Source organism: Necator americanus, chromosome V (assembly GCF_031761385.1).
Source record: "Necator americanus strain Aroian chromosome V, whole genome shotgun sequence".
Taxonomy (NCBI): Eukaryota; Metazoa; Nematoda; class Chromadorea; order Rhabditida; family Ancylostomatidae; genus Necator; species Necator americanus.
The window spans coordinates 31,951,808-32,094,035 of record NC_087375.1 but is presented as its reverse complement, the minus strand read 5'-3'; the positions used below and the strand labels follow the sequence as shown (position 1 = coordinate 32,094,035).

General features: G+C 40.5%; 12 protein-coding genes across 23 annotated transcripts in view; 7 read left to right on the top strand and 5 right to left on the bottom strand.

Moving 5' to 3' along the window:
- The window catches only part of RB195_015850 (uncharacterized protein), a gene marked incomplete at both ends in the record, with an annotated part of 5,983 nt that extends 2,747 nt beyond the window's left edge, over positions 1-3,236 (top strand). For both annotated transcript variants that reach the window (XM_064206759.1, XM_064206758.1), the window contains 5 exons: positions 1,143-1,232; positions 1,288-1,443; positions 2,330-2,452; positions 2,931-3,070; positions 3,140-3,236. In XM_064206759.1, coding sequence (XP_064062639.1) covers positions 1,143-1,232; positions 1,288-1,443; positions 2,330-2,452; positions 2,931-3,070; positions 3,140-3,236 — 606 coding nt within the window. The remainder of the gene's footprint in view (positions 1-1,142; positions 1,233-1,287; positions 1,444-2,329; positions 2,453-2,930; positions 3,071-3,139) is intronic.
- An 896-nt stretch (positions 3,237-4,132) lies between these two features.
- On the top strand, positions 4,133-8,624 carry RB195_015849 (uncharacterized protein; the record flags this gene model as incomplete). Its single annotated transcript, XM_013439163.2, has 7 exons — positions 4,133-4,191; positions 6,633-6,809; positions 7,613-7,790; positions 7,884-8,042; positions 8,154-8,254; positions 8,315-8,447; positions 8,532-8,624. 7 exons carry the CDS (start codon positions 4,133-4,135, stop codon positions 8,622-8,624), a joined length of 900 nt encoding a protein of 299 aa, XP_013294617.2.
- A 542-nt stretch (positions 8,625-9,166) lies between these two features.
- On the top strand, positions 9,167-10,497 carry RB195_015848 (uncharacterized protein; the record flags this gene model as incomplete). 2 transcript variants are annotated; one of them, XM_064206757.1, is made up of 6 exons in its annotated part: positions 9,167-9,248; positions 9,548-9,654; positions 9,750-9,888; positions 9,958-10,016; positions 10,085-10,308; positions 10,362-10,497. In XM_064206757.1, the coding sequence occupies 6 exons, from the start codon at positions 9,167-9,169 to the stop codon at positions 10,495-10,497; spliced, it is 747 nt and encodes a 248-aa protein (XP_064062638.1). The 2 variants fall into 2 exon arrangements, with proteins under 2 accessions (XP_064062638.1, XP_013294618.2); XM_013439164.2 differs by having other exon boundaries at positions 9,750-9,903.
- Positions 10,498-11,380: 883 nt separating this feature from the next.
- On the bottom strand, positions 11,381-12,376 carry RB195_015847 (uncharacterized protein; the record flags this gene model as incomplete). Its single annotated transcript, XM_064206756.1, has 2 exons — positions 11,381-11,514; positions 12,256-12,376. The coding sequence occupies 2 exons, from the start codon at positions 12,374-12,376 to the stop codon at positions 11,381-11,383; spliced, it is 255 nt and encodes an 84-aa protein (XP_064062637.1).
- Positions 12,377-24,557: 12,181 nt separating this feature from the next.
- On the top strand, positions 24,558-28,628 carry RB195_015846 (uncharacterized protein; the record flags this gene model as incomplete). 2 transcript variants are annotated; one of them, XM_064206754.1, is made up of 5 exons in its annotated part: positions 24,558-24,863; positions 24,929-25,060; positions 26,485-26,637; positions 26,885-26,971; positions 28,407-28,628. In XM_064206754.1, the coding sequence occupies 5 exons, from the start codon at positions 24,558-24,560 to the stop codon at positions 28,626-28,628; spliced, it is 900 nt and encodes a 299-aa protein (XP_064062635.1). The 2 variants fall into 2 exon arrangements, with proteins under 2 accessions (XP_064062635.1, XP_064062636.1); XM_064206755.1 differs by lacking the exon at positions 28,407-28,628 and having other exon boundaries at positions 26,885-27,040.
- A 3,244-nt stretch (positions 28,629-31,872) lies between these two features.
- RB195_015845 (uncharacterized protein) lies at positions 31,873-51,747 on the bottom strand (the record flags this gene model as incomplete). 6 transcript variants are annotated; one of them, XM_064206753.1, is made up of 44 exons in its annotated part: positions 31,873-31,962; positions 32,321-32,386; positions 32,456-32,568; positions 32,980-33,061; positions 33,119-33,175; positions 33,801-33,890; positions 34,562-34,611; positions 35,499-35,617; positions 35,881-35,960; positions 36,282-36,383; positions 36,576-36,707; positions 36,977-37,088; positions 38,573-38,683; positions 38,854-38,982; positions 39,141-39,218; positions 39,998-40,128; positions 40,181-40,325; positions 40,627-40,730; positions 41,374-41,488; positions 41,565-41,667; positions 42,436-42,538; positions 42,952-43,086; positions 43,149-43,240; positions 43,437-43,515; positions 43,674-43,766; positions 43,947-44,019; positions 44,615-44,754; positions 44,820-45,645; positions 45,729-45,890; positions 45,977-46,086; positions 46,265-46,343; positions 46,897-47,009; positions 47,727-47,864; positions 47,939-48,040; positions 48,124-48,201; positions 48,785-48,915; positions 48,974-49,041; positions 49,113-49,285; positions 49,419-49,514; positions 50,276-50,408; positions 50,538-50,666; positions 50,893-51,011; positions 51,070-51,207; positions 51,685-51,747. In XM_064206753.1, the coding sequence occupies 44 exons, from the start codon at positions 51,745-51,747 to the stop codon at positions 31,873-31,875; spliced, it is 5,382 nt and encodes a 1,793-aa protein (XP_064062629.1). The 6 variants fall into 6 exon arrangements, with proteins under 6 accessions (XP_064062629.1, XP_064062630.1, XP_064062631.1 ...); XM_064206752.1 differs by having other exon boundaries at positions 49,131-49,285; XM_064206751.1 differs by having other exon boundaries at positions 49,131-49,285; positions 49,419-49,508.
- A 406-nt stretch (positions 51,748-52,153) lies between these two features.
- Positions 52,154-60,691, bottom strand: RB195_015844 (uncharacterized protein; the record flags this gene model as incomplete). Its single annotated transcript, XM_064206747.1, has 18 exons — positions 52,154-52,267; positions 52,353-52,461; positions 52,524-52,600; positions 52,866-53,050; positions 53,111-53,255; positions 53,539-53,634; positions 53,737-53,808; positions 53,866-53,997; positions 54,061-54,212; positions 54,269-54,362; positions 54,425-54,538; positions 58,047-58,116; positions 59,222-59,381; positions 59,475-59,635; positions 59,860-59,945; positions 60,011-60,134; positions 60,191-60,332; positions 60,577-60,691. The coding sequence occupies 18 exons, from the start codon at positions 60,689-60,691 to the stop codon at positions 52,154-52,156; spliced, it is 2,148 nt and encodes a 715-aa protein (XP_064062628.1).
- A 1,587-nt stretch (positions 60,692-62,278) lies between these two features.
- Positions 62,279-68,688, bottom strand: RB195_015843 (uncharacterized protein; the record flags this gene model as incomplete). Its single annotated transcript, XM_013439169.2, has 17 exons — positions 62,279-62,344; positions 62,406-62,603; positions 62,652-62,747; positions 62,820-62,912; positions 63,299-63,413; positions 63,519-63,658; positions 63,743-63,826; positions 63,891-64,059; positions 64,271-64,385; positions 64,462-64,553; positions 64,621-64,683; positions 64,748-64,864; positions 65,596-65,689; positions 65,775-65,858; positions 66,277-66,414; positions 66,470-66,572; positions 68,590-68,688. The coding sequence occupies 17 exons, from the start codon at positions 68,686-68,688 to the stop codon at positions 62,279-62,281; spliced, it is 1,866 nt and encodes a 621-aa protein (XP_013294623.2).
- A 7,408-nt stretch (positions 68,689-76,096) lies between these two features.
- Positions 76,097-79,273, bottom strand: RB195_015842 (uncharacterized protein; the record flags this gene model as incomplete). 2 transcript variants are annotated; one of them, XM_064206745.1, is made up of 6 exons in its annotated part: positions 76,097-76,256; positions 76,893-77,051; positions 77,573-77,673; positions 77,748-77,860; positions 78,931-79,065; positions 79,207-79,273. In XM_064206745.1, 6 exons carry the CDS (start codon positions 79,271-79,273, stop codon positions 76,097-76,099), a joined length of 735 nt encoding a protein of 244 aa, XP_064062626.1. The 2 variants fall into 2 exon arrangements, with proteins under 2 accessions (XP_064062626.1, XP_064062627.1); XM_064206746.1 differs by having other exon boundaries at positions 79,207-79,219.
- Positions 79,274-84,067: 4,794 nt separating this feature from the next.
- Positions 84,068-90,946, top strand: RB195_015841 (uncharacterized protein; the record flags this gene model as incomplete). The annotated part of the gene is made up of 15 exons (XM_064206744.1): positions 84,068-84,090; positions 85,062-85,181; positions 85,255-85,327; positions 87,163-87,241; positions 87,314-87,376; positions 87,605-87,717; positions 87,888-88,042; positions 88,269-88,343; positions 88,491-88,564; positions 89,045-89,201; positions 89,264-89,381; positions 89,434-89,501; positions 90,520-90,605; positions 90,683-90,747; positions 90,800-90,946. The coding sequence occupies 15 exons, from the start codon at positions 84,068-84,070 to the stop codon at positions 90,944-90,946; spliced, it is 1,416 nt and encodes a 471-aa protein (XP_064062625.1).
- A 23,089-nt stretch (positions 90,947-114,035) lies between these two features.
- RB195_015840 (uncharacterized protein) lies at positions 114,036-123,321 on the top strand (the record flags this gene model as incomplete). The annotated part of the gene is made up of 34 exons (XM_013440609.2): positions 114,036-114,065; positions 114,809-114,881; positions 114,992-115,053; positions 115,156-115,281; positions 115,344-115,438; positions 115,498-115,609; positions 115,691-115,801; positions 116,261-116,328; positions 116,428-116,540; positions 116,666-116,754; positions 116,814-116,978; positions 117,073-117,171; positions 117,229-117,327; positions 117,884-118,058; positions 118,122-118,225; positions 118,279-118,434; positions 118,765-118,831; positions 118,918-118,982; positions 119,428-119,520; positions 119,856-119,960; positions 120,039-120,158; positions 120,231-120,303; positions 120,361-120,444; positions 120,513-120,646; positions 120,699-120,749; positions 121,137-121,255; positions 121,359-121,397; positions 121,485-121,541; positions 121,630-121,732; positions 121,814-122,321; positions 122,806-122,882; positions 123,033-123,087; positions 123,150-123,205; positions 123,271-123,321. The coding sequence occupies 34 exons, from the start codon at positions 114,036-114,038 to the stop codon at positions 123,319-123,321; spliced, it is 3,534 nt and encodes a 1,177-aa protein (XP_013296063.2).
- A 2,269-nt stretch (positions 123,322-125,590) lies between these two features.
- RB195_015839 (uncharacterized protein) lies at positions 125,591-135,649 on the top strand (the record flags this gene model as incomplete). Of its 3 annotated transcripts, XM_064206743.1 has the most annotated exons (33): positions 125,591-125,774; positions 125,877-126,007; positions 126,079-126,192; positions 126,727-126,861; positions 126,973-127,037; positions 127,251-127,325; positions 127,373-127,455; positions 127,513-127,589; positions 127,863-127,977; positions 128,041-128,120; positions 128,210-128,344; positions 129,119-129,174; positions 129,238-129,340; positions 129,396-129,467; positions 129,601-129,776; positions 130,232-130,429; positions 130,759-130,831; positions 131,214-131,324; positions 131,381-131,437; positions 131,517-131,599; positions 131,672-131,777; positions 131,837-131,971; positions 132,123-132,277; positions 132,339-132,437; positions 132,512-132,603; positions 132,792-132,981; positions 133,092-133,222; positions 133,288-133,361; positions 133,414-133,565; positions 134,299-134,446; positions 134,547-134,658; positions 135,392-135,548; positions 135,601-135,649. In XM_064206743.1, 33 exons carry the CDS (start codon positions 125,591-125,593, stop codon positions 135,647-135,649), a joined length of 3,723 nt encoding a protein of 1,240 aa, XP_064062622.1. The 3 variants fall into 3 exon arrangements, with proteins under 3 accessions (XP_064062622.1, XP_064062624.1, XP_064062623.1); XM_064206741.1 differs by lacking the exons at positions 125,591-125,774; positions 125,877-126,007; positions 126,079-126,192; ... (10 more) ...; positions 129,396-129,467; positions 129,601-129,776 and adding an exon at positions 130,127-130,146; XM_064206742.1 differs by lacking the exons at positions 130,232-130,429; positions 130,759-130,831; positions 131,214-131,324; ... (13 more) ...; positions 135,392-135,548; positions 135,601-135,649 and having other exon boundaries at positions 129,601-129,780.
- Between the last annotated feature and the right edge of the window lie 6,579 nt (positions 135,650-142,228).

The window sequence follows — 142,228 nt, the reverse complement described above, 5'->3', positions numbered from 1 at the left end:
TGGGCAAGCTCGACCGCCGCAACATGGACGAGATCGAGTGGGCGGGTTCGGAGACGATCAGTCAACGGTAGCACCACTTCTGAGAATAATCCATATTAAATCATTGTATTACCAGATGAGATATACCATTTAACATCACTTATATGTAATAATTTTTGAGCCTTCTCTCTCCCACCTCTATAGAACTACACAATTACGCATACTTGCTCCGAGTTCACAAGCAGAACATGTTTTGGTAGAGACTAGCCAAGAATCGCCGCAAAGTTGGATTTTGCAGCTATTTTTGGTAGGAAGTGCGCGTAAGTTCTATGAACTGAATTCTACTTGAAGAAAAATTGAAATCCCAACTCTAGTGTTCTATTTCTCCCGTATCGTCATAGTCGAAACACGAATTTTTATTTCCTTTTCTTGTTTGGATGGCAATATCTCATGTTAAAGAGTCTCTATAATACTTATTCTATCCAAGTCATAGTTTCGACTTGGGGGATATAGCGAAATCCCTATATAACTGCTCATGGACCAAATTGTTTCTTCGTCTTCGAAACTCTTCGGCTGTGCTCTTCATCTGCTTTGATTTACTTAAGGTGACCACAAAATAATTGTGTGAGGACTGATTATCGGATGAATAGGATTTCTTCTTCCCACATGTAACTTTTGAATCCCGACAAATAACCTGTTTACTTCATTAATTTCCAGCAATTTTCACATATTATCAAATTTTTGCCCAGAAAGTCTTAAAAGGGTGATTAGTCACGATTGTGTCACACTTATCTTTTCTATCAAAAAAAGTAGAAATAAGAAAAAGTGTCAGTATTACAGATAAATTTAAATGCGTTGAAAAGGAGGTATGAACTTTGTGGGTTTGTATCATCATTATGTAGTCTAACTTTGCGCATTTTATCACATAATATTAGTGCGGAATGAATGGAAAAGGGAAGATATATGGGCACTTTAAAAGTCTGAGTGATATTTATATACCTATTGCTACTCCAACCACTTTTTGGAACACTTATGCATGCTTAACTCTCCTTTTTACACGATATTACCTAGGGCTCAACCATACAACCGGCATCTATGGTGTAATTATCTTTACTGTTCTTCTTTGAAGTTTTCTGAAACTTATGATATCCTGCTTTTTTTAGTTGCTCTCCTTCCTCGATAACCTTCAGTCCACTCTTCGATCATCTGGCTTCAATGAGGCTAGTGTTGCTGAGGTCATGCAAGCTATGCAGGTACATAACAGGAAGTTTTATTCAAGTTATAGTTTTCGACGTAATAAATTTGGAGGTTCTCGCCAAGTACAACATCATGGGTCTTGGTCTCGGGCTTGGCGTAGCTGCTATGGCCCAAATGCGATCAGCTCAGGAGACCACGCCACAAATGCCAAGTAACCATGGTGTGGCTGGATTTGGTGATCAGGGTGGATATGCTGGTGGTGACCAGGTAGGTCGCTTCCAAAGCCAGGGAGTTCAGATTCGCTGGCAGTAGCGACAAACTGTAGACATCTATTAATTCCACGACTAAACACCAGCTGGTTTCGTAGACATTTCACCTGTCACCATTGGCTGCATCTATTGTTAACTATTCATATTGTTATTTTCATAATCTTAATATATTCCGGCGTGATCGTCAGGCCATTTTCATCGCTTTTTGCGTCATTTTTAAGGTGTTGGTCAAGTCATTGACTACGTAGTACTTTAGTACATTCATTTACGTATTTGTGTATCGTTAAAATCATTGTGGTCTCATCATTTCCTCTTTTCCTAATAAAGCTTTGTATTGACTTATTTGCTTATCACTTATAGCATCATAATTCCCTGACATCGGCGTTCATCACGGTGCTCTAGCTGATTCAGCTTCAAGTTTTCAACTCCTTTTTTTCAACAGCATTCCGGACTCATTGGGCGTGATCCTTGTGCGAAAACTATTGCATTTATTCGCATTTATTGCTTCCAAACTTGACCGCTCTACATACAGGTTACCATTGCAATGTTGATTCATGAGTGAACATTGTTTCCTTCAGTTCCAAACTTCCTGAAATTCATGAGAGTGCAGTAACAGTATTGTTTCTACTGAATTGCTATCAATTGTTACACATTCCAATCATCCGGTTTCCATCTAGCATCAAATCCGAAAGTGAAAGTCCTGGTCAGTTGTTCATCCATGCCGTCATTTCGTAAGATAATCGTTGCATTCAAATCCTTGCAAACCAGTTGGTGGCGGTCACTTTAGGGGTGTTATAGGGTTTCATGTTATAGTAGTTGGGATTTTCTGAATTCTAAGTAATATTGTGTTTCTCGGGGGTGGCAAATAATGGTTGCGTGCCTAGCCTGTCAATTTGCTCCTGGTGGAGGTGCTGAGGACTGGGTCTGGTGCAACCGCAAACGGTGAGAATTTCGCATCGTCAATAATGGTCGAGCGCCGTGTTTCCAATGAGTCCATAGAACTAGAGGTGAGTGCAAGGGGTTGCATGCTTGCGAAGTGTTAAAATGAGGTATGTTAATTCGTTCTATTGGTTGTAATGCACTGATTTTTTTTCTGAGGGCATTTATTTGTAGAACATCGCAGTGCAACTGTGATTGTGCTGTAGTTTTCACTTGTTTTTACTCTGCTATTTCGAACTACTTGAATTAGGCTACATTAACGGAATGTTTACTCACACTTTTGCACTATTAATTTTCAGTTAGTCGTTTGTTCTTTTGCTTAAATATTTAATGTTTTCGATAAAGTTCATGTTAAGGTAAAGGTAAGGGATTAAAACAAAAAGAGTTTATCTTATTTTTTATCTTGACCGACCCCAGTAAGTCAGACTAAAAAGCATGTAGAAATCGAACTTGATGACTTTTGGATTTCATAACAGCATTGATATGATTCGATGCACTTCAAAGAACTATAGCAGCAAAAACAAGAATATAAAACAAACCTTTTAGGTCCCTGACACCGTGGTTGGCGCCGTATTAGGCCCAAAAGCTCGCACTCTGCAAGAAATTCAGCTGTATAGTGGGTGCAAAGTGCAGGTATTTAAGCGCGATGCAAAGCCAGACCTGCCTGTTGGAACGAGACTTATCAGGTTTGCTTGTTGTGTTTCAGTACTTTGAAATTCGTGGTCAAGGTTAGTGTCGATCACAATTTATTTCAGTCTGGCTGGAGATGAGAAAAGCATGCGAATGTGCAGGGCAATGATTGAGCGGGTGGTGAACGAAGCTCAAGACCGCAGGACGGTCATTCGTCCTTAGAGAGATGTGGGAATTCTCAGCTTCTCTCTAGCTATCTCTCCCGTCTTCCCCTCTCAATCATCCACGTCGTCTGCTGCTCGTCTTCATCAAGTCTTATCTTCCGACTTCCTCCCTCTTCTACAACCTATGTATTGATAAAATACGGGAATCAAATCATCTCATTGCGACTCAGATATCTGAAGACTGGCACTCCCATCTAAGACACTTAAGACAGGACTAATCATGCTATTTAGGTTTCTTTCTGTCAAGTCTGATTTCTATTGAACTGTCTGATCTAATCGCACTGTATTAATGCGCTGTTGTCAACAGTCGATAAAATCTTGTTATTTTTCTTTTCTTTCTTCTTCTGATTATTCACTCAAAAGCTATTGCAAATTGAACACTCAGTACATCTACCAAAATCAGAGGTCTCTTCTGGATGATCGAAAGCTATTATTTCTCTGTCCAATTTTACAGGAGTTTTCTTTCCCTTCTGAACAATCATGAATGTAAAAAATCATTTGATGGGATTGTATGTAATTCATAGGTGGTGTTTGTACATTCGGGGACATGAAAGGGAACATCAATCTTGCTGGAGATTACAACTGTATATAGGAATCTTGAAGATTTCAGTGCTTTAAACTACTTCTCCTATTGCTGGTGAGAGACATCTTAGTAATAAGCCAGATAGAATCTTCCAAAGCTTCCGCAACTCCTCACTCATTGATCAGTTTACATCTCCAGAAAAACTCGATATTATTACTTCCTTCTCACAAAAACAAGTTGAAACGTTCTTGTATCTCATCTTCGACGCTATTCTAGAGCGGCACATAAACAACGCGGTTCAGTTATGTGTCGATTGGTGCAGAATGGTATGTGAACATGGTGTTGATTGCAGATATTGTTCGTAACATCGAATGTCGAACTCAGCACGGCTAACCGAGGCCGCGGAGTGCGAGCGAAAAGCTGCGGAATGGTGAGTGCTTGCAGTCGTATACGGAGCGACTAGAACACCAACGGTCGAATCATCGTTGTGCATTATCAGCGGTCCACTTTTGTTTCGCTTTCGGAATGCTTTTCTGTACTCAACATCATTCAAAATCGTTTGTGAACAATCACAGAAAATATACTTTTGTGCTTCATAACAAACTTTCCTGAGAGGGATTTATTCAGAGAAGAGGAATTAGTGCATAGAGGACCTAGGAATTTCAATACGTTTTGCTTTAATTGCAACAGAAAGCAGAGAATCATCACGATTATCTATCGGTTTCCTGAACAAATATCATTTAAAAGATGAGATTCAAGATGAACTATTTCTGACATAGAGGAGATAGTCCACAGCTAATTGTGTTCTTCTGTTATAAGCCAATATGTGATATTTCTTTGAGAACTCTTTCAAGTGTGTCATAAAACAGATACGGTAACGAACAGAATCCACTCGAATTTCGTCTATATTTTATACAGCAAAGTATTCCCTTGAATTGTTGCAAAAATTCTCCAGTTATTTACTGCCTGCTCCCAAAATCCGGCCTTCTACTTCTTAGCTTATACTTATCAATTTTAGCGTAGTGCAGTAATCCGTTCTTTGATTTTACACAGTTCCTTTTCAAACGTGATAGTGTGATGAACATGAAATGCCGCGCATGGATGGAAAAAAATGGACGCGCAAAAAATGAAGTACAATGAAAAATATAATTAGAGTTAATTAGGCTGCTTTGTGAGTTAGATCACAGGATGTCGTAAGTCATAAGAAAGGGCTTAAGTCATAAGTCGATGTTTGTGAATGAATATTTGAATGTGAGTCTAAAAATCTTGCGCATTGTACGTAAACATTATTCCTGGTGCATACTTCCCACGTTCGTTGACCATTCATCATTACTCTTGATGTGGGTGATATTTACCAAATTGTCTGTCTACGTGTAGTGCTTTCTTTTAGATGTTGAGATTTTACGACTTATTCTGTTTCCCTAATATTCGATTATTGTAGAGTAACATTTAACATTTTGCATTCAATAGATATGCATTGTTCTTGCTGTGGGTTCTACCAGAACGAGATGTAACCTGTTTTGCGAAGAACAAAAGTTTTATGGAGATACTATTAAGAAAAACGCTCTCTACTGAAATTCCACTGATTACAAACAGTATGGTACTGCTTTGAAAGACGAAGTTCTATTAAAACGAGTTTCAGAAGACGAAAGATTAGATTAAATAAATTTTAGGAGAACTAATTGTCTGATATTTGCAGAGTAGAAGAGAAACACGAAATCAATTATCTTTTGCTCATGAACAACTATGGACCTTTTCTTACAATAATTGGTGACATCCCAGTTATGTTATGTTTTTTCAACCTCCTAAAAATACGATGATTTTTTGACTAGCATCATTTTGCCGTAGTTGATTTCTGTGTTTCGAGTACTTTATCTCCAGAATTCAAAATTTAAGAATGTAAGAACTAGAGTAAACGGAGCTCTGATATGACGAAGACTGAGGAAAGAAATAAAAATTCACGATATAGGCGGAATGCCCACTAAGCGTCTGCCGCTACGCAGACAATTTCTCTATTTGCCATGTACTCCCACTAGCTTTTGTCCTGCTACATTGGGGGCGAATACATATGTAGGGAATCGATACGTTTGTGAAACATTAGTGCTAACATCTTTCGAATCAATTAAATTATGCTCTAAGTAAAAATGAAATTGTATCGCGTAAAGTCTAAACTTCTTGAAGCCTTGTATGATTGGGTAAGCAGTTGCGCTCAAAAGTAACGCGGTGGAGGTAGCAGTTTCGATCAACATGGACCCTCACTAGCTGCATTCTCATTTTTGCAGTTCCATAGCAGAAAGGGAGGGTCCCACATTGATCGAACCGCTAACTCCTTTTGAGCACAGTCGCTTACGCAGTTGTACCAGGCTTCCAGTCGTTACGACTCGACTGTAGAAGTCGTTATAATGTGAATTATAGCTTACACAACACCGATTTCACGCGTATACTGGTATACTGGTAACAAGTATACTGGTTTTTGTTGGTTTTTCAGTTTTTCTCAGGAGAATTACAAAAGTATTGAAAGAATCATAAAGGAGTGCGAGAATGTAACAGAAAGAAGATATTGCAGTGAACTTAATACACAAATCTATGACGTCGTCATACCAAAATTCCCCAACTTTAAATACTTGTTTGAAGTGGAACACAAATTTATTATCAAGGCAGTAGACAAGGCAAGGACTTTAAGCTGTGACTACGATTTAATTACCATCATTTTTTGTGAAACTATTTGATTTTATTTACTTTTTTTCATTTAACTTTATGTTTACTCATACATTCATTCGTGACGCTATGGATTAGGATAATAATATAATAAATACAAATAACATATACTTGTGTGCAAGCGCTTGTACATGTAATTATCACTTTTTTCAGTTTAAAGACGTCTGTATTGAAATTGAAGCTGAAACCTGATTTCGATGGAGCAGCGACAGCCTTGGAGCGTGCCTCAGTATGCTACCGCAATGCTGGAGAACCTAAGAAGGCAGCAAAATCATTACTAGATGCTGCTAAGCACTACGAGCAACTTGGGAATATTTTTCATGCTGGAAAGTGAGTCGTCTGTTTCATTGTTCATCGTTTTTTGCTATATTTTTCCCTTTTGTTTTCATCTTTACGAAAGAAAAAGAAAGTCAAAAAACTTCCTTTATCTTATCTCATTAATCAATTGAGAATTTGTGATTTGTTCTCTTTTTCTGTTATTATTAATATTTGTAAGAATTGTTTCCAGTCTTTTCAAGCTTCTTCAGAAGCAGCACATCATGAAACTGATGACGTTAGGATTTCTCCAGGAGAAGATAGGGTTAGGAGCGTAGATTACGAGTATGGGCATGACCACGCTCAATTCCCCCTAATCGTTTTGAAAGACCTAGGAAATAGCCTTCCGTTATTATCTTTCCTAAGAGGGTCCTTATAATGCAAGCGGACCAGAAACGGTCTCCTTAGCAGCCTATTCAAGTGAATCCAACGAATGGGCTGCGGAGGGAACCGGTACATTTACGAGGGTTGCGCTCTATAAGGTGCTTCACAGAAAAAGTAACGGAATGCTGTTTCCCATGTCAGCTTTCAGGACGAATAGGTGGAATTGGAAGTGATTACGTTCACACCTTTAACTCCATCTTTTCTTGTAGGGATTCCAACATCGTGATCCTCGCGATATGCTCCCTTTAACCCACAACAGCTCATGTGTTGACCCCACTAGTTGTACAATGCCTTTTTTTCATAATCAAGTAGTTACGAGCTTCTAGACCTTGAAAGAGGCTGTAATGAATTGCTTCTGTTGAGATAAGATGATGATATTGATATTAGTTTAGCATACTTTACTTTACATTACTTTCTAATTTTTGTGCTTATAGGGCTCATGAAGGTGCTGCAATGCTTCTAAGAGATGCTGGTGATACAGCGGCGGCATTTCCTCTTTTTGAGAAAGCCATAGACCAATACGCTGAGTCAGGCAGTCTGGACACAGCAGCAATGACTGTTGAGAAAGCAGCAAAAGTGATTATCCTTCAAGAGCCTGAGCAAGCAATCAAGGTATGTGGATGATGAAATATCTATTTCATATTAGTTAGATCTTGTTGGTTTCTCTTCTCTTGTGGATCAGGTATGAATTCCTGCTATTTTCAGTTGTACCAGAAGGGATTAGCGCTTGTGCAGCAGTCGGACCGCTCAAAGATGGCTGGAGAGTTCCTGAGTCAAATAACTCGCCTGAACCTAAGATTAGAGCGATACAACGAGGCGGCAGCGGCGATACGTGATGAGATCGAGAAATACGTCGAAGTTAAAGTGAGATGTAACTCCTTTAGTTGCGATATTACAGCTGTATTCTTTTTTTTTTTTTTGGTCGATTCAGCTTTGTTATTGCTTAATTAATTAATTACTATTATGCGGTCTCAGGAATCTGGACGTATCGGACAACTTGCCATTGCTCTTGTTCTGGTAAAACTAGCACTCTCAGATTCGGTGGCAGCTGCAAAATGTTACCAATGGGTTATAGAGTGAGTTTATAGAATAAATAAGAAATGTGAATATTGATGAAGTTTTTTCTTGTCCTGCAGACATTGCGCGGAGTTTGAGTTCACTGATGATGCCAGAGCCTGTCGTCAACTTATTGGTACATACGAAAGCGGAGATGACGAACAATTCCAGAATGTTTTGAAAGATGGCGTGCTGAGAAGTATGGACAATGATGTTAGTGACGCCTCTTTCATTATTTGATTAATTCAACCAAATCTTTTCTCTGTTGGATCCTTGTTGTCATTCATCACGTCTTAGTACCTCCGGCTGATGAAGAAGTTGCATGCTCCACAAAGCGCTAGCGAGACTGCAGGCTTGGAGGGAGAAGGAGACGAGGATGACTTGAAGTAACAATTTAATGGATCTTTACGACATAAATTTACATAGTGTTTATTCATTGTTTCCGATTGTAACTGATGTGATTCTGTTCGTATAGAATATATTTGCGTTTGGAATTGTTAAAAAAATATATGCAATTGTTTAATTCTTTTTCTGCTTCCAGTTATGACCAAAGGCGCTGGTCTTTGATTTCATTTCCAAAACATTCCACTCATAATTCACACTTTCCATAATCTTTAAGTGATGCTGCAATATCGAAGCCATGTTTTAAACTCATGTAGTAATTTATTCTTTTTTTTTTTTGTGAAGAGAAGAGTATTGATTTCCTGTCGCATGTTCGTAGGATACGCGTAGAGAAGCAGTATTATCTGTAAATATGTGCTTTTTTTATAACAATGAGAAACTAGCGTTGTGGGTCGTATTTATCTAGATTTTAAATAATAAATTGTCTACTTTCTTGATTAATATACATTGTGATGTCAGAAGTATATACGGCTTCCATACTTAAGGATAGTCCAGGTGAGGCGGCGTTGATAACATCGAATCAATTTAGTATGGAAAGATTCCTGGAGCAGTTGCGTCGATTGCAGAATCAGTTCGATGCACTTAATGGTTGTGATCATGAGGATGCTTTAGGTAGTATTTGAATTTAGCTTTGTTCGTTTCGTTAGGCTACAGAACAAGTTAATATGTGGTGGGAAACTTTGGACGCAGTTCATCACGTTAACAGTCCACAGTCCCTGTATATCTTTGCCCTGCTGATGTTTTCATAGCTCAGCTTCACTTCAAATAAGCACGGCGCAAAGGAAGGAACCCCACCTCTCTCCCGTGAACAATTCTTCTCAGTCACAGAAAAGACAAAGGCTTCAGAACTCTTGTGACGGTAATTCCGTCACAGGACGCAGACTGAAATGTAAATTATTGGGAAATTTCAGCTGCCGTAACAGAAGCGGTCGCTTATATGAGGGATGCAACTATCCGGACACGTGTTGAAAAAGAAGTTGAACTCACTTTGGCTTGGAAAGCTGAGAAGATGATCGTGGTTAGCAGCAACATTTTATTTAGATTTTATATTATCTATTTTATTTGATGCAAATCTAACTGGCAGACATGATGAGCGAAGTTTCACAAATATAGGAACGCTTCGCCGGTGACTATTCGTTGATGAGTTTATGTGGCGGTCCTTCAACTTCGTTCGATCAAGGACCACATTCGTTTTGCTGTGAGAGCTTTGATGGTAAAGACACCGAATGTGTTTGGTCGCAATCGTACGACAGTGAGCAAAGTGTAGGTAAAGACAGTTTTATTAGATTTTTCTGCCTTGATATATTAGAGGTCTTTTTAGGAGGGATTCTGGGAACAAAACGAGAAGAACTGCATCTTTTGGAATCACCTGAATCAGAGGTAACATCGTTAACATTCGCTCGGCTGTATCGCTGTTACCTGGAAAATTGACTAATTTTCAATTTAAGGTCCAATTCTTGGAAGCTGAATGTTCCTTTCGGAGTCAGTTAGATCTGACAACAACCAAAAATGCTCTTAAAGATATTGATGTAACAGTGCCTTTATCTGTACGTGAACCAACAAAAATAAACGAACCGGTTTTCACGGGTAACGGTCTCAGGACTGGCAAGGAAAATCGATTTATATGTGCAACATGCGGTTACTCAGGGAATAATCGGAAAGCATTGTACAGGTAGTAGCGTTATTCGTACTTACTATCCCCATAGTATTTAACCGTATTTCCAGACACGGGTTGAAAACGAAACATCTACTGAGGTCATCAAACTCTGCCGGATCGTTGTCATGTAAATTCTGTTCATTCCGAACGAACAAAACATTTAACTTCAATCGACATATTAAACGTTTTCATATGCAGAAATGAGTGATTTCTATTCCGTTAACTTATTATCAGAAAAAAAGAACATTCTCGTTCGAAATATTTGAATAAAAATAATGATTTTGTTCATGTTGGGTTAGTATCATTGATATTCATTAAATTTATTAAAGAAATACAAACATTTGAGGGAATTGAAAGAGTTTGAAGGTTCAGTTAAAGTTAAAGTTTTTGGCGTTAATCATTCCACTTGGGATGCGCCACCACGTTCACTTCAATTCAGAATCGTTCGGGGTTTACGAACGTGTAACTTACGAGGGCTAGCCGATGTGTCAAGCGGAACCTTTAACCACTACACTACACCCGTCTCAAGGTCCAGTTAGACCACAAAAATGAGAGTGATTTCAACTTCTTTAACTTATCACAGAAAAAAAAAGAAAAAAATACAACGGTATTTCTTGAACCCTGTAAGTCAAGAGCCCATCAGTCGAGAGCCCTCTCCTAAGAATCGGCCACCCGGTTACAGTAATCCGCAAATTGTGAGACATGTTGGCTCAGATAATCGCGGGTGAGAAGTGTTGTCCATAACATTGCGTCACAGGCAGGTGCCCAGGGTCAACGATGGTAAGAATGCAATCGAGCTACACCGCTAATCTGTGTTGAGCCTGGATAACGTTAAAAATCGCAGTATCACTTGCGGAGGAAATGGATAAAAATGATGGATTGAAGGAATATCAGCACAGAAAATGCGTCAAATTTTAGCTCGTGGTGGACATGGAAATCATTTAATAACTAGAACTCGTTTGGAATTCCACAGCTCTCAAACACATTCTTGGCACGGAAAATTAAACAAAACTAACCAATAGAGGATTTTTTTTTGTAAACAAAAGCATTAGGAGTTGAAGGGTTAGCGAATTTCTCAACAATCTCCCTAGATGCCAAGCTCGAGCTTCTTTGAATCTTCGCGTCGTGGAATTGCATTGTGTGGTATTTTTTGAGCAGAACCAAGATTGTTATCGATCTTTATTCTGGCTAACGTTTCGGCATCATCGCCTTCTTCAGAGCCTGAAAAATCGAATACACGTGTCATCCACTCCCTCAAAAATTCATTTTTTTTTAATTTTTTATTGTTTTAGCTTTTATCCCATAATTTTGCTAGGATCTACTGAAATATTGGTAAAACAGAACTGCTCAGCACTCATTCCAACTCCGAACAACCAACCTAACAATTTTGAAGGACTATGAGCGGTATGTTTACTTTTCAAAGGGTTCTGCACGTTACTGAATAATAACAAGCTTCTATACTTGAAAATTTTCTTTCTTTCATCACCGTTTGAACGCGTTTTTCTTTCCAATGCTCCTAGAGCAGTTCGTAGTGCTTCTTTTTCTTTTCGTTGTTACACGTTATGTCAAAGGAGTTGAAGTGAGCCACAAGGAGTCATATTCTTTCTGCAGGCATTCCGAAAGAATCCATCAACGAATCAACCATTACTGCATTTGTTGATTAGATTTTCTTCAGTTTGTTTTTTCTTTTTTTTCCGATCAACCTATCTCCATCTTCCCTCTAGGGCTTCTTCCTGTTCTTGGAGAGGGATTTTGTATAGCTTTTCTGCTTTTCTCTTCTGCTGCTCCACACTATAGAAGGGAATAGAACAGAAAGTGAGAAGAGGATGTGGTAGAAAACCCCTCGCGCATCTTTGGCAAAATTATGATTCGTTAATTGGATTTAAAAATGTCTTCCTTGATGTTTTTTTTAGACATTTGCCCATATGTGAACACTAAGAAGAATCAGCAAGGGAAGCTCACAAACAAATCCACAAACAGGTTGGAGATCCATTCCCGTCGTTCCTGTGGATTTCCGCGACGATCGTTGTTCACGCTCATCAATCCAGCTGCATTTCGCCACGCCGATTACATGCCAAAACATCTGCGTCCAGGCAATTCGTTCACGAATTCGCTATTCTCAATCGGCGCGTTGAAAAACGATCGTATCCCGAAAAAAACCGAGGCGATACATGAGCTAAGGATGCATCCGTGGTGACCTCAATCAAAAATGCTGGTAGCGCTGAGGTTATGTATGAGATGCCGTAAGAAGAAAACAAATACTTTTTAAAGCAACAATGAAGTAAATACAACGTCCGAAACACGAAGAAGTCGTTAAGAATGGGTGACAACAATCCTGGAAACAATAACTGGCGAACTGACTGCTTAGGAAAAGACAGATTGAAAGTTGAAACAAAAAATAAGTAGAAAAAAATAAAATGAACAATAAAACAAGAAAAAATAATAAGAAAAAATATGCGAAATAGTGAGTTTGTGAGAACTTCAACTATTTATTTCAGTATTTATTAAAGGTCTCCACACGCGTAGGCACTCGTCCATTTTTTTGCAACCGTTCTGTGATGGATACCGTATCAAAATGATAAACCTAGTGACTTTGCAACTGAAACAATAAACAATTGAAAAAATGGGACTTACATGCAGTGTACTTGTGTTACTAGTGGCAACAATGTCGAGCTACTGTAGTCTGTCAGGAAGAACACGTCTTATTTTTCAAGTTCGAGGAGAGTTTTTCGTGGATTTCGCTAAATTGTAAAGATACCCTTTGCAAAGGAAAACTGCAGAAAATCTCCATGAGATTAAATAGATCCTCATCTGAGTATTCTACTGTCCTTCTGTTGTCTCTTGTCCTTATTATTATTATATTTTATTTAAAAAAGCGAATCTTCAACATTTAAATCCCACTTTTTTAGATTTTTTTATCAATTTATTTTTTAATTTAATTAAAGTAACTAATTTAATTTCTTAAATTTTCTAAACAATATCCGCTGTCTTTCCTTTTCTAGCATTAGCCGTAGTGAATTCCGAGCACGTCGGAAGTCGGATCAGTAGACGAAGGCTACAGTGAGAGAGTGAGGGTGACATACAGATGTTTAGGATCACCCTCAATTATCTAACTATATCCTTGGCCTGCAGCCAAGCTAATTAATTGATACGGTCACCTCACTAAATCGTACACTGATTTAATTATCCCATTAATAATACCCGACTTAGAAAAGTAGGCCTTCTGCCGGTTAACGCAACCGAAATCAGCCATGAAGAGAGTTTTGGGAATTTCTGTGGACATACAACTCGCTGTAATTGTAATTTGTTGATGTTTCTTGTTGATATAAAATCTGGTACCCTATTCTATGCCGGATTACGGTCATCACTCTAATTTTTGGCTGTGCAGCTATTCGTAACAGCTTCCACTTTTCTACTTTTTTTTAAATTTTATCTTCTATTTTATCTCTCAGAAAAAAAAATTGCTTGTGTTTTTTTTTGTGTTTTAGGCAACGACATATTGTTGAATAGTAATCTCTAACATACGAAAATAACTGATACAATAAATAGATCACCCGACTATCTTTTGCGTATGTGATCTACCGAGATAATCGATTCGATAGATCAAAGTATAAGAATAGAATCAAACGAGAAGACAAATCTCCCTTATACCATGTCTATTTCGAATTTTTTTAAAAATATTTTTTCTTGACACAAAACTTGACATTTAACTGATTGTTTACATTCCGTGAACTTCTAGCCGTTTCCACTGGCATCCTCCAGAGAAAATCTTCGTCAGCGGTCTCGTCTCTGTTCCCAGCCAACAGACGGCTGTCAGTGCACCGGTCACATCCCTCCTTCCCGGTTTCCGCCGAACTTCTTCGAACTCATGAAAGAATTGATTTATGAAATCAAGTGAATGGATGATCAGCTGCTTCACTTCCACTTAAATCCACTTAGATCTTAGAGTATTTAAAGGCATCACTTCACGAATCTGAGGTGGTACGGATTTCAGGTGGAGTATTCGTATACGGGATTGTAGATCATGGAGAGAGGGGTGATTCCATCCATTTCTTCCTAATTGCTGTAAAAAACGGCCAGGACGATACGGCTTCGAGCGTTCCGGTGCGCTATTTTCTACAACGAGTTCGATTGGAGCGTGCCAGCCTTGTGCACGCGCCGCATCTTCTAGGCCGTTTTTTACGGCAATTAGGAAGAAATGGACGGAATCCCTCCCCCCTCTCCATAATCTACGATCCCGTATAAGAATACTCCACCTGAAATCCGTACCACCTCCGATTTGTCGGGTGATGCTTAACTTTAACTTGGTAGATGTAAAACAGTAAAACATAGACAGGGAGCAAAAATAAGGATTGTTATCCGTGTTTATCGATCATGATTACATCATAATTTCCCTCGTTTTCTTCCTCACTTTTGTTTACTAATATTTGTTTGTTGTGTTGTGCGGAGTTCATATATAATTTCCACGTCTGTGTCCATTTCATTTTGGCAAAGTCTTTTAAAATAGGTCATTCTGGTTCGATTCTGGAAACGGGAAAGGTGGAAAAATAGAAGAATGGGATTCAAAACGAAGAAATTTCGATGTAGAGACAGCTTTTTTCTTCGTAATAAAGTATCTTTTCCCGTTTTTTTTTCGGTTTTTTTTCTATTTTTTCTTTGTAGGTGCACGTTTTGCACCGAAATATTCAAAATGTAGCGTTTTTTTCGTCGCTTGATATTTCTTTGATTCAAATCGCTACTGTTTCTTTTCTGCGGAGCTTCATCGTCTTCGCCACGTTGGTGCACACTTCAACTGTTTCACTGATCACTTGGACAGCTGCCTTATTAAGACAGAAGAAAGGATCGGCAAAGAGGATTGAGGATTAGTGGCAAATTGTTGGAATCAACAAGTATGATTGATGATGACATTGAGGCGTTCGTATACAACGTAAACAAGGTCCCAAGGTCATTTATTAACTATTTCTGTAGACGTGCTAATTTTGAGGAGAAAACATATTTAATTGTTTGAAATTTCTTGCTAAGTTTGAACAAAAATACTACAGGAACCTTGGAGATACTGTAAATTTAGTGTGAATTATTAATAATATCTAATTAAATTATAGTTATAATTAATTAATTTAATGTGATTAAGTCTAGTTTCGTCGATCACCATTGTAATAACATTTCATTTTATTCTATATTCTCTTTCTTTGCACGATGTCGCTCTTGTGATAATCTTTTTGTGTTTTTGTTCATTGCTCCTCCCGGAACGGTGGTGTCTTTATATTTCAGGAACTCCCTTTAGTGAATCCTTTAGTCCCTTCAATGAATGCGTGTAATATAAGGATAAAAAAATATATCACCCGGAACAATGAGAAATTTTTTCTCTACTAATAAATGAAGTAATAAATGAGTAATATAAGGAACGGGACTTCCTCTTGTAACAAATCCAGGTAATATAAGGATGAAGAAAGCACTGTATCACCAGGAGCAATCAAAAATTCAAAAAATGTCTCCAGAAGGCCAAACTGAAACTGAATCCAGTCCACATGAACGATCCCTGCTTAAAGCTTGATCCTCAGCTTAGCGCTGCAGCCGTTTTGTGGAATATTCGTGCACATAGCAGATGGTGTCGGAAATGTGCGACAGTATGTCGCTATATCGTATTTCATGCAGGCGTGGATGGTTTTTATTGTCGGCTGTTCAACAGCAGATCTGGATAGAGGATCCGTTGAAATAACATATGATTGTGGTCACGCGCGCTTCTGTCCTTAGAATCCCGAGAAACAGGCGACGAGGAGGAAAAAGGAAACAGAGAAATGTAAAAGCGTATGATAAAAGAAACTCTCCAATAGCGAATAGCGGAGACAGCGGATGGCTTCGATTTTTTGATCTACTGTAGCTGTCAGGATTCAGTGCAGAGCAGTATTAGTTTGCTTTCGACCTCTTTAAAATTCAAGATCTAAGCGCTAAATCTTGAGAAAACCAGGAAGAAACCTCTCAAAAATGGTTTCCATCGACTTGCTACTTATGTTTACGTGGACAGCCGCAACGCGCTCGCGCATGGACCGCAGCAGCGAGCTGTGAGAGTGTATGACAAGTATACAAAGTGCTCGCGTTGCGTGAAACGCGTCATGGTGACCCAAACACGAATTTTTCGGATATATTTATATTTTATGACTTTTATTTGTACTTTATATTCTCCATTTCATCCCATAATTTTATTTTTATTTTATATTTTCAAGAAAATATTCTATTAAATTTCTATATAATTCTGGATTATCCGAGTATTTAAATTCTTGTATTTTTTGATAATAAAAGGAAAATTCTGATATTACTGGAGTCAACAGAAGCCAAATGATCGTCGCCAACTGAGTGTGGTTTTGGAATTATGGTGGGCTAAGAATTTTATTGAGGAGTTGCGCAATTGGTAAGAGGTCCAGCTATAACTGCACTATCGATGGTTCAACATTGTCCTACAGCGAGCAAATCTTTTCATCCCTCCGAGGTATCAATAGATTGGTTCCAAACTTATCCGAGAGTACAAAACCAATGATTTGGTATGTCGGCTCTTTAAGCTATTCAGAGCTGATTTTTCCTGCGATTTTTTCTTTTCTTTTCTCCTTAAATTTACAATTTAATATTTTTAGGTTCTGAACTGCAGTCAAGTGCGTTTGGACATCCTGAACGAATTAACACGCCGGAAACTTTATCTCTTCAAAGGGTTTTATCAGTGCTTCTGAGAAAAAAAAATTGATTTGAAACGAGGTTGTTCAATGAAAGTATCAATTAAACTTTCCCTCAACTCCGTTGTTTACAGGTTCCCTCAGGCAATCAACTCCTCCGATGGATCAGGTGGGGATTTCGGATTCAAATCCAAATTATGCGCCCCAAAGGACATCTACCTGTTGATGTGTTGCCACTCAACCGTCAGCCTCAACGACACACAGTAGCGACGCCACAGCCATAACAATGAATAAATAACGAACGAACCGGCAGCGAGCGAGACATACGGTGGATTGTTTAGTGGATTTGCGCTGCTCGACGCGACATTGGTTGGGACATTGATAATGAGCTCATGGATTCGAAGTGAGCTCATGGATTCGAAGCAGAACCGAAATCTATTGTCGTATCTATGGAAAAAAAATTGCATCGTTTTCTACAACGGATGAAGTTAAACACTTAGAAACCATTAAAATGGTCTAATGCAGTAAAAATATTTTTTTACCCTAAAATCTGTAGAAAAGGCTCAACTAGATATGTATAAACAAGTTGTTTAACAATTATTTTAATTTAATTTTATATTTTATGTTTATTTTTTTTTATTTAATTATGTATTATTTTCATACTTGTAACAATAAATCAATCGAACTGATTCAAACTAAAAATAAAAACAAAAGAACATCACAAATAGGCTGTGACAGGAAGATCAAAAGTCAATTAACATTATGGTTGTTAAAATAAGCTTTAAATTAAGGTGAACTTCTTTCTCTAAGTACATTGTCCACAAATTTCCAAGTTGTACAAACTAATTTACGTGGTTTAGTAGGAAATTCCTGCTTGCCATCAGGGTTCACGTTTCAAGGATTTTCAGGCTTTTCTCCAGTATTCTCACGTAGAAAGTGAGCGAGAAAAACAAAAAGTCTTATTTTCACGCTCAGAGAAGCTGATTTTAAATCTATGCTCTTCCAATACAGTAAGATCACTTGTAAATCCTTATACTGTAAGTGTTACTGATCACACCTTACAGTATGCTTCGAGGCGACAAGCTATTGTTGGAATCGGAAAGCCGTGAGGAACCTTCCACATAACAAGTGTATCATTCGATAGCAACATCAAGTATCCATGAAGTGTCCACGAATTAGTACAAGCACCTTAAGAGTCGTACCTTAATCCATTTAGAGATCCGTATAGGCCTCTTCACGATGAATTCGGAGTACGGTAAGTAGGAAAATACAACAGTAAGCTGAAGCCCAGAGACACAAAATACTCAAGCAATCGATGGGTTATTCCACGATATCACACGATTCAAGCCCCTGTTGGTTTCATGTACTGAAATAGTCGCGTTTTGATCCAATTTTAAATCGCTTTCAAGGCCTACGAAGACTACCGATCGGAGCTAACTCGTGGGGAATATTTTATTCGAATTTCTTAGGGTGTGCAAATCTTTAGAATGGTGGTTTATTAAGGACTTTGGGCAGAATTTACAATCGTATTATCATTTATTATCGCTTCTATGCCCGTTCCCCGTGTCTCACGCTTAATTCCTTTTTCTTTCTTTTCCTTTTCTTTCCTTCCTTCCTTTTCCATTCCTTTTCTCGAAAGAAAACGGACACTGTTTGTCCAAAAAAAAAAATTGCTGCACACTTTGTTGTGCAAGATTTCAAAAACAATTCCTTTCAAAAATTTCCAAACTAGAACACTTATAGAATTTTACGTATTTTAAAGAATTTTATTTAGCTTCTGAAAATACAGCGGTTTTTAAATTATACATAAACATTTCGGTTTTGCTCAACATTCTGGCCACCTTTCGAATATTTTCTTGTTTGAAGCTGCTTGCCATGGTTTTTTTTTCTGGATTTGTTGTTCGTTGAGAAAATATTCGAGATAATAAAGTAGTGTTTTCTTGATAATGATCGCATATTAATGAACATTTCTTGGAAACAATGGAAGAGAAACCGCTGATGCTCTTCATACGTACTTGCTAATCACTTCTTTACCATTATATTATTGCGCAGTTACATAAAACAGTTTTCGTTTCTTTGGTCTGAGGACTGAGGAGACCTGGAGATCGCTTTGTTCCGCGAGTTTTGAGGAGTCTGTCGGATTCAAACTGGAAGAGGCCACCTGGCCGAAAGCGGAAGTTCTGGACTGAGGTGGTAAAAAGGACTTGAGGTGACTTGGCGTGGATTGGCAGTTCAGGCGAGACGTAAGGTTTTGGCGAATATGGAATAGCGGCGAATGGATTGATTCTGTCTGGACTCTCGCAGAAGATCGAAAATTTTGGGCAGAGCTACATATGTTCAAGGACGACACACCTGGGCAGGTGTAGACCCTCCGATGCTAAGGAGGGGTGACCTAACGCTGGATAATCCTGTTATCAATGCGCTGATGTGAAATAACAATGAAGGAAAAATAATAAAATAAAAATAATAAAATAAAAATAATAAAATAAAAAATAAATTAAATTAAATTAATTTTAATTTAATTTTAATTTCAAAAAAATTGAACCACAAATTCAACATAAAAACATAGAATCAGTCTTAATTCCAGAACAAGTCTCCGGAACAATTCCGGAACACTATATAGCTTGTACAATGAATTTCGGGAGCTCGGCGATGTATCACGTGAGTGCTTTTATCCTCCCGGACAAGTCTCATAGCAGTCTTAACTATAGGAAATAAAAGTGTAGATTTAAAATTTACGTTATATAAGCTACTCAGGGTATTTTAGCAAAATCACGCATTAAACACCCCTCGAATAAATACCTTAAACAAGAATTAGGAAGAAGAAAAATACTGAGCGGTCGTTTTTATCTTTTTTTTCTGGGAGGGTCCACACTCTTCAACTCTCCTGGAAATGTGAGAGGACGGCAACATCCCTGCCTTTTTTTTACACAAGTCAAAAACTGTACCTTAGTCTATTTTTTATTTTCTTTTTATAGCACAACTTACGATGTATTAGAGTGCTTGAATAAATAAATAAATAGATAAACAAACGATAAGTTTAGTTCGACTCGACTAAACCAAACCTAAAAGCTGACCCGAGCGGGAATGCTCAGCGAAATCAAGCGGGGATTAGGTACATAGCTAGCGAGCTGTTCGCACATCCAGCAATTAGCGTCGATATTCTCGTTTTCATTTTCTACGAGGACGAGAGGAACAGCTGGCGAAAACGATTAGCCGTCGCGCGGTGGCGGATTCACGCACATTCTGTTGGTCCGTTCGTCCGTCGACGCAGCACCAACGCCATAAGAGCAACGCGGGCCGGGCGGGCAGATGGCGAGACAGGTGGTGGTACATAGGGTCAGCTAAGGTCATGCCTATACAGATGACCATGAACATGACTCGAGACGGACGGACAGACAGACAGACATGTCCGTCCCGAATGACAAACGCTTGTTCCTCCTCACTTCCGCTACTCACTCTACACAATTATCCAAGTACCGTAAGAAGTTGAGCGAAAAAAAAATGGCGGAAAAAACTGAATTCTTGCTAACTATACATAACATTTCGGTGGGGACACAATTGCGAAGAGGAGGGACCTTTGATGGGTTCTGGAAGAAAAACAAAATCCCGTACAGATATATCTACATTTATTTCTATACTTATACTAGAATTTCGGTGGTTCCCGGGTTTGATGGGTTAGCAAAAGAATAATAAAGTTCCCTGATTATGAAGAAAGTGCAAGGGAAGAAGGATTCAGAAAAAAAATGCAGCTGAAACCGCATCTTTTTCCTCTAAAATTACAAAATTCCAAGAATTTCCAGAGAAATTCGCAGAATTTGCGTTTGGAAATCTTTACAGGATTTTAACCAACTTCCCAATTTACAGAATAATGGAATAACGCAAAATAATGAATAATGAATGTAAAAAAAAGTAGAGACGACTTTCACAAATCCAATGAATTTCAAATATGTAATTCACGAATTCGTTGATGAAGATCTAACAAATTCTATGAATTTTCTACGAATTTTTGACGAAAAATTTTTAATGATTAGTGTTTGATGGCAAGTAGCAAAGAGTGGCAAAAATATTTTATATGTCGATTTCTCAATTTCTAAAAACTTGTTTGTTTTTTAAATGGCCATTTATCAGTATTTTTTTAAAATGTTGTCATTTAATAATGCAAGGAAAAACTTATGCTTTTCATTATAATATTTTACTTTATTTTTATAACATTTAAGAAAGAAGAATTTTCTCAAAAATTTCAAAAAGGATTAATTCCATTATGTAGTGGATTTTTTCTTTAGGATTTTCTTTTGTCGCTAAAAGCACTCCTTAGTCCAGATGTCAGGGAATTCCAAGCACAGAACGTCGCAGCTCTGCAAAAATTGGGATTTCCTTCAAAAATATCACAATAATATTTTCAAATAAAACCACAGTTCATAAAATCACAGCTATTTGATCGTGAAAATTGGTTCCTTATTGATTTAGGTCAAAAAAGCGCTACGCTCGATGTGACAGCTTTTGATTATGATCGTTATTGATTATTATTATTGTTATTGTTTGTCAATGTATGAAAAATAATAAATATACTTAATTGCTCGTATTTCACAATATCAGAATAATCTATTATATTTTTCTAAGTATTTGGCATAAATTAATTATGTAAACAGCCTCCTGAATAATGGAAAAAAATATACGTTAAAGTTTGACCCACAGGTAGGACCCCACATCGAACTCTCTTTGGTCGAAATTTCGAGAACCACCGGTGAGTGACATCGATCGATAACGTGGAGCTTCTTTTCGCACTTAATTCCATTGATTTTCTAATTATTTTAGGATTACATTATTAATATAAGTATTTATGACTTTTTTTTAGAATGAAGAGCTATACTAATCGACTACGCCCACTCAACGTTTGCGATCACTGTACAGTTGCTTAAATAATGAAGAAAATTATTAGCGAAAGGAGAATTTCTGGATAAATCTCAAGAGAAAGCCCTGTAAGTGACTTTTTTAACGTTAATCTTCTCCTCAGATAGTTTGCTGATGGTCCTTAGTGTTCTTCGTCTCCTTCGGTTTCCCTGCAGCCGTCTCCCTCGAACCTTTCAAAGAACTCTAAATGCTGATCGATATGTATGTACCGTGTACTCGTTGACGTTAGCACAGCATACGGTACTGATTACTGGTTCATTGACACCCGTGAACTGTGTAGTATCGATGGACTAATTGTCGCCACTCAGTTATTGTTTTCTGGATGACAATCGACGTTCTTGTGCCCGTCCATTCGACACTGTCACACACAGCCCGCACACGTTGCCATCGAGTGTTACCACTTAATTAGCGAAGGGTGGGAATTGCCCGTATGTTAGTTGTTGTTTGAGCGCTTTGCTACTGGAATATTGGTAGAACGTGGACAATTCGTCAGAAATGCAACCGACCGAATCTCCCCAGCTCCCCAGAAACATCCGGAATTTGTCCGATCCCATCAAACACGAGAGAACGAGAGTTTTTTTTGGTCGAACATAGAATTTGTCAGCAGAAGTTCGAAATTTCCGTCACTTTCCACTTACTAAAAAGTCTGGAAGTCGTCAGTGCAGCAGTATTTGTATTTTATTATTATTGTTATTGTTATTATTATTATTATTATTATTATTTTTCTTTGATTTGTTGACAAACAACCGAGTAGCTTGTACGTGTTGAGTAATCAAGATAATACAAATTTTTAATTCCACTGAATCTGCTCTCCGGAAAACAAAACTTAAAAACAAAAATCCTAAGTCAAACGTTATAAATAAAAATAGAACAATAAACGAAATAACAAAAACAAATAATTCAATTAATAGAAAAATATCCTAGGAATCTTATTGTTAAAAAGTATAAGCCAAAAATCATAACGAAAAAGGTATTGCTTCCATTTCTGGGAAATAAAAAGAAAAGAGGAAAATGAAAGAATGAAATGAAATACATGAATGTCCTGAAGTTGTCTATTACAAATCCATAAATATATTTTATAATGCACCTCCAAACTTGAAAAAAAAGAAAAAAGAGATATTTGTGCGGATTTCGTCGATTTCATGTTCGTGACATCTCCATGTCCAGCCGCTGGACATTAAGAATACGAAGAAATCACAAAAATAATTCTCAAATGTTTCTTCCAGAAAACTTTAGAAGAAAATTCCCAAAAATTTATGCATCGCTAAAATATCGTATAATGCACCGAAAACATTCTACAGACATTCTTCTCGGTGAATTTCTAATTCATCCGGAATATATGTATCTGTTTGGCGAGTTCGCGCAGGAAGGAATCATTCGATACAAGCGAAATTCTCATCAGAAATACGGAAAAGAATTGTAAAGCCGTTTTTAACGTCACTTTTACTTACCCTCAAATGTTTGTGTTCTTCAATTCCACCGCTTTCTTTTGAGAAACGCAATACATTATTGGAGGCGAGTCACCATGGATATGTATATGCTAAATTCGATATATTTTCGCCGTTTCTTTCAGCGAAAGCGGCAGTTAATGACATTTCGTTGGATATTAGAGTTTTTCGGATGATGATGCTGTTGAAATTGAAAATTGCGTTACGAATACCATATACTAAGGGAAAGAGAATAAATTTTGAAAGTAACACTTGTAATAAATCTCTCCTACAAAATCTTCCACTATATATAACAACATGAAGGCAGGGAATGCTTTTTTCTTTGTATGACGCAAAAAAATATCCGGATTTAAGGGACGAAAAACGTGGAGGCTGCTTTAAACAACAGTTATTCTACATTTTTTTTCTTATACCTCCAGAAATGATCATAGCAGCCCACCGACAAAATTTGCGACAAGAATTTTATCCGAGACTAAGCGAATTTTCTCCGAAGAGGTGAGATCAAGCGAACTGAGGTGTTTTCCCCAAACATCAGTTGGAAGTCTCGGAAAAAGCAACGTAAACTTCGTTGTTTGGAATCTTCTGAAGTTCCAGAAAGATTTCAGCAGATATTCTTTACTTATTTATCAATTTTATTTACATTTGTCTTCACTATAAGACTTTCTGAAAGAATTTATACTTCAATTTACTTCTAAAATCAGTTAGTTACGAAATATATTATGCATATCACATATGGCATTTATTTATTACCGACTTGTGTTTATTATACGGTATTTTTCGTTTTTTTTTTTAGTTTTTATAATATTTAGCTCATTTATTAGAAGTTATACGGTACTTTACGACTTATAAGCGAAAAAAAGTGTCCCAAAACCTGTTGAATTTTGAGGGATTCCTCCTCATTACCTCATTTGAACCTCATGAGAACATCTATGTATAATCGGTCCTCGGAGAGACGACAGAGAAGAAGACACAGTCGGCTGTCTCGGATTCGTGATTGGTCAGCTGGTCGGCGGTGGGCGTGGCCGTGTGGAGCAGCTGCTTCGCTCGTGGAGCTCAGTCGGTCATGACCGGTCAAGAGCCGTCATTCGCCGTCGTCGTCGTCGTCGCCGCCGTCGTGCTTCATCCGTTGGTGTTTTTGTGATCTACAACTGAGGTAAAACTTTATTTCCAGTAAAAATCCCTCAAAACAATCACATTTGCGTATGCGTTTTGAGTGCTGAAAATACTTTCACTACAGATGTCGTTCACGGATTTTTGGGTGCATCAACTAATCGCAACAAATCCGGCTGCCACCAACACCACCACCACCACCGCCACCACCACACCATCACCAGCACCGTCATGCTCGAGTGCATCATCCGAGGATACGTTACGTAAAACTCCGGATACATCCACATTACTAAAACCTGAAGCAATGAAACCACCAATGTTCAACGCTTTTCAAACGTTTCAAATGCAAATGATGTGGCAACCGCATTTGATTCAAAATCTTCTTGCTATGATTCAGTTTGAACAGGAACAACAACGGAAACTACAACGAATGGTAAGCGTTCGTCTCGATTCATTCCTCTGCGCAAGGAAAAACGGAGGATTATCAAGGATTTTCAGGATGTTTCTATGGAAACTCTGATAAGGCCACGAAAAAGACCACCTTCTGCTTTGGAAGTGAAGAAGGCGAAACATAAGAAGCTGGGGGAGGATACCGTAAATGCGTCACCTGTCAGTGGAATGTTTATTAAGGTATGATTTATTTTTTTTAAAAACAAAATCAGACAAAAAAAGAGAGTGAATGAGGTAGCGAGAAGTAGAAAAAAAGAAAACGAACGAATGAATGATTGAATGGATGAATTAAAGGAACGAATCAATGAAGTGGCTTGATTATAAGACGGAAGGAGATTTCCAACTATTTTTTTCTCGGTAGTTTTATTTTATTTGACCAAATCAATTTTGAAGAGAGAGGAGATAAGTTAGACCATGCTTAATGATTAGAAAAATACTTTTTTCTTGTTAGAGTTAAGAAACGAATGATCTTAACGATAAATCAAACTTGGTGGTAATTTCCTTCAAAATTGCTCTACTTACTAGAAGGAAAAATTATCGACGACACCTCAATAAATATGAAGCATTCAAAAAGATTTATTTTAGCAATTTTTCTTTTTTTAAGACCCCGACTAATTCGTGGTTCTTTTATTCTTATTCTATTGGGTTAAGTCAGTTCTCAAAATCGGTGAACTGCTGCTCCTGAAATGTTCTAAATTTACTTTTTTCTTTTTTTTCTGGAATATTCTATGGAAAGTAAGTTAGCGCGATAGGTATCTCTTAACTGGACAACATAAAGAAAATCTTTGAAAGATCAGATTTCAATTTTTTCAATATTATGAGTGTTGAAAAGACGACAAGTCGAGAAACTTCCAGCAAAAATGTTTCATGCTGGCAGAACACTGCCGGAAAAAGAATGGCTGGGAAAAAATCGATAGAAAACTCTCGAAAAGCTACACAAGCTTAATATTAGGGAGCTACTAATGAGAAGAAAAAACTAAGAATTGGTCATATGCAAATTTTTATGTGGTTTGTACAATTTTCGGAAATTCTTCCACAATAAATTCTTGAAAAAAAAATTGCTATGCATTTATGTTATGAGTTTTTCAATATGCGGTTGTCCGCTTCTATAGTTACCACGTGAAAATTGGGAATCCCAGCGCTGCGACGTTAATGAAGCCAGAAAAGATGGTATTTGAAAAACTTTTTGCGTTTTGTTTTTTTTTTTCAATAAGAAAATCACTTGAAATTTCACCGATGAAGGGATTGTAAGCTGCCGTTCCGTCGTAAGGAACTCGTAACGCAGCTCATTATCGCTGCCGTTGGCGGTATGTCTTGAAAGCTCTTGATGCTTGCGTTAATTGTCACCCGCTGAGCTTTTGACCTCAACCAGAAGCCAAGCCGCCGCCACCAACAATCGCCGCGATCTCGATTAGCATTCAATCGCTTGATAGATCCACGACTATCAGCTGTCCGGCTTAAGTACGCTAGTAAGTGCTAAGAAAAAAAAAACAAGAAAGAAAAGGAAAAAAAACTGCAGAAAAAAACTGACGGGCTAAATCAATGCAGTAATTACGCGAGATACGGTTCTAATGTCACACAAAAATGACCGAAGTGATTTTCAGGACGAATCCTCCGTACCCTCCCCGGAAGAACTGCAGAAGGATGCAAATTCATTGGATGAAACCGCCGCCTACGTGGAAATATCCGAAGAAAGTCGGAAAAAAATCGAAGCAATCGAGAACGTAATTGGCGACTCTGTTTGCTGTTTGTGCAAGGTTAATCTCACTTACTGCTTCATTTTTTTCAGGACAACTGTTCCTTTTTTAAACTTTTCCACAGTGAAAGTAAAAATGGATAGACATACCCGTGTGCAGTTCTGATTCTACTTTATTACCAAAGAAATTCAGCACTAACACCGAAAAACGAAGCCAAAAAAACAAAATCAGATTGAAATTTACCGATTTATTGATTTATTTTATCGATGATTGATCGCAAATTCTCTTTAAAATGCTATTTTTTTAGGTCCGCTACGATGATGTGTTCAAACTTGCTCAACATCGTTGTCCTCGAATTGCGCATGAAGAATATCGTTGTCCAGAATGCGATAAGGTTTGTCTTTACGCCGTCGTCGGCACCGCCCCACATCCAGGAATTATACAAGCGAATCTAAGCGCATAACTCGTGTTTGTATAACGTAGTGCCAACTGTTGGACAACGGTCGGCTCCTTTTGTTTCACCCTCCTTCTTACTTGTTTACACACCAGAAGGTTGCCAGCGCTCACTTGACAACCGCTGCTGTTATTCCATAACCTCTTAAGGGATGAAGCACCTGCGCTTTTGATGTGCACGCCAATTTCTACTCCTGCCTTCCGAGAAAAAGTGCAGATTTTGAGAAAAAAGTGTCTTACCTGAGTACAAGGCAGTTCCATCTTTACATAAAAATTCATTTTTAACCAAAAATTATTAAACTTTTAAGAATGAAAAATTAAAGTAAGTAACTAAGCAAAATTTCGTTTGATATGTCCTTTCTATTTCAATATGAGAATCATTTTCGTTAATCACTGAAAAAAATGACCAGAAAAAATAATAGTAGTAGTAATAATGACAATAATTTAGCAACAATAAAATATTTTAATAATATAGTATCGATTGGAGAATGCGAAGCGAAAAATGGGAACCGTGACGGCAAAAGTGGCACGTCCTGTAAGGATTGGTAATTGGAAATAATAGTAAAAAGCCTGATGCAGCTATCCCAGTACCTTTTTTGAAGGCAGAGCGGCAAATTTAGCATTTTTTAAATCTCTTCCTTCAAATAAGTCCGGGTTTTTTTTCATTGACGCAGGATAAATCTTCAAATCCTCTTCTCTAGCCGCGTAATGTCCAAACATTTGCAATCCTTGCGGTTAAAGCGGCATAGGACCAAAATCGACAATATTGAGATTTCTCAACGAAAAAGTAAAGTTAGGGATGCAGATCACGAGTGCAGTGTTTACAATCATCCTTGATTTCCCTTAATTGTCCTAGAGAACGATGTGGAAAACGGCTTGGTCGACCGAATTTTTCTACGACACACCTGACAACGTGTCACGTGTTATCTGCGACAATTAACGAGGTCCTCATGCCATCTCTCCCGCTCGCTCACAGATGCGTTCTGCGCGCGTGACTCGTTGACTTGTGCATCATAGGGAAATTCGATGGACACGGCCGTTCATCGCTCCTTTTTTTATGAACTATAAAGAGGAAAATCTCTGTGGAGAGATCCGAACATCGTTAATTCCCTCGTTTCCCGCCTAAATTACTCCTCCTCCTTATCTTTAATTAATTAATTATTCTTAATTTAATTAAACAAGAATGTTGTTAATTCTACAAAGCAGAAATTGAAAGCCTCTCGCTAATAGTAGTAATAAGGCTCTACTTAGTCGTTCAAGCCATCTATACGCCCTAAGAACAAACATAACGTTTACGTGACCCAACGCAAATGTTGTGCTCTAAGGATAATCACATTTTTGTTGTTCTACACTTGTTAAGTGCGCGCCATTTCCAGGTATTCTCGTGTCCAGCTAACCTTGCGTCACATCGCCGTTGGCATCGTCCAAGAGATCAAATGGAAACAATTCGATGCTCGTCATGCACAATGATGTTCAACACCAGGAAAGAGTTCAGAACTCATAGTTGTCATGACACTGCACTTCCTCCCACCACGATGCCATTAGGGAATTTCTTCACAAAACTCTTACCAAGTCCGCTGAAATTAAAAATGCAATAAGGATCTCCTGTCAAATTCCAACTGATTAGCTTTGATACCTAATTTCTTCAGTTGAAATATACTTGAACGGGTAGTATGTATAATAATTGTTCACCTAAACAAAATCTCATTCTAATTGAGGAAAAAGTCCTGGAGAGGATAGTTTCCTCTAACATTCAGTCGCTGAGTTTTTCTGGTCAATGATTCTCTCAGTCCTTTGTGTCGATTGTTGCTTTGATTGAGCTTTAAAAGAGAACGGCTTATGTACAGAAGGGGACCCGTCCCACTGTTCACATTTTCTCATATGTTCCGTCATGTTTTCTCCATGGATTCTCTGGGGAACGGATTTTCGAGGAATTCATTATAGGCTACGGTGCATATTTTTACAAAAGCGTACGCGACGCGCATTCAATCAAAGAGAAGACAACGAGAGCACGTAATTCGCTGCGGACGCGTCGCGGTCGCTCAGCTGAACATATGCATCGGTGACCGTACGAACATTAACCCCATGATTGCATCATAGTCAGTATTTGTGTACAGAACCGTACCGACCGCAGTCGAATGCATTTCTTGTATCTTCGTGAACATTCCATTCCTTGTAGAAAAGAAGCATATTCTCCTATATTTCCTATACGTATCTACTGAGTTCTTTCTAGTCACGTGTACATAATGCATCTCATTTTAATACTCTCCCTCTCTCAGAGTGACGGTTACAGTATGTGTTATCTACAATAATTTGACGATGACACACGATAATTTATGGATTATTGTGTGTTTTTCCCCTTCTATCTAAGCTGAGCCATCAACTCTAGTCAAGATGTACAGTCTTTCTGTTTCTCGTTAATCACTAGTGCTTACCTGATCTCTGTGTCCCTTTTGTAGTCGTTTTAGATGCACTCATTTGCTTGTTTGTTTGTTTTTCCTTCGTAAATATTTCTTCTGATTACTTTCGTTTCCGCACGTTACCGTAGCAACAAAAAAAAAAGATAAGAAATTGCTTCAATACACTACAGCTACCAAGGAAAGTAGAAGTCTAGAATAAAAAGATATTTTAAAGACTTAAAGAACAAAGTTTTAAGAGGCTTTCCAACCAAAACTCCTGCATGTTTGCTATTGAGGATTTAAAACGCAAGGAAAAAATCCCACGAATGTTTGTGATGTTTGTGTATGGAAAAAAAAAACAGACAAAACAATTCCTTCTTTTACAGAGTCCTCTCTCCCACACTTTCTAAACTTTTTTTCTCAACTACGACACTAGGACTACATGTACTACTAGATTGTTTCCTACTGATTAAAAATTCCAAAAATTTCCAAATTCCCTTCTCGAAAAAAAGGAACAGATGAAGAGGAAATCGAAATCCATCCAAAACATTATCATCACATCATGTTTTGTGTGCTAAGCCGGACTAAACACACTAACTACGGACTACTGTAGTACTAACACTCGAGTCACTTCTATTCGCAAAATAGGAATCATGTACACAGTATTTTTTCCTCCTCCAGAGAAACAATGATGAGAACCGTAGGAATCAGTCAACCGGTTCCAGAAATTCCATAGTTATATTTGTTTGACTATAATATAACACATAAATAAACAATATAAGACAACGAAAATAAAACTAAACCAAAAAAAAAAGAGAAAAACTCCAAGAATATTACAGAAATTGAAATTAGCCAGAGATCTCCAAGGTTCACCTATGAATTATGTAATTAAAACTTAAATTCTGTTGAATTTTTGTTTTTTTTTCTATGACCTTACGTTCAAAAAGTAGTTTCCTCGTGCGACCAAATTCTACAGAAAAGTAAAAAAGTTTGTAAACAGTTTTCCATGGTTACTGTAACACTGATCCGTGTTTCTAGGGAAAAAACGAGCCCGTCCACTGAAAAGCAAACTAACGTCCTCTGACAGACCATTAATTGTAGATATGAGCATAGACACGTAACGAATACCGTACGAACAGCCTATTTACGGTGCGTTACGCTCAATTTGCATTTTCGGACCACCTGCTCCGCTAACAATTGCCACGCATCTTACCAAACCACACCACACACACACCCGTACAGCCGGTTTCATTGTCGGTCTGGTGGTAATTAGGGGAGTGGTGGCTGGAGAGGAAAAAAAAAGTATCCAGAAAAAGAAAGAGCTAGAAACAAACCATGTTATTAAACTGCTAGGTTTTCTGTAGAGGATCCAATCGTCAGAAAGACTCTGATCGAATCGAACTGAATTATACAACGGTCCGAAAAAGAAAGGAAAACTTCAAGTGATATTTCATTAACTACACACTAAGATAAGCGAGTATAGCGCAACGGACTAAAAGTCTACCGAAGTTTCTTCGTCGACGGTAATTCGTGAAATCCAGGAAGATAGTGAGAACGAAATCAAATCGACTAAAATGTTTTTTTATCACGCAAGTTTCAACGTATAAGTAACATACATAAATTAATATAAATAAAATGTAAATATAAATAACATCTGAAGAGTTACTGGTAGATTTTTCGTAGAGTGGTAAACTGACACAATGAATATCATGAATTCAGCGGCACTTTTATGTATTTCCCTACTTCAGGAGCGTAATTTTAGTCAACTTAATTCATATACTGGACTACTTACAAATAATTTTAAAGGAATTGATACTGAAATCGCAATTCGGATTTTTTTTTCTGAAGGGTCAAGCCAATAAAAACCGTGCTTATAAGTAAAATCATTTCACCAGAATATAGCCTATTCAAATAGGTTGAAGTTGCTTTTGAACAGAAAACGGAGCAATATACATACATTTATGTTTCAGCATTGTTAATTTCGGTGGTTTGAAAAGCTTTTACGTTTCAGCTCATCATCTGGCACCTTAAGAAGCGCATCGACGAAGGCGGCAGGTGTTTTTGGATGATGTTTTATCGTTGTATGGTCAGCTGGTCTCTATTGCCGTTGCACTTCTGTGCGCCACGCATCTGTATAATTACATCATCAATTAGTATATGGCTTCGTGGAGAAAATCTGGCTTGGATGAAAAAAGGCTGTTCCAAAAACGACTCGAAATAATTCCTGGTAATGAAGATCACAAATTTTTATTTCTCACCAATTTCAATTTCAAACTACAAACTGCACCAAAATCATCAGAATTATCTTTGAATAATACTAATATAAAAAAATGTTTGTAGAGAAAAGCAAGTGGTGAAAAGCACATATAAGAAGAGCGGAAGGGTCAAGTGCAGCAAAGGAGTACGGGTTTAAAAAAGGAATCGAAGGAGAAAGGGAATGACTTCACTTCTTGGTTTTGGAATGCACAAATCGAACCTCAATATCACTGATCTCTGTAGCAGCGCCAACTTTTTCATCATAATCGGCCCACGCCTGGAAGTGCTCTTTTTACTACAAAACACGCATTCTAGCAGTATTTTCCGAGAATCTTGAGAAAAAAGAGAGAAAAGAAAAAAAGATTTCAGAAAAATCGGGCAAGGACCTAGACCTAGAGTGGTGACTGCATAATTCAACGTTTCTTTTGAAGGTTATTAGTTATTCTTGTCTAATGAATTTATACGGCTCACTCACAGTCTAAGGAAGCGCTAGCGGTTATTTTTTACTGAGCTCTAGCTCAGATGGAATAACAAGATCATTGTTCTCGTCTCTTCATTTAGCTCAAGACAAAAAAAATCACTAGAGAACCACTCAATAGGAATTAAATCCTGCTTGATAAAAAGAAACGGCTAACCTTCTCAGAAAGGTCAATGTCGTCGAATACCGTACCCGACTCACAACCCACTGCTTTCCATCCATTCTGCAGAGTAATTTCTTTAGTTCAAAACTCAAACTAGGTAGATAGTTTAAAAACTTTTATTAACAGTACCCTTGGGTCGAACTCAAACGGTTCTAAACCACGGCAATCGATTTGTAACATAGATTGCCATTCCTCGTTGTGTTCAACGGAGTCGTAAGAGCCGACAGAATCGCTAACGATGGCTAGAATGGAAAAAGAAGAAATTTAAGATCAATCAAAAAAAAAACAAAAAACAAAAAAAAAACAATTTTCGGTCATATATAAGAGAGGGATGAGGAAGATGGATGAAAATTGGTATTTATTTATACGAAAAAGCATTGTTACAGTCTAGGTGATCACTTTTTTTCGGGGGAGGTTTCTTTATGGGCGGAAAGCATGCTTCATTGCTATTTGTATCCAAGCAGATTTTCGCACATTAAAAAAGCTCAAGTAACAGAATACCACGAACTGGAATTCCAAGAAGGAGGCAATGTGATTGTATACGGATAATCAATCAAGAATTTCATTCCACTACCGTGATATGTTCTTTGCGAACGGAACACCTCTATTAAGAAATCAGAAGGTAAATCAGTAAAAAAAAGAAACCCCGAAACCTGCAGTGTTGACGCGGTTGCACAACTTGCATTTCTCAACCAAATTTGCCTCACCACGACTACCAGGGACTTCCAGCACTTCCTTAACAGGTTTGAAATTGTCATTTAAAGTAACATATATTTGAACGCATTAACTTACATTAATGACAACATACTGCCAATGATCAGGTGCCTCGCCACAGTTCATGCAGCGAAACTGAAATAATATAGTCACACGTTTATACCTAAAATTTGGAAGAAATTCGAAGAAAAAAGTGAAGTAAGTGTATATATAACCGATAGATGAAGCTTAAATGATGCCAGACACAATACGTCAGCGTCAGAGACTGTTACTTAAAAGCTTTGCGCCCGAAAATCGGAAAAGATCTAGAGAATTTTTGACGGTAGTGAACAGGATGGCTGGTGAGGGACCTAGGTAAGCGCTACTTATTTCTAACCCTGCTTAAGTCCAAGTGGAAACCAATGTGTAATGTGTTCCGATCACGTCTAGAAATTCAAAAGTTAGATCGCGGCGAACAATTCGTCATCCAAAAACAGAGAAAAAAACTACAAAACCTCCTTAAGACAGAAGCGCTGCACCTAAAATCACCTTAATCAAGATTCCCTGATTCTTTTCTTCATGGATATATATTCTCACAGCCACAGGGTAATGTTTTGTAAAGCAGATGTTATACCACTACGCTACCGCTCTGCAGGTTCAACATTATAGGTGGGTGAACTCGGAAAAGTGGCAACGCATTCTCTAATTCTCTGGAAAAGAAACAAAGGAGAAAAATCTTTGTAAAAAATGTGCAACATATTCTCAACAATTTAACACTTACCTTAAGAAACCATCGATGAGTTTCTGGATCACTTGGAGCGAAATTTGTCACTCCTACCATGTTACATTTCAGATCAAGTGACAAAACTGGCTGAACATGAACTTTTCGTACTCGGAAAATGTAGCACACAATAATCTTCACCAAAGTTTTTCGTCTTTGTAGAAACGGCGTCATCACTATGACGCGATCTCTTTAAAGGTTTATTATTCCTGCTAATTGATAAGGTGAAAAGTCTTGGTACACGACTTTGTAATTCGATAACGGGTAAAAAAAACTGTGGTGGAGACTGAAGAGAGGTAAAATCAAGATCGACGTGTGAATACACAACCACTCATTTTCCCAAACACATCAAATTGGTAGATATGTTTTACAAATATTAGTGATTTTTGACGTACTTTTAAATTACGAAATCGGGTTGGAGCGAAAATGTCCTTCAATTCTTGTATTGTCTATAGTCAATAGCCTCATATTGCAAAGAACCTCCACCAAAAACACTGCGGAATGCTAGGGTATCTGGAGATCTCTGTTGGAAATAATCTCCTTTAATTACTTAAACAATGAATTTACTCTTGTTTTTAATCCCTCGGTCATATCAATTTCTGCAGATTTTATATGCCATTACTTCATTAAAAGATCTTCTACACAACATCCGACTGAGAAAATCTATTCAATCCACATAACTTCCCTTACAATTCTCATATTCAATAGATTATGAGGAGGATTCCTACCTATATTTGACCATAATTCAAAAATAAACGCACCATAATATAAAGATTTGGAACAGCTGGGATTGACTGGCTGCTCAGACGATCTAAAGAAGAATACTCAAACAAAAAAAAAAAAGAAAAGAAAAAAAAACAACTGCTAGGTTATGAAGACAGGCGAAACCATTCAGTCAATCTTCGCTGTCAACAGAAATAACAAAGTCATTTATTGCCAAGATGTACAAATAGTGACACATAACAACATCCACGAATATAAAAATCTGAATGTGAAACACTGGAGCACAAATAGTCAGAAATGCATCAAAATTGAGCAGAGACAGAATTGTTTAAAGAAAATAGTGTGCCGAAACGCTCGAAGCCGTATCTTCTGAACGGTTTTCTAAGGCAACTAGGAAGAAATGAACGGAACACCCTCCTTCCCATAATCTACAACCCCGGAAATCTCCACCGGAAATCCGTACCACTCTAGATTCGTGGGGTGATGCCTTTAACCGCAGAATTACATCCCAAAAACTCAGAGGCCTAACTCATGTTCAGAATACTTGACTCTGATGCCAGCAATTAGACGTTTTTAGCCTTTGTTTCTTACAATTACGCAAACGGTCCCGCCTTTAAAAGCTGGGAAACAAATCTGAACATCTTCGCTCTTAAGAAGAAGAATGAAGGAATCTCTTAGCGTTCAAACGCATATACACACTCGTATGAACAAACAAAACCCGTTACTGCATCAGTATGGTATGACGCTCTTTTCATGGAAAAAATAAAAAAACACGAAGAAGAATGAAGGGGACTAGAGAAAGCTATGAAAATCCAAATGAAACTGAATAGCGTCTCATTACCTAGCTATTAACTGCTTTGACTCGACATCTGATGTCTAAAACTGTGATTTGGATGTTATCATTCACATCAGTACTTAGAATACCATGAAGTCCGAAAAGAAAAGGAGGCGCAGTTGAAAACATAAATCAAGAACTCTTCTTCTTCAATAAACCCGTCGATTTTTGGAATCGCGAGAACTCAGCGTCGTTCATAAATACATCGAATACCAAATGAGAATCTGTACAATGCGGTTCCTTAGTCACAAATCCTTCCCTAAATATAACAATTATACGACAGAGCCTATCTGCATTGCAACGTTTGGGCAGGACACTTTACACATTTTCAAAAATTAATGAATGCCTATCAAAAAGTTGACGATATTGTCATGAAAATAAAGTAAACAAAGAAAATAAAGATAAAATAAATCAAAAACAGCATTAATAGCCAGAAAGTAGTATTAACGCTGATGTTGCTCTTCTTTCAGTATTCTTCGTTAATGCGAGAAAGAAAGAATTAAAATGTGTATATAAACAAACCTATATAAATATGGTATGGCTGGAGAAGAGAATTTGAGTCGAAGTCGTCGCAGTTTGCATCCAGTTGCACGTAAAACCATCTATGATGAAGAAATATCAACGCAATCACTGCGAATCAAATAAGAGCTTTCCAAAAATAGACTATTTTGTAATTTATCAGGTCAGCATATGGTACTTATGCCACATATTTATATCCAAAGAGAATTTAGTAACGACGAAGGGCTCGATAAAGTTCAAACACTGCCTATTCTAGATCATTATCAAAGGGCAGAGTTGTTTTATTTTTCAGATGTATTTTGGGTACTACTGTAATAGCTATGTGGTTAAAGAGAATAAACCGATCACACGCAGACCTATCTCCGTCTAAAAAAAAACGAAAGCAAACGAAGAATAGAAATTACCTCATCCAATTTCGCTATCAAATCATTCACACCATTCGATGTTTTGCAGGAGATTCTAATGGCTCCTGGTGTGGAGGACGTGGCTGCTTTATCGATATCCACCTAAAAAAAACTGTATTTGCATCATGAACACACATCATTCTATAGGCTATTATGCGGACAAAGAAAAAAACTTGGAATGTGCCACATATAACTCGAAATTTCTATCCCGAATAAATTGACTTTCAGATTCACGGGTAACTACTGAATACAAAAACGCAGAAAAAAAAGCAGATTTTTACGTAAAATGATGACCTTGTTATCAGCTATAACGATATCTTTGATCCGATCCCGAGTTAAACCAATATTTTCTAACACCGTATCTACGACTTCGCTTTGCGCTTGCCAATCCGGATTCGATAGATCACGAATGTGAACTATAACGTCCTTAAAAGAAGCAAAACAATGCAATGGAAGTATGCATGCACCTATAGTAGGGTCAAAACGACATGAAGCACGGTGCAATTGCGTACGAGGTTTCTCTCGAGGCAGTGCGGTGAAGCGTAGCGGTTAGGAGCATATTGGAACCCTTGCACCACCCATGCAGTTTGCGATGGTCCCAGCTCGGTCTCAATTCCTCCACCGCGCCGTTTCAAGCGCGTACGCAAATGCACCGTGCCTCACGTCGTTTTGACCTAAGTATATATTCTACCTACCGCCAATTTTACATGCGAAAGTGTTGCTTGAAATGCTGCTAATAAATGCATAGGAAGATCACTGAGGAAACCGATAGTGTCGGTGAATACCACTTTTCTTCCTGACGGTAGTCTGAAATGAATGAAGGAGTTATTGAGAGACCAATAAATGTGACGTTAACCTTCCTTGGTTTCCTTCATAACACCAAATGAGAAAATGGAAACGAACTGAAAAAGCTGCGAGAACCCACTTTTTGGCAGCGTAAAAACCAGTAGAAGATTGAAGCGGAACGACCACGAATGGATTAATTTTGAGCAAAATTGTTGCGAAAATCGAGAAACTACGCTCAGAATCGAGAGATCTAGCCAAAGATGAAGGCAGTCAAATCGAATCAAGCGATTTTACTAACCAGCCGATCAAATCAAGTAAGACGGAAAAGCAGATCAGGCGTCAATTGATCAACGATAGCAGGTAGATCGAAGTACGAAACCGTAACCGCAAGGTCCTTTTGAATTTTGAATTATAGCGCCAACGAGGGAGCGCGCAAATAATTCCCGGCGAACCATCACTGGAGGTTAATTTCTCATTCATCGTTTGTGCAGTCGCCTGTCATTCAGTTTCCTATTTTTACCACATAACACATTCTATTCTTTATTTATTACTCATTGTTGTTTTTTATTCTTACATCACCATTCCGCCCTAATCCTTCTATATTCCGTTCTTCAATGGTATTTTTTTCATAAACGTAAGTGTTTTCGTTTGAAATGAAAATTGAACTTTTTCTAGTATTACCGTTTTATTTTTACTAGCATAAAACGTTTGATATTCGTTTTTTTTCAACTACACATATTTGTACCGCCATGGAATTGGGTTCCTAGATGATTAAAAGGGGAATATTATCACAAAGATAAGCAAATGAATATTCACGGAAGATCACAGGTGGAGTAAAGTAAAACAAAAGAGAAGAAGGTCCAATCAGAGCCGAAACGTTAAAACTGAATAAAGATAAGCGTAGTTCCAGTTTTGTGTTGTTACAAACTAAAGTTTTTTTAACGATGTTGTTGTATACTCGCATTTGTACTTTTTATCTGGAAAAGTTGCGAAGACAAAAGCTAGACTTTAAGAATCAAACAGAGTTTACTATTTGATGAAAAGAAACTAACTGAAAAGGAACTAAGAACTGTGGCCCATGCCTACTATCTAGATTGTTGACATATTGCATAATATTACAAATTAGCTGATTTTTGTAACAAGAAATGCTGAGCTTTACCGATCTTCAGCATTTTTCTTCGGGGTTTCTTGATTTCGCTTTTATCTCAGTAGCTCACAATGTGTCGCCTTGTAGGTTTAACGAGCTAAATTAGGTTGCGTCCCCTCTTCTCTTTTTTCGTCCTCTTCTATATACGGTAAAGAAGTAGGTCCATATACAGCAGAAGAGATTACAATTTGCGCTACAATTTGCGGTTTGCGCGGAAAACAACAACATTGCTTAACAGAAAATCAGGAACGGATGCAGAAATCATGTTGGCTTAACTCAACTTTTTACTTTTTCTTGGAATGGAAAGCTTATTTTCCGACAGAGGCTTAAAAATAGTGGCATAGTCGACAAATCTTACCTTGCCTCATGTCGAGTCGTATCGAGGGTAGCGAAAAGTCTATCCTTAGGCATTAAGCTCGAAGCGCCAGTAAGGCACTTCACCAAACTCGTTTTTCCAGCATTGGTGTATCTTGAAAGAGAAGGATTAGATGAACGGTACTCATTTGTGTGAGGTCTAGAACAACAGCGGAAATGTGCTGCGAATTTGTAAATCTTTATCCTACTTTTAATTGTCTCTTCCTTTTTTTTTAAGAAGAAAGGATTCATGCAAATTAGTCAGTCAGCAATATGAAAACCTACCCCACAATGGCCACCATAGCAGCATCCTTATTCTCTTCGGCAACCTTTCCAACACTTTTTTCGACAACTTCTGTCAATTTCTTGCGTAGGCTTTGCTCTCGTAATCGTAGCACCTCAAATTCGTCCACACTGGAATATAACAGATATAGTGAACATAAGAACTTTACGCCCGTCCCACATCTGAGACATCCGGAATTCAACGTTTCTCAAGTTCCAAATTGTGCTAAAAATTGTATTTAGTACATTGAAAGATATCTCTGTAGGTTGCTACAAAAGCAAAAACTCGCTTAGCTCGCACTGGCTGTCGCTCCACGTTTAAAGTCGACGATTCGCAGCGGTACTTGTTCAGATACTGCAACCGATGTCTGAAATAGGTCCAGTGAGCATGTACGAATTGTCATTTTCGTCCCAAAAATTTCTCCATTAAATCTTAGCTTTTTTTTTGCGCTGCGGAATCAGCAGGCCTGTTTGTCGGCTAACATCCAACAATACAAAGCATTGGCTGTCACTACTTGCGGACACACCTCGGTCTTCCACCTCTCATTAGGATGGAAAGCAGAGAGTGTCGAACCAGCCCTCTACTGCGGAAGATATAAGTATTCGTAGCGAAAAGTTGTTTTTTTTTTTAAATTTTTCTTTCTCTTATCCTCTTTCTAATCTTAACAGCGCAGTTCGCCTAATTCGTCTAGCAACATTTTCAGAAAATTTCAGGAAACCCAATCTGCCAGGAAAACTTGACGATTAGAGGAGAGCATGTGTTGTTTTGCATTGTTTTCATGCAATACCCCTAGTTCCTCCTTTTTATGATCTCCCAAAAGAAAGCAACGCGGTGGTATTCGGCAGCGTTCATGCAGTAGTCTTTATAGCTATGAGTCTTGCTTTCGTTTTGTTTCATAGTGACTTTTCAGAATTCTGAATTTTCGAAAAAATTAAATTTATGTGAGAGAGGATTACACTACACAATTGTAATCAGAGCAAATGCCGTCGAGAGTACAGCAAGGATCTCCTTCCAAAATGACTGAACCATTGTGAAACAAAGAATAACTGAACCAATACTGTCAAAGGATTCCATAATCTTTCAAAAATTGCTGAACGCAATGATACGTCATTTTATAAAAGATAAGCACTTTAAAATGAAGTGCACCTGATATAAGGAATTTCAGCCAATTGAATCTGCAACCGTGCTTCTTGGGTCCGAGCGTAGTACTTGAAAATCGACAATACAATATTGTAGCGATCATAGACAGGGATGTGGAATATATTGAATAGTTCGTGCTGTAAAACGAATAATTCACATAAACAAATGCAAACGGCTACATTTCAGTACCTGCTGATTAGGAGCTAGCATATCCACATTTACCATCAGTGCCGTAACTCGTGATTGCGTCTTCTTCATGACCAGTGTTTCAATCTGTCCTTTTCCCCAGACTGCCTTTCGTTTCGTGTTGTAGTCAACACCCATTACAATCGACCTTCATAGTATACATTTAGATTAGTTCGTTACCGTATAAAAATAAATTCCATTTCTAAAATCTGGAGGTTGGGATCCGCAAATAGGAAGAGTCTGAGTTTTTAAATTACGTTTTGTCATATCTTATCCAAACTAAAAGTACAACGAAGTACAGAAAACCAAGCGTTTCCGTTTTGAGCAAAGAACTTTCAATAATCTCGTACTTTCAAGCACATATTTTTGAATATCAACGCTAATAACCTCTAGAAGTTCAGTACCCCTACTTTCCAAAAGAAAATATTTCAACTACAAAATTCACTCACTCTACAACGCGGAATCCAGGCAAAGTGTTCACTAGAGTTACAGCTTCATCCAGCTGTCGCTGCGGATCTTTGAGACGGGATGGAGAGGAATGGCCCCACCTGACCTGAAGTAGACATTTTCCTATGAGATTTCTTCGAACAAGTTCATAACGTTGTCGTAAAAAGAACCCCCGAATAAAATAAAAGTCCAATAAGCGCTGGGGAAAATATGAAATGCAACAAAGTCACTAAAAATTCCTTTCTGTTGTCATCATCTATAGTAGACTCAAAACGACTTGAAGCACGTTGCAGTTGCGTAAGCGGCTGCGCTCGAAGCGGTGCGGTGGAGGTAGCGGTTTGAATCGAGGTGGGACTGTGGCGAATTGCAAAGATGGCTGGCCGTAGCGAGGTTCCTTACACGATCCCAACCGTTACGCTCCACCGCTCCGCTTTGAGCGCAACTGTCCATGCTTCATGTCGTTTTGACCCTGCTGTAGTTCACTCATCAATAAAACAGAAGGCTAACAACGAGGTCTTAGATGAACAAGGCGTTCTTTTTTTAAAGATTCTGTACTTAATCCATATCATATTAGTCTTGTTTAAAAATGAACCTAGTAGCAAACAATTCACATCCAAACATCTATTTTTCTACACTAAGGCCAGTTTTATCACATAGCGTTTATTCCTACAAACATAAATATTGTTCGCAGGAATAAACTTTTAGTTGATCCAGTTACATGGTTGCCAAAATTTCGAAGTTCAAATCACCTTTGGATGAACCACCATAAAATCATGTTCTATCATTTGTTTTGGATTTCGAATGCCCCAATGTTCTGGCAGTGTTTGATCGTGTGGAAATGTTTCACTGATAAGAGCGTCATATCTGCAAGTTGTTAAGGTTGAAGACTACAAAATAACAATATTTCCAGAAAAAAAAAAACCACAGTAGAAGCAATCACCTCTCATCCACACTCACGGACACTGAAGGTGTGCAAAATGTCCGAGATAACTGTTTTTGTGATAGCAGCAATCTACGGATTAACACAGCCCTCATTTGAGCTCCTGAAGGTACTTACTAGCTTTCACCTAACTTAAAATAGCTCAAAATGGTTTGTAAGAAACATTCAGCCTTTAGGCGATGGCATAAGCGAAAATACAAGTAACAAATTCGGAAAAAAAAGAACTTCATTTTGTACAAGATGACAAACGAACGACAATACATAAGAAAAGGTGCGAATGCGCCAGATCTAAAATACTAATTTATTTGAACCCTGAGAAAAAAACATACATCTTCAAAATAACTGTGTTGTGGCCCATACTGCTCAGATATCACACATTTAAGGCTAACATTTGATATGAAATCTGAGGTGGACCCCATTTATTCGTGTTACATAGCTATTAAAAGTAACTGAAACAGTTCATCGTATGCACCTACGGTCTCACCGAGTAACGACAAATTACGCCGCAAAACGAGCGCTGCATCTCTATAATTCGCAATCCATTTAGAAAAAAATTCTATGAAAGACAGGATATTTTGAACAGCTGATGATTAGGAGAACTCTAAAAGATGCTAATTTTCGTGTGCCAAAACTTGTGCGAAAACGGATGCAGAAGCTAAAGTGAGCAAAAAGTGAACATTTGCTATGAAGTCTCCGTTTCCTACGGCAATTTTCTAGATAAGAAAGAAATGAAGTAATGAAGTAAGGATGAACAACTAGATGAAATCAAGATTCACACATAATTTGGTCAAAACAGGTTAATTGTGAACACATGACGAGAACATATGAACACCAAGGCGTAAGCAGAATTATAGTACCAGCTATTTATTACTGTATAATTTTTCGATGATATCAGGCATCCGAGATAAGTCGATCTTCGGTTTCTTGCTTGTTGAGCGCTGCGAAGAGGACTCCCCGTCAATGTCTGGAGAACTCTTAAATAAAAGAATTTCACTGAAATACGCCCATTAAACAACAGTTTATTGTAATTCATATTAATAACACATATTGATAAGGATCTGTAGCTTTCAAGAGAGGTGTAATAAGTTGGAAATCATTCAGAAGGGTCTCTCTGCCCGTGAAAATTCAAAAGAACACCACAAAATTTATCTGTAAGCCGTCGGTTCAACGTACAGAACAGGCCAGATCACAAAACACATCAACTGACTGACTTCCTGTCAACCGTATATCGAGAGCATTTGGCAGGTGACTGCTTTTCTCGATCCACCTGTTTTGTAAAAGCGCCATTTCTTGCACTTCCCTTATGGTCTCGTTTTGCAAGTATGCCCTTTTAGAGTCCAGCACGCGTAGCACTATTACAGGATAACAGTATTCCTTCATATTTTACCTGTACTGGAGACCCGAGATACGAATCTAAGCTAGCAGCAGGAAGCGGTCGTTTCTGAGGGACAAATTTCTGCGACTGTTGTCTGGGACAGTGCGGGACTTCGAATGGGGATCGAGCATCGTTTCGATCGGGATCCTGCAACGGTTTTTTGGAATGTGAGAAGGAAATTCGCTATACATATTTTTTTAAACCAGGACCTCATAGAAGGGAGACATCGCATCGGAATCATAGTCGCGTTCAATCATTAACCTTCTATGTTTTTCGCTAGCCTTCTCCAAGAACATTCCCACTGAAAAGTTTTGTAGTATAAACACTTGCAATTCAGAGTTGTAGATTTTGCATTCTTTTCAAATTATTTCGAACGAAAAAAAGATCAGATGAACCTAGAGAAGCAAAGATTACTTTATTTCCACTTTTCAGAAGAGAAAGTATAATAGCTAAACACACTTCTACACTGTAAATTAACGAAAAAGGACAAAACCTACATCTGGAAGAGTGTGCCTTGGAAAAAACTAGCTGGTTTGAGTATTCTGTTGTCAGACCACTGGATATTACAAGATTTCTCTGAAAATAGTTCCTTCACAAGGATATATGACCATTCATTCGCCCATTCAGTGTAAAAACTTTGATGATGACTTGTATTCATTTCTTGCTAAGAAAAATCAGCTCAATTCAAAATAAACCGACAAAACCCATAGTAAAAGAAAGCTGATGATGAAGACCTTTTTCTCCACGGCGGGAGGTGTTCGTTTAATTACAGGCGCATTTGAGAAAAGTACCTGTGCATAGTCGACAGGAACATCTCGTTTAGGAATCTAAAACGTAAAAAATTTGTCAAAGAAAAACATGAAGAGTAAGAATTAGGGTAAAAAGCACGGTTTTGGAAGTTGAAGAAAGAGAGAACATGAAAAATGGTAAATCAGGAAAAGGTTTTTACTTCTCCATCGATGGTAAAACAAGAAATTTGCTCATCTTCTTATACTTCCACAACTCACCCTCGTGGAAGAAGTTGTACTCTTAGAAGATGTTGCCGACTCTTCAGCAGATCGGGTATGACTTGTTCGATTCCTAAAAAGGCAGAGCGTCATGGAAATTAATTACTTCTTTTTTTTCAGAAAAAATCTTTGGCCCAACGAGAAGAGGACGTTAAAAACAATGAACATTTTTATTTTCTAGTCTCTAGATCACCAAAAAAAGAGCAGAGCCAGGAACATTGAGGATCACGTCACCCACGAATTATCATATCACGTTCCATTCAGAAGGTGGGGAAAGAGTATGTAAGATAGATTCTGCAAGCAGAACCCACCCGAATCTATCGTAATCATATGATCACTTGACTATTTTTTTCTGTTTTTCAGAAACTTTCATACTCTTTCAACGCAAACCAATTCTTCCGCACATGATTCAATGAAAAAAAAAACTCCTACTTTAATTTTTAACAGGGATTTGTTGGAGATTAGGCCAAACAGGAAAGATGGCAACTTATTGATTTCTATCCCTAGAGGAGTATAATGGACAAACTTTAACATATTTCCAATAATTTAAAAAATGACATTCAAATTCTAAATGCTCACTTTCACTTCCACGAAAGTTTGGCTAGAAACGGTTTGTTATAGCCATCTTAAGGTCGGTACTACGAACGTCATTCGCAAAAAAAAAATACCGTGGTGTTAAGCTTTCCATCTCCTTGTTGATCCTATCCAGTACTCCAGGATCAGTCATCATCATCCCTGGCTCTAGTGGTTTTGCAGGTGCCTTTTTTACAGTATCACGGCGTGGTGGTACACAAGGTAAGGGAAGAGACTGAAATAAATTGTTTTTCTCTTCATTTTTTAGAAAGCGAGAAGGAAATACGAGAAGATGCCCACCTTTCTGATATCGATGGGATTCTTGAGCGACTGATGTTCTTCCCTAGTGCTTTTCTTCCTTTTCTCCTCATTCTCTGAGGTTGTAACAGAGTCCTGGTCGTTCTCCTGCTGCACTTCACCGTCCACTTTTCGGCCAGCGGAATTGTCATTGTTCCTTTTCTGCTCTATTTTTCGCGGATGTACCCACTGGTCTTGAGTGGAAGAAGTCTTCCTATTAACGCCCTCTTCTTCATCGGGATAATTTCTCGCCGTATGCTGATCATCAGATGCTGCATCATCTTCCGATTCCCGGTACTCCGCGCTCTGTTCACCGTCATCTTTCGCAACTTCCTCCTCCTCTTCTTCATCTTTTGATTGTGATCTATCATCCTCTCTTTCTTCTGCTTTCCTCGTTTCCTCTTCTTCTTGACGTTTCAGAGCCTTCTCTTCCTCACGTCGAATTCGCTCCTCCCTCAGTTTCTGTTGCCTTTCTTCCTCCCGTCGTTTTTCTTCCTGACGTTCCCTTTCCTCTCTTCGTCTCTTATTCTCCTCTTCTTTTCGCCGCATTGCTTCGGCCCGTCGTTGCTGTTCGGCTTGTCTCTTCGTCTCTAGCTCTTCTTCTTTCTTCTTCTTCAACATATCCCTTCTGAATTTTTCATCAGACTTCTTTCTTTCCACTTCATCTACTGCCTTGCGTTCTTCACCCGGATCCCTTTTTCTTTCTCTATCTTTTGATTCTCGGTTTTTTCCGTCATCATCACCACGAATGGATCGTTTTTCCGATGTTTTACGTTCAGGACTGGGTCGATGTGAGCGTTCTCGATCCCTCTGCGTTTCTCGATCGCGCCTAGAAAAAGATTTTTTGCATAGCGAGGTGTTGCGACTGCTTCAAAAACCTTCGGTAGCAGTGGCTAAAGTCACACATCTTACCGTTGCTTTCTCAGGCGCTCCTTATCACGTTGTCGCTCTTTTTCCATCTCTTTTTCTCGCCTTCTCCGCTCCTCTTCTTTTTTGCTCAAACGCTCATGATGAGGCGAAGAATCACGCGAAGGTGTAGCACTGTGACCTTCATCGAATAGAGCGGAGAAACGTCTGGAATTATCTCTTAACCATGGAAAATTTGCAAAATGAAAAAAATGAAACCGTTAATATAAGTCATATGTGTAATGCTCGCACACCTTACACGATCCCTCGATGTTCTTCCGCTTGATGGTGTCGGAGACGACCTAGGAACACCTTTTGACTCCTGGACGGCAGTGTCACGGTCAACCCGCTCAGCGTTTGACTTCTGGATATGGTAGAATTAAAAATGAATGAGAAATGAAATCTTTGATGTTCTAGGTAAAATTCAGAATAGAGAAATAAAACATGAACTAAATATAGATTAATCATATCATAACTAGTATTGATTTCAAGTAATATAAATGCAAAGCACACCTCGTCTAGCAAAAGGATATCGAACTCACTCTGGTTTCAGGCTTCGGAGGATTTCGATTAAATTCCTTCAGGCGGTCAGCTATCCTTTTTTCCTCTCGTCTGTTTCGTCTGAACTCACAGCTTCAGATAAAATTACGGATTCAACTTCAAGAGATTGACATTATCTCTCGAGAAAGCTCTTTCATGAAGTTAGAACGTGTAAATATGCTTTCTCAACTCATTTTCGCTAGTTACTCGATAGGAATAATATTTGATTCACTAACTATATTCGGAAACAGATGTTACTGATAGGGTAAGAGCAAAAAATTATCTGCTCACTAATTATTACCTTTAAAGTCGCTGACCTACTTCCTTTAGATTTGCTTAGATTTAAACCTTGGGAAGACGATGAGCGCAGGAATGTTCCTAGAAGGACAAGAACATCTTGGTAAAGCTCACTTTGGAACGCTATAATGTGCAAACAAGCAGGATTTTTTTCCATATTCAGATGAAAAGACTACCGAGTGCGGCTTCTTCTAACATTTCTCGAACTGATTGCGCGGATTACTTTACTATTACTACTAATAATTAATATATAAAATAATAATGTAATAATTGATCAGAACATCAAATGGAAAGAAAATAAAATAAGGCTATGCCCCTAAAACGACTGTAACTGTACCCGGAATCCAAAGAAGATCGTCTTGAGTCGTTGGAAGTCAGTGTTGGTGAGGGAGCGCGTTCTTCCACTCTCGTTTGGATATTTTCTCCGCAGGACGTTTTGGGAGTTTTTGCCTGAAAAGTAAAGGTGTAAGTGTAAACGCTGATTTTAACACTAACGTCAACGAAATTGGTTCACAGCGATCATGAAATGACAGCAAACGATTCTTAGACGTTTTCCGTTGCAGGTTGTAAGGGTTTCGTCACTGATATTATAGCTAATACAGTGTTTAACGCTTCTAATGACCGAAATACATAGAAAATGATCAGCTAAAGAGCAGCTTCATGAACAGAAAGAACCAATCGTACTTTTTTCACCCCTTTATCACTGTAAAATGCATGAATCTTCTATTTTCTCCTTTCTTTTGTAACTTATCCATTAGTCAAGCTTACCATCACTTTTCTAGTTGACCTTTCACTGCATCATGATGTTTTTGCTCCCCTTTCAATTACCCTCCAAAGCTTTGCCTGCGAACTAAGCGGAAGAGCTGCGCCTGGTGGATGGAACTCAAGATCACTGAGTGGATTATGAGGACTTGGCGATAGTTCACCAGTGGAATTAGAGGAAAAACAATTGTACAAGTAAACAAATCTCGAATATTATATTATTATAATATTATTATTGTACAATATTAATACTACTAGCACTACTATTGTATTTTGAACAATCCCAACGCTCTCAAGAAGTATATTCGTGCACCAATGATAGAAGACTGACAACGTTCAAGAAATTCCACTTGGACACCTTGCTATCGTGTTTTGAATCTTAGCAAGACGAGATTTGGAACTTACGTGATTGCTTTCATCGCTTATAATCTCTCCTTCGTCAAAAGAGCGGTTTTTGCTGGCGGGTTCCCGCGGTAGCGGACTGTTAGCAGCGGGAACATCAAGTGGTGTTAGAACCGCTTCTCCGCACATCACATTAGATTCCTAATAACATTGTTTTCAAAACAGAATTTGTCCCAATAAAAACAGGAAAAAAGAAGAAACGAGGAGATAGAAACCTGTTCAATGTCATTGTCATTAGATTGACTAGGTGCATATGGGTTATCCAAGCTTGCAGCAAATTCTGATAATCCATCGTGATCATCGCAGAAAGGGAACACCTAAATAGTTACACAGAGCTCAGTAACTCTACAAATGATGTTTTCAAAGAAAAAAGATCTAAAAATTCCCTGAAACGACACACCTCGTCTAGGTTCCCATTAATTAGACGGTCCAAGCACTGCATTGCAGAGTCGTCGATGTTAGACAGCAATGAGACTTGCTAAACGACAGTTTTCAAAGAAAATAATGATTATTTCCTGCACAATCCATCCATAATGCCATTTTAATCATGGCACCGTAAACTTTCCTGACAAATACTTCAAAGTGCTCTTGCTCTTGTGTGTGGTGCGTACGGGATGAGACTTCGCGAAAATTGATTAGCAACGGAAGCATAGGTGCGATAGGGAGGAGCCGGACACAGGTGAAAGGGGTCTAGTTCATGCAATGCAACTCAAGCGATGAGGAACCCTTCGTCAACTGTCCAGTCAGGGGGTCCCTTCGCCAAGCGTACAAAAGTGAAAGGCTTCGGAGCTCCGGATCCGACTATCGCATCTATGAACGGAAGTAACACATGCGTAGCTGTGTTCTAACGTCACAGTACGTGTAGCTGCTTATATAACTCCATGTAATTTTGAAATCATAGGATTTTTTTCCACACAAAGGATACTACATAGCAAAACTTTAGAGATCATATAATGACTGGAAGAAGGCAATAAAAAACTAGCATAGATATATTTGCTTCGGTATTGCTGCTAAGTAATTATTAATTAATTAATTAATTATTTAAGATCATTGTAATTTACCGATGTAGTGCTTGCAGCTGCTTCCGATTCGAGATCCAACAATACTCCATTAGGAACAATAAGTGACTGCGCAGTATGAGCAACCAGATCTCCTCGACGATGTGGCACGCCTGCTTTGCGCTTGTGAGCACCTAGAAGAACTGGATACAACGATGAACTCAGAAATAAGTTGCTTACTGAATTGTTAACCTGTTTCGGAGCAAAAGGAAGAACTCATTTGTGCTCTCGAACCATCAAACCTCTCCTCACCACTTGGCCTGAAATTTGCAAATTTTTCGGTTCAGAATTACTAAAAAGAAGAGAAGATGAAGTTTTACAAGCTACAAACAAGGAATTCCCTAGTGACCTTGCCGGAGCGTCACAGCAAACTTCGAGATTTTCCGTGTTCTTCACATTCACACCAACATCAACGAGCATGTGTTCTTCGGCAACATTGGATTGTTGGGCAGAAGGCAGAAGATGGGTGCTTTGGAAGCATGGAATGTTTTGCGTGGACTGGGCCTACAAAATTCTTTATACACAGCAGAATTGTTGCAGATTCAAACAAATCCCGAAGAAAACTGTTTAAAGAGTCGCTACAGATAGGATAAGAAGCTTTTAAAGAAGTTAACTCAAAATTCCTGAACTGAACAACCTGAACAATGTTTGTATTGCTGCACTGCACACCTGTCTGAGTAATATACGGCGATGAGGTTGACAGTGGATAAGATGCGGTGACGTGCTGCTGTAACTGAACAACGGAAATGTAACTACATATTCTTGTTGTTTATTTGATGCTTTATATACAAATGTAAAAACAGCGTATAAACGTGATAAAAAGAGAGAGAAGTTTTGGATTTGTTCGGTCTGCTTTAGATTTTAAAGGTTTTCTTTCGAATGCTATGTTTCTCCATTTAATGATGAATATGTTGTGGAGGACTTCACAAACGATGAACGACCAAATTATTTAGAAATCAAATCTTTAGAAGATAGTCAACATTTTTTCATTCTCATTCATCTTTTTTCCTTCTTTTTATGCCCCTCTCCCTTAGCATATTTCACCGGAACTGTGACCATAAGACTACATGGCATTTCCTTCTTTGCAGAACCCCTTCGATGACAAAAGTCCGACTACCGAAGAGAGCATACAATAATTCTTCGAAGGAAAATATTTTGACGAAAGAGATGGGACCCTCTCTAATTGTGAAGTTACGGAGTTACGCGGACGATTACAACAGCTCGAACGGAATGAACTATGTTGTTCTTAATAAAACCTTTGCTTCTCATGAAATACTTATTTTTCTATCAACGCAGAATCGAACGTAATAACATCTGCCTAATTCAACATTACTTGTTGCTGTGATATTTTTACCATTTATTGCTTACTGAGAGATAGTTCAATAGTAGTTTAATAAACAATAAAAGAAAAGAAGCAAATTCTTCGAACGCAAAGGAAAAAATCTATACGCTGCTTGAAAAGAACCTTCTCTAAATAAGCTAAATGTGTATTACCTGCACCTGATAATCATAACCAAGGTCTTGTTGACTGGCGGATTGTGGCTGTGCAGCATGTTCGACGGAGGCATTGACAGCGTTATCATGCAGTTGTCGAACGTATTCCGCTTCACTTGAATTTGGAGGAACACTGTAAACGAATAGAATTAACATATTAACATATCTCTAATCGATTTCGATTCGTACTTGATTTTCACATGCAATACCGAAAAATTTTCGGAAATAAAGAAAAAACCAACTATATCGCTGCTGAACGTACCAATACATAGTGGAACGACATGCGGAAGTTTCGGAGTTGTTGGCGCAAAGAGACGAGTTGGAAAGTGATGGTCGAGATGGATGCATCTTGCTGTACGCTTTCTTTCCGTAGAGTTTAATTTGATTATCACTGAAACAGATGTGTACTACTGTAGAAAACAATAAAATTACTTCACAAAAAATAAAAATAAAACCGTTATTTTAACCTGATGCTAAGGAAACTTTGGAGGCAAAGCTTTAGGATGAGAATGAAATAAGTTGTTCGTGGGCGCATTTTTAAAGCGTCAAGCGAAAACAAAGACAGTAGAACCAATAATACTAAATTAACATTACGGAATTCATAACTAATAGATGACCTCAAGCTGCGTCCCCTCATTGCAGTCATTGTCGAAAATTCATTCGTCAAATGGCGAAGACGTACACCAAAATCGATTAGCTCTGGAGATACATCGAAACGACCGACCGCCGAGAAAGCCTTAAAAATTAGAATTTATTTGAAATTATGAAAAAGAGGAAATGTGAGGAAAAATTACATGAATGATTTGTTCAAGGCTTTTGTCGTGTAACTGATCGTTGACTTGGATGAAGACATCCCCACCACTGTGGAGGCGATTTTTGCTGTCACGTAAAGAGGGAGCCTCATTGCAAAAGACACGAAGAGTGTTGTAGTACTGGAAAAAAACGAAATTATGGATGCAGTAATGATATATAACGATAAAGGCTAAGAAAGAGAGCGCCAGTACGGGGGACATCGCATGAGAGTATGGAAGAGGCAGTTAACAACCAACGATTTAATAATTTGATCTCTCAGCGGCATTCAAAAGGCGCAGGGACCCTTCAGGAGAAGACGCAAGGCAATAACAACCACAGCACAAGAGAGAAACATCTTATTGATAGAAGTATTTCAATTTCCCTGGAAGGACCTAACAAAGTAGTTTACAGTCGTGTCAAAATAACCTTATTTATAGCGCAAAAGCCTATCTGTTGTCCTCGAAAGAGACCTCACCAAGCTGCTCGACTATGGAATTTACGCTGGTGAAGGTCCCACTATAAACACAACCGCCTGGACCATAATTCAAATTGTTTTGCTCCAAACACATGTGAAATTTCATCTCAAATGTGAACCTACATAAGATAAATACACTCACCTGTTGTCTGCTAAGGTATCCAAAAATTAATCCATCCACAATTCTCGCATTTTCAACGTCCATCAGGCTAGCACCCCATCAAAATATGAGCGTATTGGATGCTACAATAGCTATAGCTTTGATTTTTTTTCAAAAGATCTACCAGATCTACCCAAATATATCTTTTTTCACAGTCTGCTAGCACAGAGGAAATCTTTTCTATTAAAAAGCTGTTACAATTAAAATTAATAAAAATTACGTAAAATGACCAAAACCTGATCAACTAGGCTGTATATCGTATCGTATATAGATGAAAGGTACCAAGCGGATGCAATACATTCTATATTAGAACACAACATATACCATACATAAGCAATTTATTATTTAATAACTATAAGACAACATAAAACAATCCTGAAGGTCACAAAGATCCGACATCGTCTATTCACTAAATATACACTATGTTTCTATACAGTATAAGGTTCTAATGTTAGAATCCGGGCGGGTACCAGTCAATCGTTTGTGGCACTTGTTTCTTCTTGTAAACCTCCACAGTGTCGTCCTCTTTGAACCGAATACTTTTATCTTCCAATGCGATACCAACCTAAAATATGTTGTTGATAATCCAATAGACTCAGACATTATATTTTGATGTGTTATCCATTCCCATTAAAAAAAAGATATCTCACTTCGGTATTTGTCGTTGCAGTCGAGACTAGCTCCGCTTGGTGCTTCATCGACTCCACTCCTCCTTCATAAATAACGTTTCCACCTCGTATAAATTTGAATATGCAATCCCTGAAGTTGTAATATCGAAAGTCAAAACGGAAATCGTTGCAAATAAACTGTACAGAACTGACCGCTGGAAATTTCCCCAGTCAACTAGTACTCCAGCGATCGGTTGTTTCTTTCGAGCCCGGTCTGAGATGAGGAATTCCTGAAAGGAAATATGTATCGCACTATACAACAAAGTGTGCGTGGAGATAGAGTGTGCGCACTTCAGAGAGTTCAGCGAATGAGAAAGTAAGAAAACAATATTTTGGATTATTTTCCTTATTTATATTCATCGGTATCGTCAAACATTCGTTTAGCATCACTTAATGTTTTTTAATTAGGGACATTTTACAGTTTTTTCCGGTTCACAGGTCCTTAGTAACATAAAATATCGTAACTGAGAAGGCGAATAACATCAGAAAACCAACCTTCAGAACGTGTCCCTCTCCCACAAGTTCCATTTCCATTAACCTCGGTAGTTGTGATGAAAGTTCGTTTTTTAATGACTCAACAAGGCGGTAAATGACGTTAAACTGTTCTATTCGAACACCATCACGCTCGGCTTGTTGTTTTATTGCTGCTGATGGCTGTACATTGAAGAGGTAGATCACAGCTTGAATAAAATTGAAACATTCACATACATGTAGGAATAACAAGTAGAAGAAATGGCTACCTCCCGTTTCCTTTGCAATTTCCACGTCCATATTAGTTGGTGGCCCCACTCCAAACTCCACAACTTGGAATTTGCATTTTTCGCTAGCGTAGGTTTCTGTGACATTCAAAATGGCTTCCAGTGTTCCTTCGACATCTGTTCGCAGCTAAACGAGTCCTTTTAAATTTTTCCAACAACGTGTGGATAGTGAACAACGTTCTAGCGTCAGAGGTGCGTACTTTACTATTACTAATTACTGACGTGACTTATTCTTTGAAAAAGATGGAAACGAGTGAAAAATAAATCAGGCAAGATGGACTGAATCTTTCTTTTTTGTTATGAAAAGACACCAGGAGGGAACTGCTCTCAAAAGAAAACCACAGTCGAAAAGTTTGATTTTCATTAAAAAAAAAATTACAACAGAAAATTAAGAATCACATTTCACTCGCCATAAGTCGCAATTTTGGAAAATCATCTTCAGTGGATTTTTCAAGCATGTGTTCCTTGTGAACAACTCGCCGTAAGGTAGACCCATAACGGTATCCCTTAAGCAAAGTTTTATAGTACGCAAAACATCCACAAATATCAAATACGATTATATCCTCTTCATGACAGAAAAAAAGATGCAATTAATACAAGAAACGAACCGCATCTAACATCTTTTGCCGATTTGCCAAGTATTTCGCGCGTTCTTCCATGCGCTGTTCTTCTATGGCTTTCTGTAGAATTTTAAAAACCTTTTACGAACAAAGCAACCATAACAAAAACACACAAACCCTATCCTTTTCCGCTTTTCCCGCCATTTCTCTTTCAGTACGGAATTTAATGGCACGGTGAGCACGATCTACACACGAAACTTCTAGAATAATTTCACCAGGGTTTGGAAGATCCTCTCTCCAACCAGATATCTAAATTCCTGGTAATTCACATTTCAGCGTGATTTAAGTTCCCAATAGTAAGAAACCGCTTACCCTGACAGGGGTGCTTGGGCCAGCTTCCTGCAAATCTTTGCCACTTTCGTTTGTCATTGTGCGTACTTTGCTCCACGCTTTTCCAGCAACGAGAATAGCACTTTTTCGTAGAATCCCTCGCGTCATAACTATTGTGCACACTTTTCCTAGACCTATAGCAAAAATTGTATAATAACTTGAATGAGGTGCGCAAAATATTTCTGAATACCCTGTATAACTGAAGACTCGATCACAATGCCTTCTGCCAATCCTTTCTCGGTGCTTTTCAGATCCATCATTTCTGCTTGGGTCAGCAGAGCTTCCTAAGTAATCACGTCGAGATCAGTCATATAGTGAGGGCGCAGAGTTGCTTTAGTCCACAAACCTGTAAAGCTGGTAGATTTTTAGCGTGTAATGCCGATATCTCAACGCATTGAACATCTCCTCCCAAATCTTCAGGAACAATGTTATGCTCTAGCAATGAGCGTTTGGCACGCATCTAAATAATAAAATCTATTACTCCAGTAAACAATCACCAAACAATAGAACGACTACTGCATTCTAAACAGGAAATGGTGATCTGAATAATGCTAAAGGAATATGGATGAACAACACCAGAATTCTTATTATCATGCCCTTTAAATTGAAACGCAACCAAATACAGAAAAAAGGAAATAAAAAGAAAGAAATATAAAAGTTAGCGATTTGCAGACGCGAGAAGTTGCGAGTAGTGGACCCAAACGCATTTGTGAAAAAAAGAAAGATTTGAACAATAAGGAATACTATGCAACATCGCAGAAATTTTAAAAGTCCACACAGATGTTAGTATCTAATTCTAGTTTAAAATATCGATTTGTGGGTACAAAATCCCAATTACGAAACCACAACGTTTCTGTCCAAGAATGGAAGTGCGCCCGGAATAAAATTGAAATGAATAAAATTCATCATCATGTGAAATATTATCACTTGGGAAAATAGAATGATTTCTTTCAAAATTCGTGAAATGGCTTACGTTCCAAAATATTCCAAAATACCAGTTCGTGGTTAATACGCCAAATTCTTCTAAGCTCTTGATACTCTACTCTAGATAGCTCTGACTCTTGCCGGAAAAGAGCGAACGAAAACCAGACTGCATCTGAGAGAAAAAGGCTACTTAGTGAGCTAGGAAACAGAAAAATCAATCACAAGGAGGTGAAGCGAACTCCGAATATGCCTCAATGACTCCACCCGCCACCGCAAAAACAGCAGGAGTAACTCCCCGGCTTTTCGAATTGAGTTCACCATTTTACAGTACCAGCCATTGAGAACGGTTTTGCATACAATACAAAAGTCAATTGTAAAATCAAACATTCTTGTTGAGGATCTCAATGCGATGGGCAGCCTATTTACTCAAAAAGGTTCGATAAAATTCATTCGTTGCTTCTAAGAGAAACAGATCGCGAACCATTAGAGAAATTTGAAGATCTCATTCACCCCCAAGAAGCCTGTCCGGTAAATCTCGAATATTTACCGTCCGATTACATTGCCTGTAGTAATCAACGGTCTTTACAGCCTCTCCTCGTAGTATCTTTGCACGAATGGGAATACCTCAAAGGAAAATCAACCACATACCACAAGCAGTATTTGTTGGTCACAACTCTATCTCCACCACACAATACTGTAAAACGCATTTTAGTATTAGCAATTCTCGAGACATAATAAAATAAGAATGATCACAACGATCTCACCCAACTATGTTACAGTAACTGCAGCAATTTCCGCGTGAATTCGTTTCGAACAAGAAAGAAGTAGCGCGAGATAGAAACTTTATTTCCTTCAATATCTTCGCACTGTTTTCAAATGGTGTTTAAAAGGTTTGAATGGGGCGCCCGTGGCAGCTAAGTCAATATCGGATACAATTTTTTCCAACTAGTTATCGAATCTCTCTCCCAATCCAACTCTCATTGACGTAGATGAATATGTTTAGCTCCGTTCGCATTTTATTACGGCGAACGTCTGAAAAGCAGGAACAGACAGTTGTAATGTATCTGATCAGAATCAGTACTAAATAAAGAAAATGCGGACCATTTCGACACTACAATGCTTCCGTAGAGTAGGGTTGAAACGACATGAAACATGATGCAGTTGCGTAAGGGGCTGCGCTGGAAGCGGCGCGGGAGAGATGGCGGTTGGAATCGACAAGAGACCGTTGCGAACTGCAGCGATGGATGGTGCTAGAAAGGATCCTCCCGCGATGCTAAACATCATCCTCCATTTATAATACAACTTGTAATACAACTACACTGTGCTTCATATCGTTTTCACCCGACTATACAATGCAACTAAAATGAAACTGCTCAACAAATCTTTGACAAAGGCATAACATTTGTGGAGACGGACTTATTTCAGCAGAAAACTAAGCGATTCTCAAGAGCGACAACATCATCATCTGCATACATAATAAATATGAAGGACAGACGATCGTTGGAGCACAAATAACGCTTAATGGATGCCACAGGAGTTTACTCGGTCCATTCGCTCGGTTGGATTTTCAGCTTACACCCCGGCAGAAAATAGTCTAGAATATTCCGTTGAGAGCAGGAAGGTCGGCAAACATTGTTCGACTTTGGTAAGAAGTGGAAGCATCGGTGTGACACAGAATGGCTCGACCATCACTGACGAAGTGGTAGTCTGAAGCCATTTTCATAGCTTTTGAGCAGTGCCTGCACTATAAACTGATGGGCAAAACGTAAGAACGAGATAGGTAAAGTAACATAAAATATTAACAACTCTATGGAGATGAAAGAAGGTGTGGGAGTTTGTTGCCAGAAGTCTCAATTCGTGCACAGAAAGCTGGACGTCACATGGCGTGAGATCAGCATGGCTATAGCCCCAAATGGGGCTGGTCCCACATCACGAGGCAGTTAGAAGAACGAGAAAGGATTGTTTGTCAATCAGAGGAGCTACGGTGCACTATGGTGGTGTTCTTCTCTACAACATGATACGGAGACAACATTTGGATGACTTTTCACGGGCAAAAATCATCGGGACACTGCAAGAAGGACGAGGTGTGACGAAGGTAGTCAAGGAGTTTGGTATTGCTAACAGCACTCTTTCACCTGCGTTTTCAGCTTCGTTCTGTACTACACCGTAGCAGTTCTTCCCTCCTATAGTCCAAGTTTCAGCGAGCCGCGTTATTTGGCAGTGATGCATCACGCGAAAGTTATTTTCGTCCTTAAGTTTTGCACACCAATCACTATATAGTGAAGGACAGAGAAGCAGCAACGCGAAATGACAAGCACAATCCCTTTGTGCCAAACAATACTCAGGGATGCTTGTAAAGATTTTGATGCTCACATCATGAAGTGATCTTGTTGGGTTTGACTGCTCTCTCTGCATTATGTTTAAGGAAAACTATAAAAAGCGGTCTAAGCATCCTGCATAAGGATGAGTAGAGTCACTTTAAGGATAGCAAGTAGGTACTACAAAGAATTCCTATGATACAAATGTCATGCTGCCTTGCAAAAACTAAAAAAGTCAAAGTTGTAAGAAAAGTTGAAAGCGAACCCGAAACAAAGGTGAAAATAGCCATTGTACCGAGAAGTTAATATAACCGAAATGCTTCTCAAATTGATCAAGAAATTTTGACACGATCAAATTTCGCACTTTTGCTTAAACTTCGCACACTTTCGTAATAGACATTCAGCAGTCCAAAAAGGCACTTTCCCCTCGCTTTCCACCGCCCAGCAATCCACAAGAAAAAAAAGAACAATTAAGTGAACTGACACAAGAATTTTTCAAAAGTCTTAGTCTTATTACTTTGCTTGGTGCAGTGAATCGTTGGAAAACAATAATAAATGAACAATCCGCTACGTTGCAACTGCGAGCTTTAAAATAAGCCTATGGAAATCGGCCAATGCCACAGTGATCAGAAGCACAACTTTAGCCACAGATATTTTAATTAGTCAGTCTCTGGCTTTAACCTGCACATTAGTTGGAACAAATTCAACAGCAACGGGAAAACGCACCGGATCTGCAGTTGGCTTGTCGCATTTATTGATTGCAACGACAATGGGAACACCAGCAGACTGAGCGAACCTATAAGTTCTCGATTAAAAAAAAGAAACTTAGAAAATGGAGAGGAAGAACAACAGAGGTGAGAGGAAACCTGAGTTTTTTTTAACGATAACTTACAGGCGGTGGCACTTACATTACCAAGCTTTATACCAGTTGTCGAAGCTCTAGTTTGCAGGCATTTCAGTGGTCACTGATGTGTTCACAGACTGGTTTGAGAAGCTTTCATAGTTATACTATCACAAGCAAGAAGTCGCTACCTTCCCTTAACTTTTGTGGGCATATTTGGTACTAAATTGTATGTCCTTGTCACTGACCAAACATAAACAATATAAGCATGCCGTCTGTACATATCCAACTATCAAAAACATAAGATAAATATAAGATCAAAAACAGTAGGGTCAAAACGACATGAAGCATGGTGAAGTTCAACGTAGCGGTTAGATTTATTATTAGCACCATCTCCAGCTGCAGTTCGCTATGGTCCCACATCGATTCCAACTCTAGCTGGACCACATCGCTTCGAACGCAGCCGCTTACACAACAACACGGTAGTTCGTGTCGTTTTGTCTATACTATATAGCTCAGCAGAAAAGTTTTGATTTATGTTGCAGCATCGCGTAAATAGTTGCGTACAAGGCGGCGCAGTTTTCGACCACTCGCAGCTGAGTGCGAGTGCATAATCTTAGTGCAATTAATCTAATTTCAAAACCCGAGAGAAGAATAAGCCGAATATCTCACTGCGAAGATGCTCGCAGTAGATTCAACTTTTACCTCGCCGTAGGTATAGCAGAGTCAAGACGGCAGGAGGCAGAGTGCAATTGTGCAAGCGGCTACGGCGCGGTGGAGATAGCGGTTGAATAGCGGTGGGACCATCGCAAACTACAGCGAAGAATGAAGCGTAAGCAAGGGTCCCCTCAGATTCTAACAGCTACGCTGCAGCACAATACTTCGAGCGAAGCCGCCTTCGCAATTCCATCGTGCTTCATGTTGTTTTCACCCTATTGTTGACTATATGCGCATACAAACCCGCTATAGGGGACTTGAAACATGTACATGCAACAGTTACTATAAGCTATCAAACAGAATAACGCACAATAATACATATAACAACTTGAGAAAAACATACTTGATACTTTGGATAGTTTGCTCCTTCACCCCATCATCCGCAGCAACTACTAGTACTACAATATCGGCGCCTTTTGCTCCTCGAGCTCGCATCGCTGCGAAAGCGGCATGACCCGGTGTGTCCAGGAACGTCACGCGACGACCCACGCCTCTGAGATCAACTGAAAATTTGAAAACAATCGTTTTAGAATCACTGGGAATACAATTAAAACGCAAAAGAAAATAGCAAACGAAAACAAAGAAATGAACCATACCAGAAAATGCTCCTATGTGTTGAGTGATTCCACCGAATTCACCATCCACAATATGACTGTTTCGAAGAGCATCCAACAATGTAGTTTTTCCGTGATCAACATGACCCATAATAGTTACTATTGGAGGCCTCTTAACGCAATCTTTTGGATCTGGTGGGGGTCTAGAAATAATATTAAGTTAAGAAAAACTTAAGCTAAAACAGTGAAAAAAAACCCCGCATTGAAGAACATATTCGTAGAGTTGTAAGTAACAAAAATCCCTCGCGCCTAACCGCGACGCGATTTCATTACACGTTTACAACTGCGGTCATTGTTGGGAGGCGCATGTATTCAGGGTTTCAATGCAATTTTAAAGTGGTAACATTGAAGAAAAAATAAAACTTACTGCGGCAATACGTCTTCCGCCTCTCCCTCATTCTTCTTCAGGTGGCGAATTGCCAACCTTGGTTTGCAATTGAATAGTGCAACTATCTAAGTTCAGTATTAAGCAAATCGCAGAAAAATCATCAAGTTTACAAAATCAAGAATAACAGTACCTTTAGAACATGATCCTGATCCAGTGGCTTACCATCAGCTACTAAATCCAGATTCAGCTTATCCAGCTCAACCAATGCTTCGACTACTGCATCTAACTCAACATTTAAAGCTTCTGATAGCTCTCTGAAAAAAAGAGCTTCGGCAGAACTGTACTTTGTTTTTCGTACCGCATCACTTACATCGCTGTCATATCGCTATAGACGTCCACTACTGGTTTAGTACTTTTTGTATGTTTCACGACTACCGGCTCGGCAAACTTCCGCTTTCCTCGCTTACCTTTGTCAGCGAAGAATCTTTTTGAGGATATGAGTAGCCTTGCATCTGAAGAAAGAACATGGACAGAATCTTCTAATTTTTATCATTACGCGAATTAGTTGCCACCATAGAATTTTCGGTTCATTTTTACTTGACGGTATTTTATTTTTCATTTTCATAGTTTTTATTTGCTTCTTAAGTAAACAGCTGTTTTCTAAACAAAGAATGTAATATATTCAGCTTGAATAGGGATTTTGCGGAACGAGAACACTGGGATGTCTATGAAGCTCAATTTTGGGGACGATCATACCTTTCGCAGCTGATGCAACCAGCGTATCGTATGCTTCGACGCCAGATTTTGCCACCATAAGAGGCGATGCTAAGCGTAGGAAGCAGATGCCTACCCTACCGCGACATGCCAGCATAACCTGAGAAGCTGTAGATTTGCACGACTGACATCATATAATCTTAATAAATCTAATTAACGGATTCATGGTCAAGGTATAGTAGGGTTAAAACGGCATGAAGGATGGTGCAGTTGAGTAGGCGGCTGCGCTCGAAGCGGTGCAGCGGGCCATAGCAGCTAGGATCGAGGGAGGATCCTTGCTAGCACCATTCTTCGCTTCGCCATGGTCCCAACTCGATTCCAACCCCTTTCTTCACCGCTCCTTTTCAAGCGCAGCCGCTTAGGCTGCCCGCAGAATTCAGAACAACGCGGTTTGGCGGCTCTACGGTTTTGGTGGTTATTGAGCGCACTGTTTTGAGTAGCCAGTCCTAGCAAAGATCCTCCCTCGATTCTAGCTGCTACGCCCCGCTGCACCGCTTCGAGCGCAGCCGCCTACGCAACTGCTTCACATTGTTTTGACCCTCTTTAACAACAGCCGATTTCAAAAACTCTGCATACTAAATATAAACTTTTTGGAGTTGGGCAACAGTCGACAATCTCTAACTGGCGATGTAAAGTTCTTCAACGCGCCAACCTACACAAGCTCAATCAGGCATGGTTCCCGAGATTTCTACTGTGCCGGTAAGATCCAACTAATAAGATAATAAGACACACCCATCTTTACTCACTAATAACAATCATTCAGCAAAAGTATGGAGGTTCGTACTCGAACGAATTTCAGATCAGTAGGAATCGCTGATGACTAGTGATATTTGAGGCGCCAATAAACACCAGTGCGAAGCTATGGCAGTACCACTTTATAAACTGTTTTAATCAACATTCAAATTTCAACAACGCTGTGATGTTACAATCTACAAGTTTTCAATCGAATAACAGACAATCGATGAAGCATTTTCGTTCAACTGAACGTTCTACAGTGCTCCAACTTTTCGTGGTGGAAACACCTAAAAAGTGCTTCGCGATCGACATGGCTAGCGATAAGACGTCAAAACGAAGACGACTATTCGTGGAGGCGAAAAGGAAACAAAGTGAGAAGCGGTTAGAGAGAATATAGCGTTAAAACCATGTAAGGAAGACGTGGATAAGAAAATGAGAGAATGTTACAAAATACGATGTTGGATCAAACGAATGTTGAGAAAGCTAGATATCCGCCAGTAATGATACAAAGAAATAATAAATGGTTCCCATACTCGGTTAGAAAATGAACAAAAAGGAAAACAACACAACATGTTTACCGGAAGAGAAAAGGCAAACGCAAGAAATTTGACCGCAGAAAATAATGAAGTCCCGGGATGATATCGTACAGGGAAGAAAAGGCGATGAAGCACTTCGCAACTATCGAGATATGCGGAGAGCGCAGCATCGAACAAAAATAAACAGTCTACAAAACGGAAAGCCTCTAATATCGACTACATTCTAAACGAGCTTTTGTGAACAAGCAAACGTCATTCTGCCCCTATACATGGTAAAAGAGTGAGTATACACATAGAACTTTCAGAATAGAATGGTAGAAAACAGAAACGGTAAAAATTCAGTCACAGCGCGCGGATTGTTTGGCGACAAAGAAAAAGTCGGTCGTAGTAGACGTTGTTACAGATGAAGATATTCATATTAACTCTTGAAGATCGTTCTCGTTTAGTTCATGAAGGTCTGGCAAATCCTCTGCTATTACCTACAAGTGTAAAATTTTCCATAATTAGTTCTAAACATCTGACAAAGAATATGTTACATACTCCATCTACGGTGTTCTTCTGACTCTCTGCAACATATGCGGAATACTTTTTTTCACTTTCTCGACGGCAGCGCTCTTCTGTATCACTGGCACCATCGCGCCCTTCGAGCAGTGATTCAAGTCGCCACAACAGATGGTCGTTGCCAAATATGGGCAGGAGTGCTTCGTCCGTATCCCAGTAGGACTTGTCAGGAAGCTTCTACAAGGAACGTATTAATCGATATCAAAATGAAACTTTTAATGCTACCGTGATAGGTCTTTCAGCCTCCTGTAGATGTTTCGCAAGTTCTTGAGTGTTTCCAAGATCGCTGCGTTGGCAAATAAAACAGACTGCGTTGAAGTTCTTAAATGAAGGTTTTATACGAACGTAACAGCAAACTTCAAACTACGTAGCTGTACGCCAAGTTAAACTGACCTGCTTCCTTATGTAGTTGATAAGTTTCATGCGCTGGTAAACGTCCAAGTGATTATCGTCAATGATCTTGATGAGATCAAAATCATGTTTATCCTGTAAAATGCAAACAAATAAGCCGCCCAGCGTGAAATGAAATATGAGAAAAAAAAACAGAAAAAAGAACACATCCACGGTAACATTTCGATTAAGCTTGAAATGTTCGGCACTAACGTTATGGATTCTGAACAAATATTTCTTCACTAATATGAAATCACAGAAAAAAAGTTTGCATAATTCACAGTGAAGGAGGTAAGCCGGCATCTTTTTTTCAGTGATAAAAAAAAATTACGAATGTAATTAGCAACAAAGATAATGGCTGAATTATAAGCAGTCGGAGGTAATGAATCAGCCTGATTTAGATATAGCTAGGCATTTAGAATATTCCATGAATATTCATTCAACGAAGACTTCCGAGTGTTGATGATTTCAATCTCACAAACCTTCATATGTGACAACAATCCTTCGCAAGATTCGTCGCTTTCATTGCACAGAAGACAAACGACACGAGTTTCATCGGCATCCACATTATCTTCTTGCCATTCGCACCAAGAGTTACTAAATACTTGATATGTTGAGCAAAGGTTTTTTTCTAAATGTTAGCTCAGTCCAATCTTGGAATTATTCGTTTCAAAATGAGGCAGAGATATGAAAAACGCATACTCCTCTTCTTCCTCATCCGAGTCCTGGAACGTTGGCATCGTATCCTCGAAGTCCTCAGCTAAAACGTCGAGCCAACGTTTTCCGAGCTCGAGATAGTTGATTATGTAAAACTTGTCATAGTAGTGGTTCTTGGGGTTCACCTTCAATTACATCCAAGAATTTAAGACAATACTTGCGTTTTATAATTATTTCATACTAGTCACTATAATCCAAGCAACACTAACCTCCCTATGGTTCCTCTTGCGCATGTGATCCATGAGAATGTTGCGATCTCCGAAAGTCTTTTCACAGTAAATACACTCATTTCTCTAAATCAAAATCAATAAATACAATAATTTGGTTTTTCGGCTCGACGGAAGAATTCTGCACTACCTGCAACTTGTCTTTAAGGTGTTCGATGTACTCCGTCACAAAAACGAGATTGTCAGGAGAACCAAGATTTAAGTGGTGGATCATGTAAAGGTGATGGATAATCTTTGATCGATTTCCGCGAGCGGTGTAACGACAGAAGATGCACTGTTGTTGGAAGTTCGTGTCCTCACTGCAAAATATCGTTTACACAGTCGCTGCGGAACGCGTTCAACCAGGCCGATTCCATAAATTGGTGGCGAGGGCGAGCACTACTACTTTGAGGAGTTTATCACCATAGCCTATTTGTGTCATAAAAGAGTTCTCCAGAGACGCTTTCGGTGCAGATGACTTCTAGGCTTTCTTTTCGCTCCCTTGAAAACTGTTCACTAAATAGAACCTACCGCTCTCTCTGTTGGCAAGAAAGGGCTTCCTCAAGACGACGCATGGCCAAACGCTGGCGAAGCGAATAATCTTCAGGTAAGGCTTCCGACATGTTATAGTAGTAGTCGACCTCACCTGCGCAAAATATAGTCAACGAAAAGGTTTCCGAGCTTAACCTATATTTATCAAGAATTAATATATGGAAACAAACCAAAGAACTTTTCCCCCTCTTTCGGCTCGATACGCGGGAATATTTTGTCCACACTTTCCTTTGCAAAACGTTGGCGCCAGTGCTCAACGTATCTTCAAAGCAATGGAAAAATTAGAAAAATAAACGACAATGTTCTAGGCGGTGGTAAATAGAACATACCTCTTGGGATCAACAATGAGACCCATCTCCGACACGACAATTTTGTGCTCTTTTAGAAGATGCCTGCATAAGAATGATGTAAGTTGATAGAAAGGAAGTACACTATTATTGCTGTAGCTCCACATACTCTTCGAAAGGTTCCATTTGGTCCGGCAGGTCGAAGAATTGCAAGCAACTCAGGCACATGGTTGGTCCACCCCATTTCGGAGAGTATCCAACCACAGGCACGGTACCCGACAAAGTTCTGCAAATCACCATATAAGATAGTTCAGGCGCTCGTACAGAATCCCTTGCGCGCCGCTGGGGCGTTGATGAAAAATCTTAAGTATGTAAAGAAAATTTAAAAATGTTTAGAATAATCGACTTCCCAAATTTACGCGGAACTTCTCAACAAATTATTATTCGCATGACTACTTGCATGGATTTTGAAATTGTCAGAAAAGAGAAGACAAATAGACTATTAATACCTCTAACTTCTCGCAATATTCAAAAATCTACACCTGTTTCTCAAATAAAAAAAAAATCATGTCCAACTAAACCGTATCTAAAAATCAAGACAAAAAAGTTCTTAGAAAATCAACGATGAAAAGGTGCAGCTTGATGATTAAACTGTAGAGTGATGCATGCAAAAGAAGTGGTGGCAAAGAAGAAGTTTTAACCCTGTTGTGGCTCGTGGTATCTGCCACGTGCCACCACATAGAACCACGTAAAAAAAACGATGCAGCAGAGTTCACAGTCGTGATGCTGCTGCGCTCGAAGCGACACGAGCGGTTGGAACCATCGTTAGTTCAGCCTCACTACAGTCTGATCTGACACAGTTGCACCGAGTTTCAGGTCGTTTTGTCCTAGCAATTGGTGATTATTGGTCGAGGACTATAGCAGGGCATCGTTTGGCCCATAATCATTGCTAGTGCTACGCCACTGTGTCTGTGAACTTCACTGGGGGCAAAACTGATGACGTAATTATTAATTCACCTGATTCTGCCTCTGGGAATAATAAGACTAAGTTTCTGTGGTTGTTTGGGACGAAAATCGTCATCCGAGTCGCTGAATGGCTCATCTAGTTCATCTGGAATATGGAGATATTATCAGCATACCCACCGCGCATATATGTAGTATAAAAATATCTGAATCTAAATCTACAGCAAGCGTACATTCATCGCTGTAATCGAATCCTTCGCCATTACTAGCCATTGAACTTGTGCGAGTTGAATCACGTTCGCGACGTTTTCCATTTGCTACAAACTAAGTGCAACACTTAAAGAAGGAGAACACGAAGAAATCCTTTCCGCAACAAAGGCTGGTTTACCAAATTCGGCATTTTTATTCTCTTTCTCATGATGAATGGCTTTTCAGCATGAAATTTAGATCACACATGCAACTACAGATTTTCTGAGCATTTCCTTCGGTCCTTTTCCTTAGTCGTTATTAACGTTATTGTGAGAAATCAAATCAAACAAAGGATGCACTAAAATGTGTGCGACAGCGCTAGGGTCGCAATAAGAGATCACAGCGAGCTTAAGAGGCAGCTTAAATTAAAATAGAATAGATTTAAATAGTTGAATTTAAACTTAACTATATCTCTCCAACTATCCACACAAACTAAAAACAGAGAGAAGTCGTTGAGATAAACGTAAAGTCTCATTGTATTCTCACAATTAGAACTTCTTGTTCGTTTATGAAGATCATTCGCGTCCTTCTCCTTATGGTGTTGATTGACCTTGTTTTCTCCATCGGCTTTGCCGCCTTGACTTAAACTCTTCCTTTCTACCCAATCTTTGCGGCGTGGTTTATCTACAAAGCAGTTAGAAAGAGAGGAAAAAAGTCTGCACCGAACCGTCTGCTTTACCTTTATTATGTGCTGACAGACTATTCGTTCTGCTTCCACTACGTGAGGTATCTGCTCCATCTCCTTCTCCTTTAGTATTTGAACGACGACGGTGGCGGTGATTCTGAAAACAATCATTACAAGGCAAATTCATTAAAACGCCCATGGATTTGCCCCTACATCGTAAATATGGCCAAATTCGCAAATTTTGCGTATTGAACATAAGTTAAATCCTAAGGAAAAAAGAACATTTTGAAGTCGCAACAGATGATACATATTGTGCAAGAATCCTCCTCTACAACATTTTTCAAACCGAATCTGTTTTTGCGGACCATTTTCAGAGCTGAGTTACCGGACTTTGTTCGGCGCCGTACGGATTTTGACGCGCAGTAGAAAATCTGAAGTTTCGCGCTTTTACCCGGTGCGAGATTACGGTAGCGCAGTTGAAGGACTTTGTGCCACATTCAGTAAACCATCAAGAAAAACCTTCAACTACAAACTTTGATCTCTGTAGGGGTTCTGGGTGATCAAAATCTAGTTAAGAATAACTCAAAAATTTACTAATAATTCCAAAACAAAATTTAAAAATAATTTCAAATTTAATTCAATCTCAAAAAAGGCAAGATTCGGAATATTTCTCAATTGGGTTCCAAAAAAAAAACAAGAAAAGTCAGAAGCACCAAACTTTGTACGAATATAGACCTAATCTCTCACCAAAAGTGCGGAGGCTGTATTGTATGAGATTCAATTTGAGCGTCACTAATATTGTCGCTAATACCAGCTGCAGATATCTTCTTTTTCGCTCAGTGACAGCGTCGAAATTGCTTTTTTTGGGTGATAATAAGAAGACTCGTCATAGTCGGATGAGAAATGTGCTCTTTAAACTTCTAAACGCCAAATGCAAAGAATCACACATCTGTTTGGGAATGAACCCCAACAGTTGCAGTAAAAAACAGTGATACAACGCCTTGCGCCATTGACGGGTACTGATTTAGTACATCAAAGAGCTTTTCAATAGAGTATGTAATATATTTAATTGGTCGTAATGAAGAAATGGCGAAGTGATGTTCAAGCTATAAAAGAAATGCAGTTTGCCTTCTAGGTCTTTTTAGTACTCAATACGGAGTTACCTCTGGTTAGTTTCATTTCTTTTATATAAAATAATAATACAGGAAATGTGTAAAGCTCAGATTTAATGGCTATGACAGCAAGTTAAACCCTTAGGAGAATCAAGACTTTAATTTAGCTACGCGCATATGACACATACACACTTTATGTTCCATTTTATTACCCTCACATCTTCTGTTATATTATTTATGATGCAGTACATTTATTTCGTTACTTCATGATTTGTCCTAAAATTGACAGCTGAGTGTGGATACCGGATACTCAATCGTTTTGATTACTTCTTTCATATTTAATATTTTCCATTTTTTTTTTTGGTGAAAATTTTTTTAAAAGAACTCAATTTGAAGCAAGGGTGCAAGGCTTAGTTCACAACGCATTGTATAATTTACATTCTTGTTCTTGCCTTAGTAATCATGATCCCTCGCATTTATCCTAATATCGATGTCTTTCATTTGTTTAGTATTTCTCCAAACTAGTCTCGGATCAAAAAGGTGTGAAATCACATCAGCAAAATCTTAAAAAAAAACCTCACGCAATCTATTTCCTGACATTTTGGATAAAATAATATGTGTCTATTTAACATTGACTACCCTCTGATCTTTTTCGCTTTGCTCTCTTCTTCTGACAAGCCTTACGACCCCACCCCTCTCTGTCAAGAAATTCTCAACGCACGCTTGATCTGACCAATACTAGAACCACCAGAAGGCTGCCACAAAACCAACGGCTCTGGACGTGTTGCTGACGGCTGGGGCTACTTATTGCTATGGAATCTTGAGTAATAGGAGCTGATGAAGGATGCGACTACCCTCAAAGAAGCCCGTTCAAAGCATCAAATCACAGGCTCGAATAGGGACCATCGCTGACTTCAGCGCGCTGCTAATGCAACAGCACTAGGTATTATGTCGTTTTCACCCGACTATAGCACGATCATGTACACTGTGTTGCTTCAACTAAATCCATTTCTTTTTTTTTTAGCTCCAAGAGGCAAAACGGCATGTGTTCAGAAACTGCACCTTTTGTTGGGGGGCTGTGGTGCATTTCCGTTCTGATTGATCTCCTGTACCCTTCGCCTCCACAGGTGAGGAATCGCCTTCCTGGATTGGCGTTGACATTCGGCAGCTTAATATAGGGGCCAAATTCAAGGTGTCTGTAAGAATTTACAGAACCTGCAATTGATCGCTCTTTGAAAGAAAACTATAAATGGCGGTTTTTGATACATTGATTTGAGGAGGAAAATCTCTGGCAATTCGAAAGAAAATCCATGCAGTTCATGTGACGAAATAGCAACACAAGGAAAAAAGACTAAGTAGAACGAAATGCAAGTGCAATATTACTGAACAAGCAATTTCCGAATTTCTCAAGTTGAAATAGCTGCTAAATCAATTGCATGCATATTACAAATCCAGACAATGGGATTGCACTTTGAGGTTTGAGGCAGAACGCCGTAAGTTTACACAAACGTTCTTTGTGAACTAGAAAAAAAAAGAATAGCAAAGAAGTAACTGGTTATTTTGTAGTAATTAAGCAAGTAATTCTGAGTACCCATTAGTTGCATGGGATATAATAGGCAAAATACAATGTAATACTAATGGAAAAACGAAACAGCTGAACACACAAGTAACACAAATTTTCTTTCTTGTAATTTTCGAAATTAGTGTGTCTGTTATTCTCAGAATTCGTTTCCTTTAACGATTTTTATACAATCCTGTCTATATCTGGACATAAGCGAGAACGAGCTCTAATTGCCACTAAGCTTGCACTAAAGCGACGCGTCATAGCATACTTAAGTGCGTTGTTCGTAGCGATTCTCTCGTATAGATAACAGGAACATGATTTATTTTGTACAGAAAATACGGATAAAATGTGAAGCGTCCTGCGTTAATCAATCCGCTTGTGATGCGTCAACGCGTCCCCTCAATTCTTAGGCTGCCCGCAGAGTTTAGAGCCGCGCGATTTGCTGGCTCTGTGGCTTTGGTGGTTACTGAACCCTGCGGGCACCCTTAGGTTCACAAACGCGTGTCTACCACGTGCAATGACTTGCAAAGGCTAGCTGATGTAAAATCAGTGTTTTTAAAAATCAAATCAGTGTCTTTATCCTCCCTGAAAACACAAGTCTGATACCAATTTATCGGCCTACGAGGGATGGAAAGCTTGCACTAGGGCGGTTTCGAACCATTGATCGATCGTGCTGTTACAGCGGAACCACCTATCGACTGCGCTACATCCGCCCACAAAGAATACCCTGCGGGCACCCTTAGGTTCACAAACGCGTGTCTACCACGTGCAATGACTTGTATGTACGAAAAGAAAGATAGCGCTGATTATCGCGTACTCCACCACCTTTTATTGTTTAATTGATGTCCATCTATTTCGTTGTCTGTCTTTTCGTGAGATCATTTTCCTTTTTCATACGGCCTGCAATAACTACAACGTAATGAGATATAACTGAATAACACGCTTATGTAATTTTATGGTTGCTGGTTTTATGGTTCTTCTCTGCTTTGAGCATACACACAAACAAGCCCCCTCTTCCCATTGCTATCTTACGATAAAACAGCGTCGAAAGCGTATCACCCTCATCAGGTCGCAAACATTCTGCGCCAACTATACATTTGCCTGCAGACACTATTTCGTTCACAGAAGCTACAAGCCCTGAACATACATCAAATTTCGCCTGCAACGAATCTATCATTCCCCATCATAAGGGAAGCACTAAAAGATGAAAAAGAAACGAAGGCTACATAGCATCGACTACAACCAGAAACGTTTCTAGCGATCTAGCGAGCGACCAGCAGGAGACGTAAAACCAAAAAAATTTGATTTGTGGTGTAAGATACGTCAGCGCTAACAGCGAAACGAAGTGTTTTATGAGCACACGCAACTGAAACGGTTTCCATCCGCTTTTATCCGCATGCGTATATCTACGATCGGACATCTTAAACTACATAACGAATTCAAGGATGTGTCACACACACACACATATCGCGGGGTTTCAGATATTTGACCGTGCTGTGGTCGATTTGCAGTTGCTCTTGAAGTACTACGTCTGAAAGTGCGGATAGAGGAATGCAAAAGCGAAGGGCAGCTGGTAACGGCCCCCTTGGGATTCCCATATTTCATGCAAATGGATGCATCAAAATTAGTAAAACTTTGTTTCTTATTTTGGACATCGAGAGGATCAGAAACAAATTCCTGTTACATTGCCTATGCAGAGAGGATCTACTACCAACCAATCACCAATCGTTTTTCGTTTTTTACAGGGTCTATTACAAATGCTAGGAGACGAAACAAAGACATTACCATCAAAGTATATCTATAAAGTTGGTATCGACAACAATGTTCCTTAAAAACAACGCGTCGTTGCTAACAAAAATAAAGAGTTGTTCAAATGATGGAAGCGAATTGAATCAGCTTGAAAAGGTTGAAAAAAGGTCATGTGATAGTTATGTTGAATGAGTTTTCTTCAGTATTGTGAAGCTGCGCCATTCATCACTTGATTATTCACTGCACATGCACTTTACTCTTGAAACACATTTTGATTAAAAAAAAAACACACACACACACACAACTTCCCGTCAGTTTAGGTGGCAGCGATAGGCACTGTAATGCTACGAAAAGTCACGAAAGTGCAAACAAGCGATCACATGTGCAAGAACGGGAATCGATCGCTCTAATAAGCAACGAAACTAGCGTCCAGGGTATCTGAAAGCATCCATCTTTCACTAAGGCATCTCACTTTGAGCGAAGTAGGGTCATCATCTAATTCCTATCGAGAAATCTATGAATTACTAAGTTGAAACATTTTAGAAGATGTATATACTAAGTTGAAACATTTTAGAAGATGTATGTTTTTGCTTTACTGCATTGCGTACTCGAAGCGACTCCACTGCTTAAACTTGCTTGCTTGAGATCAAATACAGGAAAACCAAGGAAATAAATCACGAATCACAAGAGAATACACTTTCTCATCGATTAGGAGAAGTTGCAAGGCGAAGGGAAACCATGAATCGTCGTTATGTCATTTATTACCAAACAAACAAACAAAAAAACATCCTGTCTGTTTTGCACAATTCGGTTGCGGTAGAATTCCAGTGGGAATTGGTTATGAAAGGAAAATGGATTCGAAAAATTCAGAGACAGCTCGTAAAGCGAGCTTTCGCAGTGTTTGAAGAAAATTCAGAATAAAGAGAAACTTCCACAGCACATAATTTTACCATAAGCGTATAAAAGCGCGTACTGTATTCGTATTCAACACATTAAATCGGTTTCTATTTTTTGAAGGAAGACAGAAAACACGTGCCACCACATCGTGAAGAGAAGACACCGGTTCGTTCACCTTTACGTGCACTTTAAGCACTGTACAGGGACAAAAACACGGAGTACTAAAAAAAAACAACAGGAAACAACTGCTCCTCTTCAACGCATCCTGCGTTCCTCTAGCATCCTTCCCATAGGAGGTTTCTCCGATTGTTACAAGAAAAAAAAAAACGAGTACTCAAATTAATTCAACAAAACCATAATTTTTCGCTTAACTTATGTAGAATTCGTGATGAAACTGCTAATGCCATTAGAAAACATATGAATGTATCTAACTCGGTTGAAATTGGTATATTTGTGTAGATGATCGTAGAAAAAGACTATTCTACAAAGGTAACACCAAGAAGTAGGAGTTACTACGTTTCTTACAGCCATTTTATCCATTTCGGTAGTTTCATCTCCATAATTTAATGTGGATCTGCACACAAATCATACATAATCCGCAACTATTGCCTAATATAAAGTGCTTAGTGGGTTATATTGGAAACAGGTATGAATACAGTAATAAAATGACACAACCACCAAAGATATTAATAACATAAAGACTGGCATATAGAAAGTGTATTTCGAAATAGGCATTTATGAACAGCAGGCGATTTTTGTTTGCGCCACGTGGCCACTGTGTATGCGAATTTCAAATTGAATTTATGATTCCTTACATAAAATTAATGTTTTGTTAAGGCACCGAAAATAGTAAAAAGGCGGAAAGAATTGAAACAGATTCCGAAGACTGAAGCAAGACATAAAATCATTATGTGTTAGCATGCACTGTAACCAAATTCAACATTTAAAGAGGTAAAAGACTCCCGAACTCCTATGTACACCTCAGAAATGAAAAAAAAAACTACTCGTGATGCGACTACGTAGGAAAACTGCATGAAGTCAAATCTGGTCCCACGACTGATTAGCCGATCATCTCTCCGACCCGGGAAGAAGTTCCGGACATCTCAGGGATAAGGCAAACTAGGTAGGTACACATGAATAGGCGAACTTACTGCACACCACGATGGAACCACCCAGGAAATGGCCTGGATTTTTTAGGCTGCAGGCACGTACCATCAGCTCGCCAGCACCCGATTCGCGTCAATGCTACGTGTACGCTTGTTGGCGCCACCGCAGGCAAACAAACGAGAATGAATCAGCTCAGAATAGGTGTTCGGTTGCGATCTCTAGGCACCGTAAATATAGTCGTGAAATAAAAAGCTACTTGTGAAATTCACTAACCATGCATGGGGAATTACGACGAATATCAGAGATGGAATGCGATTCAGGAGGATTTTGTCCTCACACGTGCTTTTTTAATCTGTGATTTTCTTTGACCTACGTTTGGCTAACCGGAAAAATGTAGTTAGGGGGACACTCACTGGCGCCGTTATTTCCCGACGCTCTAACTTACTTTTTTCTCTTAGTAACTTTAGGTTACATGTCATAGATCCTCTAAAACTAACTACTTAGGACTTAGGCCCACGATTGATTTGATCATTTACTTCGAGAAATAAGGGCGCCACTGAGTGCCCCTACCCCAGCTACATTTTACCCGGCCTACTCTATATTCTATTTGATGGTACGTTTTCCTCTTGTTGCTGCATGAGATATTCGTCACATCTTTGTCTGGTCATCTCAGTCTGGTCTCCTCAGCAGCCTGTTCAAGTTACCCTAATGAATAAACTGCTGACTGGCTGGAGCCTGTGCCCAGGGGACGCGTTCTAACGTACCTCGTAGGAACAAAAACCGTTCCCACACCTTTTTCAGGACGATTAAGGGAATTGAATGGGTCCACGTTACTATTCATAATCTACAATTCGAATTCTTTATTTTCCCACAGGTTTCCCAACTACATCAACTTTGCGATACGCTGTCTCTAAGTAAGGACTAGTAATAGAATTACTGCGATTCTATCTTGCGCTACACCTAGGATTTGCGTACTGCCGCAGTAGTATCGGTTCCTTTGGTGCTCAAATACTTTGTCCTACTTCGTCACTATTTGGAATCTTACGCAACTGGAGGACGTTTATTCGCTGCTATGCTGCTTTCCAATACTTTTCCGCTTCCTTTAAATGATAAAGGATAAAGTGTCTGGCGCTAATTAATCCGTTCGGGATCCGCCACCACGTTCACTTCAATTCAGAATCGTTTGAGGTTTATGAACGTGTAACTAGCCTTCACACTGCCCTGCCACTGTCTGACTTGCTCAATGTTTTTGTCCTCCCAGACAAGTCCTGTACCAATTTGTCGACCTCGGAGGGATGAAAGGCTTGGTGAGCGCTGTGGCGGATTCGAACCTCCGACCGATTGTGTGGAGATTGGCACCTCTAACCGACTGCGCTACACCCGACTCCTCAGTTTCCTTCATAGGCAGTATATTACGATGTTGACGATGTTAGGATCTCCAATCGAATAGATAAGGGTAGTGGTGTAGTTCACGAATGTGTGCGTGATCACATTCAATTCCCCGTAGTAATCCAGAATAAAGGCCCGTGATACAGCCATAGGTGGATCTGTGTCCCTAGCATGTTATTGAGTGTCATTATGTGCCGTAACTTCCTAGCTCTCTATTCATTCGACCTTGTATGTCTTCATTTCCATCCACATGTGATTGACAGATTTTTTTCCTTCGGCCTCGGCCCTCTCCTTTATTTCATGTTATCCAATCCTTTGTTTACTTTCAAATTCTCCTCTCTTTCTCATTTTTTATTAAAGGGTCACTAGTTGGTCGAGTCTGGTCACTCGTCATTGTTGTTTACTGTTAATGTGCAACGTAAACCCATTGACAATGTTTGAAAAAGCGTGGCTCTACGTTCAGTATAAGGGTAGTAAGTGTAAATTACAAAAAAGAAACCAAATAATCACACCCGAGGTTTCTCATCCGCTTGAAGATGGGACAGAATGACGAATGGTCGAATAATATGCGAAAGAATACCCTTTTATAGTCGGGTCAATACGACATGAAGCACAGTGCATTTGCGTCCGCGCTGGAAACGGCGCAGTAGAGGCAATAAATAGAACTTAGGTGGGACCATCACAAACTGCAGCGATGGGTGGTACCGCCAATGGTTCCAATGCTTCATGTCGTTTTCCGTGCTTCATGTCATTTTGACTCCCACTTTTTTCTCGGGAATGTGGAAGCAGTGTGGTGCGATTCCGAATAACGGAAACTCAACTCCTCAATGATATATTGTAGAACCGGTTTTAAACTGGTTTACTAACGCAAAAAAATTGCATCCGGCCACGAATAACGTCCATTCAGTCTGTTCGGAGGAGCACTGTTAGAACCCGCAGCGGTGCGGCGGAGCGTAGCGGTTGAAATCTAGCGGGGACCCTTGCTGACACCATTCCTCGCTATAGTTCACGATGGTCCCACCTGGACTCCATCCGCTATCTCTACCGTGCCGCCTGGACCGCAGCCGCTTACGCATCTACACCGTGCTTCATGTCGTTTTGATCCAAGAATATCTGCTCACACAATATTGTCCCATAATTCAAAAATCTTGTCTGACCTAAGTCATCTACGTATTCCTTCCGCTCTCTCACAGTTTTTACAACCTACTCCACAAAAATTTTGAAACTCCGAAGTTTTTCCCATTATAAGTGTGGAAAATGTGAGAAAAAAAACATCAAATGCACTAGTTTTAAAGTCTCTCATTTCCTTTGATTTATTTGCAACTTCAACATTATCCTACAATATTTTCTGTACAGGAAATGTAAAATGAGCAAGCGGAAGATTTACATTGTTTTGCGAGAAAAAGAAGGAAAAAAGATTAACAACTATATAGAAGCCAGAATCTCAGAATATATTATTACCGCAAAGTAATCGTCACAGCAGAAAAAGGAAATAATTCATGACATGGCTCGAGGAAATAGCTATAGTCGGGCGACATGAGACACGGTGCATTTGCGTACGCGCTCGAAACGGCGCGGTGGAGGCAGCAGTTGGGAACGAGATGGGACCATCGCAAACTACAGCGATGGGTGATGCCAGCAAGGGCTCCAGTGCGCTCCTAACCGCTACGCTGCACCACACCGCCTAGGGAGAAGCGGTGTACGCAACTGCACCGTGTTTCATGTCGTTTTGACTTTGCTATAGATAATAGTCACAAAAAGAGATCATCATTAGGAGATCGTAGAAACCCTTTTTGCTTTATGTCATCCCAAAGTTTCTTACATACTGTTTTGAGAAACGAAGAAGTCCATCTTTTTATTGGATCATAGCGGAACAGATAGTTTAGTTCTAGCAACGGCAACCCGTGTTTCGACCACGTCCACACTTGCTGATTTCATTTGCTGCAGCGTAGATCCAGTGCTGCGGTGGGATGTATGGCTACTGACTCTTGACGTTCTTGAGCCTTTTGATGATCTGTCTGATCTGAAATTAATAAAGACGATTTTTGAATTAGATGGATCGGATAACTGAAAATAATCTACCTAAATAATTGAATAATGTTTTGGTTTACTTCTGTTCACACATTTCCTGTCTTTAGTTGGTTTCTCTCCGTAGAGAAGAAACATAGGTGCAAAAACAGTGAGGGGGGGAGGGGAGGGGCGGAGTCACTCAGTGCTGCCCCAACCGACCTGTAATTTGGCGCGCAAACAGAAATCCTCAGAAAAAAAAGGCATACAGAGCTGAAACTACTGATGGTTTAACTCTTTAACTTTAACTGGTTTAACTCTTAGTAGTTTCGCCTACTTGTAATGGATCCTTAAAAACTAATGCTTAGGTTTTAGGGCTCCGAATGACTTAACCACTCAATTCCAATGAATTCAAATGATAAACACTCGAGATTGACGAACTGTCGCCTGCTCAAATGGGAAAGAAATTTGTCACATGAGGACGGTTTATGTGCTCTATGGACGTTTTGTGCCTAACAGTGCAGCTCAGTTAAGGCATCGTTGAGTCCACCCCAACATCCCCCCCCCCCCCAACTACCTTTGCACCGAATCAGGTTGCAAAGAGATACATTTGTAAAATACAGTTTAATTTAAGGTGTGAAGTTTGAATTACCTCAAATCCGACGACGCATTAGCTTTCATGTTTATCTTTTCCTCTACGACCCAGTACATGAAGTCTGCATGGAGTTTCTTTGTATCCAGGTATGCCATTATCGACACAATCACCCATCCTAAGTATGGGAGCAGAAAGGCTGCACCAACATATGCTTTCCTGAAAAGATGATTTACTTCGATTATTGTTTAAGTGATTCCTGCAATGAAATGCAGAAATTTCCGTTAGGTGAGTCTCTTGGCGAAAATCTCATTGTGCACTAATGCTAGAGCAGCATACTAAAGTACATGGCGAACAGGTTGTTGGGCTGATCGGCAGCTCTGTTGAGTGGCTGGTTTAACCGTTTTTTAAATATAAAACTTAATTTCTTGTTGCCGCGATCAACAACATTTATTAGATTGACAATAGACGGGAGGGTCAAAACGACATGAACCACTATGCAGTTGCGTAGGCGGCTGCGCTTAAAAAGGTGAGGTGAAGTGTAACGGTTAGAGTCGAGGTGGGACCTTCAATAACTGCTGGTAACTGATCCTAACCGTTACGGTTTGACCGTTTTAACCGCAGCCGCCTACACAACTGCACCGTTCGCCATCATGTTTTGATCCGACTCATACAAATGTGACGCCCTCTGCGTGGATCAGTAGGAGAAATTTTTTAATGACAGAGAAATATCGGTTCACCTTAGATACACTCCTTTAATGTCTTCGCTGGAAGTGTAGTCCCTTGAAGTTAGCTGCCAGCTAATCAGTATGCAGAAACAAACAAAAAGTAACAGCACTGCCTGCAAAACATCTAGATTTATAAAGTTTAAGGATGTGACCTTTTTATGCTATATATACAAAAAACAAAACTTACAAAACTAATAACAACATCGAAGATGAACGGTCGCATAAATGCTGGTCGGGAAGCATACGTCCCATAAAGGCAGAGACATGTAAGCATTAGATGCAGCAAAATTAACAGTATGACTAAAAATTCTAGTTTAGATGTGGTTTCCATTAGAAATATTGTTTAATGGTTCAAATGGGTATGACCAGCGACAGATGTGTCATAGCTGTTCATGTTAGTTATTGACGAATATTATTTTTATTTTCACACTGTTATTCCGCCCAAAAATGAATTTTAAAACAAACTGATCTCTTGAGAGACTTAGATGCCGGTGTCTTTTTCTGCTGGTGTCTAATCGACCTAAGGGACAGTACAGAGGGAGCATATGTGTTCGTTGAGAAAGTGCGTGAGTTGCTATGGGCGCGTGGCTCAAGCAAGCATAGAAAGTAGGGACTATACAGCAGAATTAAGACGAGATGAAGCACGGTTCAGTTGCGTAGGCCGCTGCGGTTGAAGCGGGGCGGTGTAGGAAGCGGTTGAAATCGAGGTGGGACCATCGCGATCTGCAGCGAAGGACGGTGCCACGAAGGATCCTCCCTCGAAAGTGCACCGTTCTTCGTTTCGTTTTAACCCTACTATAGGTTAAGACATCTGTATGAGTAACTTCAGATAATTAGGAGTCATTGTAAGTGAATCGCAGAAAACATCTATGCGAGGGTACACAGCGCATACATCTACTGAAGGTTGTGTTAGACATAATGGGACCCAGATCAAAGATGTCGAATTTATTTTTGGGGTAGGAAAGGTGATATTCCCGGCAAAATTTTCCTCATTTGACGCGGTCGTATTCAGACCGTGCTCAGACAGTGACGTATCTACTGCAATTCAAAATTTCACTGTCCTGCTTCGGTCGAATACAAATTGCGTTTGTCTGGCTAATTCCATACACTCGCGTATGCATAAACAGTGTTGTTCAACAGGTTTTGATTTCGACGTTCCACGTCGGGCTTCACACCTACATCGGAAATTGTCGGACGATGCAAGCCGATTACGTAGATCCGCTAATCTTTTTCCCCCGTACGTGGGCGACAATAACAGGAATAGGTCAACACACATTACCGAATTTCCTGGATTAGATGGAAAATATCATATGATCGGGAATCGCAGTAGTAACTACATGTATAATATTTCAATGTTTGTATTTTCTTACCTCCTATGTATACAGATAAACGTATTTTTGTGGTGAGATTGTTGTCAGAAGCGTAGGCACACAGAGTATCGATTATCCGAACACTTAGTTTTTGTGGTAATCGATTAGAGAAAAAAGAGTCGAGCTCGCTGACCACTGAAAATAAAGGACTATGATTTAGTTGAAGAGAAACCGAACTGCAATTTTGAATTACAAAAGAAGGGTTCCAAGAAGATTTTTTCTTAGAAATCCTCAGCTTTTTGTATATCAAAATTCCGGAAGTAACCGCTACCATACCTTTGTATATCATGCAGGGATTGATAAACATGAATATTACGGCGAAAAAAGTGGATAAAATCCGCATGCTCAGTAAAACATCGCCTGCAAATAAGAAAAGAGTAGTTTTAATCGTTCACTGATCTGCTCGTAGACGTCAGCGTTTATGTTCGACTGGACATACACGTGCGCCTCCGATTTGCGCAGAGCGACAGAGTGCTTAGAGCGTATGTCAGGTGGATTAAGATAATATTAGCTCAAAAACAGAACTGAAGAACAGAACACGCATAAATTCTTCACCATTTCCACATCATTTATTCGAAGAAAACTCTGTTTTTTTTTAAAGAGTTTTTAAAGGACTTTTTGTTCACGCACAAATTCTTAGGCAGTTTCACAAGTTTTTTCAGGAAAAGATCGATCACAGAGAAAGTCACCTTCAATGTCAATTTAATAAGAGTGCACATTAACCGAAGTAATCGTTCCATTGATTCTTATTTCTACCCTACCCTGGAATCAAACACAACCATCAGAACGCGCTTATGAGAACTTCAGAAAAAAAAAGATTCCCCTTTATGATTCTTCCAATCACGTGTTGTTATCGCATCTTTTTTTCAGAAAGGCCCAACCGCCCCTCCCGCTCCCCTCCCCCTCCTCAGAAAAAAAGTCAAAAATGTCCTACTCTATTAAAGGAACCAATTATTAAAAGTCGAAAAGTGTTAGTCGTTGTGATAATGGTCCAATGAGTAAAGATAAAAGAGTTTTAATATATTAGTATTTTTAGTATTTCAACATTGTCAATAAAGAGAGTATAGAATATTGCGCTGTTTCACTCTCCAATACATTTCATTGCTGTTTTCTCTCTGAAAAAGAGAGAGAGAGACGACTGAAGACAAATGAGTAAAGCGACTTTCTTTTCTTAGCTCGTACGACCTCCACATAGTATTGCGTGGAGGATACGGTTTCTGAATATTAGGAATTTAATACACGGAAATTATTAGTGACATATACTGCTGCGTTTGAGATAGCCGGAAGCAGATGCAATCTCAACATTTCCTCGTTGCTATACGTTCACGTCAGTGAAAGACGTCAGCGTTGACGCTATTAGAACGTGCAGTGAACCTGAGATGATGAGGATCAGCGCAAAAGTTAGTCGTTACGTACACGTACTTCGATGAATTATAGAGGAAGGATTTTAGAGGGAAGAGTCTTTTTTTTTTTGAAGTTCTTGGAAATACCTTCTGATGGTCATCCGATGTAATGGGCGGCTTATTCGAATTATTCCTGACGGAAGATGTTAAGTAGTTTTTCGGACAACGTTTTCGTATAGAGCTTAATTTCTTTCGATAAGGACATGCATCGGTTGGACTGGAACATTTCCGAGGAATTATCTACACTTTTCTCGAAATGCATGCGGCGAAAGTTAAGTTATTTCCCGATTCCTGTTCGTATGGTGAAACTTGCAAACCAGACCCCGCCATTCCTAGAGTTTTCTATACATTCGTTATGCAAATCACCTTTTGGAAGCACTAGAATATCATATGGGGGCAGCACAGGTGCCGTACTATCATATTTGTCACATACAGTAATTCACATGTGGATAGCTTTTTTGGGATAAATTTCAAAAAAGGTAGAGTAGGTTCAAAACGACATGAAGCACGGTGCAATTGCATACGCGGCTTCTATCGAGGTGGTGCGATGGAGCATAGCGGTTAGGAGCCTTCTGGAACCTTTGCTGGCACCCTTGTTGGAACCATCAACCTTTGCAGTTTGCGATGGTCCCAGCTCTGTTTCGGACTGCTGCCTCCACCACGACTCCAAAAGTGACAGATGATGAAATACAACAGTGCATTTTCGAGGGATAATAGTCGAAAATCGTGGGATCTCGTTAAAAAAAAAACAACTTGTATTTGAAGCTGCGCGGAATCAGCGGAAAGTTAGCCTTGAAGCCGATAAGTAAGAGGTTCTTATCCATTGAAAACGATGATATTGTATCAAAGTGATCAAAGAAGTGAGATTGTATCTTTCTTACTATTACTACGCAGACACAAACGTTAAAAAGTAGAAATTGTTGGTAAATACAAAGAGTGAAAGACAAACGTCTAATCCCACAGGTGTCGCAGACTAGATGAGAAGAGGATAAATCGGCGACACCCCTCCCTAGGCTGATAATTCCATGGATATCGAAGATAATTAAATGCGTTGTTGTTCCGTGTCGTTCGCCTATTAGATAGGATAAGCGTAGGATGGAGCAATAATGAAAAGTGTCAAGGGAAAGATTAATATCTTAGTCATTCTAAGAATTGGATTAAAACACGAACACAATATCCGACGCAACGTTCACCACAACAACAAAACTCACACTAAAATTTATGAAATTCTAAGAAACGGCAGGTAACCGGAACTAATAGAAATATGTGGGTTTGATGCACGTGTTTTTTTTACTTTCGATTTTTTCTGTTACAAAAGATTGTTATCGATTCTTTTAGGTTAGGATGGCAGTTAGGTAAATCCAAACACGTTGAATGGATTTGGAATTTCATTGCGTTTAGATACTCATGGTAACAAATACCAATTTTGCACATCAGAATTCTTGTCATTGTTCTCAAGAAAAAATTCTGAAGACCATATTCTCATTCCGTGTACCCCACTTACTTTGGTTTTGTTGTATCTTAACCACACCTAAAAGAACTCTTCATTCACTAAAAGTCTTGAAAATATCTGACAAGGAAGAAATTGAAATTCGTAGGAATAGGGAGTTTGTTGAGTCCTTAGGAGATACCGTTGTGATATCTACCAGGTTGGTGCAAAAATAATGCGCGTTTTCGAGCACTCACTTGGAAACGCTACAAGTCTCCTCAAAATCAACCTTATCAGTCGAAATAAGAACCATTACAATCCAAGCATCTTTGCCAACGAGACACAAATTTGCTTATTCCTGCTGCATAAAAGTCCGAGACTTTGGAGTACACGAACTCTCGCAAGCCGTTTTCAGCGTCACCCTGGCTTTAGAAATTCTCACCTCTTGGTCAGCTGTCCAGACGTGAGGCCGCTTGGCGATAGGTCCGACAACTATGGTGGGTGAGGCAGAGCCTCGTAGCCTAATTCGTTCAACTTCAGTAGCGTCACCTTTGAAATGTGTGCCCGGGCATTGTCATGTAGGAGAATCAAGCCGCTTCTGTTCACTAACGCCGAACGAAAAAGTTAAAGGTTCCGGTGCATTTTGTCCAGTTCTTTGCAGCACTTCTTTGCGGTGATGGTCTTGCCAGGAGATTTCATGAAACTGTAGCGGATTACACCTGTAGCACACCACCACACAATCAGCGTATTTTTTAGCGTAGTCATTTTCGGCTTCGCTTAGTACTTGAGAACTTCATCCTTATCCATCCATTGAGCAGAACGCTTCCTGTTGTCACAAAGTATACATTTCTCATCGCACGTAACAATACTATCGAGAAATGAATAGTTCTTGTTGCCTAACAGAAGGGTTGAACAGATCTCAAAACGGCGGTTTCTTAGGGACTCACTCAGTTCATGCGGCACCCAGTTGTTCAACTTTTCAATTGTTGCAAATGACGGACGACTGTTGAATGATCAGCGTTTACTTCTTGGGGAACCTCTCGTATCGTTTTGAAAGCATCATCCCACGAATCTGCGGATTTCAGGTGGAGAGTTCCTGCACGGAGTCGTAGATTATAGAGAGGAGGGTGATTCCGTCCATTTCTTCCTAGTTGCCGTGAAAAAACGGCCCGGAAGATGGGGCGCCGCACAAGCCTGGGGCGCTCCAGTCGATCTCCCTTCAGAAAATAGTGCGCCAGAACGCCTGAAGCCGTATCTTCCGGGTCGTTTTTTACGGCAATTAGGAAGAAATGTACGGAATCACCCTCCTCTCCATAATCTACTATCTCCTATAAGAATACTCCACCTGAAATTCGTACCACCTCAGATTCGTGGAAGGATGCCTTTAAATAGCCGCAGCGAAACCTATGGAACAAACGCCGTACCTTTGATTCTGTGGTTCTTCTCTCACCCCAAACAGCTTTGATATTCTGAGCTGTTTCCGCTGCAGACCTGCCTACCTTCTACTCCTAGAAGAAGATTTGGCGAAAACCTTGCCTGGACACATTAACCTTTAAGTCTTGGTTCTGATAAAATATTGATTCTCATTCAAAATCACTTCGGCATTCTTAACAACAACTTGACGAATTGCGTCGCAAAACGCTGTACGGCTTCAAATATTGAAGATGAGGGTAACTGGAAAAAATCGGTTGTAAACATAAAGCAACGAAAAACTTGCATTATTTTTGCTCCACCCCAATATATTCTATTCTACAGCACAAAGTGGGCTGGAAGTGACGGTATACATGGTCCACGCATATATTAGCTTAGTTGAGCGCGATGCACCTCTACTCATTCGAAGATTGTTCTCACTCATGTCGAAGATTGTTTATCCGTAAGATTTTCCGTAAAATAGCAGATAACAATTTTAGAAAAATCAATTTCGTGTTTTGAATATGCGACAGCGCTGTTTTTTCCGTGTTTTTTTTTTACCATATCTTCGTTTTCTATCTTTTTGTCTATGTTATTTTATCTGCGACCTTCACATTGAATGTTGAGAGAACAAGGTGATTTTGATCTTCTGACCTAGTACGGCTCTTGTCTACTTTTGTTTTAAATTGTTTCCTTTGTGTTTCTTGAATTTTCTTCCTCTCGAATTTTCCAGAAAAAATAGTCAGGAAAAGTGTGGTGCTATGCTTTAGAAAATCGTGTTAAGGTTGACCGTGTAGAAGTTGTGTGTTGGGGCCATTGTTACCCACTTATCTGTTGTTTCGGCAAATCGAACGATCGCAGATACTGATAGTCGCCTTCCCATACGCACGCCACGATGACCCTCGAACAGGTATTCAAGTGAGTTTTTGATTTTATCCAAAACTTTGCGTACTGCTTCAAGATTCATAATTTCTTCAGAATTGCTCATTTTTCCTTCATATCCGCCCTTCGAAGCGAAGTTGTTGTTAATTTCGTTTTTTTTTTGGAGACATTTACTCTTTCATTACAGTATGATTTGAAAAATTCAAATATATTGGAAGTTTTAACATGCAGTCATCTTAAAAAAGAAAAAAAAAAGAGACCAGCAAGGTTGTGCGGAAGTTTGGGAGAAAATAGACTATGGTATGTCTAGAATAATCAATTTTTGTCGCAAACAACTTCCTTAGCAATAGAAAGCGGATAATTTCGAATGATTTTCCGTGATCCCTGATCCTAAGAGAATATTTATTGCTATTCAATGTTTTGCATATAGAAAATGCATGCATGAATGCATTTTCCATATGCGAAACCTTCATAGTCAGCGGATTTGGTACCCAAAACACTATTTGATTGTCGGGAAAAAGTTGTGGAGTGTAAATTATGGTTTTTTTTCTCGAAAGACTAACAAAAGCAAAACAAAACTAGAATTTCTGGTTTGTGGTTCAAAAAAAAAACGTTGGAGTTATGATGGAAGGGGATTTAATTTATCTTAAGCTAACAACTTAGAAAGGTATTACACAATTATTTTTATTGGTATGTAAAGATTTAAAGCATTAAGCGTTAGCATTTCTGTTTAAAATTAGATGAATTAAGAAAGGAAAGTAAGTTAAAGTAAGTAAGTAAGTTTTAGAAAGTTTTCAACTGCTCATATGCGTATAAAACTAAAAAAGTTGCAGTGGTAGCTAAATAATTTCAAAAAAGTACTATGACTCGCTTTTGTAGTAAACAAGTGGAACAAATATTTCAAATATTTTTGTTCTGTTTGTTTGTTAAAATTAAATAATAAATAATTATCTCAATAATTATCAATTCCAAAATAATAAAATTTTTGAGCAATAGACACTTTTCAGAGCTATCGACGCCTCTTATGACCACTACAAGTCGATACTGGCCGAAGCTGTGGCCATCGAAAGTGTTTCCAGTGACCCGACACGGCGACCGCAAACCATAAAGATGGTGAATTGGGTGAAGTTGGTTTTAAAAAATATCCTTGCGAAGAAATTACGTAATGGCGACAATTCTTGTCATTTTTTTGCGTTACAGGGAGCGTCTAGAGAAACTCGGTGTATGCTGTACTCTACAAGATTTGGGGAAACATATTGTGGATGGAAAAGAGGTAATTTTTCAAAATCTTGTGACAAGAAGGCGTAAGAGAATCCCGAAACGAATATGTTGCTGAGCCAAATGATGTGCGTAGACAGTCTTGATATTGGAAATCATATAAATAAGTAATTTTGTGGAGGGAGTGGAACCCGAGAAGGAAATATCTGTCTAGATAGGTGTGTGTTACTGTTGTTGGCTCTGTAAGGTACACTAACAAGTTCGCTTGTGCATTATGATTTGTATTCATTAGGATGTTCTTTAAAATGCTGGAATGGAATTACTAAAATCTGTGCTAGGTAAAGAGGGCCGAGCATACCGTTATCTCCTCAAAATTCCCTCATTAAGTCGCATATCCTCATATCTTGAAAAAAAAAGCTTCGACAGGCGAATAGAATCCGTAGGTTGAACTGTAAAATGAGGACATGTATACTAGTGAGGTAAACCAAACAAAGAACTGTCTGTGTAAGTTCTAGAACTGAGTCCAATTTATTCGTTTTGTTTTTTATTTATTTGTTTTTTATTTAATTTCAATGTGAAAGACTCTTGATAATTTGTAAAACCGAAAATAGAGAAACTCACTTATAAGAAGAAAAAAAAGGAACCAGAACTGTAAAAGAATAAAAAAGGATAAAGTCACTGGTGTTTCAATCTGCTTGGGATCCGCCAACGTGTTTTACTCGAATTCGTAATCGTTGAGATTTTGGAACGCGTGTCTGCCCATATACGATATATGACATTCGGGGGACAGCCGATGATCAAGTCAGCGTTTTTATCCTCCCAGACAGGTCTGGTACCAATTTATCGACCCCGTGGGGATGAAAGGCTTCGTTGGCACCGGTGTGGTTTCGAACAATCGACCATGTGGCTACAATTGACTTCGTCACACTTGCCCCAATCGGAACTGTAGATATATGCATATCCTCATGGGGTCTATCTATTTATTTATTTGGTAATTTCTTCATTTACCTAGAGAAAGCGGGCAACGAAATTGACAGTGTTGGAATCTCATCAAACGAATGTAAAGGTATGGTTCATAAGTATAAGGTTGACCAATTCCCAATAGTTCTTCAGGAATAATTATGTAAATACTACTGGTTGAACTGGTGACCCCAACGATACAACTTATTCCTGGTGATAAAACGAAGGCAATCCGGAATGTCTTTGCAGTTGTGGAGCTTCTGCTGCTTATGTGAAGCTATATTAGTTGTTTTGGGGACGCTGGACCATGAGGGCAAAGTTGCTCGTGTTGTGTTGCGTAACAAGTTGCATTGTAGAGAGGACCAGTGCACCTAAGGCGGTTTCTTAAACCTTTTTTCTCTGGATTACTAGGGCAATTAGATCGCGGTTGTGCTTACAATAGTGAACTGCTCCCCTATCCCTATCTATTCTTGGATAGATTCCAACATCGTTAGTTTTTTTGATATGATATCTTTAAATATCGATGTGAAAGTAGCAGAACTGGGAGGAACGACTTATAACTCCATAACTTGGGTTTTTTTTTCTGAGCAGGATAACGTTTTTCCAGTAAATGCTAGTTTTAGAGTGTTTTGAAGAAAAAAACTTATTTTTCTTGAAGAATGTAGCGAAGTACTTGTTCCATTTGTTTTGCATGAATTATGGCCGTACAGGTGCTTCAGCAATTTTGGAATGTTTACCACGTAGCTGCCATTATTCTTGGAACAACGTAAGCAAAGCAATTGGAAGTAGCAAAAGGGGGATCATACAACAAGCAGACGCTATCTGATTCTAGAAATATTTATCAAGTCGTTGAGTAAAATCCGAAAAAAAACCTCTGCTGACTCCTATGTACACCAGATAATAGTTGGAATATTTGCTACTTTTTTTCAGCTGCCTTTACCACCAGTTCTTTTCGGTCAATTAGGTGACGACAAATCGAAAAAGACCGTATTAGTGTACGGTCATGTGGGTAAGAATTAGTTTTTAAAATTATTGCTTTATTTCCTTAAGAGGACGGCTACTATTTATATGTGAATTTCAGATGTTCAACCAGCGGCGAAGTCGGACGGATGGAATACGGATCCTTTCACGCTCACCGAAAAAAGTAACGTTGAAGTCTACTAAGAACTCTTTAGTAGCTCACATAACTCTCAGAAGGTCGTCCACACTTCGACCATGGATTTTTGTAGAATTGACGTGATTAAAATTGTTCCTTTTTCGAAATTTCTATTTATTAAGTCTTTCCATTAGATTAGCAAAGGATCTTATTTATGAAAGAGGAAATTGTTACGTTATACAACTGTGCTGTTCAAAGATCTGCGCTGCTTTTCAGACGAGAAGCTGTACGGTCGAGGGTCTTCAGATGACAAGGGTCCAGTGTTGTGTTGGCTTCATGCGGTTGAAATGCTTCAAAAACAAAAAATTAATATCCCTGTGAATATTAAGGTAAATGAATACGAGAAAACGAGAAATATCGAGGAAGTAGAATAAGTACATAGCAATGCTGTAGGGGTCCAAAATCCGAAAAAATTCTTAAAGCAGACAAATTTGACGATATTTGCGCTTTGAGGAGGATTTTCTTCTCGTAAAACAGTTTCTTCTTCGACATTTTCCAGTTCTGCTTTGAAGCAATGGAAGAGAGCGGTTCAATTGGATTAGCTGAGCTGTTGGAAAGGAACAAAAATGACTTCCTTGCCGGTGTTGATTTCGTCTGCATTTCCGACAGTTATTGGCTGGGAACCACAAAACCCTGCCTTACGCACGGTCTCAGGTATCCACATATCACTGAGTTTAGATCACTGTGAAAAACTTAGGTATAGAAGCAAATGCGCGTTTGAAAATGACAGTTTGAAAATGCGTCGCTGTCGAAAAAGTGCGCGAATTGCTGCGGATGCGTAGCGGTTGCCGATGCAAACATAGTTACTGGCAGTTATGCGCAGAAATCGTTTGAATATTGAAGCATTTTGATTGAATCCGCTGTAACAGCCTTGTTTTAGAGGTATTTGCTCGTTTCAACTAGAAGTCACTGGGATCCAACAGGACCTTCATTCAGGCGTATACGGTGGAGTGGTGTGAGTTCAATTTTAATCACGTTATCCTGCATACTGTCATAAAACATATGTTCTTTCGAGAAAAAAAAACCTGAGGACAGTCAGTTTGTCATAAAAATAGTTGTATTTACCTAACATTTTGCGCTATCTGTAACCAAGCTCTTTCAGGCACGAACCGCTCCAAGACTTAGTGTGGATGATGTCGCAATTGACCTCAGTTGAGAATCGAATACTTATTCCAGGTGATTTTTTTTGAACAATTGATCACGCCTTTTGTGAAACTAGAAGAGTTTCGATGAATCTGAGAAGATAAATGAAAAAGTGTCATTTTTTTCACAATCGGGTTTTTTTTTTTGCAGTAATTCTATTATTCTTCATTCTACGTTTTCCCAGTAATCCCAATTTAAACTGAACTGCCTACTAGTAGTACATGACTGTTTACACTAAAATTCTATGGGAACTTCAAAGGAGCAATTAGTCGCGATCACACTAATGCTCTATTTTTCCTTCCTTTCTTCTTTTCTTTTCCTTTTTTTTGTGCTGGAAGCGTTGCGAATAATAATTAGACGAACGTCGAACCGAGAGTTGGACAATGATCTGTCCTTGAAATTATTGAGGTGTTGATGCTTACGACTTCACGCAACCTCTAAAAACTATTCTCTGTAAAGCTAAACTGAAAGTTTGTAAGGTTACAAATAATTTTTTTCTTCAATTTCGTTTAGGGATCTATGATGACGTTGCGCCAATGTCTAAAGAAGAGCATGAGTTGTACGATAGCATCGACTTTTGCGTGAAAGAGTTCCGTGAAAGCGTAGGAGCGAAGAAACTTCCGACGGAAGATAAGAAAACGCTACTTATCAGACGATGGAGGGAGCCATGGTCAGTGCTCTTCATTTCATGAATTAAATGAAGTTCCAGAAAATAAAACTATCCATTTATAGTCTATCGCTACATGGAATAGAAGGAGCTTTTTCGGGTGCGGGAGAGAAGACCGTAATCCCTTCGAAAGTTATCGGTAAATTCTCGATTCGAATTGTTCCGAATATGAAACCTGAAAAAGTACGTGCTTTGGATTTGTCTCTGACACTGTAACAGGAACGTATTCTTTCAGGTAAACAAACTGGTTGTCGATTTTCTGAACGATTTATGGAGAAAACGGGGATCACCGAATACTTTCAAGTGAGGAACTAAACCTGCTCTTTTCCTTGAGGAATATAAAGAAACACAATTAGACTGTGAGAGAAACTGAAAAACACCTAACTTTAGGACATCCTGTAAGATACGCTCCCAAGAACTTGAAAAACACCTTTCTTGTTAGGGAAAACAAGCACACTTTTACTTTAAATCGTGATTTCCGGAAATTTCCGCCTTATTTTTGACCTTAGCGCATCTCTCTACCTCATATTCTGCTCTGTTTCTACATAAAGAACAAATTAGCATATTGTTTTCTTTTGCTCAACACGTCTCGATCTTTTTTTTTTCAAAGAAAGGGTAAGTGTTCTACGAACTCAACGCCAAAAACGGTACGAAATATGCATACCACTCCAGGAATTATACCGAAACTGAACAAAACAGATTCTTTTTTGACATGAAGATAAAACATGGAATGAAAATTGCCATAATCGGCACTAAAAGTAACGAATAAAGTCACTGGCGTATCAATCCACCTGGGATGCGGCAACGCGTTTTACTGGAATTCGTAATCGTTGAGGTTTTGGAACACGTATTGGCCTATACAATGACTTGCGGAGGCCAGCCGATGATCAAATCAGTGTTTTTATCCTCCCAGACAAGCCTAGTTTATCGTCCCTGGAGGGATGAAAGGCTTGGTTTGCACTAGAGCGGTTCGAACCCTCGACCGTGTGGCTACAATAGCCCTCTAACCGACTGTGCCACACCCGCCCTCAATCGGCAATACCGCTATGAAATTCGCGTAGCTGTAATAGACATAGTTTTCTTCTTCATTCTCCTTCTAAATTACCTCATTCAAAAGTTTCCTTGAGTTAACGAAAGAATAAGGAGTCCTTTTCACTGTATAGAAATCGGTGCACGGCTCGTTTCCATTTGGAGTAGAAATTAAGTCTCTAGAGTTTGTCTGTAATCTTTTGGAAGCAAAACGCATTCAGTAACGAATATTGCAGCAGAATTCCTCACAGATAGATCTCACCACATGCACTTTATCCAGTAAAAGTTTTAGTCCTCGTCTCGGTCATGATGCACTACCGTGGGTGGCTGATACCAATGACGCAAACTTTAAAGCCGGTGCACGGGCAATGAAGCAAGGCAAGTAAACACATCTGAGAGGAAGCTTTGGGCATACTTTAGCCCATCTCTAAATCCTTGCTATTTCTGTGTTTAAGTGCATGGCGTTGATCCGGACTACATTCGTGAAGGTTGCAGCATTCCGATCACTCTAACGTTTCAGGTGTGGTCATTGAGCTGTGTTCGATTCCTATGTTCAACAATAACTATTTTAGGAATTGACTGGAAAGAGTGTACTTCTGCTTCCTCTGGGAGCTGCGGATGATATGGCCCACTCTCAGAACGAAAAAATGAACAAAATTAATTACATACAAGGAGTGAAGACACTTTTGGCTTACTTGCTTGAGCTAGGAAAGGTATAGATGGGATGTGAGAAGCGAGGCCAAAATACGAAGAATTTGTATGCTCAGTGATTCCAGTGATAAATACTCATGCAATTATTGAACACCAGTTGAATTCACTCCAACGACACAATTTACCATTGAAAATATTTCAAAACATGAATAAATGAAGGCAACAAGAAGTGAATTAAGAAGGTGAGACGCGATTTATCGTGGAAATATTATGCTCAATTAGCTGGTATTAAATCTCAGGTGACTGTCGTCACAGTGTAGCTAGGGTTGGCGTATAGGGCGCAATTAAAGGCAGCATTCCATGGATCTGACATGGTTTGGATTTCTCATGGAAACTTTCTTTACGGGGTCGTAATTTGCGGAAAACCACGTGTTTCCGCTCATCTCTCCGCCATAGTCGTAAGAAACGGCGTGGGAATCGCTTTAGCTCCTACGAGGCACGTTAGAACACCCCTTTGTGTACACGTTCCGTTCCCCTCAGAGGTCTATACATTAGTTTAACTTGAATAAGAAGGTTAGGAGACTTCATTAATCGTCGAAAGCTCTCTCGGTGATGCGGCGCTTGCAGAAGGGTGGCGCGTTGCAATGCAAGCCGTACTGAAAAAAAAACGGTCGGGGTCTTCTGGGTCGTTTTTTACAGCGACTTCGGAGAGGTGAGCGGAACTTACTGGTTTTCCGCAATCTACTACCCTGTATAGAAGCTTTCCATGGGAAACCTATACCACGTCAGATTCGTGGTGTTCTGCCTTTGAGCAAGGGAACGGTCCCAGCAAGGGAAGGTTAGAAGTTTATTGGAACACAGAACAATTCGGGAATTTTTGACAGCAGGCTTGAGTGTTAAATGCTTGGCATGTTGTCCTCAGAAAACAAGTGTAACATACTCAAACTAGTGTGTAATCTGCGTATCACCTTAAGTGTGGTGGTAAAAGGGTCCCTGAGTGGTCGGGTTCCGAGTAAATAACTAGTGCCGTGCTGCCTTTGAGAAAAGGCCCCATCTCTGTACTTCTAAACAACATTTAACAGCGGGATATACGATGCTGTCACAATGTAGATCATGTTCTGAACACATTCAGTCGGTGTGGTGAGTATCGTCGACAAGGTGATCGCATCGTTTTTTCGTAACGAAGATATTAGTCTGAGATATTAGTAGTAGTATTAGTATTAGTATTAGTCCGGCGATCTTCTTTTGAATACTAGCTCATGACTGTAAGAGTAGACAGTCGGAAATGCTGGAAGCAGAATGAAGGCACAACTTTAGCATTTTTGAATAATTTCAATCCTTAAACGAAGTGATCCATTTGGAACGGGATCTTTCATCATGGTCAATGCGTTTGTTGTTGTCATGTGTAAATAATGCGTATAATCTCAGGATAAAGGATAAAGTTAGAGGATAAAGTTCTGGCGTTAATCAATCCGCTTGGGATGCGCCCCCACGTTCACTTCAATTCAGAATCGTTTGAGGTTTACGAACGTGTATCTGGCCTATACAATGACTTGCGGTGGCTAGCGATGTGTCAAGTCACTGTTTTTATCCTCCCAGACAACCCTGGTACCAATTTATCGACCCCGGAGGGATGAAAGGCTTGGTGAGCACTAGGGCGGATTCGAACCTCCGATCGATCGTGCAGGAAGCGGAACCTCTAACCCTCTACACCACACCCGCCCCCATTTAACTTTATAATCTCAGGAGAAAAAAAAAACTCGGAGAGCAGTCAACGATTTCTAGAGAATTTCTGGCGAATCCATCGAACTCGTACACGAGAACTTAAGGTTTCCGACACGCGTCATTCCAAAAGCCCTTCGGGAATTCTATCATAAATGCGATCATCTATTAACACCCACAAATTTATGAATAAAGCTATAAAAAGAGAAATAGCATTCTAGAGACGAAAGAAAGAAACATAAGGGAAGTCTTATTATATTCGATCTGAGATGGAGATCGTAGTAAGATTTAGAATTACGGAGATATGTTTTCGGGGGAGCTTTACTGGCGGAGCAATAGATTAGTGATTTGCATTGATTGTAATAATGTCGATAGTCCAATTTAGCAGCAGCCAAGATTGTTAACAAACTTTATTACGGCTAACGTTTCGGCGTCGTCGCCTTCAATGTCGTCATCTCATTAGAGTTTGGGTCGAGAGAGGAAAGGCTGCGGGGTTGCATAGAACAATCACACGACTGAAGTACGAACTTCCTAGTTGCCCGGTTCTATACTTACTGGTAAAAACACATAAGCTCTTCCCTTCTGCTCTCCTTTCAGAAGATCCACGGGTATTCAAAGTACGTCCTATCATAAGCAATGTAGGCGGCCCTACTGATAGAATATCGTGGCTTTTAAACGTCATACTTGCTCCGTTGCTTAAGTATGTTCCCGCGCATTTATCCAACATCAACATGTTTCTTGAGCAACTTCGAAGAGCGCGCTTGGGAAAGGCATGTGTCGTCTTTACACCAATGTCTCAAACAGCGCTGCAATGCAAGCCGTGTTCGAGCTACTCGTAGAACACCAAGGCATTCTAAACCTGTGCGGGTTTTCTATAAGGCAAATCATGACGCTCCTGGATGAATGTCTAAAGTGCTCCATATTTCGCTATTTCCATCACCCTTCGATAGCTCAGTTGGTAGAGCGGAGGACTGTAGAGTTGCAGCTATCCTTAGGTCGCTGGTTCGAATCCGGCTCGACGGATGGTTTTGTAAATGAGTTCTCGAACACGAGTTCGAAGTAGATTTCCCAGAATTCCCTGACTCCTTCTGAGAGGGGCACTTGGCCCGTTTCAGAAGGTGGAAAAGATTTAAACATGGTCTGTATCAGTCGCATCACCCGTCGATAGCTCAGTTGGTAGAGCGGAGGACTGTAGAGTTGCAGCTATCCTTAGGTCGCTGGTTCGAATCCGGCTCGACGGATGGTTTTGCAAATGAGATCTCGAACACGAGTTCGAAGTAGATTTCCCTGAATTCCCTGACTCCTTCTGAGAGGGGCACTTGGCCCATTTCAGAAGGTGGAAAAGACTTAAACATGGTCTGTATCAGTCGCATCACCCGTCGATAGCTCAGTTGGTAGAGCGGAGGACTGTAGAGTTGCAGCTATCCTTAGGTCGCTGGTTCGAATCCGGCTCGACGGATGGTTTTGCAAATGAGATCTCGAACACGAGTTCGAAGTAGATTTCCCTGAGAGGGCACTTGGCCCATTTCAGAAGGTGGAAAAGATTTAAACATCGTCTGTATCAGTCGCATCACCCGTCGATAGCTCAGTTGGTAGAGCGGAGGACTGTAGAGTTGCAGCTATCCTTAGGTCGCTGGTTCGAATCCGGCTCGACGGATGGTTTTGCAAATGAGTTCTCGAACACGAGTTCGAAGTAGATTTCCCTGAGAGGGGCACTTGGCCCGTTTCAGAAGGGGGAAAAGATTTAAACATCGTCTGTATCAGTCGCATCACCCGTCGATAGCTCAGTTGGTAGAGCGGAGGACTGTAGAGTTGCAGCTATCCTTAGGTCGCTGGTTCGAATCCGGCTCGACGGATGGTTTTGCAAATGAGTTCTCGAACACGAGTTCGAAGTAGATTTCCCAGAATTCCCTGACTCCTTCTGAGAGGGGCACTTGGCCCATTTCAGAAGGTGGAAAAGACTTAAACATGGTCTGTATCAGTCGCATCACCCGTCGATAGCTCAGTTGGTAGAGCGGAGGACTGTAGAGTTGCAGCTATCCTTAGGTCGCTGGTTCGAATCCGGCTCGACGGATGGTTTTGCAAATGAGATCTCGAACACGAGTTCGAAGTAGATTTCCCAGAATTCCCTGACTCCTTCTGAGAGGGGCACTTGGCCCATTTCAGAAGGTGGAAAAGACTTAAACATGGTCTGTATCAGTCGCATCACCCGTCGATAGCTCAGTTGGTAGAGCGGAGGACTGTAGAGTTGCAGCTATCCTTAGGTCGCTGGTTCGAATCCGGCTCGACGGATGGTTTTGCAAATGAGTTCTCGAACACGAGTTCGAAGTAGATTTCCCTGAATTCCCTACTCTTCTGAGGGGCACTTGGCCCGTTTCAGAAGGTGGGAAAAGACTTAAACATGGTCTGTATCAGTCGCATCACCCGTCGATAGCTCAGTTGGTAGAGCGGAGGACTGTAGAGTTGCAGCTATCCTTAGGTCGCTGGTTCGAATCCGGCTCGACGGATGGTTTTGCAAATGAGTTCTCGAACACGAGTTCGAAGTAGATTTCCCAGAATTCCCTGACTCCTTCTGAGAGGGGCACTTGGCCCATTTCAGAAGGTGGAAAAGAATTAAACATGGTCTGTATCAGTCGCATCACCCGTCGATAGCTCAGTTGGTAGAGCGGAGGACTGTAGAGTTGCAGCTATCCTTAGGTCGCTGGTTCGAATCCGGCTCGACGGATGGTTTTGCAAATGAGTTCTCGAACACGAGTTCGAAGTAGATTTCCCAATTCTCCGAGAGGGGCACTTGGCCCATTTCAGAAGGTGGAAAAGATTTAAACATGGTCTGTATCAGTCGCATCACCCGTCGATAGCTCAGTTGGTAGAGCGGAGGACTGTAGAGTTGCAGCTATCCTTAGGTCGCTGGTTCGAATCCGGCTCGACGGATGGTTTTGCAAATGAGTTCTCGAACACGAGTTCGAAGTAGATTTCCTCAGAAAAGGAGTTTAGTTTCCCTGACTCCTTCAAGTAGTTTCCCTGAGAGGGGCACTTGGCCCGTTTCAGAAGGTGGAAAGAGAATTAAACATGGTCTGTATCAGTCGCATCACCCGTCGATAGCTCAGTTGGTAGAGCGGAGGACTGTAGAGTTGCAGCTATCCTTAGGTCGCTGGTTCGAATCCGGCTCGACGGATGGTTTTGCAAATGAGTTCTCGAACACGAGTTCGAAGTAGATTTCCCAGAATTCCCTGACTCCTTCTGAGAGGGGCACTTGGCCCATTTCAGAAGGTGGAAAAGAATTAAACATGGTCTGTATCAGTCGCATCACCCGTCGATAGCTCAGTTGGTAGAGCGGAGGACTGTAGAGTTGCAGCTATCCTTAGGTCGCTGGTTCGAATCCGGCTCGACGGATGGTTTTGCAAATGAGTTCTCGAACACGAGTTCGAAGTAGATTTCCCAGAATTCCCTGACTCCTTCTGAGAGGGGCACTTGGCCCGTTTCAGAAGGTGGAAAAGATTTAAACATCGTCTGTATCAGTCGCATCACCCGTCGATAGCTCAGTTGGTAGAGCGGAGGACTGTAGAGTTGCAGCTATCCTTAGGTCGCTGGTTCGAATCCGGCTCGACGGATGGTTTTGCAAATGAGTTCTCGAACACGAGTTCGAAGTAGTTTCCCAGATTCCCTGCTCCTTCTGAGAGGGGCACTTGGCCCATTTCAGAAGGTGGAAAAGATTTAAACATGGTCTGTATCAGTCGCATCACCCGTCGATAGCTCAGTTGGTAGAGCGGAGGACTGTAGAGTTGCAGCTATCCTTAGGTCGCTGGTTCGAATCCGGCTCGACGGATGGTTTTGCAAATGAGTTCTCGAACACGAGTTCGAAGTAGATTTCCCTGACTCCTTCTGAGAGGGGCACTTGGCCCATTTCAGAAGGTGGAATAGAATTAAACATGGTCTGTATCAGTCGCATCACCCGTCGATAGCTCAGTTGGTAGAGCGGAGGACTGTAGAGTTGCAGCTATCCTTAGGTCGCTGGTTCGAATCCGGCTCGACGGATGGTTTTGAAATGAGAAGATTCTCCCTGAGATGGCAATGGTTTCGAACACGAGTAGTTTAGAGGGCATTTAAGGTGGAAAATTGTCTGTATCAGTCGCATCACCCGTCGATAGCTCAGTTGGTAGAGCGGAGGACTGTAGAGTTGCAGCTATCCTTAGGTCGCTGGTTCGAATCCGGCTCGACGGATGGTTTTGCAAATGAGTTCTCGAACACGAGTTCGAAGTAGATTTCCCAGATTTCCTGACCTTCTGAGAGGGGCACTTGGCCCATTTCAGAAGGTGGAAAAGATTTAAACATGGTCTGTATCAGTCGCATCACCCGTCGATAGCTCAGTTGGTAGAGCGGAGGACTGTAGAGTTGCAGCTATCCTTAGGTCGCTGGTTCGAATCCGGCTCGACGGATGGTTTTGCAAATGAGTTCTCGAACACGAGTTCGAAGTAGATGATTCCTTCTGAGAGGGGCACTTGGCCCATTTCAGAAGGTGGAAAAGATTTAAACATCGTCTGTATCAGTCGCATCACCCGTCGATAGCTCAGTTGGTAGAGCGGAGGACTGTAGAGTTGCAGCTATCCTTAGGTCGCTGGTTCGAATCCGGCTCGACGGATGGTTTTGCAAATGAGTTCTCGAACACGAGTTCGAAGTAGATTTCCCAGAATTCCCTGACTCCTTCTGAGAGGGGCACTTGGCCCATTTCAGAAGGTGGAAAAGAATTAAACATGGTCTGTATCAGTCGCATCACCCGTCGATAGCTCAGTTGGTAGAGCGGAGGACTGTAGAGTTGCAGCTATCCTTAGGTCGCTGGTTCGAATCCGGCTCGACGGATGGTTTTGCAAATGAGTTCTCGAACACGAGTTCGAAGTAGTTTCCAGATTTCCTCTGATGAGGGGCACTTGGCCCGTTTCAGAAGGTGGAAAAGATTTAAACATGGTCTGTATCAGTCGCATCACCCGTCGATAGCTCAGTTGGTAGAGCGGAGGACTGTAGAGTTGCAGCTATCCTTAGGTCGCTGGTTCGAATCCGGCTCGACGGATGGTTTTGCAAATGAGTTCTCGAACACGAGTTCGAAGTAGATTTCCCAGAATTCCTGACTCCTTCTGAGAGGGGCACTTGGCCCATTTCAGAAGGAGGAAAAGAATTAAACATGGTCTGTATCAGTCGCATCACCCGTCGATAGCTCAGTTGGTAGAGCGGAGGACTGTAGAGTTGCAGCTATCCTTAGGTCGCTGGTTCGAATCCGGCTCGACGGATGGTTTTGCAAATGAGTTCTCGAACACGAGTTCGAAGTAGATTTCCCAGAATTCCCTGACTCCTTCTGAGAGGGGCACTTGGCCCATTTCAGAAGGTGGAAAAGATTTAAACATGGTCTGTATCAGTCGCATCACCCGTCGATAGCTCAGTTGGTAGAGCGGAGGACTGTAGAGTTGCAGCTATCCTTAGGTCGCTGGTTCGAATCCGGCTCGACGGATGGTTTTGCAAATGAGTTCTCGAACACGAGTTCGAAGTAGATTTCCCTGACTCCTTCTGAGAGGGGCACTTGGCCCGTTTCAGAAGGTGGAAAAGATTTAAACATCGTCTGTATCAGTTGCATCACCCGTCGATAGCTCAGTTGGTAGAGCGGAGGACTGTAGAGTTGCAGCTATCCTTAGGTCGCTGGTTCGAATCCGGCTCGACGGATGGTTTTGCAAATGAGTTCTCGAACACGAGTTCGAAGTAGATTTCCCGAATTCCTGACCCTTCTGAGAGGGGCACTTGGCCCATTTCAGAAGGTGGAAAAGATTTAAACATGGTCTGTATCAGTCGCATCACCCGTCGATAGCTCAGTTGGTAGAGCGGAGGACTGTAGAGTTGCAGCTATCCTTAGGTCGCTGGTTCGAATCCGGCTCGACGGATGGTTTTGCAAATGAGTTCTCGAACACGAGTTCGAAGTAGATTTCCCTGAATCTGACTCCTTCTGAGAGGGGCACTTGGCCCATTTCAGAAGGTGGAAAGAGATTTAAACATGGTCTGTATCAGTCGCATCACCCGTCGATAGCTCAGTTGGTAGAGCGGAGGACTGTAGAGTTGCAGCTATCCTTAGGTCGCTGGTTCGAATCCGGCTCGACGGATGGTTTTGCAAATGAGTTCTCGAACACGAGTTCGAAGTAGATTTCCGAATTCTGATTCCTTCTGAGAGGGGCACTTGGCCCATTTCAGAAGGTGGAAAAGATTTAAACATCGTCTGTATCAGTTGCATCACCCGTCGATAGCTCAGTTGGTAGAGCGGAGGACTGTAGAGTTGCAGCTATCCTTAGGTCGCTGGTTCGAATCCGGCTCGACGGATGGTTTTGCAAATGAGTTCTCGAACACGAGTTCGAAGTAGATTTCCCAGAATTCCCCTGACTCCTTCTGAGAGGGGCACTTGGCCCCATTTCAGAAGGTGGAAAAGATTTAAACATGGTCTGTATCAGTCGCATCACCCGTCGATAGCTCAGTTGGTAGAGCGGAGGACTGTAGAGTTGCAGCTATCCTTAGGTCGCTGGTTCGAATCCGGCTCGACGGATGGTTTTGCAAATGAGTTCTCGAACACGAGTTCGAAGTAGATTTCCCTGAGAGGGGCACTTGGCCCATTTCAGAAGGTGGAAAAGATTTAAACATCGTCTGTATCAGTTGCATCACCCGTCGATAGCTCAGTTGGTAGAGCGGAGGACTGTAGAGTTGCAGCTATCCTTAGGTCGCTGGTTCGAATCCGGCTCGACGGATGGTTTTGCAAATGAGTTCTCGAACACGAGTTCGAAGTAGATTTCCCAATTCCCCTTCTGAGAGGGGCACTTGGCCCATTTCAGAAGGTGGAAAAGATTTAAACATGGTCTGTATCAGTCGCATCACCCGTCGATAGCTCAGTTGGTAGAGCGGAGGACTGTAGAGTTGCAGCTATCCTTAGGTCGCTGGTTCGAATCCGGCTCGACGGATGGTTTTGCAAATGAGTTCTCGAACACGAGTTCGAAGTAGATTTCCCTGAGATTCGACTAGAGGGGCACTTGGCCCTTTCAGAAGGTGGAAGATTTAAACATGGTCTGTATCAGTGCATCACCCGTCGATAGCTCAGTTGGTAGAGCGGAGGACTGTAGAGTTGCAGCTATCCTTAGGTCGCTGGTTCGAATCCGGCTCGACGGATGGTTTTGCAAATGAGTTCTCGAACACGAGTTCGAAGTAGATTTGCTCCTTCTGAGAGGGGCACTTGGCCCATTTCAGAAGGTGGAAAAGATTTAAACATCGTCTGTATCAGTTGCATCACCCGTCGATAGCTCAGTTGGTAGAGCGGAGGACTGTAGAGTTGCAGCTATCCTTAGGTCGCTGGTTCGAATCCGGCTCGACGGATGGTTTTGCAAATGAGTTCTCGAACACGAGTTCGAAGTAGATTTCAGTAGATTTCCTGACCCTTCTGAGAGGGGCACTTGGCCCATTTCAGAAGGTGGAAAAGATTTAAACATGGTCTGTATCAGTCGCATCACCCGTCGATAGCTCAGTTGGTAGAGCGGAGGACTGTAGAGTTGCAGCTATCCTTAGGTCGCTGGTTCGAATCCGGCTCGACGGATGGTTTTGCAAATGAGTTCTCGAACACGAGTTCGAAGTAGATTTTCCCTGAGAGGGGCACTTGGCCCACTTCAGAAGGTGGAAAAGATTTAAACATCGTCTGTATCAGTTGCATCACCCGTCGATAGCTCAGTTGGTAGAGCGGAGGACTGTAGAGTTGCAGCTATCCTTAGGTCGCTGGTTCGAATCCGGCTCGACGGATGGTTTTGTAAATGAGTTCTCGAACACGAGTTCGAAGTAGATTTCCCTCGGAGGGGGCACTTGGCCCACTTCAGAAGGTGAAGATTTAAACATCGTCTGTATCAGTTGCATCACCCGTCGATAGCTCAGTTGGGAGAGCGAGGACTTAGAGTTGCAGCTATCCTTAGGTCGCTGGTTCGAATCCGTCGACGGATGGTTTTGAATGAGTTCTCGAACACGAGTTCAGTAGATCAAATTCCCTGACTCCTTCTGAGAGGGCACTTGGCCCGTTTCAGAAGGTGGAAAAGAGATTAAACATGGTCTGTATCAGTCGCATCACCCGTCGATAGCTCAGTTGGTAGAGCGGAGGACTGTAGAGTTGCAGCTATCCTTAGGTCGTGGTTCGAATCCGGCTCGACGGATGGTTTGCAATGAGTCTCGAACACGAGTTCGTAGATTTTATTGTGAATTTAAACATGTCTGTATGTTGCATCACCCGTCGATAGCTCAGTTGGTAGAGCGGAGGACTGTAGAGTTGCAGCTATCCTTAGGTCGCTGGTTCGAATCCGGCTCGACGGATGGTTTTGCAAATGAGTTCTCGAACACGAGTTCGAAGTAGATTTCCCTGAGAGGGGCACTTGGCCCATTTCAGAAGGAGGAAAGAGAATTAAACATGGTCTGTATCAGTCGCATCACCCGTCGATAGCTCAGTTGGTAGAGCGGAGGACTGTAGAGTTGCAGCTATCCTTAGGTCGCTGGTTCGAATCCGGCTCGACGGATGGTTTTGCAAATGAGTTCTCGAACACGAGTTCGAAGTAGATTTCAGATTTCCCTGAGAGGGGCACTTGGCCCACTTCAGAAGGTGGAAAAGATTTAAACATCGTCTGTATCAGTTGCATCACCCGTCGATAGCTCAGTTGGTAGAGCGGAGGACTGTAGAGTTGCAGCTATCCTTAGGTCGCTGGTTCGAATCCGGCTCGACGGATGGTTTTGCAAATGAGTTCTCGAACACGAGTTCGAAGTAGAATTCCCTGACTCCTTCTGAGAAGGGCACGTTGCCAATTTCAGAAGGAGGAAAGAGAATTAAACATGGTCTGTATCAGTCGCATCACCCGTCGATAGCTCAGTTGGTAGAGCGGAGGACTGTAGAGTTGCAGCTATCCTTAGGTCGCTGGTTCGAATCCGGCTCGACGGATGGTTTTGCAAATGAGTTCTCGAACACGAGTTCGAAGTAGATTTCCCAGAATTCCCTGACTCCTTCTGAGAGGGGCACTTGGCCCGTTTCAGAAGGTGGAAAGAGATTTAAACATGGTCTGTATCAGTCGCATCACCCGTCGATAGCTCAGTTGGTAGAGCGGAGGACTGTAGAGTTGCAGCTATCCTTAGGTCGCTGGTTCGAATCCGGCTCGACGGATGGTTTTGCAAATGAGTTCTCGAACACGAGTTCGAAGTAGATTTCCCTGAGAGGGGCACTTGGCCCACTTCAGAAGGTGGAAAAGATTTAAACATCGTCTGTATCAGTTGCATCACCCGTCGATAGCTCAGTTGGTAGAGCGGAGGACTGTAGAGTTGCAGCTATCCTTAGGTCGCTGGTTCGAATCCGGCTCGACGGATGGTTTTGCAAATGAGTTCTCGAACACGAGTTCGAAGTAGATTTCCCGAATTCCCTGACTTCTGAGAGGGGCACTTGGCCCATTTCAGAAGGTGGAAAAGATTTAAACATCGTCTGTATCAGTTGCATCACCCGTCGATAGCTCAGTTGGTAGAGCGGAGGACTGTAGAGTTGCAGCTATCCTTAGGTCGCTGGTTCGAATCCGGCTCGACGGATGGTTTTGCAAATGAGTTCTCGAACACGAGTTCGAAGTAGATTTCCACTGAGAGGGGCACTTGGCCCACTTCAGAAGGTGGAAAAGATTTAAACATCGTCTGTATCAGTTGCATCACCCGTCGATAGCTCAGTTGGTAGAGCGGAGGACTGTAGAGTTGCAGCTATCCTTAGGTCGCTGGTTCGAATCCGGCTCGACGGATGGTTTTGCAAATGAGTTCTCGAACACGAGTTCGAAGAGATTTAGAATTGATTTCCTTCTGAGAGGGGCACTTGGCCCACTTCAGAAGGTGGAAAGAGAATTTAAACATGGTCTGTATCAGTCGCATCACCCGTCGATAGCTCAGTTGGTAGAGCGGAGGACTGTAGAGTTGCAGCTATCCTTAGGTCGCTGGTTCGAATCCGGCTCGACGGATGGTTTTGCAAATGAGTTCTCGAACACGAGTTCGAAGTAGATTTCCCAGAATTCCCTGACTCCTTCTGAGAGGGGCACTTGGCCCATTTCAGAAGGAGGAAAGAGAATTAAACATGGTCTGTATCAGTCGCATCACCCGTCGATAGCTCAGTTGGTAGAGCGGAGGACTGTAGAGTTGCAGCTATCCTTAGGTCGCTGGTTCGAATCCGGCTCGACGGATGGTTTTGCAAATGAGTTCTCGAACACGAGTTCGAAGTAGATTTCCCTGAGAGGGGCACTTGGCCCACTTCAGAAGGTGGAAAAGATTTAAACATCGTCTGTATCAGTTGCATCACCCGTCGATAGCTCAGTTGGTAGAGCGGAGGACTGTAGAGTTGCAGCTATCCTTAGGTCGCTGGTTCGAATCCGGCTCGACGGATGGTTTTGCAAATGAGTTCTCGAACACGAGTTCGAAGTAGATTTCCCCTGAGAGGGGCACTTGGCCCACTTCAGAAGGTGGAAAAGATTTAAACATCGTCTGTATCAGTTGCATCACCCGTCGATAGCTCAGTTGGTAGAGCGGAGGACTGTAGAGTTGCAGCTATCCTTAGGTCGCTGGTTCGAATCCGGCTCGACGGATGGTTTTGCAAATGAGTTCTCGAACACGAGTTCGAAGTAGATTTCCCAGAATTCCCTGACTCCTTCTGAGAGGGGCACTTGGCCCATTTCAGAAGGTGGAAAAGATTTAAACATGGTCTGTATCAGTCGCATCACCCGTCGATAGCTCAGTTGGTAGAGCGGAGGACTGTAGAGTTGCAGCTATCCTTAGGTCGCTGGTTCGAATCCGGCTCGACGGATGGTTTTGCAAATGAGTTCTCGAACACGAGTTCGAAGTAGATTTCCCTGATCTTCTGAGAGGGGCACTTGGCCCACTTCAGAAGGTGGAAAAGATTTAAACATCGTCTGTATCAGTTGCATCACCCGTCGATAGCTCAGTTGGTAGAGCGGAGGACTGTAGAGTTGCAGCTATCCTTAGGTCGCTGGTTCGAATCCGGCTCGACGGATGGTTTTGCAAATGAGTTCTCGAACACGAGTTCGAAGTAGATTTCCCAGAATTCCTGACTCCTTCTGAGAGGGGCACTTGGCCCACTTCAGAAGGAGGAAAGAGAATTAAACATGGTCTGTATCAGTCGCATCACCCGTCGATAGCTCAGTTGGTAGAGCGGAGGACTGTAGAGTTGCAGCTATCCTTAGGTCGTCTGGTTCGATATCCGGCTCGACGGATGGTTTTGCAAATGAGTTCTCGAACACGAGTTCGAAGTAGATTTCCCTGAGAGGGCACTTGGCCCATTTCAGAAGGTGGAAAAGATTAAAACATCGTCTGTATCAGTTGCATCACCCGTCGATAGCTCAGTTGGTAGAGCGGAGGACTGTAGAGTTGCAGCTATCCTTAGGTCGCTGGTTCGAATCCGGCTCGACGGATGGTTTTGCAAATGAGTTCTCGAACACGAGTTCGAAGTAGATTTCCAGAATTCCTCTCCTTCTGAGAGGGGCACTTGGCCCACTTCAGAAGGTGGAAAAGATTTAAACATCGTCTGTATCAGTTGCATCACCCGTCGATAGCTCAGTTGGTAGAGCGGAGGACTGTAGAGTTGCAGCTATCCTTAGGTCGCTGGTTCGAATCCGGCTCGACGGATGGTTTTGCAAATGAGTTCTCGAACACGAGTTCGAAGTAGATTTACTCCCTGACTCCTTCTGAGAGGGGCACTTGGCCCATTTCAGAAGGTGGAAAGAGATTTAAACATGGTCTGTATCAGTCGCATCACCCGTCGATAGCTCAGTTGGTAGAGCGGAGGACTGTAGAGTTGCAGCTATCCTTAGGTCGCTGGTTCGAATCCGGCTCGACGGATGGTTTTGCAAATGAGTTCTCGAACACGAGTTCGAAGTAGATTTCCTTCTGAGAGGGGCACTTGGCCCGTTTCAGAAGGAGGAAAGAGAATTAAACATGGTCTGTATCAGTTGCATCACCCGTCGATAGCTCAGTTGGTAGAGCGGAGGACTGTAGAGTTGCAGCTATCCTTAGGTCGCTGGTTCGAATCCGGCTCGACGGATGGTTTTGCAAATGAGTTCTCGAACACGAGTTCGAAGTAGATTTCCAAATTCTGACTCCTTTGAGAGGGGCACATGGCCCATTTCAGAAGGTGGAAAAGATTTAAACATCGTCTGTATCAGTTGCATCACCCGTCGATAGCTCAGTTGGTAGAGCGGAGGACTGTAGAGTTGCAGCTATCCTTAGGTCGCTGGTTCGAATCCGGCTCGACGGATGGTTTTGCAAATGAGTTCTCGAACACGAGTTCGACGTAGATTTTCCCGACTCCTTCCCTGAGAGGGCCCCTTGCCCCATTTCAGAAGGAGGAAAAGATTTAAACATGGTCTGTATCAGTTGCATCACCCGTCGATAGCTCAGTTGGTAGAGCGGAGGACTGTAGAGTTGCAGCTATCCTTAGGTCGCTGGTTCGAATCCGGCTCGACGGATGGTTTTGCAAATGAGTTCTCGAACACGAGTTCGAAGTAGATTTCCCAGATTCCCTGACTCCTTCTGAGAGGGGCACTTGGCCCATTTCAGAAGGTGGAAAAGATTTAAACATCGTCTGTATCAGTCGCATCACCCGTCGATAGCTCAGTTGGTAGAGCGGAGGACTGTAGAGTTGCAGCTATCCTTAGGTCGCTGGTTCGAATCCGGCTCGACGGATGGTTTTGCAAATGAGTTCTCGAACACGAGTTCGAAGTAGATTTCCCTGACTGAGAGGGGCACTTGGCCCATTTCAGAAGGTGGAAAAGATTTAAACATCGTCTGTATCAGTTGCATCACCCGTCGATAGCTCAGTTGGTAGAGCGGAGGACTGTAGAGTTGCAGCTATCCTTAGGTCGCTGGTTCGAATCCGGCTCGACGGATGGTTTTGCAAATGAGTTCTCGAACACGAGTTCGAAGTAGATTTCCCTGAGAGGGGCACTTGGCCCACTTCAGAAGGTGGAAAAGATTTAAACATCGTCTGTATCAGTTGCATCACCCGTCGATAGCTCAGTTGGTAGAGCGGAGGACTGTAGAGTTGCAGCTATCCTTAGGTCGCTGGTTCGAATCCGGCTCGACGGATGGTTTTGCAAATGAGTTCTCGAACACGAGTTCGAAGTAGATTTCCCAGAATTCCCTGACTCCTTCTGAGAGGGGCACTTGGCCCGTTTCAGAAGGAGGAAAGAGAATTAAACATGGTCTGTATCAGTCGCATCACCCGTCGATAGCTCAGTTGGTAGAGCGGAGGACTGTAGAGTTGCAGCTATCCTTAGGTCGCTGGTTCGAATCCGGCTCGACGGATGGTTTTGCAAATGAGTTCTCGAACACGAGTTCGAAGTAGATTTCCCTGAGAGGGGCACTTGGCCCACTTCAGAAGGTGGAAAAGATTTAAACATCGTCTGTATCAGTTGCATCACCCGTCGATAGCTCAGTTGGTAGAGCGGAGGACTGTAGAGTTGCAGCTATCCTTAGGTCGCTGGTTCGAATCCGGCTCGACGGATGGTTTTGCAAATGAGTTCTCGAACACGAGTTCGAAGTAGATTTTCCCTGACTCCTTCTGAGAGGGGCACTTGGCCCATTTCAGAAGGTGGAAAGAGATTTAAACATGGTCTGTATCAGTCGCATCACCCGTCGATAGCTCAGTTGGTAGAGCGGAGGACTGTAGAGTTGCAGCTATCCTTAGGTCGCTGGTTCGAATCCGGCTCGACGGATGGTTTTGCAAATGAGTTCTCGAACACGAGTTCGAAGTAGATTTCCCAGAATTCTGACTCCTTCTGAGAGGGGCACTTGGCCCGCCCATTTCAGAAGGAGGAAAAGATTTAAACATGGTCTGTATCAGTCGCATCACCCGTCGATAGCTCAGTTGGTAGAGCGGAGGACTGTAGAGTTGCAGCTATCCTTAGGTCGCTGGTTCGAATCCGGCTCGACGGATGGTTTTGCAAATGAGTTCTCGAACACGAGTTCGAAGTAGATTTCCCTGAGAGGGGCACTTGGCCCGTTTCAGAAGGGGGAAAAGATTTAAACAATCGTCTGTATCAGTTGCATCACCCGTCGATAGCTCAGTTGGTAGAGCGGAGGACTGTAGAGTTGCAGCTATCCTTAGGTCGCTGGTTCGAATCCGGCTCGACGGATGGTTTTGCAAATGAGTTCTCGAACACGAGTTCGAAGTAGATTTCCCAGAATTCGACTCCTTCTGAGAGGGGCACTTGGCCCATTTCAGAAGGTGGAAAAGATTTAAACATGGTCTGTATCAGTCGCATCACCCGTCGATAGCTCAGTTGGTAGAGCGGAGGACTGTAGAGTTGCAGCTATCCTTAGGTCGCTGGTTCGAATCCGGCTCGACGGATGGTTTTGCAAATGAGTTCTCGAACACGAGTTCGGAAGTATGACTCCTTCCCTGAGAGGGGCACTTGGCCCATTTCAGAAGGTGGAAAAGATTTAAACATCGTCTGTATCAGTTGCATCACCCGTCGATAGCTCAGTTGGTAGAGCGGAGGACTGTAGAGTTGCAGCTATCCTTAGGTCGCTGGTTCGAATCCGGCTCGACGGATGGTTTTGCAAATGAGTTCTCGAACACGAGTTCGAAGTAGTTTCCATTCCTGACTCCTTCTGAGAGGGGCACTTGGGCCCACTTCAGAAGGTGGAAAAGATTTAAACATCGTCTGTATCAGTCGCATCACCCGTCGATAGCTCAGTTGGTAGAGCGGAGGACTGTAGAGTTGCAGCTATCCTTAGGTCGCTGGTTCGAATCCGGCTCGACGGATGGTTTTGCAAATGAGTTCTCGAACACGAGTTCGAAGTAGATTTTTTTCCTTCTGAGAGGGGCACTTGGCCCATTTCAGAAGGTGGAAAAGATTTAAACATCGTCTGTATCAGTTGCATCACCCGTCGATAGCTCAGTTGGTAGAGCGGAGGACTGTAGAGTTGCAGCTATCCTTAGGTCGCTGGTTCGAATCCGGCTCGACGGATGGTTTTGCAAATGAGTTCTCGAACACGAGTTCGAAGTAGATTTCCCAGAATTCCCGACTCCTTCTGAGAGGGGCACTTGGCCCATTTCAGAAGGTGGAAAAGATTTAAACATGGTCTGTATCAGTCGCATCACCCGTCGATAGCTCAGTTGGTAGAGCGGAGGACTGTAGAGTTGCAGCTATCCTTAGGTCGCTGGTTCGAATCCGGCTCGACGGATGGTTTTGCAAATGAGTTCTCGAACACGAGTTCGAAGTAGATTTCCCTGAGAGGGCACTTGGGCCCACTTCAGAAGGTGGAAAAGATTTAAACATCGTCTGTATCAGTTGCATCACCCGTCGATAGCTCAGTTGGTAGAGCGGAGGACTGTAGAGTTGCAGCTATCCTTAGGTCGCTGGTTCGAATCCGGCTCGACGGATGGTTTTGCAAATGAGTTCTCGAACACGAGTTCGAAGTAGATTTCCCAGAATTCCCTGACTCCTTCTGAGAGGGGCACTTGGCCCGTTTCAGAAGGGGGAAAGAGAATTAAACATGGTCTGTATCAGTCGCATCACCCGTCGATAGCTCAGTTGGTAGAGCGGAGGACTGTAGAGTTGCAGCTATCCTTAGGTCGCTGGTTCGAATCCGGCTCGACGGATGGTTTTGCAAATGAGTTCTCGAACACGAGTTCGAAGTAGATTTCCCCAGAATTCCCTGACTCCTTCTGAGAGGGGCACTTGGCCCATTTCAGAAGGTGGAAAGAGAATTTAAACATGGTCTGTATCAGTCGCATCACCCGTCGATAGCTCAGTTGGTAGAGCGGAGGACTGTAGAGTTGCAGCTATCCTTAGGTCGCTGGTTCGAATCCGGCTCGACGGATGGTTTTGCAAATGAGTTCTCGAACACGAGTTCGAAGTAGATTTCCCCTGACTGAGAGGGGCACTTGGCCCATTTCAGAAGGTGGAAAAGATTTAAACATCGTCTGTATCAGTTGCATCACCCGTCGATAGCTCAGTTGGTAGAGCGGAGGACTGTAGAGTTGCAGCTATCCTTAGGTCGCTGGTTCGAATCCGGCTCGACGGATGGTTTTGCAAATGAGTTCTCGAACACGAGTTCGAAGTAGATTTCCCTGAGAGGGGCACTTGGCCCGTTTCAGAAGGGGGAAAAGATTTAAACATCGTCTGTATCAGTCCCATCACCCGTCGATAGCTCAGTTGGTAGAGCGGAGGACTGTAGAGTTGCAGCTATCCTTAGGTCGCTTTGAATCGGCTCGACGATGGTTTTGAATGATTCAAGTGTCGCTGGTTCGAATCCGGCTGAGGGACTTGGCCCGTTTCAGAAGGGGAAAAGATTAAACATGTCTGTATCGTGCATCACCCGTGTAGTCGTTGGTAGGCGGAGGACTGTGGTTCCTATCCTTATCGTGGTTCGAATCCGGCTCGACGGATGGTTTTGCAAATGAGATCTCGAACACGAGTTCGAAGTAGATTTCCCTGAATTCCGACTCCTTCTGAGAGGGGCACTTGGCCCATTTCAGAAGGTGGAAAAGAATTAAACATGGTCTGTATCAGTCGCATCACCCGTCGATAGCTCAGTTGGTAGAGCGGAGGACTGTAGAGTTGCAGCTATCCTTAGGTCGCTGGTTCGAATCCGGCTCGACGGATGGTTTTGCAAATGAGTTCTCGAACACGAGTTCGAAGTAGATTTCCCTGAGAGGGCACTTGGCCCATTTCAGAAGGTGGAAAAGATTAAAACATCGTCTGTATCAGTTGCATCACCCGTCGATAGCTCAGTTGGTAGAGCGGAGGACTGTAGAGTTGCAGCTATCCTTAGGTCGCTGGTTCGAATCCGGCTCGACGGATGGTTTTGCAAATGAGTTCTCGAACACGAGTTCGAAGTAGATTTCCCTGACTCCTTCTGAGAGGGGCACTTGGCCTTTCAGAAGGTGGAAAGAGATTTAAACATGGTCTGTATCAGTCGCATCACCCGTCGATAGCTCAGTTGGTAGAGCGGAGGACTGTAGAGTTGCAGCTATCCTTAGGTCGCTGGTTCGAATCCGGCTCGACGGATGGTTTTGCAAATGAGTTCTCGAACACGAGTTCGAAGTAGATTTCCCAGAATTCCCTCGACTCCTTCTGAGAGGGGCACTTGGCCCGTTTCAGAAGGTGGAAAGAGAATTAAACATGGTCTGTATCAGTCGCATCACCCGTCGATAGCTCAGTTGGTAGAGCGGAGGACTGTAGAGTTGCAGCTATCCTTAGGTCGCTGGTTCGAATCCGGCTCGACGGATGGTTTTGCAAATGAGTTCTCGAACACGAGTTCGAAGTAGATTTCCCATTCCTGAGAGGGGCACTTGGCCCATTTCAGAAGGTGGAAAAGATTTAAACATCGTCTGTATCAGTTGCATCACCCGTCGATAGCTCAGTTGGTAGAGCGGAGGACTGTAGAGTTGCAGCTATCCTTAGGTCGCTGGTTCGAATCCGGCTCGACGGATGGTTTTGCAAATGAGTTCTCGAACACGAGTTCGAAGTTAGTAGATTCCCTGACTCCTTCTGAGAGGGGCACTTGGCCCGTTTCAGAAGGGGGAAAGAGAATTAAACATGGTCTGTATCAGTCGCATCACCCGTCGATAGCTCAGTTGGTAGAGCGGAGGACTGTAGAGTTGCAGCTATCCTTAGGTCGCTGGTTCGAATCCGGCTCGACGGATGGTTTTGCAAATGAGTTCTCGAACACGAGTTGAAGTAGATTGGTAGATTTCAAAATTTCTCTGAGAGGGGCACTTGGCCCGTTTCAGAAGGTGGAAAAGATTTAAACATCGTCTGTATCAGTTGCATCACCCGTCGATAGCTCAGTTGGTAGAGCGGAGGACTGTAGAGTTGCAGCTATCCTTAGGTCGCTGGTTCGAATCCGGCTCGACGGATGGTTTTGCAAATGAGTTCTCGAACACGAGTTCGAAGTAGATTTCCCAGAATTCCCTCCCTCCTTCTGAGAGGGGCACTTGGCCCCTTTCAGAAGGTGGAAAGAGATTTAAACATGGTCTGTATCAGTCGCATCACCCGTCGATAGCTCAGTTGGTAGAGCGGAGGACTGTAGAGTTGCAGCTATCCTTAGGTCGCTGGTTCGAATCCGGCTCGACGGATGGTTTTGCAAATGAGTTCTCGAACACGAGTTCGAAGTAGATTTCCCTATGAGAGGGCACTTGGCCCAGTTGAGAAGGTCAGAAGGGGGAAAAGATTTAAACATCGTCTGTATCAGTCGCATCACCCGTCGATAGCTCAGTTGGTAGAGCGGAGGACTGTAGAGTTGCAGCTATCCTTAGGTCGCTGGTTCGAATCCGGCTCGACGGATGGTTTTGCAAATGAGTTCTCGAACACGAGTTCGAAGTAGATTTCCCAGATTCCTCCTTCTGAGAGGGGCACTTGGCCCGTTTCAGAAGGATGAAAGAGATTTAAACATCGTCTGTATCAGTCGCATCACCCGTCGATAGCTCAGTTGGTAGAGCGGAGGACTGTAGAGTTGCAGCTATCCTTAGGTCGCTGGTTCGAATCCGGCTCGACGGATGGTTTTGCAAATGAGTTCTCGAACACGAGTTCGAAGTAGATTTCCTGAGAGGGCACTTGGCCCATTTCAGAAGGTGGAAAAGATTTAAACATCGTCTGTATCAGTTGCATCACCCGTCGATAGCTCAGTTGGTAGAGCGGAGGACTGTAGAGTTGCAGCTATCCTTAGGTCGCTGGTTCGAATCCGGCTCGACGGATGGTTTTGCAAATGAGTTCTCGAACACGAGTTCGAAGTAGGGATTTCCCAGATTTCCTTCTGAGAGGGGCACTTGGCCCATTTCAGAAGGTGGAAAAGATTTAAACATGGTCTGTATCAGTCGCATCACCCGTCGATAGCTCAGTTGGTAGAGCGGAGGACTGTAGAGTTGCAGCTATCCTTAGGTCGCTGGTTCGAATCCGGCTCGACGGATGGTTTTGCAATGAGTTAAGTTCCGAGGGCGCTGGTTAATGTCTGTTCCGGTTGTGATCCGGCTCGACGGATGGTTTTGCAAATGAGTTCTCGAACACGAGTTCGAAGTAGATTTCCCAGAATTCCCTGACTCCTTCTGAGAGGGGCACTTGGCCCATTTCAGAAGGTGGAAAAGATTTAAACATCGTCTGTATCAGTCGCATCACCCGTCGATAGCTCAGTTGGTAGAGCGGAGGACTGTAGAGTTGCAGCTATCCTTAGGTCGCTGGTTCGAATCCGGCTCGACGGATGGTTTTGCAAATGAGTTCTCGAATGCGGGTTGAGAATAGATTTCCCAGGATTCCCTGACTTCCGGGAAGGGCACTTGGTCCATGGTGCACTAATAAATATTAGCAGATGTGGTCCTCGAGTCCTTCAACGGAAATCAAGATCGAGCTGATCGAACTCTTAGGTGAGCTTGTTATCTAGGTTGCATGCTGAAAAACAACGCAGCTGCAGGAGTGATATACAGCATAGATGTATTCGCTTCATTGTTATGATGGATCGTAGACTTAAGCAGCACCGTTCACAGTGATGTTGAAAATCGATTGCATGGAAAGAAAGCTGCTTCGACGGTTGTTTGGCTATTTTTGGCCCAGAGTGTGCCACAATGAAGAATGTTGCGTGGAGGTGAATGTGATGTGCTGGCGGATTTTACGTGGAAGGCATCAATATCTAACTCCGTTGTTGAAAGTGGGTACAGAAATTGGTCTTCACTTCTTCGGTCACATTACAACAAGACTCATAAACCGCTTTGTTAAACGTGTTCTGAGGATTCTCACGGATTATGACACACCTCAGCGCAGATGAGGGCATTCGCATCTAACGATAATATTAGCTCGCCGACTAAGACAGTTAAAGGCATCACTTCAGGAACCTGTGGTGGTGCGGGTTCCAAGAGGGTTATGCCCATATAGAGTCGTAGATTATGGAGAGAAGAATGATTCCGTCCATTTCTTCCTAATTGCGTAAAAAACGGCCGGAAGGTACGGCTTCGAGCGGTCCGGCGCGCTATTTTCCACAAAGACATCGATTGGAGCGCGCCAGCCTTGTGCACGCGGCAATTAGGAAGAAATGGACGGACTCACCTTCCTCTCCATAATCTACTACCCGTATAGGAACTCTGCACCACCCGAACTTCCACCCCAGGTTCATGGGGTGATGCATTTAAGTCGTGCAACAGAGGTACACCTATGACATGAAGTTCGGTGTAGTTGCGGAAGCGGCTGCGTTCGAAGCGGTGCGGTGGAACTAGCAGTTAGGATTGAGGGGGGACATTTGCTAGTGCTAATAATCGTAGCAGTTCGCGTAGTCCCACCATGTTCTTAAGCATTATGTCCCACAGCAGCGCTTCGTGCTGCATAACTGTACCGAGCTTCAAGTCGTTTTGACCCGAGCATACACAAATTACGCAAGCGCAGAGTACCTTGTTGGTGATAAGACTAAATATTCTCTTGCTCCATCGCAGTATGTCTGCACAAAGACACCTTCATAATTTTGCTGTCCAGCAATTCGCTATATAATGAAGAGTAAGGACGAGCCAATGCACAATGATAATTGCGAGTTCTCCAAACCGAGAGGGTCTAACGAGGTGATTGTACACTTTTGCCTTGCGTGATCGCCTCCGCCAAACAAGAAAAATGTTAAGGCGAATGTACGCCTCACAATGTTGTATCATAAGCCAAAATTCTTGACAGCAACTGTAGCACTTACAACCATGGCACCACCTACGGTGAGTCCTAGTCGGGCAAACACAACCTGAAGTCCGCTGCATTTCCGTGTACGGAAGCGTTCGAAGTGAAGCGGTGGAGTTGCCGCTTCCGGGATCCTCGCTTTCAGCAATCGAATTGCAGAGATGAGTGAGGGTCCCATCTTCGTCGCAACTGCTTGTAAAACTGTCTGTTGACCTATTGACTTTTGTGAGCACTGCTGCCAGAATCAAGCATACGATCAACACCAGGATTACCTGGATTCCACATTCGTTGCACAACCCCTCAACGTTAACGTCTGTTATTCTCCCGCCATTTCTGGTTTGAGCACTCGCGTCTGCATCCCTTGCCGCTTGTGCCTTTTTCTCTGTGTTCTCGTCTCTGAGATTCGCGCAAACTCGTACGTATTTTCCATAATTTTTCCACGCCTCTTTGTTAGGAATGTTTAAGTTTCGTTCTGTACCTTGCGCCCCTTAACTACGTGATTTATTAGTTATTCATTAATGAAGGAAAAAATCCTGAAGAGCATCTTTTCCTTGCGGTGCCCTCAACTTCTATTGCACGTGTGTTTTTTCTTTTGATATATTGTTTTTATCCTTTCGTAGTTTCTTAATTTTTCTTGATGATGGATTTGTCAGACTTCGAGACCAAGAAGAAGAAGAAGTCTTTTCCAAGAATTTGTCTTAGATGAGGTATGGCTGACAATGAGGTCCAATCGCAGCCGGTGAGATCATTTTGCTTTTGAGACGAAGCCGTAGGTAGTTCTTTTTTTTTCGGACTTTTTAGCCCTCAGTCTAATCACTTCTACTTCTTCTATCTTCTACTATCTGTGGTTGTAGACGTGGAACTAAGCGAAATTAACTTTTTTCGATTTTTCTGGATACGAATTATATGGTAACAAAAATACGACATTAGCCCCCCCCCCCCCATCCTCTCCACCAAATGTTTGCACTTTTGGCGTTTTTTGGAATTTTTGCCTCTGCATTTTTTTATGTTCGAAGCTAGTAAAAACAATAATTTTAGTTTTACTGCATAGTTCTTTACTTCCGATCATCGAAAATGTTTTTTCTTCTAATTTTTGCTATTGGTGAAAATTATCTGTTAGCACGGAAGCGAAGGAAGTGTAGCATATTAGCATCAGCGTCCAGCAGTGATGAGTGCAATAAATAGTAAACACAACAGGGGTAAGCATTTAGCGTTGTTCACTTTGGTAACTCCTAATTAGTCCCCCTGCTCTCACCCCAGGTTAAGTACGTATACAAGTGGTAGATATACAAATACATGTAACAATTACTTAGAAGAAAGAATAAAAGTAAAAGGTACCTAAACAATAGAAACAGAGGGACTTAAAGTTTTTTTTAATTCAAAAAAGTGTCTGGTGCCCTTACATACACTAAAAAAGAAACAGGACTGAAGCAAGATCTTTAGCAGTTTTTTTGGAATTTTTTTGCACCCGATCAACTTCAGGATTCGACTTCCGAGCCGCAGATCCATCCAAGTCCACATATGAAGACGGTTACGGCTGCCCCAGTTCCGAAAAGTGAGCTCATCGCAGTCTGTCTCAATATTCTGCAAATCAGTCTTTTTATAGTCTCAATATATTTATATTATATCGTAGTCTCAATATTCTGCAAATCAGTCTTTTTATAGCTTACATCCGAATGCCGAAGAGAGGATTCCCTCCAAATCCTATGCCTGAGAACTATGTTCGGGTAGGGATACTATGCTTTCTTGCTTTTGAGAGAACTTACTTTTTTGTTTTTCTTTCATTTTAATTACTTGTCTCTTTTGTATGGAACATGATTTTTGTACAGCTGGATCAGATCACTGATGATCTATACGAAAAGTTCTGCAAAGAAGTGCTTGAAGAAGTTGAACAAGAATGTAGCCCTCAAGAGCGAAAAATACTTGACAATATGAGCTCTTCGGGAGATTTCGGTGTAAGCTAGAAGCATTTGCAACCTCACTTCCTTCCCTTGATGATGTTTTCGTCATTTCTTAGGCGGCTGTGGATTTTTACGACGAGATCATGGGGGAACTTCCAGTTGTGATGGTTCACATGCGAACGTCCAAAGTGTTTCTGTCGCCATCTTTGAGGTTATAGTCGGCGCTCTTCATTCTGCTTAGTCTTCAACTTGTAACTGGATTTTATTTAGGGAGAAGTGTATCGAAAAAGTAGTAGCAGTAAAGAAATCCGATCCGAATCCTATTTGCGCTTCTCTGGCACATATTCAGCAACTTTTTGTTGGCTTTCCACCTGAAATTCGGGTTTGTTTGCCCGTTCAGGCATCATTTTGATGGCTATCTTAGTGTTGCGGATATATTTGAACATTTGCAATAATTCTTCAGCTCCGCCATATGCTCGTAGCGGAATTGGAAAGGCAAGAGCCTGGTACGTTATCTGAGGACGACAAACGCATCATGGCGCTGCCTCCTTCAGCGCGTTTCACTGCTAGACCGGTATGCTGCATCACAATTTTGTCCCCAAAAAATTTTGTAGATGTTTGACACGTTCGCGAAATACGGTTGAACGAGTTTTGGTTTCCACAGCTGTATTTTTGTACCTTGATTGCAGTCCTTATTTAGCACATTGACGATCAAGCGGTTTTTTTTAAGCGTATCTGTCATGTGGGACCACGCATATTTTTTACGCGCCAATTATCCGACTTCAGGGTGACCGAAAAAACGGATTGCAGAGCTGATTAAAAATTTGATAACTACTCATAAAGACGGATGAAGCTGAAGCGGATGATGATCCGCTATGCTATGATGCCTGTCCCCTCCCTCCAATCTGACAGCATCGTCGGACATTTTCGTCAATGTGTTAACACAATTTGTCAACTTCCGGAATTTTTACTCGAACGTTAAATACCTTTTCCGTAGTGTTCATTTCTTGATATATCAGAGAGCATATTCAAGGGATTGCTACTTCGTCGTTGCGGAGCACAACAAACCCCCAACACTACTCCTCGAAGAGTTTCAAGCAGGTATTTTCCTCATGTGTAATTTTATGAGTTGTTTCCGTCAGAGCCAGCGGAACTCGATTTGCCCTTTTTTCGTTTTCCGTCATTTTACCTATTGTTTAGGACACCTAAACCTAAAGAAATAACAACCATGGATTCGAAGGGAGACATTATTACAATCAATGCAAATCATTCATCGGTTGCTCCTCCAACGAAGCTTCCACCGAAAACAAAACGTACGTCTTGCAATTTCATATTCTGGAACGACCTCCACCTCAGATCACAGAAAAAATACTTATTCTTTCCTAAAAATAAGATATTTCTTTCTTTAGTCTTTGGAATTCAGTTTCTTTTTTTATAGCTTTGTTTATAAATCTGCTGGTGCCGATAGATGATCGGATTTATGATAAAATTGCCGAAGTGCTTGCGGAAAGATGCACATTGGAAAGCGTAAGTTTTTTTAATTACGATATATCTTTGCTTCCTTTATCACAGGTTTTTGCCGTCAGATAGAAGACGAATCACTGCGAATGGCGATTGAAAATATAAGAGATAGCGGTGAGATTATGGTGGAAGACTGGTTGGAAGAACAATACTTTTGCCCACCCGGGCTACGATTGCGTGCCAATGACGACGTTGGGAGGATATACTTGAGAAAAAGTGAAGTGGCTGAGGTGAGGTAGTAGCATGAGAAATGATAAGATTTCTGTTGCTTTTTTTTTGTTTTTCCTGATTGTCGTGAGGAAAAATTTTTCAAACGATTTGAAGGTGTGGCGCATGTGTTATGCTACGTTGAATGAGCGGCCGCAATGCGACATTCTCAGCGCTGTGGAAGCACAGTACATTGGCATAGCGACAAAGGCTAATGTAAGACTGTTTCCTGTATGTATTTCCCTTCCATATATCCAAAACATACGTGTTCAGATGAAAGAAGTTTCGAAATACGATTTATTAAAAGGAGCACGAGTCGTATTCCCTGCTCCACCGAGGTCCATTGGCAGGAAGCCTATGCAGTATGTCCAGGTATGATTCAATTATTTCTTTCGATTTCTAAAGATGACTGGCTCCCAGAGTATCCGAATTGTCTTGTCATTGTTACTAAGTTAAGTAGTTATGTGGTGTAGGCTATACATCAATCCAAGCTTCTTGGAGGTGAGATTTTTCTCATTCTTATGATCCTTGTAATTCTACTCCGCCCCAGTATGACAATTTTTCCAACATGATTTAAATTCTGTGAATAATGGCAAGGTCTTTGTTTTCTTCTTCGTTCGTTTTTCGTTTACCTTTCGTTCGCTTTTATTTACCTCTACTTTTGCTGGGACGTACATGGTTCTTTTGGATGACAGAGAAAAATAGAACAAACTTCTCATAGACGAAATATTTCTCATTCTTCTTTTTTTTTATTAAGTTTGAGATTGGCTTTCCCATAGGTTATGCACTAAGAGCTTTTTTTTGCGCCAATCCTATCTTTTGAAAAGTTTTAAGATGTAATTTTTATAGAACCATTCTCTAGTATAATTTTATGTAATCCTGTTTTCTATAGCTAGTACGGCTAAATCAGGTATTTATTTGGTTACAGATAGACATTTTGCTCATGGAAGAAACAGTTTATGGCGAGCGGTCATATAGTCAAGCACTATTTCTGACTGATCTGTACTCTGGGTACTGTTTCGCTCGTGCGCTTACAGATAGTCCAGATTTAGCTATCATTGTACGTCATGTTATGGACATTTTTGGATCCTTTGGACCACCCGGTAACATCGATTTCACTCATCAATTCTATCGATTTGTTACTTGTTCTTAATGACGCATTTCAGAAGCGTACAGAACATTTTCGACAGACTATACGGCTGTAATCGCTGATGTAATGCTGGACATTGAACGGTTATTCAAAATTCCGATAAAAAATATGGGTGTTGGGGTAAGGTTGGGATTTCTTTCTATTTTATCATTTTCGCTAAACTGATGCTTCAGGGAAACCTCACTCGTGATCTCGTTAGAGCTCTTTATCGCCGTGCAGAATCAGAACTGATGGCAACCAATCGTTGGGTGGAAGCGTTGCCGTTTGCTGTGATTGAACAAAACCAACGTCCCTCAAAATTCTTTGATCCTATGAGGACACCATTCGAGGTGCGACTTCACTTTTCTTATTGTACCAAAGTGAAGAACTACAAAGGAATAAATAGTGGATTTACCATGCAAGATATGTCGCGATCAAAATTTCGAGTGAAATTTGAGCCGGGGAACCTTTCCTAGAGTTCTGAGCTGTTCTTTTTTTTGTGGACTACAGCGAAGCGCTTATGGAGACGAAATAAAGAAAATGGTTACGTAGTTTTATTACAAAACTTGGAACCATTGAGAACATAGCGTATCACTGATACAGGAATATTGAATAGGGGATGTACTAGTACTATTTTATCGACTCTCAAGCCGTTGTAGACAGTTGAAATTGTAGTTTAGATAATGTTCGGCCGTCATGCATGGCGCGATGAGATATGTCCACCCTGGGTCAGTCCTGCTACGATGGGTAAGCGGAGATATTACAGTATTGTTATGCGGTGCTCGTATTGATACCAAGCCATTGTAAGATGATTTGAACACTGTTATTTGTAGAAGATGTGGAAATGGAACAGTTGCGGGCAAAAGCTGGCAAGAAGAATACTAAACGAAGATTCATGGTGAGACACAACTTTCTTCTGTCGTTTTTTTTTGTCCTATTATTTTGGCGCAATAACTTCTTTCTGGTAGTTTTCCTGAACTCAAACTCTTAGTAGCTGTCGAACATTTATTCTATTTTTTCTTTCTGAAAATGTGAATTGGTCACGAACATAGGGACCCGTTTTTATTGCGGACAAAAAACGGATCCAGTGCCGAAAATAATCACCTTTAGGGGGAAACATCTTCAATTTTCGATACTAGACAGCCTTCATATTTCCTACTCATTTTTTTGTATTTCTATTTTACTATTTATTATTCTATTCTATTTCACTTATATTTTATTGAACACATATCCTAGTTGTCTTCTAGCTTTTCTTGCATTTTCTTTTCCTATTGGTGTGGCTTCCTTTGTTCACGATTCAGTCAGTATTTTCTTTCACAGAATTATGATACATTTCTGTTTAGGAAAATGGAGAGGAGGAGTATGAGAATTCTCATTTAGACAGTGTCAAGGATCTCAAATTGTACGCGAATTCATTAGTGGAAAGTAGAAAAAAGGTCCGTTCCACGTTTTTTTTTCTCATAGAACTTTTCGTCCAGCTCTTTGTTTTGTCTCTATCATTCTTTTTTCTCTTTTTTAAAATTCATTCTTGGATTTATTTCATATCTCGGAATGTGTCATTATTGTAAATTATTGGTATTAACAATATTGGTTAGTTATTTACCGCTCCTTTAAATATCCTTGTATTAATCACCAAACACCTTTGGTGATTTAATAATTCCTGAGATAATCATACCTAATCCATTTATCAGTTTTCTTTTGCTCACATCTGTTGGTTAATGTATTGGTTTGTACACCTCGCGCACCGTACCATAAGGTTATTCTTTTTCAGATAAAAACCGCTGTTGCACCTGTGTATGTACCGGTGTACAATGAGGAGAACAAGCTAGTAAATCCTGGGACTGGTTACATGTTCCAAATTTTTGATCGTGTTTACGTGAGTTTTTTTTTCTCAAAAGTTGCTTTTGAAATATAAATACAGCTTATTCGCTGTCGAGGTTGTAATTTTTTTAAGGTTCGGAATCCACACTTTCACTATGACTGCAGATCATCTAAGCAGCGTCCGCACATTGCTCGTTATTATCGTGGAATTATTGTTGATATAGACGAAGATTTGGTAGATTCCATGTACAAGGTGTGTCACCAATCAGAAAAGGAAACTTCTTCAAATAATCGAACTTTGAGTCAAAACTTCATTACTATTAAGATTCTGTACTGGGAAGATGATCCGCATGATATTGATGCAATGAGTTCGGCCCAATGGCCTGCTGCTGATGATAGTAAGTTTCATTTTTAGTATTTGCTGAATCGATCAAATCCCATTCTTTTTTTTACAGCGTATGATTGTACATCATCTTGGTTTGGTCCTTGGGATGTGACAGCTTCAACTGCACATCTAGCCAAGCTACGCGCAGTTCCTGGTAGGCCAATTATTGTCCTTTCTTGAAAACTGCTTCGTTTTGTTCGGATATCTGAATGATTATTATAGCCGAATATTCCTCTGAAAGTCTGGTGAGCAAGCGGCGAACAATTGACGTTCGTTGTCGGTGCGGTAGCCCCGGTTGCTTCGGATTTGCCAATTCACGATGTCCAAGAAAATTGTCCATGGAGTGCTGTATGAAAGTATGCTCACATTTCATACTGCTTGTTTTCCTGTTTAGTCTTCTTCGTTCAGAGTCCGTTTGACTGCTCGTTCCATAAAAGAGGAGACCGTATTCATTTTGAGGTGTGTCCTCATTTTTACTTTTCGTAGTGGATGAGATGTCAAATTTTCAAAGCAGCTCAATAGATTTGAACCCTCCATTATGCTCTCAAACTGGAAAAAAAACTACTAGTAGGGATGGAAGCTTACATTATAAGAAGTCAATGAAAGTGATAGTTTGAATGTTGTTGTATCCGAAGTGAAGATAGAAAGCAAAACTCTGTTGTTGTTTGTTGTCCCGCCTTTCCGCAAATTTCTTGTTTCCATCAGCTATTCAGAATATTTTCACGTCGCTCCCCATCACTTTTTTTTTCGATTACTCTGTCTTCACAACTATAACGAATGTTCTCAATATGTTTTTTTTTGGAACTGTTGGACTGTTGCTTGTTTGATTATTCGCAGATGCTTAAGGCGGATCATCGGTGTAGTCCTGACAATACCTCACTCATCACGTTTCCACATCTCAGAGCACGAGCAGCAGACGCAACTAGCTCTGCTTTCTCGACGAAGAATGAAAGCTTCGCATCTGGGTTTGTTTTGAGGTCTTTTACCAGTCATTGGGATGATTTTTAGAGCATTTATAGAGTAACGAAATCTGTAAATAACATTTTAAATGCATCTTAATTTTTTTAGGGTCGATTCCTCACCATACTCACGCCAACCACAGAAAAGGTAAAATCTCTATAACGATTTTTAAAGGGAGAAGTTAGGGAGGCAAAAATGAATAATTTAAATCTTGATGAAATCTCCTATTTGCAGTGGACGATCCTCAGTGAACTCTGTTCATTCTCAACCCGAAAAGAAATATACGTTTAGGTGCGCTTTTTGAAAGAGCTAGCTTATGCGTTTCTAGCGAGAATGAACAATCAAAAGTTCATTGAAGTTGTTTATCAACGCATTTCAGAGATGGCATATTAGTAGAAGTCTCCGGACACGAACTGGAAGCGCCACCTAGAAGAGGTGCGCCACCAGTGCTAAGGAAACGACGCATTTCTGATCCACAAGAGGTACTAATTTGAGCTTGTTTTGTATTTTCTATTTTTTTTCTAATTTCTTCATTTTCTGACAATAGCTACATACCGTTCTAGGTCGTCATCTCATCTGTACGAACTAGAGAAGGATGGTCTGTAGAGAGATCTGACTCTGTAGCTAGCAGTTCTAATGGAGGTCATCAAGTTCGCTTCATCAGCCCTGAACCTGAATCGCTGCATTCTCCCACCCCAAGTCCAACACCATCAGCATGTTACGAAGTGGAGATAAGCCCAAGTGACTCTTCACAAACTTTTTCACAAGATGTAGTCTCCTCTGTGACCCACAGGAGTCCGAGACCCAAAGCTCCTCGCCTTCGAGATGATATGGTCCACGATGGAAACGGATTGGATTGGGACATACCAGAAATGTCGCTCCGGCCGAGGGTGGTACCTCGTCGTGATCACCCGTATGAGCGCATGACCCCCATTAATAGAGCCGTCAGCCCAACAACAAGGTCATTGGCGGTCAACTCCATGAATCAGCGATTAGAAAAGTCAGCAAGCCATGGAGAAAGGAGTTATACAGCCCGAGTAGTATCTTCAGCACCTGAAGGAACATCCAAGGGTGAGTGAGTTACGGTTCAGTGGATCATAAGGCAGAGGACAATTCAAGTGAACTTGGAAAAAAACTGAAATTCAAGTGAAGTTACAAAAAATACATAAATGCAATGCAATCTTTACATTTTATCAAACATATGTGGTTAATGTTGGGATATTTATTCTGGACTCTTCGGCTTCTTTTCGCAATATTGAATGCAAATTCTAAAATGAACATAGATGACGGAGTTGGGCATGTGCAAGCTGGTCAATCATGTCTAGGTTTTGATGTAACCGATTTCTTTAAAGGCCCCCGAATGGGGTATTTTATTCACACTGGGGACTTGGTTCTATTCCTAAAACACCAGAGTAGCCCAACTCGCTCGCAACTCCTTAAAATAGTCGCCACACTAGCCGCCTTTTTACGGCAATTAGAAAAATGGACGGATACCTCTCTCTCCATATTCTACTATCCCGTTCGTGGGTGTGCCTTTAAAGTTATGGACGTTTAGGTGCAAGGGCATACAAATTAGTGCCTACGGCTAGAGAAGCTACACACGTCCATCCTTTTGATGCCGAAATGATAGCTGTGAGTTGTCTGTCTTTTTTTTTTTTGGAGTAAGCCATTACTTTCTTCTTTTTATATTAATGTCATGGTAATAGTTATCCAACTACATGTTTGCAAATTTTGTTCAACTATTTACTTGTTTGTGTAAAAAAAAACCCTGCAAATTTCAAGGAAGGGAAATCTATCGACTTCGTTAACGATGAGGAAGAGGACTCCCAAGAAACAGGTAAACAAGAAATCAAAAATAGAAGTTTGAGCGTCACAGCTATTAATTCTTGCAATTTTTAGCATCTCAAACTGCGGTGGTAACATCGACGAGTGTTCCCCGACGGATATTCGTTGTGGTTGGTTCCCTTATAGTGCTTGATTTTTTGTTTTGACCTTTTTCTGTCGATTTGATAATTTCCAGAAGTCTGGGACATCTGATTCACCTCGAAGTATGGAAAACCCTACCGACTAAGCTTTCCTTAGTGTGATACTCTGATGTATATGTACGTGGATCGCAACCTATCGCCAGATGTTATAATAGAATAACAGAAGCATTTTTCGGGAACAGAAGATGGTTGAGAAGACCCATAGTGTTTTCCTACTTTGTACATAATTTAAGTTTGTTGATTATACAATATTTATGTGTTACAAATATATTGTTGTTGCCAAAAAACAAAGAACGTTCAACGTCTCTCCTTGATTTGGTTACGCCGTAATATACAAGATTTACCTCACACTGATGTTTTCACTTCGAGTCTTATGAGTCAGCATTAATAACGTAATTAGTGCCAAAAGACTGACACGACATGCATTCTATCAATGCTTCTAATGGGCCCCATGAGGTCATTCTAAACATAGTAAAGTATTGGTAAATCAGACGTAAAAGAAATAGAATGCAATTGTGAAACAGAAGTGGCTGGAAAATTTCCTTAAAAAAAAGGTAAAAGCGATCTAAGGTAGTAGACGAAGGAGGCGAAATGTGCGTCATCCTAGGGATAACCATGTTGCTCTACTGAAATACCGCTCTATCGAATAACTTGGTTGAGAAGCAGTGCCGTTCTTGGATGTTTTACATGGAGCGGAGCAGCACGCTCACTTTAGTGCAACAAAATCCCTGATTTCCAAAGAGTATCAAAAATAATGCATCTGCTTCGAGTGCTAGATAGCCTTTGTCTAAAAGCACTCCCAAGAAGATTCGTTAACACATTAACCATACGACCCATCGTTGTTTCGTATGAATTATTATGCATGGAGCATAAGAAAAAATAAAGAAGAAAGAAAAGAATAAAACAACGGAACACATACTTTATACGAAAATAATGATTTAATCGCAAATTTGTTATACTGACCGCAGAGTTCACAAAACTCTCGAAAGCATAGTCTGTCACGCCGCTCGACGTGCGTTGATGTCGAACCTCGACGCGAATGAATGGGAAACAAGTTGTGGGACTTCTAATAACGCCGAAAGCTATGCATAGCGTCAGTTATAGTCGGGTCGAGACGATATGGAGCTCCGTACAGTTGCGTAGGCAGCTGCGCTTGAAGCGGCGCAATGAAGAGTAGCGGCTGGGATCCAAGGGACCCTCGCTAGCAACAGTCATCATTTTAGTCCGAGTGAATGGTCCCACCTCGATCTCATCCGGTGCGAAAAGTTCTCTCGATTTGTAAAGTCAGATAGCTTCGATCACCGTATCGCTGCGTGAGCGCTAACTCGTCCGCTACCTTGCTATGCCGAAGTGATCGATCAATAATCGGAAACTGGTAGCGATGCGACTTGTCTCTTGAAGTATAGTCGGGTCACAACGACATGAATCACTAGTGTAGTCGCTTTGCATTTACATACGCGCTCGAAACGGGGTGGTGGAGGTAACAGTTGGGGCCGTCGCAAACTGCAGCGACGAGAGCTCCCAGCATGGACCTCACCACGCTCCTAGCGGCTACGCTCCACCAAAGCGCCGCGCACGCAATTGCGTACGTTCTTCATGTTATCTTAACCCTACCACAAGTAGTAGAGTTGAAAACGCGCTGGCACAGCATGATCACTACCAACTGGTGACTATGGACCAGACATATGGAGCAGCAGCGCAGAACACCGCAGTCGTACGGGTAGGAGTCTGGTGCTGCTCTTGGATGAGGTAACGTGGAACAATGGCTCCGAAAGATTGGAAAAGACTGGCCTTTCTGCTATTATACTCCATTGTCTAAGGTTGCTATTAAAGGTTGCACTATTCGTTCTTCGCGCCACGGCAACCTTCGGTCGCCTGTGGCGGGACAGGCGGGGGCGTTCCTCAAAGTCTGTGGGCGGCCGTAGCGGGATTTTTGAATGCGAGAGCGAGAGGGGGCTGACGCGCTCCAATGCTACTTTATAGCACTAGGAATAAAATTATAAATTGACACTGAGTTTGTTCATCTGTAAGCCATTTGTACATTTTTCATCGTTAACAAAAATTGATGCATTTCCTTAAGGTTCTTGGGTAAAGTCTATTTGGTGGGACTCAATCGTGCTCACATTTCTGGAAGTGAACAACTAAGTTAGTTGGGGCCCTAAAATCTAAGCATTAGTCTTAGAGGATCTATGACTTGTTCGCTAAAGCTACTAAAAGAAAAAAGGAAGGTAGAGCTTAGAGAAATAAGACTGCGGTTAAGTACCCCAACTACATTTTGCTTTTTTCTCTCACTCAATAGAATTCACTGAAAGTTACGATGAGATGGAAATTTAGGCTGGTTTCTGTTGCGGATCGATGGGTGTTGGTGAACCCACTATTTGTACATATGTCATATCCGATACGTTAGCCCGTTATACAAAAGTCGATAAAGATTTACTGACAATAGATATACCTATTCCATTACCCGAATATTCGGATGTTGACGAATATGTGGCCGTTTTTGGTGGACGAGGGATTCTCGAGACCGTGAATAAAGTGGGTACGTTCATTAGTGCCTTAGTAGGTGTTGTGTTATCTAAAAATGATAGTTTCGTTTGCTAGGTTACGTCTTCTTGAGGATTTCCATTTTTCTGGTTTTCAGATTTGCGTAAAGAGTTGGTTCGATTTGTTCGAGAACAAACACAGAGGATCCAAGATGAAAGAGGAGACGCTCTAATCAAAAATGCATTAGAATCCGGCTTCGAGCTGCCCGATCTCGATCCAGGTCCCAATGTGCGCTACTCTTCCACTTTTTTTGCGCATGCGCATTTTTTCTATGAATGTCAGAAATTCATAACTTGCAGTTAGTGGTGGATCCATCCGAAAACTTCGCCAATAAGTTCTCTCATATCATGCGGAATTCGCCATCACATGAATTAGCTGAATTAATGCGAAGGCAGATCGCTATGATGAACGAGGTCTGTTTAGTGTGTTGATATTTCGTGTGCCAGATCTTTGGCAACCTTTTTTGGATATATATTTTTTAAAAAATTAAAATCTGGTTCTTAAAAATTTCTACATCTAAGCCATTGTTTTATGATTGTGGATTTGTTCCTGTTCATATCAAATCTACTTTTGAGTTCTTTTTTTCTCCTAAAAATGGTTTGATGAGTACTTTGTCCTTAAATTAAAAATCTATTACTGTACTACTTCATGGTTCTGATGGAACCATCAGCTAGGTAACTTCGTACGGAATTTCCACTAATTCACTGAATTTGTCATTCTTTCTACTTCGCATCATTTGAATAGATGTTGCCATTGATAGTAGTTTTTCTTATATCGTTGAGGGATGCTTCCATTATTCAGGCAACAGTATTAACATTGAGAATCGATAAGCCCTTCACATTTTAGTAGTGCTGCCAATAATTTCTTGGATAGCTCTGATCTTATAGGTTATCACGAAAGCTGATCACCTTTCTACTTTTCTTTTACTTATTTTCTCATATTTTAAGATGAGTCAAATAATTCGTGTTCGAAATTGGGACGTTGCGCAATTGACCAGCAAGTGTGAGAATGCAGTGAATGATGCATCTATTAATGCCGACGTTCATCCACACGAACTCAGTAACCTCAATGAAAAGCTGCGCGTGAGTTTTCATACTTCATTGATAGATGGAATAAGAGTAATCACAAGCGATAAGTTGTTAAGAAGATTTTCACTGCTGACAAAGAATTCCCTCCACATCACTTTACTTTAGAATCTCCACGGCTCTTATGCTTGTCAAGTTGAAGTGCTTTCCGAGAAACAGCGGAAAGAGTTCAGGTAAATTTCAATTTCAGATTATACTTTCAGTTTTTCTCTTCTATTTCAGATTATACTTTAAGGTAAGATACAAGTCTGCAGAAACTTGTGACGTTACATATTTTTATTTGATGAAGTGGTTGATGAATGAAAGCCAAAGGGATATAGAGGATACCGTTCAGTTTAAGAGCTTCCTGTTATTTTTTCTTGAATTTGAGTTCTGAATTATTTTAGAGACATGGTAGATACACTGTACGATGGCGGGAGTCTTCTTGGCAGCACTGGAAATTCCGAGATCGGCCCTGACCTGTAAGTGTTGTGACGGATAGTTTTTCAATGTTATTTTTTCCGTTAAGGAGGGTACACTCCACGAAAACCATCAGTGAGACCAAAGAAGAGCAAGAACAAGGCATCAATGAATGCTACACAATTTATATAGGTATGCATTTCGTTCGATAGAAATGTTTCATTCTTAACCTTCCAATTCTGATCACAGGAGCCCAGCTGAAATCGATGCATAATGTTCGGTTGTTAACGGCGAAGTCAATGGTAGATCTGTGTACACCAGTGAAGGTAGTCCTTGCTCTATTCTGAAACTATTCTGTAGATATAGTCGGGTCAAAACGACCTGAAGACAGAGCAGTTGCGTAGGAGCTTGACGCAGCATGGTGGAGCCTGTGATCGAGGTGGAACCACCGCTAACTTAACTCAGACGGCAGAAATTAGTGGAGCTAACGAGGGTCCCATCTTTATTGCGACTGCTAGCTTTATTCTTCCGCTTCGGGTACAGCTGCTTACGCATTTGCAGCAGTTGTTGACCAGACTGGACGCTAGTGTACTTTTTAGTCCGCTGATGTTGGCTCTCTTCTACAAACGTCTATTTCACTTTATGGAAGGCAGTTGAGCGGACTTGTAATGTTAGTTCCGCGCGATCCACTATGGCATTCTAGCAGTGCTTCAAGTTCGTTTTTAACTTCTTTCAATCTTATTACTCCTTATTATTCTCTTCATTTGATACCTTCAGAATTTGCACAAGTTTGCGAACAAGCGACTGAGCTTCATTTTGATCCTTTACCTAAACAACTAAAGAATGTTGTTGAGTCGGTTGGTCTTTCCTTAACTGTGTTTTGACTGCACCACTACTTCCCTCTTTTGATCACATCCTCCTATTTTGGGCTGTACGAGCAAGTCAGTGGAGAGAGGAGTCTGCTTCCGAACGCTCGAAGTTGTCAGAACCACAGAAATCTCTCAGGAAAAGTGCACATGAAGCCACTTTGGAAATTGGTGACGTCTACTGCACAAGACATTCAAATCTCAAAGATGTTCAAGTAAGTAGTGAATTGTATCTTTTTTTTCGTATTTGTTCTAAAATACTTAAATATTTCGATTTGAATCGTACGAAACATAAATTTGATGAATAAACTATAAATAACAATAACAATACAAAATAACATAAATTTGATTAGGTGTGGTCACTCCGCATCAATAAGATATGTTTTTTTTTTGTTCAAAAGAATATTTAGATGATGTTTTTGTTGATCATTTCCGTATGGGTAGATGTTGTATATCAATGAGACAGTCTCATATTTCCTCATTCGGCATTAAAATGACAGCTGTACAGTTTGCTCGCAATGATAATCGTCTTCCCTTATCATCCGCTACCTAAAATTGGTAGCTGTTGCAATTAGTGATACTTTCTGAGAACCTGTGTACCTATTTTTTATTTTTATTTTTATTTTGCTGTGAAGCGCGCCAGGAGCTGCTGAGACAAAGATAGGTTTTTTTTTGAAGTACATTAGCTCTTTCTCATTTCTTCTTTGATAATGTTTAAGCAACACCAAAAAGAAGCTAACATGCGTATTTATACGTCAATCGTGCATACTTGTCCTTTTTTTAAAGGTTTTTTACAAGCATCTTTTGTAAGGATGAGTATATCAGTATGCATCATAATGTATCGCTGTTCATTATTTCATTATCATTATAGTCTTTTTCTCGCTACTCGTTTTCTTAGCAGAGAAAGCCCAATATTCCTATTCATTCTTCTGCATTTGTATTTTAGAAAATGATTTTAAGATATCAGAGTGCATAATTAATTGATTTAGCTAGTGTTCCACCTTGTCGTTGAGGAATCGCTCCAGACTTCGGACATTTCTAGTCGGTTAGTTTACTTAACGTGTGGTTCTTCATCGGTTTCTTTATCGAGGTTCCGTTTCGAGTTCAGACATCCATGTCTGAATGGGATTCGCAACATAATCCGACTCACTTCTCGACTAGGGATTACATCTATCCACATTCCTCTTTTACTCGTTGAAGAGGCATCTGAGGTATGTTGAACAATATCTTACAGAGTTTATTAGCTCTTCAGTTATCGTATTGTAGAATATGACGATTGCATGGTGTATGAAACGAGCTGAGATGGTTTTCAAGTGCGTTAAGGGCTACCTTATGGAGGTTTTCAATTTTTACACTTACTTTTTTAATTTTGTAAGTAAGCTAGTCTATAATAGTTAATTAACATGATTTGTATAGCATAGGACTAGCATGTCGTAGAATAATTGCTTCCTGCATTGCTCTTTTTAAACAGGTTTGCGGAGTTTGCGGTGGGTCTGCTGTTGGCGGTGGAGTGACGGTTATACCTCACTACAATATTCATTTCGTTTTACCGTCAGGACTTGCAGACGGAGTATATCAACAAATATCTGCAATGTTTCCGACAATCTTCCATCTGGTGCCCAGCGTGTCCATGCCTGTTCATGAACAGTGATTAAAAGTGCTCTCTATTCCTTCTAGAAATGTGGAAATTACACATGTAGTCAGATAATTTGTTGTTTATTATTTGTTATTTATTCCATTATAATAATTGATTGGTGCTTTGATGCGTGGTGATTGACGTCGATCTGTGATATTTCAATGAAAATTCGCGTATAAAACAACAACTCAGCGTTACTTTCTGAATCATCGGTCAGTAGGTGAAGTGCCTATCAATATATCGTTTTTATCATTGTTGCGTGACCTTCTCGACTGGTCTCTTCCCGTTTTCTATTATCCGGTTTCTTTCCACGCCTATCATGTTAGCAATGCTACTCTAATTTGTGTTTCAATCTCATTCCATGAAAACCCCACTGAAACGGTAATCTCTTTTCGAATCTTTCGTAGTGTTTCTCGTTGGGGAATTTATTACTGCTACTTTAAAAAGTCTAAAAGAGTTGTTTTAGGACTCCTTTTGTGCCACTAGCTGCGCGTTATTCACCGCAGTATAGGCGAGCACTTGCTGCTTTAGATTCAGAGGTGGAGGAGGAGGAGGAGCTCATAGCAGAGCTGAACGCTCTTGAGATACCGGGAAACTACATCACTTACAGTATGCACCTTGACACCAACAATCTGCAGCGGGGTAATGGAGAAACGAACAACATGTGAGCAAACTAGGATTGAAATTACATTGCTTTTAGAGTTGAAATGATATGTAGAGCATCTTGCCGAGCTGCGTAATTTACTGAGAAGTGCTTGAGTAACGTTTAGTTTGCACTTAGCAGAGTTTTATTTGTATAGATGTGTAGTAAGAAATAGCGGTATTGTGACAAAATTTTTTTTGCCAAGAGGCATTTTATGACCTACGTATCTTTATCAGCTGCCATTTTATGACTTACGTATCTTTGATTTTGCAAATGGTTACAAATTCACTTACAAATAGTAGTACGAAAGGTGTGGTTTATTTCCTATCCATAATGTTTTTTTTTTCTAGCGAAGACACTTCTATTCATGGAGATGCGGGGACCTTTCTTTTCGGTATCGAAAGTAAGCCGAGGAAGATTGAGGTGGGTTGTGTTGTGGCTGTGAGTGAACGAATGAAAGTTTTTTTTTATATTTTTTTTTCAATTAGTTTGATATCATGACGTACGGGACTTATCAGTTTGAAGAAGAATTACTAATAGAAGCTAGAAGTTTCGGGAAACCACTATTTTTACATGAAGAAATATGTTAACGTGTTAGATGTTAGGCATGCTTGCCAGATAATCAGTTTTCTCTCGACACTTCGAAGTCAAGATTTTTGTAGTGAAATTCAGAATTTATAATATAGCTATAATTCATACGGTAATTTAAGCAGCTATCATTTTTGCTCTCAACATTCTTAATAAACACGTTTTTAAACTAAATTTAGATGAAAGTCAGTATTAATTTCGATCTCAACATTTTTAGTACCTTACCTTCACATCGGATAGTTTGAAACATATCAGTCGACAGGCAGCTGCTGAACTCCGAGAAAAGTATACGCAAACAGGCGAAAACTACAATTTAGCTTTTAAGATGGTAAGTTTGTGTCCTGAAGTACAGTCGTAAATTGTCGCTCATCGTTTTTTTAACAGGTAAACAGCGATACTAAACTGGTGAAAACCGTTCTGCATAGTCATGGATTCACACAGGTGGAGTAGACACTTCTTTTCGTTTTTCTCACTTTGTTTTATTTTTGAATTGTGTAAAATGAAGTTATTAGATCTTAAGTGCTCTCGGAAGAATCCTTCATTTAACATACTCTGGTGTGGTTCTTCTGTCCGGGCCTCACATATGCGAACCATTCAATCTTGGTGTGTTTATTCGTGTGTACCGCCCCTTTTGCAGTTATTCAAGGGTTTTCATTAAATGATTCTGTATTTTAGGCAACGTATTAACCAATTTCCTCGATCAACTGAACTTACTCGAAAAGACAAACTATACGATAACTTAGCACGATCTGCTGCAATATTTGGCGATGCTTATGGCTTCGTATGTTTGGAGGTTTTTATTTTATTTTTAGAAGACATTATTGGCTACAGATCTAATAGGTACCTGAATATTTTGTGACCCCTCGTGACTCCTCGATGTTGCAAACCGCAATGGAGCACTCTATGTCAGATTTTACTTTTATTGTGAAGCCTGTGAGCTCTTCTCAGGGCAAAGGGATTTTCTTTGCAAACAAGGTGTGTTTCCTACACTTGGTCCTTCTTCCTTTACTATTATATCTCGTTCTATTTTCAAATGTTTGGATCAATTATTTATTTGTCATTTAATGACTGTTTCAGCATTTTACTTTAGTGGTCATGATGTTTGAGACAAATTTCTTAAATCTAGGTCCAAGAAATTCCTCAAACAGAGCCTTTATTGGTCTCGCGCTACATTGAGAATCCTCTCTTAATTAATGGGCATAAATTTGATCTCCGCATTTATGTGGCCGTCACTTCATTTTACCCTCTCATCACTTACGTCTACTCGGAGGGGCTGACTCGGTACTTACAATTCCCTCATACTCCTACAAAGAACATCTGCATTAAATTAAAATAAATTAAGGGTAGCATCGGAGAAGTACTGCAGCGAAATAGATACTCAGGATGCATTTGTCCACCTAACAAATTATTCAATTAACAAAAACAATACAAATTTTGTTCGGTAGGTTTGCTTCATTGCACTTCTCGTATTTGTCCATCATATTGTAAGAGAAGGTCTCTTTTCGTTTTTCTCAGCAATGAAAGTATGGCTAGTGAGGATTTCGGACACAAATGGACTCTTGGAGCTTTACTACGTCATTTGGAAAAGGAAGGAATTGACGCTAAGAGTAAGTATATGAAAAATCATAGTATTCTTTTTTGTTGGAGGCATGTCGCTATTGCTGTTAAGTGGTTTGTTTACTCGTTGGTGACCTTCAGATCTCGGTCTCTGTGACAACTATTAGATCTTGTCCTAGGCTAAGAAGAGAGTGAGGCTATGAGTGTGACTTTCATCCCATTATTGTTTTTTTTTCAGTGCTAATGATTCGAATAGAGGATATAATAGTGAAAAGTCTGCTCTCGGTGCAAACTCGTATCACATCTGCATGCCGTACAATCACACCACATGTAGGAACAAACTTTGAACTCTTTGGCTTCGATGTTCTCGTTGACGCAGATCTGAAACCGTGGTTGCTGGAGGTGAACTTGTCTCCGAGTCTGTCTTGGTAAGTTTCTTCTACGAGATGACATTTTCGTGCGTAAATATTTCTTTCACTATTCAAAACGCCGGAATTCGTTTGGATCTTTTTCTGCCGTGAAGAACAAAGATTTATAGTGATGCACCGCTGGATTCACTCGTAAAGAGTCGACTTATATGTGATTTATTCAATTTGGCTTGCGTACCGTTAGTTAACAGAAAGTTAGCCGGCATACAGCTAATTCGTCCGAACAAGGAAGATGATTGTGGTGTGCACTTTCATGTTTTCCCATAGCCTTTCACCTTTTTATGGGTGTACAACCACGTTTTTCAGATTCGGACGATGCAGAAGTAGAATTGGAAAGAAACAAAAAAATCAGCCCATCGAAGCGAGGTTTTAGTGTAAAGGTACAAATCCTGACCGAATCTCTTATTGTTTAATTTAACAATACAATTTCAGCGCAGAAGAACAACTCGTACTGCCTTCGCTCCATCCCCGTACACCCCCGATCCTAGTATGCGAGCGATCTGTCGACGGGCGAAAACGGAAATGTCACGACGCGGCGGTTTTGTCCGGATTTTCCCACGAGACCACTCTCTACATTTGTATAGGTGAAGATTCAAATTCTATTGATTTCTAGTTACTATTTAGAGCTCAACGATTGTCGAAAATTATTGAACATATGTAACATAACGCTCGCGAACAAAAACAGAAAAAAAAACAGCTTAAATTGCCTGTGAAGCAGTGGCTCGCCATCCAGAATTTGAGAGGTAAACGAAAGGAGCAATAACATAATGTGGCACATATGTGGTCCACTTCAATGAAATATACATACGATGCAGTCGAAGGTAATTAGAGATCGCAGTGGAATCGCAGCGCGAACGTCGTCGAATACGGTCGCCCCTTTTCGATTTAATCAGTTTGCTTTAGTCAGTTTTGCTTGTTTTTTTATATATTTTATTTTATTTTTTCAAATTATTGGTATGATCATTTCCTCTGAAATCGATTAGCCCAAAGGTAAACCTGAGCTTTAGTTCTACCACAGAATTTCTCAAGTGATCTGAGGAAAGGCAAATTTTTTTAAAAATTTCTTCATTAACCTTCCTATCATAGGAGGACTTGATGCACACTGCGAAATCATAAATTTACATTTATGTTCTAACTATAAGTATCTTTTTGTTTCCTCGTTATTGGGCGGAGTTCTTCATCATATGGTTTTCCTTTTCAGCATAGGTAATAATTTTGCTCATGTTCTCATTTAAGAAACCGCTAGCATCATTGATTGGGAAGCTGTAATAGTTTGACTTGAGTACTGTATAACTTTGTGGAATGCCTGTTTTGCAGATGCATTATGGAGCGTATTGGTTCGGAGAATCGTGATGAGCGATTGTATTTCAAGGAGTTTTTATTTGAAGACGAAGAGGACGAAACCGTGCGAAATGAAAATGAATTAACAACACTTTACCACGAGGTTATGATGAATAGTTCGAAGGTGACCATTCACTGTGACCAATAAAAACTTATGTTTGAATTTATCTATTGAACAAAAGGGATATATTCACTTTTTTTATGTTGGATTTCAATTGTTGCAGTACCCTTCTCTCGAATCGGTGCCAACAGAAGTACGGGAAATCCTACGAGGATGGCATAATGATGCAAATGCGTATACTCAACGAATAACAAAGGATGGAGAGAAATATGAAGGTATATTTTGTTGGCTAATCTGCTTTCATCTTCCAATCTTATTTTGAAAATTTTCTCCATTTTTTTTCTTAATTATTCCATTTGTTTGTTTCCTTTCTTATTTTCCTCTATTTCATGTAACTTTTGAAAGTGATTTTATCAGTAATGCCTTCGTCAAAGATTAATCCCAGATGGATCCCATATTTTGAAATTATTATCAACGTATTATTTTGTAAGTAACAGGGATTTTGAAATTTAAACCAGTTTAATTAATACAAGCATATATAATGTACATTTCTGTATGTATGTACATATCTATATTGTATTTTGCTCATTTGTTTTTGTAACATTAATTCTCATTCTATTCCGTCTATAGTTCCTTTTTGCTTATTGGGTTTCAAATCGAGTATGACTCTGCGTGCACATTCGTTCTCGTCTGCAAACATCTAGTCTGCAAACAGGTAGCGTGAGGAGTGCAGCGCTACTACACGACCAAAGAAACGTGGGAAGAATGCAGTTTTTTTTAAAAACAAAAGCGCAATATAATAAGTTATGCTTGTCATCTTTAGTGATATTTATCGTTTATTTTAAACATATGTAGTTAATTTTCTGGACGTATTGTACAAAACATCGAATGAACATGGAAGATTGTTATCAGTTTTTCCTACATGAAAAATCCATTCATATGAGAAGTTTGCGCATAAAGACACTTTATCGATCTTTCATATATCTATAACATGTTCGTATATTTCAGCAAAATTACCAGTTGTTCGACCATCAGCTCGCCTACGCACAAAAAGCTTTTCCGAATGGTATGAGGTTAGAAAGGCGACGATGGCTGAAGCGAAACAGAAGCTTCGATTAGAGCAAGAGGCACTGAAGATGCAGGATCAAATGGTTGACCAGAAGCAGTAAGTCTTGATCGCATCGATCCTTTAATTAATTTAATTTATGAATTTCCAGGGTAGAGAACAAGGAAAATGCGCTACCCTCTCCGGTATTAATATCCTAGTCAAAATTTAGTTAAATTTAGGATTTGTTTGTCTTGTACTGATGGTGTTTTCTTTTCGTTTTCCATGTCTCCTTTCACATATTTCATTATTTTATTGTTGTTATTCCATGAACTCCTCATAATGTTTGCTTTCATTATTCAGTTACCCTTCTGTCTTTTTTTTTTAAATTTATCATGACTGTGTTTCACATGAGTTGTGAATTTTCTTTCAATTTCGTTTTGGCCTTCTCTCATTCCTCAAATCAGGACGCGTTCATCTATTTCTGTTTCTTGATTTATTTTCGTTAATTTTTCTTGTTCGTTTTCCAGCATATTTGAATAAAAGATAGTAATTGATGAAGTGGACAAATTGATTGCTTTTCTCGGATTCGAAATACTGAGTTGGTGGGTTTTTGCTGACTGCTGGTCGAAGGTTATGACGAAGTGAAGTGTAATAATGTAATACGTAACAACATACGTAATAACAACATACGTAACATTTCGAACCTAGTTTTTATTACTTGGAGACTTTTCCTTTTTTTCTTGATTGAATGCATATTTGTCAATGTTCCGTTCCACATCAGAAATCCGTTGATAAAGCAGGCCATGTGGTGCATGCTCACTGTTTGCATTAGTGTTTTTGCTCACTACTCAAAATTCTCGATCACCTCTACACCCGCGGAACCACACCCTTCTTGGGAAAATACGGCGAGCTGGATCTAGTCGACGTTATTCATGCGTGATTCCTTCGTTTTGCGCATGGGTCAATAAAATATCCGGAAGGGAAGTGATTAAAGGCTCGCGATTCCTGTGACGTGTTTGCGCGAGAGGTTGCAGGGACTCCCACGTGAGTGTCTGTGTCAAAATGTCTTGGAAAAACATGATGCTCAAATATTGGGGAATTACGGTAGCGACGGAGAAACTTGTAAAACGACGTATGTAAATGAACTACTTTTCGCTAGTGATGCAGTTATCAAGAAAAGGTTACTAAAGAGATTCGATAGGAAAGGGAAGAGACAAGCACTCGCAGAATATTTCCATTTTTCCATGAAGTGTTCAAGATAGCTTAAGTATCAATTACATACGGTTCCCTGTTTAATTTTTTTATTTTCGGAAATTATTAGTTTTCGATTGATTAGATGTGCACCTGACTTCATCCATTGGTTTTACGGATACAATCCTTTTTTTCGGCTGGGTTCCCTTCCGGGCAAATCTCTGCTCTGGCAGAGATTCAAAGCTTGATGGTGGCTTTTTATGACTAATAATATATTCTGTATTATATATTTATTTGCATCTTTGTTATTTATTGATATATTTTTTTATAATTACGATTATATTTTTATAACTATTTATGTGAAGAAAATCTTTTCTGTCTTATTTCACCTTTTTCTGATACTGTTTCGACTTCTCAAAACATGGAACGAAAAATGCGAACTCTTGTTTATCTTTCATTTCAGGCTAAGGCTGATCTAACCTAAATCGTCCTACGGACACCCGTTTGCCTCAAAAAGAGTGGTACACTGGTTGTAGTGGAAGAGGGAAGGCGTAAAACCGAAGGTGAGCTTATGCTTTATGAATAGATAGAATTCTTACTTTTTTGTGATGGTCGTTCTGAAATCTTTGAACCTCTTTTTGCTGTATAATCGAGCATACGGCTCTATGAGTCGGGATCAGTACCCATGTCGATCCGAGCGACCGCCACGCGTCTGTTGAGCCGTGCAAGTTGCGTTACTCTACCCATCTGACGACACCCATTTATTTCATTCGCTGTCCAATTCTAACACGACTATCTTTAATTCGAATCAAAGATAGCTGTATCCATCACTCGTTTTCAATTAAAAGGATTGCTAGCTTTCTCCTACGTCTCTGATGCCCCTTTCTTGGTACTGTAGTCGTGGCGATTTTTTAATGACCCGTAGTAGTTAAATTGCACATTCGTGATGTACTGGTGTCGGCTGCTCAAACAGTATGAAGCTTAATTAAGAGAGGAAGGAATGCAGAACAATTTAAACGCTCATACTTGTGTTCTTATATTGAGCCGAATACGCACGCGTTGTTAAAATCCTTCATTCGCATTTAATGTTTCGGGGATTCCTTTTTTTCCAAATCTGAAAGGGTGAAATCGAACGTGGTTTTTCCGATCGAACGCTCTGTCCGCCCAACAAAGAGAATCCTAAGTCTAGTGTTGGGTCTTATAGCTATAGTAGGGTCAAAACGACATGAAGCACGGTGCAATTGCGTACGCGGCTTCTCTCGAGGCGGCGCGGTGGAGCGTAGCAGTTAGGAGCGTACTGGAGCCCTTGCTGGCACCAACCATCGCTGCTGTATGCGATGGTCCCACCTCGGTTCCAACCGCTGCCTCGACCGCGCCGTTTCGAGCGCGTACGCAAATGCACCGTGTTTCATGTCGTTCTGACCCGACTGTACAAGTCGAAGTGCAGATAGTTCCTTAGGATCGAATGATTTTTTTTTTGCCGATGCTAGATACCCATGGTGAGATGTCTAATGCAATCAATTAAAGGAAAAAGGGTGACTGGCGTATCAATCCACTTGAGATGGGCCAACGCGTTTCTGCAATGCGTAATCGTTGAGGTTTTAAAACGTGGAATGAGTGTAGCGCAGTCGCTAAGAGGTCCGCTGTGCGTCCCCGGTCGATGGTTCGGAATCGCCCTAATGCCAACCAAGGGACTCAACCTCAACTCCCCGGAATCGACAAATTGGTACAAGTCATGGCTGAGAGGATAAATACACTGACTTGATCATTCATTGGCCACCGCAATTCATTGTATAGGCAAACACGAGTTCCAAGAATTAGCAGCCTTAAATAGGGACGCGTTCCCGGGTAATACAGAGGCATTTCTTGTTGCGACTCATCTTTGGGTTTTTGGAGTCGGTCCAAAGCGCTTCCAGAGCATTGCACGCCGCAGTACTAGGTGTACACACACACCACACACACACCACACACACCAATATCGTGATCTTAACTTCAAAATCTTCTCCGTTATGTCGCCGCATCCTATGGCCAGCTAATGCACTGGAGTCACGTGATTTCTTTCTGTCGTCCAGGGTTCTTTTCTCGAACACATAATAGTCTAGCTGTTTCTTGTATTCGCCACCGTACTCCATACAGCAAATCAGATAATTTAGACATTGCTGTTGTTACTGTAATAGCTAACATGTGGACATTTCACGCCACATACGCACGGTTGGGCTGGATGGGCGCGGAATTTCTCCCAATCTGTGGATTGTTGGATTTTGTAGCTTAACATCACGGCTCATCCATACTGGATTAGTGTGGATGAAGTTTCAATAAGTGCATTCAAAGTACTTAAAAATCCTCTTTTGAATACCGGGTACTGGAAGGAAGTGAATCATTGTACGGGTTTTCTGTTGATTGAAGCATAAAACTACTGGATCTCGTTTACTCGTTGTCCTATATACCTATCATATGTACTGTTATACCTATGTATCCGTTAGAGAGACTTAATTTCGTCCAAGGATTTCCTTTTTCAGACATTTATATTAGTCTTTATCTTTTGTAACATCAATAGATCGGGAATAGTTCTTTTGAGGAGGCAGCTTTTCTTTCTTTCTTTTTTCCCCTTTCCCTTTTTACGAATTAATGGACTCTTTAAAAGCGGAATAAGTAAAGTTAGTCTGTAGAAATCTCATCAAATTTCGCTCAGCGGAGACCACCATTCGATCCATTATATTTAGTACATGTACATATCCATTATATTCAATCCATTATTATATTTATATCTATTTATTATTTTATTATGTCTGAATCCATGTATTTGAAAGTTTTTACATTAAATGTATATTAATACATGTTACATTAAATGTATAATAATTGATGTATATTTAAAGATTGCGAAAGATCTGTCGTTATGTGGTGAATTTCAGGTCTAGTTTTACTTTTATTTTTTTTTTTTTTTTTTTTATTTTCAATCCTAAGCGATGAAAACTCAGCAGCAACTACGACATTTCTCCAGAAATTTCAAACATTCCAAGAGTCCGGGCTTTTTCCATCTTTCTTGTGCACTGTATGTTTGCTTACCTAACGGAGAACGTTTTCAAAAATTTTATATCCGTCATATTTAGGTGAATCTTCGCTCACAAAAGAACTTTTATCAGTAATATAACATTGTTTACCTACGAGAACATTTATGGTTCTGAAATGTGTACATTGTTGGCCCAAGAGCGGTATTCCAGAATATTTCATGTGTCTACGGGGATTTTCGCGAATAATCTTTGGCTTGAGTAAAATTTTTTGGTTGTGAGAGGCTGACAGGCCAGATCTGATTGGTTGCAAACAGACTTCCACGTCAAATCCTTACTCAGCCTCTTTTTTTCGGACGAGTTTTGCATAAGCACGCGTGCTTCAGGTAGTGAATCATGCGGTGTGTGTTCTCCTTGAAAGACGTTCAAATATTTGCCTTAAAGCAATATCATGTGGTGTATAGGAAGAAGGCGGATCGTCGTAAAGAAACACCGATAGACGCAATTTACGTCTATCTTTTCTACGCTATGTTTTGCTTTTCACTTCAAGTGAACACGTTTTTGATGGAAATTTAACAGCAACGGCTCGCCTATATAGGTGTAGAGACGGTATCCTGACATATAATTACCGTAATCGCTGTATCTGAACTTTGAAAGACTGGCTGTCATTGTCTTGAACCTATATCCAGAATGTTGGAAATCTTAGATCCTGTATAATCATAATTACAATTTTTAAGTAATTTAATAATTTTTAATTTTAAAAAGTTTAGAAAGGACTTGTTTTGAAAATATTCTCGAGATGAAAATACAGCTAAGTTTGATTTTTTAAAAAATATAACAGACATTTTTTTTAATCTGAATAATAAAGACACGACAAGAGGAGTAAAATCTTGTCCGTTATTTCAAGTTAACAGTTCCACCAAATTTTTTTTGTTGCGGTGAAAAATCTCCGAAATGTTTGGAATTTTTCATTTTTTTCTTTGATTGCTACACGTTTATCTCCTTTGGATTTGAGTCTTCGGCGATTTACAAACTTTTACTCTGTTCTTTTCTTTGTTTTTTTTTTGTTTTGTTATGAATTCCAGACCTTTATCCTTTGATAATCAATTTCTCATAGGCTTCTGTTACCATTTCTTTCTTCGACTAACAAAAACAGAAAAAAAGAAATGGAAGGAGAGACAGAAAAGCTGTTTCTGCTACCTTGATACACAATTTTTTTCTTTCTTTTTTCTGAGTTTAGTGGAAAATGTGAGAAAGAGAAGTCGACCCCGCTCTAAACACCGCTAGAATTTCGTTCACTGTTTCTGACATCAGCTATCTGAGCTCTTTTTTTCTAGAATTTTTTTCTGATTTAAGGTCTTTTAGCGTTAATGTCGCTAGTTTCGTTAACTAGTGTGATTCATCAGCAAACCGACCCTTGTCCACGAGAAAAAAAAACAATTGACGCACCGGATTCCTGCATTTCCCACTTCTCGATCGCTACCTTTATTTGCTGTTTTGCTTTGCTGCGTGTGGCTGGAAAAAACCACAAAGCGATTTCCGGACCGAGAACGACGACCGGACGGATGCTATCATGTCGTGACGTTCGGATCCTCGGCGCCTCGGCTGCTGAGCAGTCCTAGGATCATCCGGACAACTATGTGTGTGTGTGTGTGTGCACGGTCACCGATCACACTCTATCCGATACTTCCGAAGGGTTCATTTTTTTTCGCTTGGGTTCATTTTGACTCTTGTTTCCAATGCGAATACTATAAATGCCGAACTACGCCTTCTATTGAAGTGATTTATAGTTTTTTTTTGAGGACGTAATAGATGCGTAAAGTTTTCCAATCCCTTCATTCTCCTCCTCCATAACTTGTCTGTTCGACAGAGGTCGTTGTCCGACAATATCTTTCAACGGTCAACTCTTGCTGACGATGCTCAGATTCAGTTCATTGTTCACTTTTCCGTCGAGATCCGGTTTCTTTTCATTGCCCAGTACGGATTTTTTTCTATTTTTAAGATCCACCGTCTACTACTTTCTTTCAGCACGTTTTTTTCAATTGATATTAGGGTTTTTTTGCTGTAAGTGTAAAATTTTGTAATGAAGTTCACGTAATGGTTTTCAGTGGGTCGTAAATACAGTAGTCCTTCCCCGTGTTTTCGATACTTGGGGGAACTTTCATCAAAACATGACCTCTGTAGAATTTTCTAAGTGCATCTCAGTGCTGTCCTTAATTTACGCTAATTAACATTAAATTAATTTACATTCTTCACATTTATATAAATATTTTCTTAATTTCGCTATTCTCGTAGATTCTCTTTACTTTGACTGCTTTTACAGCTGATATATAAATCAATATAAAATTTAAAAAATATGTAAATATTAATTTAAAAACTTATACATATATAAAAATAAGATTAAAAACTCTTTTTTTGAAGTGAACTAAGGTGGATTTTGTCATTATTTTTGAAAAATTAAACTACTGAAAGATGAGACGATATTGAACTTTTATTTCAATGGAAAAACAATTTTCTGATTGCGTAAATGTTGGATTTCCTACAGTGTACTCCAGGTATTTCAGGTACTTGGTTACTCTAGAAATATCGTAAAATCTG